The sequence below is a fragment of the Ammospiza caudacuta genome, chromosome 16, assembly GCF_027887145.1.
Source record: "Ammospiza caudacuta isolate bAmmCau1 chromosome 16, bAmmCau1.pri, whole genome shotgun sequence".
NCBI lineage: Eukaryota > Metazoa > Chordata > Aves > Passeriformes > Passerellidae > Ammospiza > Ammospiza caudacuta.
The window spans coordinates 18,668,273-18,811,701 of record NC_080608.1 but is presented as its reverse complement, the minus strand read 5'-3'; the positions used below and the strand labels follow the sequence as shown (position 1 = coordinate 18,811,701).

At 49.4% G+C, this 143,429-nt stretch overlaps 3 protein-coding genes, 5 long non-coding RNA genes and 1 pseudogene across 12 annotated transcripts; 2 read left to right on the top strand and 7 right to left on the bottom strand.

Moving 5' to 3' along the window:
* Positions 1-28,199: 28,199 nt before the first annotated feature.
* Positions 28,200-31,756, bottom strand: LOC131564836 (uncharacterized). Of its 2 annotated transcripts, none has more exons than XR_009275409.1 (5): positions 31,556-31,756; positions 30,868-30,931; positions 30,095-30,170; positions 29,210-29,977; positions 28,200-28,615 (listed from the first exon to the last, which is right to left on the bottom strand). It is a non-coding gene; the product is annotated as an uncharacterized LOC131564836 (long non-coding RNA). The 2 variants fall into 2 exon arrangements; XR_009275410.1 differs by having other exon boundaries at positions 29,210-29,327.
* A 24,431-nt stretch (positions 31,757-56,187) lies between these two features.
* Positions 56,188-59,726, bottom strand: LOC131564837 (uncharacterized). 2 transcript variants are annotated; one of them, XR_009275411.1, is made up of 5 exons: positions 59,522-59,726; positions 58,834-58,897; positions 58,061-58,136; positions 57,176-57,943; positions 56,188-56,581 (listed from the first exon to the last, which is right to left on the bottom strand). It is a non-coding gene; the product is annotated as an uncharacterized LOC131564837 (long non-coding RNA). The 2 variants fall into 2 exon arrangements; XR_009275412.1 differs by having other exon boundaries at positions 57,176-57,293.
* Positions 59,727-76,707: 16,981 nt separating this feature from the next.
* LOC131564840 (uncharacterized) lies at positions 76,708-80,268 on the bottom strand. Of its 2 annotated transcripts, none has more exons than XR_009275413.1 (5): positions 80,064-80,268; positions 79,376-79,439; positions 78,603-78,678; positions 77,718-78,485; positions 76,708-77,123 (listed from the first exon to the last, which is right to left on the bottom strand). It is a non-coding gene; the product is annotated as an uncharacterized LOC131564840 (long non-coding RNA). The 2 variants fall into 2 exon arrangements; XR_009275414.1 differs by having other exon boundaries at positions 77,718-77,835.
* An 18,036-nt stretch (positions 80,269-98,304) lies between these two features.
* LOC131564636 (steroid 21-hydroxylase-like) lies at positions 98,305-105,098 on the bottom strand (annotated as a pseudogene).
* A 16,756-nt stretch (positions 105,099-121,854) lies between these two features.
* LOC131564635 (COMM domain-containing protein 4-like) lies at positions 121,855-122,939 on the top strand (the record flags this gene model as incomplete). Its single annotated transcript, XM_058815151.1, has 5 exons — positions 121,855-121,859; positions 121,959-122,029; positions 122,369-122,427; positions 122,671-122,705; positions 122,804-122,939. Coding segments are annotated over exons 1-5 (306 nt in total), but the record flags the coding sequence as incomplete, so codon positions are not given.
* Positions 122,940-124,674: 1,735 nt separating this feature from the next.
* Positions 124,675-130,037, bottom strand: LOC131564897 (uncharacterized). 2 transcript variants are annotated; one of them, XR_009275421.1, is made up of 5 exons: positions 129,945-130,037; positions 127,546-127,606; positions 126,649-126,841; positions 125,012-125,174; positions 124,675-124,847 (listed from the first exon to the last, which is right to left on the bottom strand). It is a non-coding gene; the product is annotated as an uncharacterized LOC131564897 (long non-coding RNA). The 2 variants fall into 2 exon arrangements; XR_009275420.1 differs by lacking the exon at positions 129,945-130,037 and adding an exon at positions 128,002-128,672.
* A 366-nt stretch (positions 130,038-130,403) lies between these two features.
* Positions 130,404-134,227, bottom strand: LOC131564866 (uncharacterized). The gene is made up of 4 exons (XR_009275415.1): positions 134,023-134,227; positions 133,582-133,742; positions 132,379-132,554; positions 130,404-132,063 (listed from the first exon to the last, which is right to left on the bottom strand). It is a non-coding gene; the product is annotated as an uncharacterized LOC131564866 (long non-coding RNA).
* Positions 134,228-135,438: 1,211 nt separating this feature from the next.
* EGR1 (early growth response 1) lies at positions 135,439-138,566 on the bottom strand. Its single transcript, XM_058815033.1, has 2 exons — positions 138,148-138,566; positions 135,439-137,843 (listed from the first exon to the last, which is right to left on the bottom strand). The coding sequence occupies exons 1-2, from the start codon at positions 138,380-138,382 to the stop codon at positions 136,546-136,548; spliced, it is 1,533 nt and encodes a 510-aa protein (XP_058671016.1). The 5' UTR covers positions 138,383-138,566; the 3' UTR covers positions 135,439-136,545.
* Positions 138,413-139,414, top strand: LOC131564634 (skin secretory protein xP2-like). The gene has a single exon (XM_058815150.1). The coding sequence runs from the start codon at positions 138,413-138,415 to the stop codon at positions 139,412-139,414; it is 1,002 nt and encodes a 333-aa protein (XP_058671133.1).
* Positions 139,415-143,429: the final 4,015 nt, after the last annotated feature.

Below are 143,429 nucleotides of genomic sequence, written 5' to 3'. Positions count from 1 at the left end.
CAGAATCCTCTACCTAACCTCATATTATTACAAGTCCTAATCCACCACAATGGATCCAGGTGGGGCATAGCTGTCCATACAGCTCAGAACAAGACCTAAAAAGAGACCACATGGAATGCTTCCAAAGAGAGAAGAGAGTCTGATGCCTGTCTGAGCTCCCCAGTCAGAAGTTCTATGGCCTGCATGCCAGCCCAAGGAATGCACAGATCACAGACGCTACCAATGATGCCAAGGCTTCCGACAGGCCTGCCTAAAGTAAAAGACATGGCATACAAAAACAACACATAATGCACAACAGACAAGTGACCCGAGACACACCGAGACTGCTCTGCCCTGCGCACTTCAGCACTGTGACCAAATGTGAGACTTGGCTTTCATGGGGCCAAAGAAGCCGTTTAATGAACGCCCCACACCTCCAAACTGGACTCAAAAACCCCTCCCGGTAATTCCCAAACCAGCACCCCACTGTCATCCCCTCCCCAGGTCGCAGCCCTCTACTTATCTCTCAGACATCAGGGGATGCTGGTCCCTGTCAGGTGTAAAGAAAGGCCACCTCGTCAGCGGGGAAGGTCCTGCTGGCACCGCACTGGTGTCTCTCAGACACCTATAATTAAGAGAACCAAACATCAGTGCCTGATCTTAGCACCGCATGGGCGAAGAATTATGTGGGCCAGATACCTGCCAGGCAGCTACTTGCCCTCTCCTGAGTGTGCCTGGCTCCTTCAGGCTCCAGCTTCATCCCAATTCCCAGGCGGTGGCCTTCATTAGTGGTGGCACCTGGCTTAGAGAAAGGCAAAGTTAAACGGCATTCCTGTGAGTGCAGTGGAGGACCTTGTATGCTGTAAGACATGGGAACGCCTATGTTAGGCTTCTGAGAAGCCTTGTGTGGGGGGGGCCCTCAAATAAACACCCTTTCTCACCCTGCTGCCTGCAAACCCCCTCCCAAGAACTCCTAAATTGGATACCTGCTCTCTCTCCCTCTCCCAGTCACAATCCTCAACTCACCTGAAGCCTCAATCTCAAACATCATCCTTGACACTGGGCAGATCCCTCTTGTGACACGATGAATCTCCTGAAAAATCATTATACCTAAGAGCTGAGCACTACCAACTACTTCTCTCCGCTGCTCACCTTGGCTGCTGGTATCCAGATTGACTTCCTAAAAAGAAAGACAAAACACAGAGCTGTAACAGAGTCACCATACACACTTCTGCTGCAGAGACAAATGGGGCCTTACCTCCTTGGGGGAATCCCCTCACCTGGGATGGGGCCCTCTGGCACAGATTTAAGCCATCTGAACCTGAAAAAAAAAAATTAGGACAAGAGTCAAAAAGTTGCATGATAACTGAAGAGCTCCAGAGATCCTATGTCCATCTACAAATCCCATCTAGAGTCCAGGTACACCCCACATTACACATACCAAGTCTCCAAGACTTCTACTATCATACCAGGCTATGCAGCAGGGCAGAGCAGCCCCATCCCAAAAGTGTGCGGACACCCGTGACACAGGACAGACCAGACGTGACAAACAAAGGACACAAGACACAGACAGAAATCTCTTAGCAAGGAAAACAGCTGCAAGGACTGAGAGAATGCAAAACAAGATTATGGAGCTGAAACCGATGGTGAGCTGATGAGGCTCAGAGAACCCTGGAGGAAGAGGATGCTAAACTGAATTCTTTCTTCCAAGAACTGCAAAGATGGATGCCTAGGAATCCTACAATCAGAAGCCTCTACCTAACTTCATATTATTACAAAGTCCTAATCCACCATAATGGATCCTGGTGGGGCATAGCTGTCCATACAGCTGAAAACAAGACCTGAAAAGACAACTGACTGGATGCTTCCAAACAGAGAACTTTTGACTGGGGAGCTCAGACAGGTATCAGAATTGCATCTATGGCCTGGGTGCCAGGCCAAGGAATGCACAGATGACAGATGCTACCAATGATGCCAGGGTTTCTGACAGGACCCTCAAAGGGCTAAGGAAAAAGACATGAGATACACAAGCAACACATAATGCACAATAGACAAGTGACACGATACACACCGGGACTGCTCTGCCCTCCTGCACACCTCAGCACTGTGATCAAAAGTGAGACTTGGCTTTTACGGGGCCTAAGGGGCCACTTCATGGACACCCCCAGCTCCAAGGGGACTCCAAAACCCCTCCCGGTAATTCCCAAACCGGCACTCTGCTTTCATCCCCCCTGTGGGTCATGGCCCTCTACTTATCTCTCAGACATCAGGGGATGCTGGTCTCAGGTGCAAAGAAAGGCCACCTCGTCAGCTGGGAAGGTCCTGCTGTGACCGCACTGGTGTCTCTCAGACAGCTGTATTATAGACAAAACTAAACATCAGTGCCTGATCTAGGCACCACATCACCCAAAACCCCACCAGTGTGCTACTCACAGTGCTCCTAAGAAGGCCCGGCACCTCCTACTCCTAACCCTGACCCTCGGCCAGGGATGCAAGGCATCTGCACCTGAAAGAAAGTTAGAACATATGTCAAACACCTCCAGGACAACTCGCAAGCTGCAAACACCTTATGCCAACCTAGGAATAGCATCTACAGCCCAAGTACGCCCCACATTACAAATTCCAACTTCCCAGGCTTGTCCTACTGCAGCATGCCACGCGGCAGGGCAGAACAGCTCCGGCACAAATATGTGCAGACACCTGTGACACAGAACGTGACAAACAGGGGGACATGAAACACGACACATCATGCTTGTGGTGAGGGGATTGAGGGGGGAAGGGAAAAGGGACCCCAAAGACACACTAGGGAACGCGGCACACCGGACAACGTGACACAGACCGGAGCTGTTCTGCACTGCCCGCCTAAAAGCTGCCATCAAAAGTAAAGCCTCTCCCTTTAGCTATCCTAAGAGGCCCTTGCAGAAGATTGCTTTTCCATCTGGTAATTTTTAAATCTGGCCTAAGAACTCCCAACCTGCTACTCTCTCATCATCCCATCTCCAAGCTATAGCCCCCAACTTATCTTTTGTTTGATTGGTGATGTGGATCCACATTGCACCTGAAATGAGTCTGCCTTGGACGGGCCTCGTGGTGGCCTGTTAGCTTCTGGGTCAGCTACAATGAAAAAAACCAAAACCAAAGTATGAGTCCAGAGTTATGTGGGCCAAATCCCACCAAGGCAGCTACTTGCCCTCTCCTGAGTGTGCCTGGCGCCTTCAGGCTCCGGCTTCACCCTGATTACAAGGCTGTGGCCTTTATTAGGAGTGGCACCTGGGTTAGAGAAAGGCAAAATTGAATAGCATTCCTGTGAGTGCAGTAGATAACCTTGTGTGCTGTAGGACATGGGAATACCTCTGCTAGGCTTCTGAGAAGCCTTAGGGGGGGTCCTCAAATACACATCCTTTTCCACCCTGCTACCTTCAAACTCCCCCCACCCACAATAATTCCTAACTGTATACCTGCTCACCCTCCCTCTCCTAATCACAACCCTCAACTCACCTGAAGCCTCTGTCTCAAACATCATCCTTGACACTGGGCAGATCCCTCTTGTGACATGACGAATCTGCTGAAAAAAGCGTGGTACTTGACACAACCAGGAATGTCTGGGAGCTGCACTCCTTCTAAAAAAAAATACAAAACAAAACAATACCTAAACCAGAAATTACAAATGCACTTTACCACCCCTAAACACAAAACCCAAAATCGTGAACCTAAATGCGCCTTCTATTCCACGCTGTTTACTTCACAGAATCTTCAAAGCTTCAGTTCTTTAGATGCCCAGAAACACCTGCTGAAAAGAAGCTGAGATAAGCTGAAAGAGCCTCTTCACTGAAATGAGAGGAGAGCTCTTACCCCAGCACATCCCAGAGAGGGAATGAAGCCCCTCAGCCAAGGCTGGGGTTAATATACCCCTGATTGTGCCCGCCTCTCGTTCCCATGGCACCTGGGAAAAGGGAGGGGGCGACTCCCACCGGGTATAAAAGCCCTCAGAGCAGCTGCCGCTGTTTCGCCCCTCTGACTTGAATTGAAGGGGCGTGAAGGGCTTGTTATAGAAAAAAACTCTTCAGAAAAATAACAGCGCTTTCTTTTTTACAACAACTACTTGGAGCACAAGTGAGGAAAACTGGTAAGAAATAAAACTTTCTGTTTAGGCAGCATAACTAGATAAATTGGGTAATTGGCTGTTAACTTACGTAACTATTCCTTAGTAACTACGTAACTAGTGGCTACTAAGTAGTACTTCCCATGTGATTAAACTGGGTGGAGAAGAATACCAATGATATGAATAGTCTAAGTCTCCTTGGGACCTCCAATTTTGGCCATCTACCTTATAAGTAAAAATAAGAAAGATAAAAGCCTCCCAGGCAGTGTTAGGGTTAAGTGCATGCCAGGCTCATCCTTCTCTGAGATACTTGGTCCTACAGCACAGAAAGAAGTGCCCTGAAATGTAGTATTAAACCCTTAAAATGCTGAAAAAGGCAGAGCTTCCTTCAAGTGACCTCCTTAAAAAGAGGAAATGGGGCAGTTATCTCTACTGAAGGTAATGCAATAACAAATGCCTAGTTTCTGCTATGTAATTTGCTCTCCTTAAGTATTGGGAAAAGAGGGGCTTTCCACACTTTAAAATCTCTCCAGTGATGAAAAGAGAAGGATTTTTCCCTCAGTTCAAACCCTTAGGATGGAGGGATAGCTGGGCTTCTCCCTCAATTTGGGCCTCAGGACAACAAAAAGGGGGTGGCTACCCTTACTTCAAACCCATAAGAAACATTGTCAAGATTTTCCCCTTTTTTTTAAACTGCCAAATAATAGAGAATGGGGACTCACTGTCAATTAACGCCCCTAACAGCATAGAAAAGGCAGGGATTCTTTCAACTGAGACCATTACAATTGCAGGGGAATCCAAGTCCCTACCAGTTTGAACACAAAAAGTAATGGAAAAGGAAGCTTTTCCCCTTTTCCCTAAACCCTTTTTCTCCTAATAACCCTTCTCCTTTCTGGGAGTGCTCTGGAGGGTCTGGGGCTTTGGAGAGGGACTGACACAGTAAAAGGGGACAGTTGCAAGCCCTCTCGTGGAACCCCACATGCTGCCTGGTCTGCTCAGATGCTGCCCCTTGGCAAAAGGGCTCTTCCCTTGGCGTTTTCCCAAAGTGATGCTCTGTGCCCGGGTGGGTCCGGCTGCTCCCTGGTCCGTGCTGGATGCTCTGACCATAGTTCATGGAGGGACACTTGGGATACCCCTGTTAGCCCCTCTGGCCGAGCAGCTCCCTGTGCACCTGTGCCCGGGTAACCCTCTGAAAGCAGCTGGTCACACGGGGCGCTGCTAGACCTTGGACTGGGGGTGGAGGTGAAGAAAGGTCCTGTGAGGAGCTCCTTCCCCTACACAGCCCTTCTTCTGCCCCTTAAACCATGGGGTGCCAGACTTTCCTTTCGAAGGAAATTAACAGCCTTTCCTCTCTGTGTGCCCATGGCTGAAACTGCGATTCGGCCTCCAAAACTGCAGAGAACAATTTCTCACAGCCCGCAGCTGCCAACACCAAGAATTCTCGCTGCCCTTGCAGTGCCACGTGCCTCTGACGTGGACACGCAGCAGGTGTGAGTTTGGTTTTACAGGGAAGACGCCGGCACAGGATTTCTCCAGGAGCAAAGATGCCCCCACCGAGAACTCGGGCTGCCCTGGCAGTGGCAAGCACCTCCTAGTGCAAACTGGCATCAGGAAACTCAGGGGGTGAGTTTTTCTGTGCAGAAATTCTCCCGGACCAAACCTGAGAGCATCTAACCCTAACCACAACAACTTAACTGGGTCTAAAACTTACAACCTTTGGACTGGCAGGGTGGGACCCGACCCACTGTGCCACCGCTGGCCCCTTTCTAAAGCATTCCACTGCAGTCCTAAATCTCTGCCTTTTCAGAGGGTGTTTCCTCTGACCCTGACCATAATCTTGAAAATATGCTAAAGAATCATAGAATGGGTTGGAAAAAGCCCCAACAATACCCTGAAAAGTCCCTTCCAAAATCTTCTAAATACCTTTAAAAGTCCTAGACAAAAAAACTCAAAAAGACGTGCTCGTCTCCGAATTCCACCTCTTGCTGTCTAGCCCACAGACGTCACCCCTACCTTTTTGCAGTGGGTCTGTTGGTCTCTGAGGGTTCTGTCATTGACCTGGTGTGTGAAGGCTGCTGTCTGATCTCGCTGTTAGGGTTGCTGTGTTGTGCTGCTGCTCTTGGGGGAAAAGGCTGTTTTTAGGGGGGCTGGTTAGGCTGAGGTTAGGGCTGTCTCGGTCTGACCGCCTGGACCGCGGCCGCTCCGCTGGCCGTGCCGGGGGAGGGAGGGGGGGGGTCCTGCCGTGCGCACCGTGGTCACCGCACGGAGCGGGGTCCCGTCTGTTCTCACTCTGCTCGGCTCCCTCCGCTGCAGCCGGCGTCAGTCCCGGCTTTGTCTCTGCCGGATCAGCCGCCGTGAGCCACGCGGGAGCCATGCACGCTCCAGCTCGGTCTGCACCGGAACGGCCCCTCCGCCGATCCCGGCTGCAGATCCCGCCTCTGGAGGACCGAAACCTGAGCTGTGCCCAGTTCCCCCGTCCCGCCCTGAGCTCCGTTCCCTTGGTAACCACAGCTCCGGCTGCTCAGGGGAACTTTCTAAAGGAATCACCTTCTCGAAACACTACAAGTTCAGTTAAAAGAAAGCCCTCTCCTGCTTCTTCCTAAAAGTACGGGAAGAAAGCTATAGAGGATAAAAATCAAAAAAGAATGGGATAAAGGAATTGGTCTATTTCCATTAAAAGAAGCTCCCATAGGAGGGGGCGGACCAGGTAAGCAACACTCAGCCCCCCATGTTCCTTGCTGCGATTTCTGGAGCCATTTGGGACCCTAAAACCAGACTGACTTTACGGTGGTGGCAGCTTGGGTCAGCGAGGCATCCTGCGCAATGCAGAATTTTAGCAGGCTGATGGCCACGAAGGGCCCCCGGGGCCCTGAACGTGAACACCAGCCCTTTTCTAAGGTAAGCCTGACTCAGCAGCCCAGGTTCCTGATGGGAGATAGCAGGAGACACGTGCCGAGGCCAAAGCAGCTGGAGTTGGGATAGGTGCCAACTGGGTCTGGGAGGCAGATTGGGAAATGCAGAATTTCAGAAGGCAAACAACTGGCCGCTCCGGGCCACAGGCCCCTGAACGCTAGTGCTGACCCTTTTCCCAGGTAAAGAAAACTCAGCAACACCGGTTCCTGATTTCAAATTGCTGGAGGCGCTTGGGAGTCTGAAACCAGCTCAACTCGGCACAGGTGGCAACTTGGATGTGGGAGGCATCCGGCGCAATGGGAAATTTCAGGACCTAGCCGTCCACTAAGAGCCCCTTGCCCCTGAACATGAAGGCCAGCCCTTTTCTCAAGAAAGCGTACCTCGGACACCCTGGTTCCTGATGGCAGGTAGCAGGAGACACGTGGCGAGGCAAAAGCAGCTGGAGTTTTCACTGGTGCCAGCTTGGGTCTGGGAGGCACATTTGGCAATGCAGAAATATCAGCAGGCAGCCAGCCAGTCCAGGCGAGGCCTCCTGAACACCAATGCCAGCCCTTTCCCAGAAGAAGAAAACTCAGCACCCCAGGCTCCTGATGGGAGATTGCTGGAGCCATTTGAGACCCTCAAACCTGCCTGACTTGGCGGTGGTGGCAGCTGGGGTCCGGGAGGCATCCTGTGCAATGCAGAATTTCAGGTGGCAGACAGTCGGCCCCTCTGGACCAGAGGCTCCTAAACACTGGTGCCGTCCCTTTTCCCAGGTAAGCAAAACTCAGCAGCCCAGGTTCCTAGTTTCAGATTGCTGGAGGTGCTTGGCAGTCTCAAACAAGATCAACTAGGCACAGGTCGCAGCTTGGGGCTGGGAGGGATCATGAGCAATGCAGAATTTCAGCAGACAGCAGGCCACTACAGGCCACTAAGGGCCCTGGACACCAATGCTGCCCTTTACACAGGTAAGTATAACTCACCAGCTCAGTTTCCTGAGAGCAGAGTGCTACAGCGACTTGAGACTCTCAAACCAGCCTGACTTTACGGTGGTGGCAGCTTGAGTCTGGGAGGCATCCTGCGCAATGTTAAATTTCAGCAGACAGCTGGCCCCAAGCTCCTGAACACTAGTGCTGACCCTTTTACCAGGTAAGCAAAACTCAGCCACCCAGATTCCTTGCTGCAGATTGCTCAACTCAGCTGAGGTGGCAGCTTGGTTCTGGGAGGCATCCTGCACAGTGCAGAATTTCAGATGGCAGACAGCCAGCCCCTCTTTCCCAGAGGCTCCTAAACACTAGTGCTGTCCCTTTTCCCAGGTAAGCAAAACTCAGCTGCCCAAGTTCCTGGTGGCATATTGCTCGAGTCGCGTGGGACTCTCAAACGAGCTCAGCTCGGCTGAGGTGCCAGCTTGGATTCGGGAGGCATCATGCGCAATGGAGAATTTCAGCAGGCGGCCGGCCACGAAGGGCCCCTGGGCTCTGAACAGAAATGCTGCCCTTGACACAGGTAAGTGTAACTCACCAGCTCAGGTTCGTGATGGAAGATTGCTGGGGCCATTTGGGACCCAGCCAGACACTGCGGTGGTGGCAGCTTGGGTCGGGGAGGCATCCTGCGCAATGCAGAATTTGAGCAGGCGGCTGGCCAGTAAGGGCCCCTGGGCCCTGGACACCAGTGCTGCCCATTACACAGGGAAGTGTAACTCAGCAGCTGAGGTTCCTGATGGCAGATGGCAGGAGACACGTGCCGAGGCAAAAGCAGCTGGAGTTTTCACTGGTGCCAGCTTGGGTCTGGGAGGCACATTTGGCAATGCAGAAATATCAGCAGGCAGCCAGCCACTCCAGGCGAGGCCTCCTGAACACCAATGCCAGCCCTTTCCCAGAAGAAGAAAACTCAGCACCCCAGGTTCCTGATGGGAGATTGCTGGACACATTTGGGGACCCTCAAACCAGCCTGACTCTGCGGTGCTGGCAGCTTGGGTCTGGGAGGCATCCTGCGCAATGCAGAATTTCAGCAGGCAGATGGCCGGCCCCTCTTGGCCAGAGGCTCCTGAACACTAGTGCTGACGCTTTCCCCAGGTAAGCAAAACTCAGCCCCCCAGATTCCTTGTTGCAGATTGCTTGAGTCGGCTGAGGTGGCAGCTTGGGTCTGGGAGGCATCCTCTAACCCAGTAAGAACCAAAAAAAACCCCAACCCTTTCTTCTAAAAAATATTCAAATATATATATCCTTATGTTTTCATATTTACATTCACAATATGCATTATAAATATAAATGTATATTGCTTACTTATACATTTATCTTTATCAATGTCAATTTATAAATAAATTTTTATTCTATATCTACTCCAAGCACTTATTTATCTATTTTATACCTATTTTTACATATTGATTATATATTCCCCTGTCAAGATTTTTACTTCTGTAACACTTATGTTTTATTTTAAATAACATCTGCCTCTACTTAAATAAAAGCCAAAAAAATTCCTTTCCTTTGGAATATATTTACATATTTTTATATTTTTATTCCTATTTATAATTTATAGTGCCCTATAATGTTATTTATATTCTATATTACAAATCTGCATTTTACTTATGTTTATATTTAAATTTATATTCATAGTTTAGCAATTTCTCTTTATATAATTATTATATATTTCTAACTTACGATTCACATTTTTATAAGACTTATAGTATTTAAAATAAAACTCCTGCCTCTATAAAAACAGAGGACATCCCTTGATTTAAACAATAGTTAAAATTCTATTCACATCTACCTTTAAAATTTTTATTTATTATATTTATAGATATATATTAGAGAGAATACCTTTTATTATAATAATAGATGTATTATTTTTATATTATGTATTTCTTTTACTTATATTTATTCATATTAGATATTTATAGATATTGGTATATAAATTATATATTTGTATATCTGGATTTCTACTTTTATATTATTTCTATTTATATTATTTATTTAAAAAAACAGCCTACAACCTAAAAAAACTGAAAAAAATCTCCAATTTATTTTAACCTTTTTATATTTACATTCTATGTTTATATATCTTTCTTAATATATATAAATTATACTCCACTCTATATATAATGTTACAATTATATACCATATATTATACTTTTATGTATGTATCTGTTATCTATGTCTACCACTCTAATTTCATATTTATTTTTAAATTTATATTTATTTCTATTTTCATGTATATGTTAGACCGTGTAAGTTCATTAACCCGAGACATCAGAACCACAACAATACCGTACCTTTGTCAGCACCTGTACGCAGCCCGCGCTCATCCCATTGCAGCACATCAAAACAAAACCTATTTCTATTACTAAAGGAACAAACATCCCACAACATTGAACCCTAATAAAAACTCAAATAAACCTAACTGTAAATAAATTTTAAATCCCACTATAAGCAGCCCAAAGCCTCCACACATTCTCATCATAAACTTCCTCCTAAACCAATATCTCAAACACCCACAAACTCAAATACACCTTGAAAATGACACAACTACTAATAAAAACAAGCACCCATTAAAAATTAAATCTAACCAACTCACTAGACTCAAAACTGTACAACTGACCCAAAACAGTACTAAGAAAAAAAAGCTCTACGTTTATGCACAAATAATAACCGATAATCTGGAAAAGTTATTTGAAAAAATTTTACAAATTAACTAAAAGCATAAAAATAAAAAAAAATCTAAACTATTAAAATACTACAAAATATCACTAACTAAATTTAAAAAATATTGCCTATAAAAACCCACCATATAAATGCCCCTCTCCCCAACAATAAAACTAAAAACACCTAACGAACCAGAAAGAAATCGGAACTTAGGAACACTAAAACCATAGCGTTCAAGAAGTCACACCACATCCCTTATCATACACCAACTACAAACAACATAAAACAATACAGTGAATTCTTAAAAACCACCTTAAAACCACTACATTGAAAAACATTTCAAAAATGAAAAACTGCCTTTAACAAAAGCCATCTAATAAATTCACACCCAAAACTCCAGCAGCCCAGCTGGCCCTACCAAAGCTGTATGTTTATACATAAATTAAACAAAACCAAAATGCCAGTAATACCTATCAGAAGTCTATGAAAGAAACCTCTTGAAATTAATCCTAGCTCAAATACAAACCAACCCATCCAGAAAGTCAGCTTCACCCAAAAAACAACTTACACAGAGTTAATAATACCAAGAAATAAAACAACACACCATATACCACCAATGAATATAATAGTGTAGGAAAAAAAATACTCCACTTTTTTTTTTTTTTTTTTTTTTTTTTTTTATTTAAACTAACTTATTTTATTAGCTAGAACAGAAGCTTTTGCCAAGACTGTAACAACAACTTCTTTTTCTTCTTCTCCTTCTGAAATATCCCTTCTCACTCCCAAATTCCTCACAACTTCTGAGTTTAAATCCAAGCCAAAAGCAAAATTCGTGCACTTGTGCGTTCGATGCTCCTGCCAGATTCTCTGTTTCCCTCCACATCTTCTTACACTTTCAGTCTTCAGGCTGTCCTGCCGTGAAGAATGGGTAAAGAGAGGATTTCCCTGCCTCCCCCCCAGAGCTGGTTTCCTCAGCCATTTCACTCAATCCCAAACCGGCAATGATGCACGCTCACCTGAAGCAGGGGAATAAATCTCTAAATGTCACTAAATACATAAAATGTACACAAAAATACATAAATGTCACTAAATACATAAAAGCGCATCCCCATTGTTCCAACACTCGGCAGCCCATGCGGCCAAGGTCAGAACTCTCTGCCCCCCGAGGACACGGCAACCAGCGGGGCCCTTTGTCCCTCTCTCCAGCACGGACCTATGAAGCCAGAGAGGAGTTTACAGAGACCGGGAGGCAGCGGGACGGGGCGGGCGCCCGGCCCGACCTTCCAAAGCTGGCGGCAGCGAAGGCGGGGAGCGCCACGGCCCCGCTCCGCCGCCTGCCCGCCGCCCCGGGGCCGCCCCGCCGGGATTGTCCGGCCCGCGGTCGCTCCCAGCGCCTGGAGCGGGGCGGGCGCGGGCTCGGGAGCTGCCGCCCTGTTCCGACGCCGCTCGCCCGCCCCCGCCCGCTGCCCCGGCCCGCGGAGCGCTGCGACCGCACCTCCGCCGCCCGCCGAAACCGGCCCCGCCCGGCCGCCCCCGCCGCGGCCGTTCTCCTCGGCCATCGCATCCCTTTGCATGACCGAATGTCCTTCACCCGCCCCCGCCATTTACAGACCCTGGCCCGACCGCCGCTGGCTCCAGCGCCCTTCCCTCGCTCGGCAGCCGCGTCCTTGCCCCGCCCCCGGCACTCAGCGGCGAGGGGCAGGGCGCTGGCTCGGGGGGGTGCGATCCCGCTCTGTGGCCACAGGGGGAGGAGATTTATGGGGGCGTGCGATTTCCCCGCCCATTTCGCCGCCATCTTGAGAAGGTCAAAGAACGCCCGCGACATTTGCGACGCGCCCCTCCCAAAATGGCGGCCGAGGAGGACCCTCGGAAGAAATAGGGTTTTACCCAGATGCCTCTCAGCAACCCGCCTAAATATGTTCGCCCACGGCGCCGCTGACCACATAGGCCGTGTCTTATACACTTAAAATGCCACATAAAAATCCATCGGGGCCGCCGTGGCGTCGGTGTTTCATGCAGGCAGCCGATTCGACCGACGCTGGCCCTCGACTTCCCCGCCCTTCTCGCTGCCATGTTAAGAAGGTCAAGGAAAAGTCCGTGACATCCGCGACTCGCCACTCCCAAGATGGCGGCCTCGCGGCTGCCGGTAGCGACAGAGCTGCAGTACCGCGCTCTGCCCACAAGGCGGCAGCACTGCCGCCCGCCCCAGCCGGGGGCGCAGCGCGCCTCGGGGCTGCGGGCAGGCAAGGTGGCAAAAAAGAACAGGGGCGACCCCCGCCAAAAACTGCTCTGAAATAAATGCCAAAAACCTGCCTCTTACCCCACCAGAATCAAACAAGGCCCCTTGCTTTAAAGCCATGTTTAAATAAATTTTTTATTTCCATTTTTCGTATTTATATTCACATGCATAGCTATAGTGGACATTGATGTAGCATGTAATTTATATAACATTATTCTATTTCTATTATTTATATTTACTTATATTTTGTGCTTTTATAAATATCTTTCCACATTGATTGCATATTTCTATGTCTAAAGTTACATTTCTATCATGCTTTCACTATTTAAAATACAAATCCCATCCTAACTAAATAAATACAAAAAAGCTCTATTCTTTTAAACTACATTGAAATATTTTTATATTTATAGCGCTCATGACTATATTCACATTTATATTTGCAGTTTATACTTAAGTATTATATTAATCATTATGTATAACATGTATCCTATTCAAATAAGAGATAAATTATTTTCCTAATTATGTACCGTATCTACTGCTACAACTTATTTTTCCTTACATTTTTAATTTTTATATTAACCTTCAGCTATTTATGATCTATTTCTATTCTTAGATTTCTACCTTTATATTATTTGTATTTATAATGTTTATACTAAAACACCTGCTTTTGCCAAATAAAAAAAAAAATCCCCTTTATTTTAAACTACTTAAAAAAACCTAGAGTATATCAATCTGGTATAACATATAACAAATGATAGATATGATAGATGTAAAATTGATATAAATATTGTAGTGTATTATAGGAAATAAATAAAAATCAATATGATCCATAACACAAGTAATACTGTATAAATGTTATATTTATGTTATTTTATATTTCAAATAATTTAACATTTCTTTATATATTTGCATATACTTGACAAACATTTCTATATTTATACTTGGGTTGCGATTTTTTTCTGGGTGTTTTCTGGGTCTTTTCTTGCCCTTCTTCGAATTTTTTTCTGGGTTATTTCTTGTCCATCTTGGGGGTTTTTTCTGGGTTTTTTCTTGCCCATCTCAGAGTTTTTTTTGGGGGGTTTTTTCTGGGTTTTTTTCTTGCCCATCTTGGGTGATTTTCTGGGGTTTTTCTACGTTTTTTTCTTGCCCATCTGGGATTATTTTCTGGGGTTTTTTTCTCGTTGCTTTCTTGCCCATCCTGGGCTTTTTCTGGGTTTTTTTCTTGTCCATCATGTGGTTTTTTTCTGGTTTTTTCCTGCTCATCTTCGTCTGGTTTTCTGGGTTTTAAGCCAAAATCGGTACATATCATGTCAGTTCATGCAATACAACCCGGCTGGGGATTTTTTATTCTAAATTTAACAAGGAGTCGCAAAACCTGGAAAGCAAAAGTCACACACACAAGGTTAAATCCAGTCAGCATGCACTCACACACGCAGAGACGAGCAGACACAGACAGACACAGCCACGTGCTCTCACACACGCTCACACAATCTTTCCACTTAAATGCTCACTGCGGCCCTTACTCGAGATGCTGAAGAACGTGCTGTGACACATCTTCTGGCTGCCGCTCCTTGAGGTAAAATGGCAGATCCTGGGGAAATCAGCAGCCTCGGGGACCTGTGAGACGACAGGAAGGGTCAACGAGTGGCTTATCTGACAGCTAGGACTTGTCTCCTCTCTGGACTGATAAATTTTCTACCCAAAATCCAATAGAAGACAGATGTATAGGTACATAGAACATAAGCCACCATAGGCAGATACAATACAAGCCAGGACTTGCAAAAATTCTCTGGAAGATGAATTCTTGCGCCCTATTCCCTTTCAGAAGAAGGAACCTACACAACTACTGCAGTCATCTGAGGAGGTGCATCTGAAAAAAAAGTTAGGACAACAGTCAGACGGTTCAATGATAACTGAAGAGCTCCAGATATCCTGTGTCCATCTACAAATCCCATCTAGAGTCCAACTACACCCCACACTGCACATTACAAATCCCCGGGCCCTCTCCTATTGCACCAGGCTATGCGGCAGGGCAGAGCAGCTCGGGCACAAATGTGTGCTGACAGCCGTGACACAGGATGGACAGGACAGGACAGACAACGGGGACACAACACAGACAGAAAATTCTAGGCAAGGAAAATGGCTGCAAGGACTGAGAGAATGCAAAAGGAGATGACCGAGTTCAAACTGATGGTGAGCTGATGAGGCTCAGAGAACCCCGAAGGAAGAAGATGATAACTGAATGATTTCTTCTAAGAACTGCAAAGATGGATGCCTAGGAATCCTACGGTCAGAATCCTCTACCTAACCTCATATTACGCCAAGTCCTAATCCACCAAAATGGATCCAGGTGGGGGCATAGCTGTCCATACAGCCCAGACCAAGACCTGACAAGACATCAGATGCGATGCTTCCAAAGACAGAAGAGAGTCTGACGCCTGTCTGAGCTCCCCAGTCAAAAGTTCCGTGGCCTGGGTGCCAGGACAGGGAATGCAGAGATCACAGATGCTAACAATGATGCCAAGATTAATGACAGGCACCCCTAAGGTAAAAGACATGGGATACACAAACAACACACAATTCACAACAGACAAGTGACACGAGACACACCGGGACTGCTCTGCCCTGCTGCACACCTCAGCACTGTGATCAAAAGTGAGACTTGGCTTCTATGGGGCCTAAGGGGCCACTTCATTAACACCCCCCCACCTCCAAACTGGACTCAAAACCCCCTCCCTGTAATCCCCAAACCAGCACCGTGCTTTCAGCCCCTCTGTGGGTCACGGCCCTCTACTTATCTCTCAGACATCTGGGGATGCTGGTCCCTGTCAGGTGCAAAGACAGGCCACCTCATCAGATGGGAAGGTCCTGCTGGCACCGGGCTGGTGTCTCTCAGACAGCTAGATTAAAGAGAACCAAACATCAGTGCCTGATCTTGGCACCGCATCGGCCAAAACCCCACCACTCTGCTACTCACCGAGCTCCTAAGAAGGCCCGGCACCTCCTGACCCTGACCCTCTGCCACACGTGGAATGCGTCTGCACCTGAAAGAAAGTTAGAACACATGTCAAACATCACCAGGATAACTCACAAGCTGCAAACACCATATGTCAATCTAGGAACAACATCTAGAGCCCAAGTACAGCCCACATTACAAATTTCAACTCCCCAAGGCTCGTCCTATTGCAGCAGGCCATGCGGCAGGGCAGAACAGCTCCGGCAAAAAATGTGTGCACACACCCGTGACACAGAAAGTGACAGACAGGGGGGACATGAAACACGACACATCATGCTTGTGGTGAGGGCCTCGAGGGGAAAAGGCAAAAGGGACCCCAAAGACACACCAGGGAGCACGGCACACCGGACAACACGACACAGATCGGAGCTGTTCTGCACTGCCCGCCTGAAAGCTGCCATCAAAAGTAGAGCCTCTCCCTTTAGCTGTCCTAAGAGGCCTTTGGAGAAGGTTGCTTTCCCCTCTGCTCATTTTTTAATCTGTCCCAAGAACTCCCAATCTGCTACTCCGCCATCTCCAGACCGTGGCCCCCGACTTATCTTTTGGATGATCGGTGAGGGGAATCCACGCTGCACCTGAAATGAGTCTGCCCTGGAGGGCTCTGTGATGGCCTGTGAGCCTCTCGGTCAGCTGCAATCAAGAAAACCAAAACCAAAGTATGAGTCCAGAGTTATGTGGGCCAAATCCCTGCAAGTCAGCTACTTGCCCTCTCCTGAGTGTGCCTGGCTCCTTCAGGCTCCAGCTTCATCCTGATTCCAAGGCTGTGGCCTTTATTAGGAGTGGCACCTGGGTTACAGAAAGACAAAGTTAAATGGCATTCCTCTGAGTGCAGTGGATCACCTTGTATGCTGTAAGCCATGGGAATGCCTCTGCTAGGCTTCTGAACAGCCTTGTGTGGGGGGGCCCTCAAATAAACACCCTTTCTCACCCTGCTGCTTGCAAACCCGCTCCCAAGAAATCCTAAACTGGATACCTGATCACCCTCCCTCTCCCAGGCACCATCCTCAACTCACCTGAAGCCTCAATCTCAAACATCATCCTTGACACTGGGCAGATCCCTCTTGTGACACGACGAATCTGCTGAAAAATTGTTGTGCTTGAGAGCTGAGCAATAACAGCCAATTCTCTCCACTGCTCACCTTGACTGCTGGCATCCAGATTGACTTCCTGAAAAGAAAGACAAAGAACAGAGCTGTAACACACTCACCATACACACTTCTGCTGCAGAGACAAATGGGGCCTCACCGGCTCGGGGCAATCCCCTCGCCCGGGATGGGGCCCTCTGGCACACATTTAATCCATCTGAATCTGAAAAAAAAGTTAGGACAAGAGTCACACTGTTGCAGGATAACTGATGAGCTCCAGATGCCCTGTGCCCATCCACAGATCCCATCTAGTGTCCAACTACACCCCACATTACACATTCCAAGTCTCCAAGACTTCTCCTATCGCACCAGGCTGTGCAGCACGGCAGAGCAGCCCCATCCCAAATGTGTGCTGACACCCGTGACACAGGACAGACAGGACAGACAACAACAGGGGACACAACAGGAAAAGAAATCTCTTGGCAAGGAAAATGGCTGCAAGGACTGAGAGAATGCAAAAGGAGATGAGTGAGCTGAGACCGATGGTGAGCTGATGAGGCTCAGAAAACCCTGGGGGACGAAGATGATAACTGAATGATTAATTCCAAGAACAGCAAAGATGGATGCCTAGGAATCCTACTGTCCGAATGCTGTACCTAACCTCATATTATTACAAGTCCTAATCCACCACAATGGATCCAGGTGGGGCATAGCTGTCCATACAGCTCAGAACTAGACCTGACAAGAAATCTGACTGGATGCTTCCAAAGAGGTAACTTTTGACTGGGGAGCTCAGACAGGTATCAGAAACTCATATATGGCCTGGGTGCCGGGCCAGGGAATGCAGAGATCAGAGATGCTAACAATGATGCCAGGGGTACTGACAGGGCCCTCCAAAGGTAAAAGACATTGGATACACAAACAACACATAATGCACAACAGACAAGTGACACGAGACACACCGGGACTGCTCTGCCCTGCACACCTCAACACTGTGATCAAAAGTGAGACTTGGCTTTTATGAGGCCTAAGGGGCCACCTCATGAACATCCCCCACCGCCAAAGCTGAATCAAAAACTCCACCCAGTATTTCCCGAAACAGCACCATGACTTCATCCCCACTGTGGGTCGTAGCCCTCTACTTATCTCTCATACAGCTGGGGATGCGGGTCTCGGGTGCAAAGAAAGGCCACCTTGTCAAACGGGAAGGTCCTGCTGGCACCGGGCTGGTGTCTCTCAGACAGCTAGAGTAAAGAGAACCAAACATCAGTGCCTGATCTTGGCACCGCATTGGCCAAAACCCCACCGCTCTGCTACTCACCGCGCTCCTAAGAAGGCCTGGCACCTCCTAACCCTGACCCTCTGCCACACGTGGAATGCATCTGCACCTGAAAGAAAGTTAGAACATATGTCAAACACCACCAGGGTTACTCACAAGCTGCAAACACCTTATGTCAATCTAGGAATAGCATCTAGAGCCCAAGTACAGCCAACATTACAAATTCCCCCTCCCTATGGTTCGTCTTATTGCAGCAGGCCATGCGGCAGGGAAGAACAGCTCTGGCACAAATCTGTGCACACACCCGTGACACAGAAAGTGACAGACAGGGGGACATGAAACACGACACATCATGCTTGTGGTGAGGGTCTCGAGGGGAGAAGGCAAAAGGGACCCCAAAGACACACTAGGGAACACAGCACACCGGACAACAGGACACAGATCGGAGCTGTTCTGCACTGCCCGCCTGAAAGCTGCCATCAAAAGTAGAGCCTCTCCCTTTAGCTGTCCTAAGAGGCCTTTGGAGAAGATTGCTTTCCCCACTGCCAATTTTTAAATCTGGCCAAAGAACTGCCAACCTGATACTCTCTCATCGTCTCATCTCCAGACCGCGGCCCCCGACTTATCTTTTAGATGATCGGTGAGGGGAATCCACGCTGCACCTGAAATGAGTCTGCCTTGGAGGGCTCTGTGATGGCCTGTGAGCCTCTCGGTCAGCTGCAATCAAGAAAACCAAAACCAAAGTATGAGTCCAGAGTTATGTGGGCCAAATCCCTGCAAGTCAGCTACTTGCCCTCTCCTGAGTGTGCCTGGCTCCTTCAGGCTCCAGCTTCATCCTGATTCCACGGCTGTGGCCTTTATTAGGAGTGGCACCTGGGTTACAGAAAGACAAAGTTAAATGGCATTCCTCTGAGTGCAGTGGATCACCTTGTGTGCTCTGAGACATGGCAATGCCTCTGCTAGGCTTCTCAGCCTTGTGTGGGGTGCCCTCAAATAAACACCCTTTCTCAACCTGCTGCTTGCAAACCCCCTCCTAAGAACTCCTAAACTGGATACCTGATCACCCTCCCTCTCCCAGGCACCATCCTCAACTCACCTGAAGCCTCAATCTCAAACATCATCCTTGACACTGGGCAGATCCCTCTTGTGACACGACGAATCTGCTGAAAAATTGTTGTGCTTGAGAGCTGAGCAATAACAGCCAATTCTCTCCACTGCTCACCTTGACTGCTGGCATCCAGATTGACATCCTGAAAAGAAAGACAAAGAACAGAGCTGTAACACACTCACCATACACACTTCTGCTGCAGAGACAAATGGGGCCTCACCGGCTCGGGGCAATCCCCTCGCCCGGGATGGGGCCCTCTGGCACACATTTAATCCATCTGAATCTGAAAAAAAAGTTAGGACAAGAGTCACACTGTGGCAGGATAACTGATGAGCTCCAGATGTCCTGTGTCCATCTACAAATCCCATCTAGAGTCCAACTACACCCCACATTACAAACTCCAAGTCTCCAAGACTTCTCCTATCGCACCAGGCTGTGCAGCACGGCAGAGCAGCCCCATCCCCAAAGTGTGCAGACACCCGTGACACAGGACAGGACGTGACAAACAATAGGCACAAGACACAGACAGAAATTTCTTGGCAAGGAAAATGGCTGCAAGGACTGAGAGAATGCAAAAGGAGATGACCGAGCTGAGACCGATGGTGAGCTGATGAGGCTCAGAGAACTCTGAAGGAAGAAGATGATAACTGAATGATTAATTCCAAGAACAGCAAAGACGGATGCCTAGGAATCCTACAGTCAAAATCCTCTACCTAACCTCGTAATATTACAAGTCCTAATCCACCATAATGGATCCAGGTGGGGCACAGCTGTCCATACAGCTCAGAACAAGACCTGAAAAGACGTCTGACTGGATGCTTCCAAAGAGAGAAGAGAGTCTGATGCCTGTCTGAGCTCGCGAGTCAAAAGCTCTGTGGCCCGGGTGCCAGACCAGGGAATGCAGAGATTACAGATGCTAACAATGATGCCAGGGGTACTGACAGGGCCCTCAAAGGCCTAAGGTAGAAGACAGGAGATACACAAAACAACACACAATGCACAACAGACAAGTGACACGATGCACACGGGGACTGCTCTGCCCTGCACACCTCAGCACTGTGATCAAAAGTGAGACTTGGCTTTCATGGGGCCTAACGAGCCGTTTAATGAACACCCCCCGCTCCAAACTGGACTCAAAAACCCCTCCCAGGAATTCCCAAACAAGCACCATGCCTTCATCCCCACTGTGGGTCGCAGCCCTCTACTTATCTCTCAGACATCTGGGGATGCCAGTCTGTGTCAGGTGCAAAGAAAGGCCACCTCGTCAGCTGGGAAGGTCCTGCTGGCACCGGGCTGGTGTCTCTCAGACAGCTAGATTAAAGAGAACCAAACATCAGTGCCTGATCTTGGCACCGCATTGGCCAAAACCCCACCACTCTGCTACTCACCGCGCTCCTAAGAAGGCCCGGCACCTCCTAACCCTGACCCTCTGCCACACGTGGAATGCATCTGCACCTGAAAGAAAGTTAGAACATATGTCAAACACCACCAGGGTAACTCACAAGCTGCAAACATCTTATGTCAATCTAGGAACAACATCTAGAGCCCAAGTACAGCCCACATTACAAATTCCCCCTCCCTATGGTTCGTCCTACTGCAGGAGGCCATGCGGCAGGGCAGAACAGCTCCGGCAAAAAATGTGTGCACACACCCGTGACACAGAAAGTGACAAACAGGGGGGACATGAAACACGACACATCATGCTTGTGGTGAGGGCCTCGAGGGGAAAAGGCAAAAGGGACCCCAAAGACACACTAGGGAACACAGCACACCGGAAAACACGACAGACCGGAGCTGTTCTGCACTGCCCGCCTGAAAGCTGCCATCAAAAGTAGAGCCTCTCCCTTTAGCTGTCCTAAAAGGCCTTTGGAGAAGATTGCTTTCCTCTCTGCTCATTTTTGAATCTGTCCCAAAAACTCCCAACCTGCTACTCCACCATCTCCAGGCTGTGGCCCCCGACTTATCTTTTGGATGATTGGTGAATGGAATCCACGCTGCACCTGAAATGAGTCTGCCTTGGAGGGCTCTGTGATGGCCTGTGAGCCTCTCGGTCAGCTGCAATCAAGAAAACCAAAATCAAAGAGTGAGTCCAGAGTTATGTGGGCCAAATCCCTGCAAGTCAGCTACTTGCCCTCTCCTGAGTGTGCCTGGCTCCTTCAGGCTCCAGCTTCATCCTGATTCCAAGGCTGTGGCCTTTATTAGGAGTGGCACCTGGGTTACAGAAAGACAAAGTTAAATGGCATTCCTCTGAGTGCAGTGGATCACCTTGTATGCTGTAAGCCATGGGAATGCCTCTGCTAGGCTTCTGAGACACCTTGGGAGGGGCTCTCAAATAAACAAATAAAGACCCTTTCTCACCCTGCTGCCTGCAAACCCCCTCTCAAGAACTCCTAACTGGATGCCTGCTCACCCTCCCTCTCCCAGTAACCATCCTCAACTCACCTGAAGCCTCAATCTCAAACATCATCCTTGACACTGGGCAGATCCCTCTTGTGACACGATGAATCTGCTGCGAAATTGTTGTGCTTGAGAGCTGAGCAATAACAACCAATTCTCTCCACTGCTCACGTTGACTGCTGGCATCCAGATTTACTTCCTAAAAGAAAGACAAAGAACAGCAGTGTAACAGAGTCAGTTGAGAGGTGTAACAGAGTCTGCTGCAGAGGCAAATGGGGCCTCACCTACTCAGGAGAATCCCCACACCTGGCATGGGGCCCTCTGGCACACATTTAATCCATCTGAACCTGAAAAAAAAGTTAGGACAAGAGTCACACTGTGGCAGGATAACTGATGAGCTCCAGATATGATGTGCCCATCTACAAATCCCATCTAGAGTCCAACTACACCCCACATTACAAACTCCAAGTCCCTGGGACTTCTCCTATCGCACCAGGCTGTGCAGCACGGCAGAGCAGCTCGGGCACAAATGTGTGCTGAGAGCCATGACACAGGATAGGACAGACAACGGGGACACAACAGGAACAGAAATCTCTTGGCAAGGAAAACGGCTGCAAGGACTGAGAGAATGCAAAAGGAGATGAGTGAGCTGAGACCGATGGTGAGCTGATGAGGCTCAGAGAACCCTGGAGGAAGAAGATGATTACTGAATGATTTATTCCAAGAACAGCAAAGACGGATGCCTAGGAATCCTACAGTCAAAATCCTCTACCTAACCTCGTAATATTACAAGTCCTAATCCACCATAATGGATCCAGGTGGGGCACAGCTGTCCATACAGCTCAGAACAAGACCTGAAAAGACGTCTGACTGGATGCTTCCAAAGAGAGAAGAGAGTCTGATGCTTGTCTGAGCTCCCTAGTCAAAAGTTCTGTGGCCTGGGCGCCAGGCCAAGGAGTGCAGAGATCACAGAGGCTAACAATGATGCCAGGGTTTCTCACAGGCCCCCCTAAGTGAAAGATATGGCATACGCAAACAACACATAATGCACAATAGACAAGTGACACGATGCACACCGGGACTGCTCTGCCCTGCTGCACACCTCAGCACTGCAATCAAAAGTGAGACTTGGCTTTTATGGGGCCTAAGGGGCCACTTCATGAACACACCACACCCCCCCCCCCCCAAAACTGGACTCAAAACCCCCTCCCAGGAATTCCCAAACCAGCACCCTGCTTTCATCCCCTCTGTGGGTCACAGCCCTCTACTTATCTCTCAGACATCTGGGGATGCTGGTCCCTGTCAGGTGCAAAGAAAGGCCACCTCGTCAGCTGGGAAGGTCCTGCTGGCACCGGGCTGGTGTCTCTGAGACAGCTAGAGTAAAGAGAACCAAACATCAGTCCCTGATCTTGGCACCGCATCGGCCAAAACCCCACCACTCAGCTACTCACCGCACTCCTAAGAAGGCCCGACACCTCCTAACTCTGACCCCCTGCCACACATGGAATGCGTCTGCACCTGAAAGAAAGTTACAACATATGCCAAACACCACCAGGATAACTCACAAGCTGCAAACACCTTATGTCAATCTAGGAATAGCATCTAGAGCCCAAGTACAGCCAGCATTACAAATTCCAACGCCCCACGGTTTCTCCTACTGCAGCAGGCCATGCGGCAGGGCAGAACAGCTCCGGCACAAATGTGCGCACACACCCGTGACACAGAAAGTGGCAAACAGGGGGGACATGAAACACGACACATCATGCTTGTGGTGAGGGTCTCGAGGGGAGAAGGCAAAAGGGACCCCAAAGACACACTAGGGAACACAGAACACTGGACAACACAACACAGACCGGAGCTGTTCTGCACTGCCCGCCTGAAAGCTGCCATCAAAAGGAGAGCCTCTCCCTTTAGCTGTCCTAAGAGGCCCTTGGAGAAGATTGCTTTTTCGGCTGCCAATTTTCAAATCTGCCCCAAGAACTCCCAACCCACTATTCTCTCATCTCCAGGCCAAGGCCCTCGACTTATCTTTTGGATGATCGGTGATGGGAATCCACGCTGCACCTGAAATGAGTCTGCCTCGGAGGGCCTCGTGATGGCCTGTGAGCCTCTCGGTGAGCTACAATAAAGAAAACCAAAACCAAAGTATGAGTCCAGAGTTATGTGGGCCAAATCCCACCAAGGCAGCTACTTGCTCTCTCCTGAGTGTGCCTGGCTCCTTCAGGCTCCAGCTTCATCATGATTCCAAGGCCTTCATTAGGAGTGGCACCTGGGTTAGAGAAAGGCAAAGTTAAATGGCATTCCCCTGAGTGCAGTGGATGACCTTGTGTGCTGTAAGACATGGGAATGCCTCTGCTAGGCTTCTGAGAAGCCTTGTGTGGGGGAGGCCTCAAATAAACAAATAAAGACCCTTTCTCACCCTGCTGCCTGCAAACTCCCTCCCAAGAACTCCTAACTGCTCACCCTCCCTCTCCCAATCACAATCCTCAACTCACCTGAAGCCTCAATCTCAAACATCATCTTAGACCTTGGGCGGATCCCTCTTGTGACATGATCAATCTGCTGAATAAAATGTTGTGCTTGACACAGCTTGGAATTTCAGGGAGTTGCACTCCTCAATTAAAAAAAAAACAAAACAAAAAAAACCCAACAAAACCAATCCCAAAAACAAAGAAAAAAAACCAAACAAACAAAACCCACACAAACAATAAATCCCAAAACACCTAACTCCCCACAGAAACAAAAAAACCACAGAAAACATCAAAAAATCCAAAACCCCCACAAAAACCAACTAAAAACCCCAAAATGAAAACCAAAAAAACCCAAAAATTCCACCAAAAGAAATCCAACCAAAAAAACAACCAGAGCAAAACTAAAAATTACAAAAGCACCTTACCACTCCTAAACACAAAACCCAAAATCACAAACCTAAATACTCCCTGTATTCCATGCTGTTTTCTTCACAGAATCTTCCAAGCCTCTGTGCTTTAGATGCCCAGAAACACCTGCTGAAAAGATGCTGAGACGGGCTGAAAAAGCCTCTTCACTGAAATGAGGAGAGCTCTTAACCCAGCACATCCCAGAGAGGGAATGAAGCCCCTCAGCCACGGCTGGGGTTAATATACCCCTGATTGTGCCCGCCTCTCGTTCCCATGCCACCCAGGAAAAGGGAGGGGGCGAATCCCACCAAGCCCTCAGAGCAGCTGCAGCTGTTTGGCTCCTCTGACTCACATTCAAGGGCTGTAAAGGGCTTGTTATAGAAGAAAACTTTTCAGAAAAGTAACAGTGCTTTCTTTTTTTGCAACAACTACTTGGAGCAGAAGAACAGAAAACTGGCAAGATATAAAACTTTGTGGTAAGGTTACATAGCTAGATCAATTGGGTAATTGGGTAATTTGCTGTTACCTTACATAATTATTCTGTGTTTACCAAAAGCCATCTAATAAATTCACACCCAAAACTCCAGCAGCCCAGCTGGCCCTACCAAATCTCTATGTTTATGCATACAGTAAACAAAACCAAAATCCCAGTAATACCTATCAGAAGTCTGTGAAAGAAACCTCTTGAAATTGATCCTACCTCAAATACAAAGCAACCCATGCAAAGTTAGCTTGACTCAATAAACAATTTACACAGAGCTAATAACACCAAGAAATAAAACAGCACACCATATACCACCAAAGAATATAATAGTGAAGAAAAAAGAAACCACTTTTTTTTTTTTTTTAAAGCTTTTGCCAGGACTCCAACAACAACTTCTTCTCCTTCTGAAATGTCCCTTCTCCTTCCCAAATTCCTTACAACTTCTGAGTTTACATCCAAGCAAAAAGCAAAATTCGTGCACTTGTGCGTTCGATGCTCCTGCCAGATTCTCTGTTTCCCTCCACATCTTCTTACACTTTCAGTCTTCACTCTGTCCTGCCGTGATGAGTTTGACGGACGAATTGGTAAACGTTAAGAGAGGATTTCCCTGCCTCCCTCCCCAGAGCTGGTTTCCTTAGTGCATTTCACTCAATCCCAGGCCGGCAACGATGCACGCTCACCTCAAGCGTGCAAGGCTCACAGCTGCTCGGCTAAATGCGGCTGTAATCGGCTAAACTCGGCCATTGTCATCTGCATTCGGCTGGACTCGACCCTTCGGCACGGATCGCCTCGCTTCGGCCGAACTCGGAGCCGCTCTCTGCGCTCGGCGCGGCTCGGCTCGCTTCGGCCGAACTCGGAGCCGCTCTCTGCGCCCGGCGCGCCTCGGCTCGCTTCGGCCGAACTCGGAGCCGATCAGTGCGCCCGGCGCGCCTCGGCCGAACTCGGAGCCGATCAGTGCGCCCGGCGCGCCTCGGCTCGCTTCGGCCGAACTCGGAGCCGCTCTCTGCGCTCGGCGCGCCTCGGCTCGCTTCGGTCGAACTCGGAGCCGCTCTCTGCGCCCGGCGCGGCTCGGCTCGCTTCGGCCGAACTCGGAGCCGCTCTCTGCGCTCGGCGCGCCTCGGCTCGCTTCGGCCGAACTCGGAGCCGCTCACTGCGCCCGGCGCGGCTCGGCTCGCTTCGGCCGAACTCGGAGCCGCTCTCTGCGCCCGGCGCGGCTCGGCTCGCTTCGGCCGAACTCGGAGCCTCTCTGTGCGCCCGGCGCGGCTCGGCTCGCTTCGGCCGAACTCGGAGCCGCTCTCTGCGCCCGGCGCGCCTCGGCTCGCTTCGGCCGAACTCGGAGCCGATCAGTGCGCCCGGCGCGCCTCGGCTCGCTTCGGCCGAACTCGGAGCCGATCAGTGCGCGGCCCGGCTCGCCTCGGCCGAACTCGGAGCCGATCAGTGCGCTCGGCGCGCCTCGGCTCTCTTCGGCCGAACTCGGAGCCGCTCTCTGCCCTCGGCGCGGCTCGGCTCGCTTCGGCCCAACTCGGAGCCGCTCTCTCCGCGTTCGGCTGAGCTCGCCTCGGCTCGGCTCCCTGACGGCGGGCAAGCGGCGCCGCCTCACGTTAAACTCGCCCGGCTCGGGGCTCTCCTGCTGCCGCGTCCCGCGGGCGGCCCGGCCATCGCACGGACACGATCGGGAGCGCGGCGTGGCACAGGAGCTCATTGGGCAGTGACCGCACTCGCGCTAATTAGCGCGCACGAGAGCAGCGGGCTTGGTTCGGCTGAGCTCGGCTCCGTTCAGGCAGCCTCGCAAGCCTGGCCTCGGTTCGCTCGAGGCCGTCAGGTTCCGCCGGTCTCGCCTTGGTTCGGCCGAAGGAGGCGTCGTTCGCTCGTGTTTTTACAAATATCTTTCTATATTGACTGTATATTTCTATATTTAATTTTATACTTCTATAATACTTCCATTATTCCAAATAAAAACCCCGTCTCTAACCAAATAAATAAAAAAACCCTTCTTTTAAAGGATACTGAAATATTTTTTATTTATACTTTGTATAATTATACATTCATATTTTAATTTATCGTTTCTTTGGATGTATTACATTAATAATGATATATTATATATATAAAATTTTAAAATAGATTTAAATTATTATTTAAATTATGTATAATATCTACTGCTACAACTAATTTTTTCTGATATTTTAAATTTTTATATTTATCTGTATGTATTTATTATATATTTCTAAACTTAGATTTCTACCTTTATATTATTTGCATTTATAATTTTTACAATCAAAACACTGCCTATTGACCAATAAAGAAAACCCGCTTTATTTAAGTATTTTAAAAATATTTTCATGTTTATAATTTTCATATTTATATTTATAATTTGTTCAATATTACATGAGAACACACCTGCTCCTGCACCGCAGTGGGGCCCCCTCTCCTGGGGACCTTGGGGTGCCCCAACGGCATCAGAGCCCCGAGTCTTCACCCCCTTCTCCTCTATTTAGAAACTACACTGGAACTTTTTTCTGGAAATAAAGACATTACCTAAATCCTCTCCCCGTGTCCTAGACAGATGGATATTCAGTTATTAGTTGGCTGGGCAGCAGTTTCTTAAATAGAATGATAAACAAGATGTGAACATTTCAGCTACAAGCAAATAGGCAAATCTGAACAAGGTACTGGTGGGCGACCACTGAAGTTATTTTGAAGGAATTTTTTAAACAATAAAATATTGATACCACAAAAATAAAGCAAAAAGCTAACTACTGGCTAAGAAAAAATTAACTTTTGACAGCAACAACATTCCAACCACACAGGCTTTTTCCCGATGTCATACCTTATAACTACCTCTCTTGGGAATTCTCATCATGTATCCCAAAAGGAATAAATACCTCAGAGCGTCCTAAAGCAAAAAGTAGCACACATGAGCTCCTCACACTCCCGGGAGGCCTGCACAGCGTGCACTGAGTCTGCAACAAATTCTGCTCAGTGAGAGTCTGCAAACAAAGGTTCAATTGATGAATTGAACTGATTGTAAAGGGAGGTTTTCTAAGCACAGAAGCACAACAAAGAACAAGCAAAAACAATTCTTAAAAAAAACCTGCAAGTTTTATTTAGCATATATGCGACTGATTTCCACCCTGTGGCTTCTCACTTCGATTCGCGTCTGTAGGTTCAGGAAGATGACAATGCACACTCTGCCCTCCCTGAGCCCCCCACAGCAGCTGAGCGCTGCTCCGTGCGCTCAGATCGTCAGGAACTGGATTGCCCGCATGGACTGGAACTGCTCTGCTGCAGATTCAGGAGAGAGAGGCTGGCTGAGGCGTCGTCCCAATTCCAGTTCTGTGTGACGAGAAGCGGTTTGTTCCCAACGGGTGCAACAATCCCCAGCTCGCTTCCACGGTGAGTACCGATGGCACACAAATGGCAGCCTGAGGAAATCGTGTTCTGGGCTCTAAGTGGTCGGGACAGGGTCTGATTTTTTGTTTTGCATCTGTATGATGATTAGTACGACAGGGCCCTGATCGATGACATGGCAGCACAGAATTAAAAACTCCTCAATAGGATTACATCGACTTCTAGGAAAAGACAAAAGCCTAGGACCCTTCTGAAATCTATTTTTAATGCGAAGCACACGGATTGTCACTATGCTGTGCCTTCCAGCTTTTCAAAGCAGCTTACCTCTGAAGACCAGAAAACATTTATTTCTACAGAAACAATGGGCAACCCCCAGGCTAATCTCAGCACTACTGTTTAATAGGGGATCTGCCAGCGTGCCAGTCCAGCTTCAAGTGTGCTTTATTTCAGTCTAACATCCCCTCAAAATTCTTCTCACATCTCCCAACCCTGACATCTTATTTTTCCCTAAAGCTTCTCATCATTAGCAATTTCCAAGTAACATGGTATTTTTACAACATTCAAAAATGTCATGCTGGACTGTGCTAGAGAGTAATTTGCAAATATAAGCTTAGCAAAGTTTGAATTGACTTGTCCAGAGAAAAAACCTACAAGTGAACACCTACACCTGCCTACAAAGAGCTAACAAGCCCCTGGCAGCTGCCAGCATCAAAGCACAGCGGATGTTTCTAATACAGGGTAAGGATAACAATATCACCTTTTGTTCTCTCCAGCTTGTTTTCCCTGCAGTCATATTTTGCTTCTTATGATTTTTTTAGCCTCTGCATCTTCTTGGACAGCACCGAGCCCGACGACAAGGATACGAGAGTCTTTCCCTGCCGTAGGGAGAGAACCAGGAAAACAGTTAAAATAAGAACAGGGTAGTTTGAAATTCATACTTCCAATGAGAAGCAGCGCCTTACAAACAGAACAAAAGTAAACAAAGCATGGTACCTCCCTGGGGACAGAAGACTTACAAACTCTCCAGGATTTACAATTCTAGCGACCAACCCCTTCAGGACGGCAGCCAAGTGTCCCATGAGGTGGTGCTGCACCAAAGAACGATCTGAGAGGTTCCAAAGAGTGAAATGCACAATATTTTGCAAAGCCGTAAAATCTTGCAAAATAACAAAAATACAATAGATGTAAACTACAGGGTAAGAGTACAAGTGTTCACTTTAAGAGCTGGAACCATCCAGGTGAGCACCTGATAACTGGATCCTCACCAGAGTTTGAACCCTTCAGGACACAGAAGGGTTTTCCCCAGAAATTTCACAGACTGAGTTTTGATACAAGTATACTTGCCAGACCCTCAGAAACATCACCCATTCTCCAGGTGTCTGGAGAGAACTGCAAATGGCTCTCACGTAGTTTGAGCTAGCTCTGTAAGGTCTCAGGGTGAATTTCACCAGATGCAACCAAACTGGGCAACTCCCAGTGGGACAGAAGGAACCCAAAGCTTGGGTTCGCAGAGCTGCAGCAAATACTGAGGAAACAAACATAACAGCGTAAAAAATAATAAACCATCCTTTTTTTTTCTCTTGCTTTTGTTTTTTTCTTATTCAGATCAGCATAGCAATTAAAGAGAAGGTGAAAAACTCACCATTACTGAACATTTCATCATCTGTAGGCTGAGCATCCTTAGCACAGAGGACTCCAAAGTTAAAATTCACCGATCCCTGGGAAATAAAACCAAATATTGTATGATAAACAATCAAACAGCAGACGTAAAAATTTGTTTCCTCTAAGGACTTTCGGGTACGTATGTACCTTTGCATACATCCAACACATTGGAACATACACTTTATACCATCTCCTAATAAGTAAAAATTTACCTTTAAACTTTGATAGTACAGCATAAAATTATGAACTTAAATTGGTGATCTGTTATTATTAAGTTGGTGCCTAAAGTTATTTCTACTGTCAGGTTCAAAAAAACATTAATTTTTTTTACTGGAATGAGCAATTGATTTCAAAGTCATCACAAGCCCACCAAAACACAAAGCAGTATTCACTGGATGGGTCTGTGAGCTAGAAGTAGTTAGGCTTGTACTTCCCTCTTGCTATTCCAGAACCAATAAATCCTGTCAACAAAACCAGGATCTATAGCCCACTGCTGTGAAAGATTCTACGAGGATGATGGTTTGATTTGTGTTTAGAAGTTTTGATTTGAAATGGCCAGTTCAATGGATAAAGACAGTTTAAGTAGTATTACATTGCTATTATTATTATTTCTATTATTATTTTTACTATTACTACTGCTATTGTTATCATCTGCTACTGGAAGAAACAAACCAGTAGTACCTATACTTAATTACTTTTATTTCCAGGAAATAATAAAGAAAAAGAACCAAACCAAAAAAAGTCACTTCCTACCTTTTATATCAAGGGATGAAAAATTTCTCTTGGGCTCTTCTCCAATTTATCAAGACTCATAGCACTGAAAGGCAAACAAAACAGTGCTTTATAGAAGGGCAAGTGCACATTTCAAGGCTGAACCACCAACTGATTGCAGTGACAGCAGTTACAACATGAATCGTTCCCAGAGCCTCTGTTAAATGGAATGTTCTGTGGAACTGCCGTTTCTTTCCCAAAACACTAACTTCCAACACTTCCTAATAATATTTTGTATTTTAAAACAAAAGAAGTTAGTGAGACTCTGTGCGGAGGTCAGGTTTAAATTTATTTCCTTCTACAGCACAGAGCTCTGTTCCATCACCCTTCACTTCGGCTCTACACTGAATCGTGGTGAGCATTTGAGGAGTGCTCAATAATCAATTCTATTTCTCTCTTTTTCTAGCTCTCTCTATTCCTAAATCATTCCAGACAAGTCAAATGAAAAATGAAAAAAACAAGTTCAGCATCAAAGTCACACTTTTTCCCGTTGTCTGGTCAAGAACAGGCTCTAAATCCACTTACTGCTGCCTTCAACGATTCAGACTTGCAAAAGCATTCTTACATATTTTACAGGTTTATCATAAAACCCACAGAACGCAAGCTCTGAATTACAGGAAAAGGTACACAGGCAAATATCTAAAGGGATCACTTATTAGTAAATACATACCTTGGTAGAGGTCGCACTGAGAACCTTTCTGAGGGACTCTAAGGGACGCATGTTTTCTGAGCACCCTATAAACAAGAAAAGCTAGGATATATTACAGGACATCCCCACTTTTTCTACATATTCAAATAGTATTTTTAATAAAAACAATTCAGTTAAAAAAGAAGGAAGAAAACCAAGCTAATTTTACTCAGCTGTATTTACTGCCGATTTAGAGAAAAATCCCGGGCAGCGTCGGCCGTTGCGGCACACGTCGCGCCGGCAGCAGGGCCTGCCGGGAGTTGGAGTCTCGGGCTGGTAGCCACTCATGTGCCGCGATAGCCGTTGCGTCACACGCCGCGCCGGCAGCAGGGCCTGCCGGGAGTTGTAGTCTCGGGCTGACAGCCACGGCTCCGTCCCCCGCCACCGGGAGCTGCAGTCCCTCCCGGGCATCAAACGGGTCCTTCGCCCCAGGGCGGGGAAGGACCTGAGGCAGGACCGCTCCTCCCGAATGCCCTCTCTTTTCCCCTCCAACTCTTTTTCTTTTTTTAATGCTGTTTTTCACCCCTTTCCCTTCCCTTCCCTTCTGCTCTCCTGCTTTCTTTCCTTTCCTTTCCTTTTTTTCCCCTTCCCTTTCCCTTTCTTTTTCTTGTATTTGTAATCTTGGTTTTCCTTCCTAGCTTTAGAATCAAAAAGCAGCAGTAGTAACTTTCAGGCTACCTGGGAGTAAAAAAAACCCCAAAACTATAATGATTGAAAGAAAACTATTTATTCCCTGGGAGCCTGAAATTTTCTACTGCTGCACATGACACAGAGCTTTTTATTCCTTCTTATATACAGTTGATATTTTATACTCGCTTTATACACCGCCCCCTGCCGTCTGCACCGGCGCTCTGCAGGCAGAGTGCTGCGGCGTCGTTCGGTTCTGTTTAAATAAACTCGGCTAAATTAGGCTTGGTTCGGCTTAGGTCTAAAATCGTTTCGGTTCGGCTTTTCGTCTAAATTCGGCTTTTCCGGCTCTTCGGCTGAACTCGGCCCGGTTGGGCTAAAGTCGGTCATATTCGGCTCTTTGTCTAAATGCGGCCAATGTCGGCTACAGTCGGCTATCGGTTACACTCGGCTATCATCGGCTCTTCGTCTCAAGTCGGCTGTGTTCGGCTACACTCGGCTCTTCGTCTCAAGTCGGCTGTGTTCGGCCACACTCGGCTCTTCGGTGAAACTCGGCTATTTTCGGCCACACTCGGCTCTTCGGGGAAACTCGGCTGTGTTCGGCTACACTCGGCTCTTCGTCTCAAGTCGGCTGTGTTCGGCCACACTCGGCTCTTCGGTGAAACTCGGCTATTTTCGGCCACACTCGGCTCTTCGGGGAAACTCGGCTATTTTCGGCCACACTCGGCTCTTCGGGGAAACTCGGCTGTTTTCGGCTACACTCGGCTCTTCGGGGAAACTCGGCTGTTTTCGCCCACACTCGGCTCTTCGGCTCTTCGGAACTATTCGGCCCGGCTCGGCTCCCTCAGGGCGGGAAAGCGGCTGTCAGAGGACCCCGGCACAGCGAGGCGTTTCCCCACATGCCTGTCACAAACCCGCCGAAATACGCCCGCCCGCGGCGCCGCTGAGACCACAGCATGTGTCAGGTACACTTGAAACGTCACAGAAAATACCACCGGGGCCGCGCCGGGGTCGGTATTCCATGCAGGCAGTCCAGTGACACCCACCCCGGTCCTCCACTTCCCCGCCCTTTTCGCCGCCCTGTTGAGAAGGTCAACCAAAAGTCCGCGACATCCGCGACGCGCCACTCCCAAGGTGGCGGCCTCTCGGCGCAGGGCTGCAGTACCGCGCTCTGCCCACAAGGCGGCAGCACTGCCGCCCGCCCCAGCCGGGGGCGCAGCGCGCCTCGGGGCTGCGGGCAGGCAAGGTGGCAAAAAAGAACAGGGGCGACCCCCGCCAAAAACTGCTCTGAAATAAATGCCAAAAACCTGCCTCTTACCCCACCAGAATCAAACAAGGCCCCTTGCTTTAAAGCCATGTTTAAATAAATTTTTTATTTCCATTTTTCGTATTTATATTCACATGCATAGCTATAGTGGACATTGATGTAGCATGTAATTTATATAACATTATTCTATTTCTATTATTTATATTTACTTATATTTTGTGCTTTTATAAATATCTTTCCACATTGATTGCATATTTCTATGTCTAAAGTTACATTTCTATCATGCTTTCACTATTTAAAATACAAATCCCATCCTAACTAAATAAATACAAAAAAGCTCTATTCTTTTAAACTACATTGAAATATTTTTATATTTATAGCGCTCATGACTATATTCACATTTATATTTGCAGTTTATACTTAAGTATTATATTAATCATTATGTATAACATGTATCCTATTCAAATAAGAGATAAATTATTTTCCTAATTATGTACCGTATCTACTGCTACAACTTATTTTTCCTTACATTTTTAATTTTTATATTAACCTTCAGCTATTTATGATCTATTTCTATTCTTAGATTTCTACCTTTATATTATTTGTATTTATAATGTTTATACTAAAACACCTGCTTTTGCCAAATAAAAAAAAAAATCCCCTTTATTTTAAACTACTTAAAAAAACCTAGAGTATATCAATCTGGTATAACATATAACAAATGATAGATATGATAGATGTAAAATTGATATAAATATTGTAGTGTATTATAGGAAATAAATAAAAATCAATATGATCCATAACACAAGTAATACTGTATAAATGTTATATTTATGTTATTTTATATTTCAAATAATTTAACATTTCTTTATATATTTGCATATACTTGACAAACATTTCTATATTTATACTTGGGTTGCGATTTTTTTCTGGGTGTTTTCTGGGTCTTTTCTTGCCCTTCTTCGAATTTTTTTCTGGGTTATTTCTTGTCCATCTTGGGGGTTTTTTCTGGGTTTTTTCTTGCCCATCTCAGAGTTTTTTTTGGGGGGTTTTTTCTGGGTTTTTTTCTTGCCCATCTTGGGTGATTTTCTGGGGTTTTTCTACGTTTTTTTCTTGCCCATCTGGGATTATTTTCTGGGGTTTTTTTCTCGTTGCTTTCTTGCCCATCCTGGGCTTTTTCTGGGTTTTTTTCTTGTCCATCATGTGGTTTTTTTCTGGTTTTTTCCTGCTCATCTTCGTCTGGTTTTCTGGGTTTTAAGCCAAAATCGGTACATATCATGTCAGTTCATGCAATACAACCCGGCTGGGGATTTTTTATTCTAAATTTAACAAGGAGTCGCAAAACCTGGAAAGCAAAAGTCACACACACAAGGTTAAATCCAGTCAGCATGCACTCACACACGCAGAGACGAGCAGACACAGACAGACACAGCCACGTGCTCTCACACACGCTCACACAATCTTTCCACTTAAATGCTCACTGCGGCCCTTACTCGAGATGCTGAAGAACGTGCTGTGACACATCTTCTGGCTGCCGCTCCTTGAGGTAAAATGGCAGATCCTGGGGAAATCAGCAGCCTCGGGGACCTGTGAGACGACAGGAAGGGTCAACGAGTGGCTTATCTGACAGCTAGGACTTGTCTCCTCTCTGGACTGATAAATTTTCTACCCAAAATCCAATAGAAGACAGATGTATAGGTACATAGAACATAAGCCACCATAGGCAGATACAATACAAGCCAGGACTTGCAAAAATTCTCTGGAAGATGAATTCTTGCGCCCTATTCCCTTTCAGAAGAAGGAACCTACACAACTACTGCAGTCATCTGAGGAGGTGCATCTGAAAAAAAAGTTAGGACAACAGTCAGACGGTTCAATGATAACTGAAGAGCTCCAGATATCCTGTGTCCATCTACAAATCCCATCTAGAGTCCAACTACACCCCACACTGCACATTACAAATCCCCGGGCCCTCTCCTATTGCACCAGGCTATGCGGCAGGGCAGAGCAGCTCGGGCACAAATGTGTGCTGACAGCCGTGACACAGGATGGACAGGACAGGACAGACAACGGGGACACAACACAGACAGAAAATTCTAGGCAAGGAAAATGGCTGCAAGGACTGAGAGAATGCAAAAGGAGATGACCGAGTTCAAACTGATGGTGAGCTGATGAGGCTCAGAGAACCCCGAAGGAAGAAGATGATAACTGAATGATTTCTTCTAAGAACTGCAAAGATGGATGCCTAGGAATCCTACGGTCAGAATCCTCTACCTAACCTCATATTACGCCAAGTCCTAATCCACCATAATGGATCCAGGTGGGGCACAGCTGTCCATACAGCTCAGAACAAGACCTGAAAAGACGTCTGACTGGATGCTTCCAAAGAGAGAAGAGAGTCTGATGCTTGTCTGAGCTCCCTAGTCAAAAGTTCTGTGGCCTGGGCGCCAGGCCAAGGAGTGCAGAGATCACAGAGGCTAACAATGATGCCAGGGTTTCTCACAGGCCCCCCTAAGTGAAAGATATGGCATACGCAAACAACACATAATGCACAATAGACAGGTGACACGATGCACACCGGGACTGCTCTGCCCTGCTGCACACCTCAGCACTGCAATCAAAAGTGAGACTTGGCTTTTATGGGGCCTAAGGGGCCACTTCATGAACACACCACACCCCCCCCCCCCCAAAACTGGACTCAAAACCCCCTCCCAGGAATTCCCAAACCAGCACCCTGCTTTCATCCCCTCTGTGGGTCACAGCCCTCTACTTATCTCTCAGACATCTGGGGATGCTGGTCCCTGTCAGGTGCAAAGAAAGGCCACCTCGTCAGCTGGGAAGGTCCTGCTGGCACTGGGCTGGTGTCTCTGAGACAGCTAGAGTAAAGAGAACCAAACATCAGTCCCTGATCTTGGCACCGCATCGGCCAAAACCCCACCACTCAGCTACTCACCGCACTCCTAAGAAGGCCCGACACCTCCTAACTCTGACCCCCTGCCACACATGGAATGCGTCTGCACCTGAAAGAAAGTTACAACATATGCCAAACACCACCAGGATAACTCACAAGCTGCAAACACCTTATGTCAATCTAGGAATAGCATCTAGAGCCCAAGTACAGCCAGCATTACAAATTCCAACGCCCCACGGTTTCTCCTACTGCAGCAGGCCATGCGGCAGGGCAGAACAGCTCCGGCAAAAAATGTGCGCACACACCCGTGACACAGAACGTGGCAAACAGGGAGGACATGAAACACGACACATCATGCTTGTGGTGAGGGTCTCGAGGGGAGAAGGCAAAAGGGACCCCAAAGACACACTAGGGAACACAGAACACTGGACAACACAACACAGACCGGAGCTGTTCTGCACTGCCCGCCTGAAAGCTGCCATCAAAAGTAGAGCCTCTCCCTTTAGCTGTCCTAAGAGGCCTTTGGAGAAGGTTGCTTTCCCCTCTGCTCATTTTTTAATCTGTCCCAAGAACTCCCAATCTGCTACTCCGCCATCTCCAGACCGTGGCCCCCGACTTATCTTTTGGATGATCGGTGAGGGGAATCCACGCTGCACCTGAAATGAGTCTGCCCTGGAGGGCTCTGTGATGGCCTGTGAGCCTCTCGGTCAGCTGCAATCAAGAAAACCAAAACCAAAGTATGAGTCCAGAGTTATGTGGGCCAAATCCCTGCAAGTCAGCTACTTGCCCTCTCCTGAGTGTGCCTGGCTCCTTCAGGCTCCAGCTTCATCCTGATTCCAAGGCTGTGGCCTTTATTAGGAGTGGCACCTGGGTTACAGAAAGACAAAGTTAAATGGCATTCCTCTGAGTGCAGTGGATCACCTTGTATGCTGTAAGCCATGGGAATGCCTCTGCTAGGCTTCTGAACAGCCTTGTGTGGGGGGGCCCTCAAATAAACACCCTTTCTCACCCTGCTGCTTGCAAACCCGCTCCCAAGAAATCCTAAACTGGATACCTGATCACCCTCCCTCTCCCAGGCACCATCCTCAACTCACCTGAAGCCTCAATCTCAAACATCATCCTTGACACTGGGCAGATCCCTCTTGTGACACGACGAATCTGCTGAAAAATTGTTGTGCTTGAGAGCTGAGCAATAACAGCCAATTCTCTCCACTGCTCACCTTGACTGCTGGCATCCAGATTGACTTCCTGAAAAGAAAGACAAAGAACAGAGCTGTAACACACTCACCATACACACTTCTGCTGCAGAGACAAATGGGGCCTCACCGGCTCGGGGCAATCCCCTCGCCCGGGATGGGGCCCTCTGGCACACATTTAATCCATCTGAATCTGAAAAAAAAGTTAGGACAAGAGTCACACTGTTGCAGGATAACTGATGAGCTCCAGATGCCCTGTGCCCATCCACAGATCCCATCTAGTGTCCAACTACACCCCACATTACACATTCCAAGTCTCCAAGACTTCTCCTATCGCACCAGGCTGTGCAGCACGGCAGAGCAGCCCCATCCCAAATGTGTGCTGACACCCGTGACACAGGACAGACAGGACAGACAACAACAGGGGACACAACAGGAAAAGAAATCTCTTGGCAAGGAAAATGGCTGCAAGGACTGAGAGAATGCAAAAGGAGATGAGTGAGCTGAGACCGATGGTGAGCTGATGAGGCTCAGAAAACCCTGGGGGACGAAGATGATAACTGAATGATTAATTCCAAGAACAGCAAAGATGGATGCCTAGGAATCCTACTGTCCGAATGCTGTACCTAACCTCATATTATTACAAGTCCTAATCCACCACAATGGATCCAGGTGGGGCATAGCTGTCCATACAGCTCAGAACTAGACCTGACAAGAAATCTGACTGGATGCTTCCAAAGAGGTAACTTTTGACTGGGGAGCTCAGACAGGTATCAGAAACTCATATATGGCCTGGGTGCCGGGCCAGGGAATGCAGAGATCAGAGATGCTAACAATGATGCCAGGGGTACTGACAGGGCCCTCCAAAGGTAAAAGACATTGGATACACAAACAACACATAATGCACAACAGACAAGTGACACGAGACACACCGGGACTGCTCTGCCCTGCACACCTCAACACTGTGATCAAAAGTGAGACTTGGCTTTTATGAGGCCTAAGGGGCCACCTCATGAACATCCCCCACCGCCAAAGCTGAATCAAAAACTCCACCCAGTATTTCCCGAAACAGCACCATGACTTCATCCCCACTGTGGGTCGTAGCCCTCTACTTATCTCTCATACAGCTGGGGATGCGGGTCTCGGGTGCAAAGAAAGGCCACCTTGTCAAACGGGAAGGTCCTGCTGGCACCGGGCTGGTGTCTCTCAGACAGCTAGAGTAAAGAGAACCAAACATCAGTGCCTGATCTTGGCACCGCATTGGCCAAAACCCCACCGCTCTGCTACTCACCGCGCTCCTAAGAAGGCCTGGCACCTCCTAACCCTGACCCTCTGCCACACGTGGAATGCATCTGCACCTGAAAGAAAGTTAGAACATATGTCAAACACCACCAGGGTTACTCACAAGCTGCAAACACCTTATGTCAATCTAGGAATAGCATCTAGAGCCCAAGTACAGCCAACATTACAAATTCCCCCTCCCTATGGTTCGTCTTATTGCAGCAGGCCATGCGGCAGGGAAGAACAGCTCTGGCACAAATCTGTGCACACACCCGTGACACAGAAAGTGACAGACAGGGGGACATGAAACACGACACATCATGCTTGTGGTGAGGGTCTCGAGGGGAGAAGGCAAAAGGGACCCCAAAGACACACTAGGGAACACAGCACACCGGACAACAGGACACAGATCGGAGCTGTTCTGCACTGCCCGCCTGAAAGCTGCCATCAAAAGTAGAGCCTCTCCCTTTAGCTGTCCTAAGAGGCCTTTGGAGAAGATTGCTTTCCCCACTGCCAATTTTTAAATCTGGCCAAAGAACTGCCAACCTGATACTCTCTCATCGTCTCATCTCCAGACCGCGGCCCCCGACTTATCTTTTAGATGATCGGTGAGGGGAATCCACGCTGCACCTGAAATGAGTCTGCCTTGGAGGGCTCTGTGATGGCCTGTGAGCCTCTCGGTCAGCTGCAATCAAGAAAACCAAAACCAAAGTATGAGTCCAGAGTTATGTGGGCCAAATCCCTGCAAGTCAGCTACTTGCCCTCTCCTGAGTGTGCCTGGCTCCTTCAGGCTCCAGCTTCATCCTGATTCCACGGCTGTGGCCTTTATTAGGAGTGGCACCTGGGTTACAGAAAGACAAAGTTAAATGGCATTCCTCTGAGTGCAGTGGATCACCTTGTGTGCTCTGAGACATGGCAATGCCTCTGCTAGGCTTCTCAGCCTTGTGTGGGGTGCCCTCAAATAAACACCCTTTCTCAACCTGCTGCTTGCAAACCCCCTCCTAAGAACTCCTAAACTGGATACCTGATCACCCTCCCTCTCCCAGGCACCATCCTCAACTCACCTGAAGCCTCAATCTCAAACATCATCCTTGACACTGGGCAGATCCCTCTTGTGACACGACGAATCTGCTGAAAAATTGTTGTGCTTGAGAGCTGAGCAATAACAGCCAATTCTCTCCACTGCTCACCTTGACTGCTGGCATCCAGATTGACATCCTGAAAAGAAAGACAAAGAACAGAGCTGTAACACACTCACCATACACACTTCTGCTGCAGAGACAAATGGGGCCTCACCGGCTCGGGGCAATCCCCTCGCCCGGGATGGGGCCCTCTGGCACACATTTAATCCATCTGAATCTGAAAAAAAAGTTAGGACAAGAGTCACACTGTGGCAGGATAACTGATGAGCTCCAGATGTCCTGTGTCCATCTACAAATCCCATCTAGAGTCCAACTACACCCCACATTACAAACTCCAAGTCTCCAAGACTTCTCCTATCGCACCAGGCTGTGCAGCACGGCAGAGCAGCCCCATCCCCAAAGTGTGCAGACACCCGTGACACAGGACAGGACGTGACAAACAATAGGCACAAGACACAGACAGAAATTTCTTGGCAAGGAAAATGGCTGCAAGGACTGAGAGAATGCAAAAGGAGATGACCGAGCTGAGACCGATGGTGAGCTGATGAGGCTCAGAGAACTCTGAAGGAAGAAGATGATAACTGAATGATTAATTCCAAGAACAGCAAAGACGGATGCCTAGGAATCCTACAGTCAAAATCCTCTACCTAACCTCGTAATATTACAAGTCCTAATCCACCATAATGGATCCAGGTGGGGCACAGCTGTCCATACAGCTCAGAACAAGACCTGAAAAGACGTCTGACTGGATGCTTCCAAAGAGAGAAGAGAGTCTGATGCCTGTCTGAGCTCGCGAGTCAAAAGCTCTGTGGCCCGGGTGCCAGACCAGGGAATGCAGAGATTACAGATGCTAACAATGATGCCAGGGGTACTGACAGGGCCCTCAAAGGCCTAAGGTAGAAGACAGGAGATACACAAAACAACACACAATGCACAACAGACAAGTGACACGATGCACACGGGGACTGCTCTGCCCTGCACACCTCAGCACTGTGATCAAAAGTGAGACTTGGCTTTCATGGGGCCTAACGAGCCGTTTAATGAACACCCCCCGCTCCAAACTGGACTCAAAAACCCCTCCCAGGAATTCCCAAACAAGCACCATGCCTTCATCCCCACTGTGGGTCGCAGCCCTCTACTTATCTCTCAGACATCTGGGGATGCCAGTCTGTGTCAGGTGCAAAGAAAGGCCACCTCGTCAGCTGGGAAGGTCCTGCTGGCACCGGGCTGGTGTCTCTCAGACAGCTAGATTAAAGAGAACCAAACATCAGTGCCTGATCTTGGCACCGCATTGGCCAAAACCCCACCACTCTGCTACTCACCGCGCTCCTAAGAAGGCCCGGCACCTCCTAACCCTGACCCTCTGCCACACGTGGAATGCATCTGCACCTGAAAGAAAGTTAGAACATATGTCAAACACCACCAGGGTAACTCACAAGCTGCAAACATCTTATGTCAATCTAGGAACAACATCTAGAGCCCAAGTACAGCCCACATTACAAATTCCCCCTCCCTATGGTTCGTCCTACTGCAGGAGGCCATGCGGCAGGGCAGAACAGCTCCGGCAAAAAATGTGTGCACACACCCGTGACACAGAAAGTGACAAACAGGGGGGACATGAAACACGACACATCATGCTTGTGGTGAGGGCCTCGAGGGGAAAAGGCAAAAGGGACCCCAAAGACACACTAGGGAACACAGCACACCGGAAAACACGACAGACCGGAGCTGTTCTGCACTGCCCGCCTGAAAGCTGCCATCAAAAGTAGAGCCTCTCCCTTTAGCTGTCCTAAAAGGCCTTTGGAGAAGATTGCTTTCCTCTCTGCTCATTTTTGAATCTGTCCCAAAAACTCCCAACCTGCTACTCCACCATCTCCAGGCTGTGGCCCCCGACTTATCTTTTGGATGATTGGTGAATGGAATCCACGCTGCACCTGAAATGAGTCTGCCTTGGAGGGCTCTGTGATGGCCTGTGAGCCTCTCGGTCAGCTGCAATCAAGAAAACCAAAATCAAAGAGTGAGTCCAGAGTTATGTGGGCCAAATCCCTGCAAGTCAGCTACTTGCCCTCTCCTGAGTGTGCCTGGCTCCTTCAGGCTCCAGCTTCATCCTGATTCCAAGGCTGTGGCCTTTATTAGGAGTGGCACCTGGGTTACAGAAAGACAAAGTTAAATGGCATTCCTCTGAGTGCAGTGGATCACCTTGTATGCTGTAAGCCATGGGAATGCCTCTGCTAGGCTTCTGAGACACCTTGGGAGGGGCTCTCAAATAAACAAATAAAGACCCTTTCTCACCCTGCTGCCTGCAAACCCCCTCTCAAGAACTCCTAACTGGATGCCTGCTCACCCTCCCTCTCCCAGTAACCATCCTCAACTCACCTGAAGCCTCAATCTCAAACATCATCCTTGACACTGGGCAGATCCCTCTTGTGACACGATGAATCTGCTGCGAAATTGTTGTGCTTGAGAGCTGAGCAATAACAACCAATTCTCTCCACTGCTCACGTTGACTGCTGGCATCCAGATTTACTTCCTAAAAGAAAGACAAAGAACAGCAGTGTAACAGAGTCAGTTGAGAGGTGTAACAGAGTCTGCTGCAGAGGCAAATGGGGCCTCACCTACTCAGGAGAATCCCCACACCTGGCATGGGGCCCTCTGGCACACATTTAATCCATCTGAACCTGAAAAAAAAGTTAGGACAAGAGTCACACTGTGGCAGGATAACTGATGAGCTCCAGATATGATGTGCCCATCTACAAATCCCATCTAGAGTCCAACTACACCCCACATTACAAACTCCAAGTCCCTGGGACTTCTCCTATCGCACCAGGCTGTGCAGCACGGCAGAGCAGCTCGGGCACAAATGTGTGCTGAGAGCCATGACACAGGATAGGACAGACAACGGGGACACAACAGGAACAGAAATCTCTTGGCAAGGAAAACGGCTGCAAGGACTGAGAGAATGCAAAAGGAGATGAGTGAGCTGAGACCGATGGTGAGCTGATGAGGCTCAGAGAACCCTGGAGGAAGAAGATGATTACTGAATGATTTATTCCAAGAACAGCAAAGACGGATGCCTAGGAATCCTACAGTCAAAATCCTCTACCTAACCTCGTAATATTACAAGTCCTAATCCACCATAATGGATCCAGGTGGGGCACAGCTGTCCATACAGCTCAGAACAAGACCTGAAAAGACGTCTGACTGGATGCTTCCAAAGAGAGAAGAGAGTCTGATGCTTGTCTGAGCTCCCTAGTCAAAAGTTCTGTGGCCTGGGCGCCAGGCCAAGGAGTGCAGAGATCACAGAGGCTAACAATGATGCCAGGGTTTCTCACAGGCCCCCCTAAGTGAAAGATATGGCATACGCAAACAACACATAATGCACAATAGACAGGTGACACGATGCACACCGGGACTGCTCTGCCCTGCTGCACACCTCAGCACTGCAATCAAAAGTGAGACTTGGCTTTTATGGGGCCTAAGGGGCCACTTCATGAACACACCACACCCCCCCCCCCCCCAAAACTGGACTCAAAACCCCCTCCCAGGAATTCCCAAACCAGCACCCTGCTTTCATCCCCTCTGTGGGTCACAGCCCTCTACTTATCTCTCAGACATCTGGGGATGCTGGTCCCTGTCAGGTGCAAAGAAAGGCCACCTCATCAGATGGGAAGGTCCTGCTGGCACCGGGCTGGTGTCTCTCAGACAGCTAGATTAAAGAGAACCAAACATCAGTGCCTGATCTTGGCACCGCATCGGCCAAAACCCCACCACTCTGCTACTCACCGAGCTCCTAAGAAGGCCCGGCACCTCCTGACCCTGACCCTCTGCCACACGTGGAATGCGTCTGCACCTGAAAGAAAGTTAGAACACATGTCAAACATCACCAGGATAACTCACAAGCTGCAAACACCATATGTCAATCTAGGAACAACATCTAGAGCCCAAGTACAGCCCACATTACAAATTTCAACTCCCCAAGGCTCGTCCTATTGCAGCAGGCCATGCGGCAGGGCAGAACAGCTCCGGCAAAAAATGTGCGCACACACCCGTGACACAGAAAGTGACAGACAGGGGGGACATGAAACACGACACATCATGCTTGTGGTGAGGGCCTCGAGGGGAAAAGGCAAAAGGGACCCCAAAGACACACCAGGGAGCACGGCACACCGGACAACACGACACAGATCGGAGCTGTTCTGCACTGCCCGCCTGAAAGCTGCCATCAAAAGTAGAGCCTCTCCCTTTAGCTGTCCTAAGAGGCCTTTGGAGAAGGTTGCTTTCCCCTCTGCTCATTTTTTAATCTGTCCCAAGAACTCCCAATCTGCTACTCCGCCATCTCCAGACCGTGGCCCCCGACTTATCTTTTGGATGATCGGTGAGGGGAATCCACGCTGCACCTGAAATGAGTCTGCCCTGGAGGGCTCTGTGATGGCCTGTGAGCCTCTCGGTCAGCTGCAATCAAGAAAACCAAAACCAAAGTATGAGTCCAGAGTTATGTGGGCCAAATCCCTGCAAGTCAGCTACTTGCCCTCTCCTGAGTGTGCCTGGCTCCTTCAGGCTCCAGCTTCATCCTGATTCCAAGGCTGTGGCCTTTATTAGGAGTGGCACCTGGGTTACAGAAAGACAAAGTTAAATGGCATTCCTCTGAGTGCAGTGGATCACCTTGTATGCTGTAAGCCATGGGAATGCCTCTGCTAGGCTTCTGAACAGCCTTGTGTGGGGGGGCCCTCAAATAAACACCCTTTCTCACCCTGCTGCTTGCAAACCCGCTCCCAAGAAATCCTAAACTGGATACCTGATCACCCTCCCTCTCCCAGGCACCATCCTCAACTCACCTGAAGCCTCAATCTCAAACATCATCCTTGACACTGGGCAGATCCCTCTTGTGACACGACGAATCTGCTGAAAAATTGTTGTGCTTGAGAGCTGAGCAATAACAGCCAATTCTCTCCACTGCTCACCTTGACTGCTGGCATCCAGATTGACTTCCTGAAAAGAAAGACAAAGAACAGAGCTGTAACACACTCACCATACACACTTCTGCTGCAGAGACAAATGGGGCCTCACCGGCTCGGGGCAATCCCCTCGCCCGGGATGGGGCCCTCTGGCACACATTTAATCCATCTGAATCTGAAAAAAAAGTTAGGACAAGAGTCACACTGTTGCAGGATAACTGATGAGCTCCAGATGCCCTGTGCCCATCCACAGATCCCATCTAGTGTCCAACTACACCCCACATTACACATTCCAAGTCTCCAAGACTTCTCCTATCGCACCAGGCTGTGCAGCACGGCAGAGCAGCCCCATCCCAAATGTGTGCTGACACCCGTGACACAGGACAGACAGGACAGACAACAACAGGGGACACAACAGGAAAAGAAATCTCTTGGCAAGGAAAATGGCTGCAAGGACTGAGAGAATGCAAAAGGAGATGAGTGAGCTGAGACCGATGGTGAGCTGATGAGGCTCAGAAAACCCTGGGGGACGAAGATGATAACTGAATGATTAATTCCAAGAACAGCAAAGATGGATGCCTAGGAATCCTACTGTCCGAATGCTGTACCTAACCTCATATTATTACAAGTCCTAATCCACCACAATGGATCCAGGTGGGGCATAGCTGTCCATACAGCTCAGAACTAGACCTGACAAGAAATCTGACTGGATGCTTCCAAAGAGGTAACTTTTGACTGGGGAGCTCAGACAGGTATCAGAAACTCATATATGGCCTGGGTGCCGGGCCAGGGAATGCAGAGATCAGAGATGCTAACAATGATGCCAGGGGTACTGACAGGGCCCTCCAAAGGTAAAAGACATTGGATACACAAACAACACATAATGCACAACAGACAAGTGACACGAGACACACCGGGACTGCTCTGCCCTGCACACCTCAACACTGTGATCAAAAGTGAGACTTGGCTTTTATGAGGCCTAAGGGGCCACCTCATGAACATCCCCCACCGCCAAAGCTGAATCAAAAACTCCACCCAGTATTTCCCGAAACAGCACCATGACTTCATCCCCACTGTGGGTCGTAGCCCTCTACTTATCTCTCATACAGCTGGGGATGCGGGTCTCGGGTGCAAAGAAAGGCCACCTTGTCAAACGGGAAGGTCCTGCTGGCACCGGGCTGGTGTCTCTCAGACAGCTAGAGTAAAGAGAACCAAACATCAGTGCCTGATCTTGGCACCGCATTGGCCAAAACCCCACCGCTCTGCTACTCACCGCGCTCCTAAGAAGGCCTGGCACCTCCTAACCCTGACCCTCTGCCACACGTGGAATGCATCTGCACCTGAAAGAAAGTTAGAACATATGTCAAACACCACCAGGGTTACTCACAAGCTGCAAACACCTTATGTCAATCTAGGAATAGCATCTAGAGCCCAAGTACAGCCAACATTACAAATTCCCCCTCCCTATGGTTCGTCTTATTGCAGCAGGCCATGCGGCAGGGAAGAACAGCTCTGGCACAAATCTGTGCACACACCCGTGACACAGAAAGTGACAGACAGGGGGACATGAAACACGACACATCATGCTTGTGGTGAGGGTCTCGAGGGGAGAAGGCAAAAGGGACCCCAAAGACACACTAGGGAACACAGCACACCGGACAACAGGACACAGATCGGAGCTGTTCTGCACTGCCCGCCTGAAAGCTGCCATCAAAAGTAGAGCCTCTCCCTTTAGCTGTCCTAAGAGGCCTTTGGAGAAGATTGCTTTCCCCACTGCCAATTTTTAAATCTGGCCAAAGAACTGCCAACCTGATACTCTCTCATCGTCTCATCTCCAGACCGCGGCCCCCGACTTATCTTTTAGATGATCGGTGAGGGGAATCCACGCTGCACCTGAAATGAGTCTGCCTTGGAGGGCTCTGTGATGGCCTGTGAGCCTCTCGGTCAGCTGCAATCAAGAAAACCAAAACCAAAGTATGAGTCCAGAGTTATGTGGGCCAAATCCCTGCAAGTCAGCTACTTGCCCTCTCCTGAGTGTGCCTGGCTCCTTCAGGCTCCAGCTTCATCCTGATTCCACGGCTGTGGCCTTTATTAGGAGTGGCACCTGGGTTACAGAAAGACAAAGTTAAATGGCATTCCTCTGAGTGCAGTGGATCACCTTGTGTGCTCTGAGACATGGCAATGCCTCTGCTAGGCTTCTCAGCCTTGTGTGGGGTGCCCTCAAATAAACACCCTTTCTCAACCTGCTGCTTGCAAACCCCCTCCTAAGAACTCCTAAACTGGATACCTGATCACCCTCCCTCTCCCAGGCACCATCCTCAACTCACCTGAAGCCTCAATCTCAAACATCATCCTTGACACTGGGCAGATCCCTCTTGTGACACGACGAATCTGCTGAAAAATTGTTGTGCTTGAGAGCTGAGCAATAACAGCCAATTCTCTCCACTGCTCACCTTGACTGCTGGCATCCAGATTGACATCCTGAAAAGAAAGACAAAGAACAGAGCTGTAACACACTCACCATACACACTTCTGCTGCAGAGACAAATGGGGCCTCACCGGCTCGGGGCAATCCCCTCGCCCGGGATGGGGCCCTCTGGCACACATTTAATCCATCTGAATCTGAAAAAAAAGTTAGGACAAGAGTCACACTGTGGCAGGATAACTGATGAGCTCCAGATGTCCTGTGTCCATCTACAAATCCCATCTAGAGTCCAACTACACCCCACATTACAAACTCCAAGTCTCCAAGACTTCTCCTATCGCACCAGGCTGTGCAGCACGGCAGAGCAGCCCCATCCCCAAAGTGTGCAGACACCCGTGACACAGGACAGGACGTGACAAACAATAGGCACAAGACACAGACAGAAATTTCTTGGCAAGGAAAATGGCTGCAAGGACTGAGAGAATGCAAAAGGAGATGACCGAGCTGAGACCGATGGTGAGCTGATGAGGCTCAGAGAACTCTGAAGGAAGAAGATGATAACTGAATGATTAATTCCAAGAACAGCAAAGACGGATGCCTAGGAATCCTACAGTCAAAATCCTCTACCTAACCTCGTAATATTACAAGTCCTAATCCACCATAATGGATCCAGGTGGGGCACAGCTGTCCATACAGCTCAGAACAAGACCTGAAAAGACGTCTGACTGGATGCTTCCAAAGAGAGAAGAGAGTCTGATGCCTGTCTGAGCTCGCGAGTCAAAAGCTCTGTGGCCCGGGTGCCAGACCAGGGAATGCAGAGATTACAGATGCTAACAATGATGCCAGGGGTACTGACAGGGCCCTCAAAGGCCTAAGGTAGAAGACAGGAGATACACAAAACAACACACAATGCACAACAGACAAGTGACACGATGCACACGGGGACTGCTCTGCCCTGCACACCTCAGCACTGTGATCAAAAGTGAGACTTGGCTTTCATGGGGCCTAACGAGCCGTTTAATGAACACCCCCCGCTCCAAACTGGACTCAAAAACCCCTCCCAGGAATTCCCAAACAAGCACCATGCCTTCATCCCCACTGTGGGTCGCAGCCCTCTACTTATCTCTCAGACATCTGGGGATGCCAGTCTGTGTCAGGTGCAAAGAAAGGCCACCTCGTCAGCTGGGAAGGTCCTGCTGGCACCGGGCTGGTGTCTCTCAGACAGCTAGATTAAAGAGAACCAAACATCAGTGCCTGATCTTGGCACCGCATTGGCCAAAACCCCACCACTCTGCTACTCACCGCGCTCCTAAGAAGGCCCGGCACCTCCTAACCCTGACCCTCTGCCACACGTGGAATGCATCTGCACCTGAAAGAAAGTTAGAACATATGTCAAACACCACCAGGGTAACTCACAAGCTGCAAACATCTTATGTCAATCTAGGAACAACATCTAGAGCCCAAGTACAGCCCACATTACAAATTCCCCCTCCCTATGGTTCGTCCTACTGCAGGAGGCCATGCGGCAGGGCAGAACAGCTCCGGCAAAAAATGTGTGCACACACCCGTGACACAGAAAGTGACAAACAGGGGGGACATGAAACACGACACATCATGCTTGTGGTGAGGGCCTCGAGGGGAAAAGGCAAAAGGGACCCCAAAGACACACTAGGGAACACAGCACACCGGAAAACACGACAGACCGGAGCTGTTCTGCACTGCCCGCCTGAAAGCTGCCATCAAAAGTAGAGCCTCTCCCTTTAGCTGTCCTAAAAGGCCTTTGGAGAAGATTGCTTTCCTCTCTGCTCATTTTTGAATCTGTCCCAAAAACTCCCAACCTGCTACTCCACCATCTCCAGGCTGTGGCCCCCGACTTATCTTTTGGATGATTGGTGAATGGAATCCACGCTGCACCTGAAATGAGTCTGCCTTGGAGGGCTCTGTGATGGCCTGTGAGCCTCTCGGTCAGCTGCAATCAAGAAAACCAAAATCAAAGAGTGAGTCCAGAGTTATGTGGGCCAAATCCCTGCAAGTCAGCTACTTGCCCTCTCCTGAGTGTGCCTGGCTCCTTCAGGCTCCAGCTTCATCCTGATTCCAAGGCTGTGGCCTTTATTAGGAGTGGCACCTGGGTTACAGAAAGACAAAGTTAAATGGCATTCCTCTGAGTGCAGTGGATCACCTTGTATGCTGTAAGCCATGGGAATGCCTCTGCTAGGCTTCTGAGACACCTTGGGAGGGGCTCTCAAATAAACAAATAAAGACCCTTTCTCACCCTGCTGCCTGCAAACCCCCTCTCAAGAACTCCTAACTGGATGCCTGCTCACCCTCCCTCTCCCAGTAACCATCCTCAACTCACCTGAAGCCTCAATCTCAAACATCATCCTTGACACTGGGCAGATCCCTCTTGTGACACGATGAATCTGCTGCGAAATTGTTGTGCTTGAGAGCTGAGCAATAACAACCAATTCTCTCCACTGCTCACGTTGACTGCTGGCATCCAGATTTACTTCCTAAAAGAAAGACAAAGAACAGCAGTGTAACAGAGTCAGTTGAGAGGTGTAACAGAGTCTGCTGCAGAGGCAAATGGGGCCTCACCTACTCAGGAGAATCCCCACACCTGGCATGGGGCCCTCTGGCACACATTTAATCCATCTGAACCTGAAAAAAAAGTTAGGACAAGAGTCACACTGTGGCAGGATAACTGATGAGCTCCAGATATGATGTGCCCATCTACAAATCCCATCTAGAGTCCAACTACACCCCACATTACAAACTCCAAGTCCCTGGGACTTCTCCTATCGCACCAGGCTGTGCAGCACGGCAGAGCAGCTCGGGCACAAATGTGTGCTGAGAGCCATGACACAGGATAGGACAGACAACGGGGACACAACAGGAACAGAAATCTCTTGGCAAGGAAAACGGCTGCAAGGACTGAGAGAATGCAAAAGGAGATGAGTGAGCTGAGACCGATGGTGAGCTGATGAGGCTCAGAGAACCCTGGAGGAAGAAGATGATTACTGAATGATTTATTCCAAGAACAGCAAAGACGGATGCCTAGGAATCCTACAGTCAAAATCCTCTACCTAACCTCGTAATATTACAAGTCCTAATCCACCATAATGGATCCAGGTGGGGCACAGCTGTCCATACAGCTCAGAACAAGACCTGAAAAGACGTCTGACTGGATGCTTCCAAAGAGAGAAGAGAGTCTGATGCTTGTCTGAGCTCCCTAGTCAAAAGTTCTGTGGCCTGGGCGCCAGGCCAAGGAGTGCAGAGATCACAGAGGCTAACAATGATGCCAGGGTTTCTCACAGGCCCCCCTAAGTGAAAGATATGGCATACGCAAACAACACATAATGCACAATAGACAGGTGACACGATGCACACCGGGACTGCTCTGCCCTGCTGCACACCTCAGCACTGCAATCAAAAGTGAGACTTGGCTTTTATGGGGCCTAAGGGGCCACTTCATGAACACACCACACCCCCCCCCCCCCAAAACTGGACTCAAAACCCCCTCCCAGGAATTCCCAAACCAGCACCCTGCTTTCATCCCCTCTGTGGGTCACAGCCCTCTACTTATCTCTCAGACATCTGGGGATGCTGGTCCCTGTCAGGTGCAAAGAAAGGCCACCTCGTCAGCTGGGAAGGTCCTGCTGGCACTGGGCTGGTGTCTCTGAGACAGCTAGAGTAAAGAGAACCAAACATCAGTCCCTGATCTTGGCACCGCATCGGCCAAAACCCCACCACTCAGCTACTCACCGCACTCCTAAGAAGGCCCGACACCTCCTAACTCTGACCCCCTGCCACACATGGAATGCGTCTGCACCTGAAAGAAAGTTACAACATATGCCAAACACCACCAGGATAACTCACAAGCTGCAAACACCTTATGTCAATCTAGGAATAGCATCTAGAGCCCAAGTACAGCCAGCATTACAAATTCCAACGCCCCACGGTTTCTCCTACTGCAGCAGGCCATGCGGCAGGGCAGAACAGCTCCGGCAAAAAATGTGCGCACACACCCGTGACACAGAACGTGGCAAACAGGGAGGACATGAAACACGACACATCATGCTTGTGGTGAGGGTCTCGAGGGGAGAAGGCAAAAGGGACCCCAAAGACACACTAGGGAACACAGAACACTGGACAACACAACACAGACCGGAGCTGTTCTGCACTGCCCGCCTGAAAGCTGCCATCAAAAGTAGAGCCTCTCCCTTTAGCTGTCCTAAGAGGCCCTTGGAGAAGATTGCTTTTCCGGCTGCCAATTTTCAAATCTGCCCCAAGAACTCCCAACCCACTATTCTCTCATCTCCAGGCCAAGGCCCTCGACTTATCTTTTGGATGATCGGTGATGGGAATCCACGCTGCACCTGAAATGAGTCTGCCTCGGAGGGCCTCGTGATGGCCTGTGAGCCTCTCGGTGAGCTACAATAAAGAAAACCAAAACCAAAGTATGAGTCCAGAGTTATGTGGGCCAAATCCCACTAAGGCAGCTACTTGCTCTCTCCTGAGTGTGCCTGGCTCCTTCAGGCTCCAGCTTCATCATGATTCCAAGGCCTTCATTAGGAGTGGCACCTGGGTTAGAGAAAGGCAAAGTTAAATGGCATTCCCCTGAGTGCAGTGGATGACCTTGTGTGCTGTAAGACATGGGAATGCCTCTGCTAGGCTTCTGAGAAGCCTTGTGTGGGGGAGGCCTCAAATAAACAAATAAAGACCCTTTCTCACCCTGCTGCCTGCCAACTCCCTCCCAAGAACTCCTAACTGCTCACCCTCCCTCTCCCAATCACAATCCTCAACTCACCTGAAGCCTCAATCTCAAACATCATCTTGGACCTTGGGCGGATCCCTCTTGTGACATGATCAATCTGCTGAATAAAATGTTGTGCTTGACACAGCTTGGAATTTCAGGGAGTTGCACTCCTCAATTAAAAAAAAACAAAACAAAACAAAAAAAAACCCAACAAAACCAATCCCAAAAACAAACAAAGAAAAAAACCAAACAAACAAAACCCACACAAACAATAAATCCCAAAACACCTAACTCCCCACAGAAACAAAAAAACCACAGAAAACATCAAAAAATCCAAAACCCCCACAAAAACCAACTAAAAACCCCAAAATGAAAACCAAAAAAACCCAAAAATTCCACCAAAAGAAATCCAACCAAAAAAACAACCAGAGCAAAACTAAAAATTACAAAAGCACCTTACCACTCCTAAACACAAAACCCAAAATCACAAACCTAAATACTCCCTGTATTCCATGCTGTTTTCTTCACAGAATCTTCCAAGCCTCTGTGCTTTAGATGCCCAGAAACACCTGCTGAAAAGATGCTGAGACGGGCTGAAAAAGCCTCTTCACTGAAATGAGGAGAGCTCTTAACCCAGCACATCCCAGAGAGGGAATGAAGCCCCTCAGCCACGGCTGGGGTTAATATACCCCTGATTGTGCCCGCCTCTCGTTCCCATGCCACCCAGGAAAAGGGAGGGGGCGAATCCCACCAAGCCCTCAGAACAGCTGCAGCTGTTTGGCTCCTCTGACTCACATTCAAGGGCTGTAAAGGGCTTGTTATAGAAGAAAACTTTTCAGAAAAGTAACAGTGCTTTCTTTTTTTGCAACAACTACTTGGAGCAGAAGAACAGAAAACTGGCAAGATATAAAACTTTGTGGTAAGGTTACATAGCTAGATCAATTGGGTAATTGGGTAATTTGCTGTTACCTTACATAATTATTCTGTGTTTACCAAAAGCCATCTAATAAATTCACACCCAAAACTCCAGCAGCCCAGCTGGCCCTACCAAATCTCTATGTTTATGCATACAGTAAACAAAACCAAAATCCCAGTAATACCTATCAGAAGTCTGTGAAAGAAACCTCTTGAAATTGATCCTACCTCAAATACAAAACAACCCATGCAAAGTTAGCTTGACTCAATAAACAATTTACACAGAGCTAATAACACCAAGAAATAAAACAGCACACCATATACCACCAAAGAATATAATAGTGAAGAAAAAAGAAACCACTTTTTTTTTTTTTTTTAAGCTTTTGCCAGGACTCCAACAACAACTTCTTCTCCTTCTGAAATGTCCCTTCTCCTTCCCAAATTCCTTACAACTTCTGAGTTTACATCCAAGCAAAAAGCAAAATTCGTGCACTTGTGCGTTCGATGCTCCTGCCAGATTCTCTGTTTCCCTCCACATCTTCTTACACTTTCAGTCTTCACTCTGTCCTGCCGTGATGAGTTTGACGGACGAATTGGTAAACGTTAAGAGAGGATTTCCCTGCCTCCCTCCCCAGAGCTGGTTTCCTTAGTGCATCTCACTCAATCCCAGGCCGGCAACGATGCACGCTCACCTCAAGCGTGCAAGGCTCACAGCTGCTCGGCTAAATGCGGCTGTAATCGGCTAAACTCGGCCATTGTCATCTGCATTCGGCTGGACTCGACCCTTCGGCACGGATCGCCTCGCTTCGGCCGAACTCGGAGCCGCTCTCTGCGCTCGGCGCGGCTCGGCTCGCTTCGGCCGAACTCGGAGCCGATCAGTGCGCCCGGCGCGCCTCGGCTCGCTTCGGCCGAACTCGGAGCCGATCAGTGCGCCCGGCGCGGCTCGGCTCGCTTCGGCCGAACTCGGAGCCGATCAGTGCGCCCGGCGCGCCTCGGCTCGCTTCGGCCGAACTCGGAGCCGCTCTCTGCGCTCGGCGCGCCTCGGCTCGCTTCGGTCGAACTCGGAGCCGCTCTCTGCGCCCGGCGCGGCTCGGCTCGCTTCGGCCGAACTCGGAGCCGCTCTCTGCGCTCGGCGCGCCTCGGCTCGCTTCGGCCGAACTCGGAGCCGCTCACTGCGCCCGGCGCGGCTCGGCTCGCTTCGGCCGAACTCGGAGCCGCTCTCTGCGCCCGGCGCGGCTCGGCTCGCTTCGGCCGAACTCGGAGCCTCTCTGTGCGCCCGGCGCGGCTCGGCTCGCTTCGGCCGAACTCGGAGCCGCTCTCTGCGCCCGGCGCGCCTCGGCTCGCTTCGGCCGAACTCGGAGCCGATCAGTGCGCCCGGCGCGCCTCGGCTCGCTTCGGCCGAACTCGGAGCCGATCAGTGCGCGGCCCGGCTCGCCTCGGCCGAACTCGGAGCCGATCAGTGCGCTCGGCGCGCCTCGGCTCTCTTCGGCCGAACTCGGAGCCGCTCTCTGCCCTCGGCGCGGCTCGGCTCGCTTCGGCCCAACTCGGAGCCGCTCTCTCCGCGTTCGGCTGAGCTCGCCTCGGCTCGGCTCCCTGACGGCGGGCAAGCGGCGCCGCCTCACGTTAAACTCGCCCGGCTCGGGGCTCTCCTGCTGCCGCGTCCCGCGGGCGGCCCGGCCATCGCACGGACACGATCGGGAGCGCGGCGTGGCACAGGAGCTCATTGGGCAGTGACCGCACTCGCGCTAATTAGCGCGCACGAGAGCAGCGGGCTTGGTTCGGCTGAGCTCGGCTCCGTTCAGGCAGCCTCGCAAGCCTGGCCTCGGTTCGCTCGAGGCCGTCAGGTTCCGCCGGTCTCGCCTTGGTTCGGCCGAAGGAGGCGTCGTTCGCTCGTGTTTTTACAAATATCTTTCTATATTGACTGTATATTTCTATATTTAATTTTATACTTCTATAATACTTCCATTATTCCAAATAAAAACCCCGTCTCTAACCAAATAAATAAAAAAACCCTTCTTTTAAAGGATACTGAAATATTTTTTATTTATACTTTGTATAATTATACATTCATATTTTAATTTATCGTTTCTTTGGATGTATTACATTAATAATGATATATTATATATATAAAATTTTAAAATAGATTTAAATTATTATTTAAATTATGTATAATATCTACTGCTACAACTAATTTTTTCTGATATTTTAAATTTTTATATTTATCTGTATGTATTTATTATATATTTCTAAACTTAGATTTCTACCTTTATATTATTTGCATTTATAATTTTTACAATCAAAACACTGCCTATTGACCAATAAAGAAAACCCGCTTTATTTAAGTATTTTAAAAATATTTTCATGTTTATAATTTTCATATTTATATTTATAATTTGTTCAATATTACATGAGAACACACCTGCTCCTGCACCGCAGTGGGGCCCCCTCTCCTGGGGACCTTGGGGTGCCCCAACGGCATCAGAGCCCCGAGTCTTCACCCCCTTCTCCTCTATTTAGAAACTACACTGGAACTTTTTTCTGGAAATAAAGACATTACCTAAATCCTCTCCCCGTGTCCTAGACAGATGGATATTCAGTTATTAGTTGGCTGGGCAGCAGTTTCTTAAATAGAATGATAAACAAGATGTGAACATTTCAGCTACAAGCAAATAGGCAAATCTGAACAAGGTACTGGTGGGCGACCACTGAAGTTATTTTGAAGGAATTTTTTAAACAATAAAATATTGATACCACAAAAATAAAGCAAAAAGCTAACTACTGGCTAAGAAAAAATTAACTTTTGACAGCAACAACATTCCAACCACACAGGCTTTTTCCCGATGTCATACCTTATAACTACCTCTCTTGGGAATTCTCATCATGTATCCCAAAAGGAATAAATACCTCAGAGCGTCCTAAAGCAAAAAGTAGCACACATGAGCTCCTCACACTCCCGGGAGGCCTGCACAGCGTGCACTGAGTCTGCAACAAATTCTGCTCAGTGAGAGTCTGCAAACAAAGGTTCAATTGATGAATTGAACTGATTGTAAAGGGAGGTTTTCTAAGCACAGAAGCACAACAAAGAACAAGCAAAAACAATTCTTAAAAAAAACCTGCAAGTTTTATTTAGCATATATGCGACTGATTTCCACCCTGTGGCTTCTCACTTTGATTCGCGTCTGTAGGTTCAGGAAGATGACAATGCACACTCTGCCCTCCCTGAGCCCCCCACAGCAGCTGAGCGCTGCTCCGTGCGCTCAGATCGTCAGGAACTGGATTGCCCGCATGGACTGGAACTGCTCTGCTGCAGATTCAGGAGAGAGAGGCTGGCTGAGGCGTCGTCCCAATTCCAGTTCTGTGTGACGAGAAGCGGTTTGTTCCCAACGGGTGCAACAATCCCCAGCTCGCTTCCACGGTGAGTACCGATGGCACACAAATGGCAGCCTGAGGAAATCGTGTTCTGGGCTCTAAGTGGTCGGGACAGGGTCTGATTTTTTGTTTTGCATCTGTATGATGATTAGTACGACAGGGCCCTGATCGATGACATGGCAGCACAGAATTAAAAACTCCTCAATAGGATTACATCGACTTCTAGGAAAAGACAAAAGCCTAGGACCCTTCTGAAATCTATTTTTAATGCGAAGCACACGGATTGTCACTATGCTGTGCCTTCCAGCTTTTCAAAGCAGCTTACCTCTGAAGACCAGAAAACATTTATTTCTACAGAAACAATGGGCAACCCCCAGGCTAATCTCAGCACTACTGTTTAATAGGGGATCTGCCAGCGTGCCAGTCCAGCTTCAAGTGTGCTTTATTTCAGTCTAACATCCCCTCAAAATTCTTCTCACATCTCCCAACCCTGACATCTTATTTTTCCCTAAAGCTTCTCATCATTAGCAATTTCCAAGTAACATGGTATTTTTACAACATTCAAAAATGTCATGCTGGACTGTGCTAGAGAGTAATTTGCAAATATAAGCTTAGCAAAGTTTGAATTGACTTGTCCAGAGAAAAAACCTACAAGTGAACACCTACACCTGCCTACAAAGAGCTAACAAGCCCCTGGCAGCTGCCAGCATCAAAGCACAGCGGATGTTTCTAATACAGGGTAAGGATAACAATATCACCTTTTGTTCTCTCCAGCTTGTTTTCCCTGCAGTCATATTTTGCTTCTTATGATTTTTTTAGCCTCTGCATCTTCTTGGACAGCACCGAGCCCGACGACAAGGATACGAGAGTCTTTCCCTGCCGTAGGGAGAGAACCAGGAAAACAGTTAAAATAAGAACAGGGTAGTTTGAAATTCATACTTCCAATGAGAAGCAGCGCCTTACAAACAGAACAAAAGTAAACAAAGCATGGTACCTCCCTGGGGACAGAAGACTTACAAACTCTCCAGGATTTACAATTCTAGCGACCAACCCCTTCAGGACGGCAGCCAAGTGTCCCATGAGGTGGTGCTGCACCAAAGAACGATCTGAGAGGTTCCAAAGAGTGAAATGCACAATATTTTGCAAAGCCGTAAAATCTTGCAAAATAACAAAAATACAATAGATGTAAACTACAGGGTAAGAGTACAAGTGTTCACTTTAAGAGCTGGAACCATCCAGGTGAGCACCTGATAACTGGATCCTCACCAGAGTTTGAACCCTTCAGGACACAGAAGGGTTTTCCCCAGAAATTTCACAGACTGAGTTTTGATACAAGTATACTTGCCAGACCCTCAGAAACATCACCCATTCTCCAGGTGTCTGGAGAGAACTGCAAATGGCTCTCACGTAGTTTGAGCTAGCTCTGTAAGGTCTCAGGGTGAATTTCACCAGATGCAACCAAACTGGGCAACTCCCAGTGGGACAGAAGGAACCCAAAGCTTGGGTTCGCAGAGCTGCAGCAAATACTGAGGAAACAAACATAACAGCGTAAAAAATAATAAACCATCCTTTTTTTTTCTCTTGCTTTTGTTTTTTTCTTATTCAGATCAGCATAGCAATTAAAGAGAAGGTGAAAAACTCACCATTACTGAACATTTCATCATCTGTAGGCTGAGCATCCTTAGCACAGAGGACTCCAAAGTTAAAATTCACCGATCCCTGGGAAATAAAACCAAATATTGTATGATAAACAATCAAACAGCAGACGTAAAAATTTGTTTCCTCTAAGGACTTTCGGGTACGTATGTACCTTTGCATACATCCAACACATTGGAACATACACTTTATACCATCTCCTAATAAGTAAAAATTTACCTTTAAACTTTGATAGTACAGCATAAAATTATGAACTTAAATTGGTGATCTGTTATTATTAAGTTGGTGCCTAAAGTTATTTCTACTGTCAGGTTCAAAAAAACATTAATTTTTTTTACTGGAATGAGCAATTGATTTCAAAGTCATCACAAGCCCACCAAAACACAAAGCAGTATTCACTGGATGGGTCTGTGAGCTAGAAGTAGTTAGGCTTGTACTTCCCTCTTGCTATTCCAGAACCAATAAATCCTGTCAACAAAACCAGGATCTATAGCCCACTGCTGTGAAAGATTCTACGAGGATGATGGTTTGATTTGTGTTTAGAAGTTTTGATTTGAAATGGCCAGTTCAATGGATAAAGACAGTTTAAGTAGTATTACATTGCTATTATTATTATTTCTATTATTATTTTTACTATTACTACTGCTATTGTTATCATCTGCTACTGGAAGAAACAAACCAGTAGTACCTATACTTAATTACTTTTATTTCCAGGAAATAATAAAGAAAAAGAACCAAACCAAAAAAAGTCACTTCCTACCTTTTATATCAAGGGATGAAAAATTTCTCTTGGGCTCTTCTCCAATTTATCAAGACTCATAGCACTGAAAGGCAAACAAAACAGTGCTTTATAGAAGGGCAAGTGCACATTTCAAGGCTGAACCACCAACTGATTGCAGTGACAGCAGTTACAACATGAATCGTTCCCAGAGCCTCTGTTAAATGGAATGTTCTGTGGAACTGCCGTTTCTTTCCCAAAACACTAACTTCCAACACTTCCTAATAATATTTTGTATTTTAAAACAAAAGAAGTTAGTGAGACTCTGTGCGGAGGTCAGGTTTAAATTTATTTCCTTCTACAGCACAGAGCTCTGTTCCATCACCCTTCACTTCGGCTCTACACTGAATCGTGGTGAGCATTTGAGGAGTGCTCAATAATCAATTCTATTTCTCTCTTTTTCTAGCTCTCTCTATTCCTAAATCATTCCAGACAAGTCAAATGAAAAATGAAAAAAACAAGTTCAGCATCAAAGTCACACTTTTTCCCGTTGTCTGGTCAAGAACAGGCTCTAAATCCACTTACTGCTGCCTTCAACGATTCAGACTTGCAAAAGCATTCTTACATATTTTACAGGTTTATCATAAAACCCACAGAACGCAAGCTCTGAATTACAGGAAAAGGTACACAGGCAAATATCTAAAGGGATCACTTATTAGTAAATACATACCTTGGTAGAGGTCGCACTGAGAACCTTTCTGAGGGACTCTAAGGGACGCATGTTTTCTGAGCACCCTATAAACAAGAAAAGCTAGGATATATTACAGGACATCCCCACTTTTTCTACATATTCAAATAGTATTTTTAATAAAAACAATTCAGTTAAAAAAGAAGGAAGAAAACCAAGCTAATTTTACTCAGCTGTATTTACTGCCGATTTAGAGAAAAATCCCGGGCAGCGTCGGCCGTTGCGGCACACGTCGCGCCGGCAGCAGGGCCTGCCGGGAGTTGGAGTCTCGGGCTGGTAGCCACTCATGTGCCGCGATAGCCGTTGCGTCACACGCCGCGCCGGCAGCAGGGCCTGCCGGGAGTTGTAGTCTCGGGCTGACAGCCACGGCTCCGTCCCCCGCCACCGGGAGCTGCAGTCCCTCCCGGGCATCAAACGGGTCCTTCGCCCCAGGGCGGGGAAGGACCTGAGGCAGGACCGCTCCTCCCGAATGCCCTCTCTTTTCCCCTCCAACTCTTTTTCTTTTTTTAATGCTGTTTTTCACCCCTTTCCCTTCCCTTCCCTTCTGCTCTCCTGCTTTCTTTCCTTTCCTTTCCTTTTTTTCCCCTTCCCTTTCCCTTTCTTTTTCTTGTATTTGTAATCTTGGTTTTCCTTCCTAGCTTTAGAATCAAAAAGCAGCAGTAGTAACTTTCAGGCTACCTGGGAGTAAAAAAAACCCCAAAACTATAATGATTGAAAGAAAACTATTTATTCCCTGGGAGCCTGAAATTTTCTACTGCTGCACATGACACAGAGCTTTTTATTCCTTCTTATATACAGTTGATATTTTATACTCGCTTTATACACCGCCCCCTGCCGTCTGCACCGGCGCTCTGCAGGCAGAGTGCTGCGGCGTCGTTCGGTTCTGTTTAAATAAACTCGGCTAAATTAGGCTTGGTTCGGCTTAGGTCTAAAATCGTTTCGGTTCGGCTTTTCGTCTAAATTCGGCTTTTCCGGCTCTTCGGCTGAACTCGGCCCGGTTGGGCTAAAGTCGGTCATATTCGGCTCTTTGTCTAAATGCGGCCAATGTCGGCTACAGTCGGCTATCGGTTACACTCGGCTATCATCGGCTCTTCGTCTCAAGTCGGCTGTGTTCGGCTACACTCGGCTCTTCGTCTCAAGTCGGCTGTGTTCGGCCACACTCGGCTCTTCGGTGAAACTCGGCTATTTTCGGCCACACTCGGCTCTTCGGGGAAACTCGGCTGTGTTCGGCTACACTCGGCTCTTCGTCTCAAGTCGGCTGTGTTCGGCCACACTCGGCTCTTCGGTGAAACTCGGCTATTTTCGGCCACACTCGGCTCTTCGGGGAAACTCGGCTGTTTTCGGCTACACTCGGCTCTTCGGGGAAACTCGGCTGTTTTCGCCCACACTCGGCTCTTCGGCTCTTCGGAACTATTCGGCCCGGCTCGGCTCCCTCAGGGCGGGAAAGCGGCTGTCAGAGGACCCCGGCACAGCGAGGCGTTTCCCCACATGCCTGTCACAAACCCGCCGAAATACGCCCGCCCGCGGCGCCGCTGAGACCACAGCATGTGTCGGGTACACTTGAAACGTCACAGAAAATACCACCGGGGCCGCGCCGGGGTCGGTATTCCATGCAGGCAGTCCAGTGACACCCACCCCGGTCCTCCACTTCCCCGCCCTTTTCGCCGCCCTGTTGAGAAGGTCAACCAAAAGTCCGCGACATCCGCGACGCGCCACTCCCAAGGTGGCGGCCTCTCGGCGCAGGGCTGCAGTACCGCGCTCTGCCCACAAGGCGGCAGCACTGCCGCCCGCCCCAGCCGGGGGCGCAGCGCGCCTCGGGGCTGCGGGCAGGCAAGGTGGCAAAAAAGAACAGGGGCGACCCCCGCCAAAAACTGCTCTGAAATAAATGCCAAAAACCTGCCTCTTACCCCACCAGAATCAAACAAGGCCCCTTGCTTTAAAGCCATGTTTAAATAAATTTTTTATTTCCATTTTTCGTATTTATATTCACATGCATAGCTATAGTGGACATTGATGTAGCATGTAATTTATATAACATTATTCTATTTCTATTATTTATATTTACTTATATTTTGTGCTTTTATAAATATCTTTCCACATTGATTGCATATTTCTATGTCTAAAGTTACATTTCTATCATGCTTTCACTATTTAAAATACAAATCCCATCCTAACTAAATAAATACAAAAAAGCTCTATTCTTTTAAACTACATTGAAATATTTTTATATTTATAGCGCTCATGACTATATTCACATTTATATTTGCAGTTTATACTTAAGTATTATATTAATCATTATGTATAACATGTATCCTATTCAAATAAGAGATAAATTATTTTCCTAATTATGTACCGTATCTACTGCTACAACTTATTTTTCCTTACATTTTTAATTTTTATATTAACCTTCAGCTATTTATGATCTATTTCTATTCTTAGATTTCTACCTTTATATTATTTGTATTTATAATGTTTATACTAAAACACCTGCTTTTGCCAAATAAAAAAAAAAATCCCCTTTATTTTAAACTACTTAAAAAAACCTAGAGTATATCAATCTGGTATAACATATAACAAATGATAGATATGATAGATGTAAAATTGATATAAATATTGTAGTGTATTATAGGAAATAAATAAAAATCAATATGATCCATAACACAAGTAATACTGTATAAATGTTATATTTATGTTATTTTATATTTCAAATAATTTAACATTTCTTTATATATTTGCATATACTTGACAAACATTTCTATATTTATACTTGGGTTGCGATTTTTTTCTGGGTGTTTTCTGGGTCTTTTCTTGCCCTTCTTCGAATTTTTTTCTGGGTTATTTCTTGTCCATCTTGGGGGTTTTTTCTGGGTTTTTTCTTGCCCATCTCAGAGTTTTTTTTGGGGGGTTTTTTCTGGGTTTTTTTCTTGCCCATCTTGGGTGATTTTCTGGGGTTTTTCTACGTTTTTTTCTTGCCCATCTGGGATTATTTTCTGGGGTTTTTTTCTCGTTGCTTTCTTGCCCATCCTGGGCTTTTTCTGGGTTTTTTTCTTGTCCATCATGTGGTTTTTTTCTGGTTTTTTCCTGCTCATCTTCGTCTGGTTTTCTGGGTTTTAAGCCAAAATCGGTACATATCATGTCAGTTCATGCAATACAACCCGGCTGGGGATTTTTTATTCTAAATTTAACAAGGAGTCGCAAAACCTGGAAAGCAAAAGTCACACACACAAGGTTAAATCCAGTCAGCATGCACTCACACACGCAGAGACGAGCAGACACAGACAGACACAGCCACGTGCTCTCACACACGCTCACACAATCTTTCCACTTAAATGCTCACTGCGGCCCTTACTCGAGATGCTGAAGAACGTGCTGTGACACATCTTCTGGCTGCCGCTCCTTGAGGTAAAATGGCAGATCCTGGGGAAATCAGCAGCCTCGGGGACCTGTGAGACGACAGGAAGGGTCAACGAGTGGCTTATCTGACAGCTAGGACTTGTCTCCTCTCTGGACTGATAAATTTTCTACCCAAAATCCAATAGAAGACAGATGTATAGGTACATAGAACATAAGCCACCATAGGCAGATACAATACAAGCCAGGACTTGCAAAAATTCTCTGGAAGATGAATTCTTGCGCCCTATTCCCTTTCAGAAGAAGGAACCTACACAACTACTGCAGTCATCTGAGGAGGTGCATCTGAAAAAAAAGTTAGGACAACAGTCAGACGGTTCAATGATAACTGAAGAGCTCCAGATATCCTGTGTCCATCTACAAATCCCATCTAGAGTCCAACTACACCCCACACTGCACATTACAAATCCCCGGGCCCTCTCCTATTGCACCAGGCTATGCGGCAGGGCAGAGCAGCTCGGGCACAAATGTGTGCTGACAGCCGTGACACAGGATGGACAGGACAGGACAGACAACGGGGACACAACACAGACAGAAAATTCTAGGCAAGGAAAATGGCTGCAAGGACTGAGAGAATGCAAAAGGAGATGACCGAGTTCAAACTGATGGTGAGCTGATGAGGCTCAGAGAACCCCGAAGGAAGAAGATGATAACTGAATGATTTCTTCTAAGAACTGCAAAGATGGATGCCTAGGAATCCTACGGTCAGAATCCTCTACCTAACCTCATATTACGCCAAGTCCTAATCCACCATAATGGATCCAGGTGGGGGCATAGCTGTCCATACAGCCCAGACCAAGACCTGACAAGACATCAGATGCGATGCTTCCAAAGACAGAAGAGAGTCTGACGCCTGTCTGAGCTCCCCAGTCAAAAGTTCCGTGGCCTGGGTGCCAGGACAGGGAATGCAGAGATCACAGATGCTAACAATGATGCCAAGATTAATGACAGGCACCCCTAAGGTAAAAGACATGGGATACACAAACAACACACAATTCACAACAGACAAGTGACACGAGACACACCGGGACTGCTCTGCCCTGCTGCACACCTCAGCACTGTGATCAAAAGTGAGACTTGGCTTCTATGGGGCCTAAGGGGCCACTTCATTAACACCCCCCCACCTCCAAACTGGACTCAAAACCCCCTCCCTGTAATCCCCAAACCAGCACCGTGCTTTCAGCCCCTCTGTGGGTCACGGCCCTCTACTTATCTCTCAGACATCTGGGGATGCTGGTCCCTGTCAGGTGCAAAGACAGGCCACCTCATCAGATGGGAAGGTCCTGCTGGCACCGGGCTGGTGTCTCTCAGACAGCTAGATTAAAGAGAACCAAACATCAGTGCCTGATCTTGGCACCGCATCGGCCAAAACCCCACCACTCTGCTACTCACCGAGCTCCTAAGAAGGCCCGGCACCTCCTGACCCTGACCCTCTGCCACACGTGGAATGCGTCTGCACCTGAAAGAAAGTTAGAACACATGTCAAACATCACCAGGATAACTCACAAGCTGCAAACACCATATGTCAATCTAGGAACAACATCTAGAGCCCAAGTACAGCCCACATTACAAATTTCAACTCCCCAAGGCTCGTCCTATTGCAGCAGGCCATGCGGCAGGGCAGAACAGCTCCGGCAAAAAATGTGTGCACACACCCGTGACACAGAAAGTGACAGACAGGGGGGACATGAAACACGACACATCATGCTTGTGGTGAGGGCCTCGAGGGGAAAAGGCAAAAGGGACCCCAAAGACACACCAGGGAGCACGGCACACCGGACAACACGACACAGATCGGAGCTGTTCTGCACTGCCCGCCTGAAAGCTGCCATCAAAAGTAGAGCCTCTCCCTTTAGCTGTCCTAAGAGGCCTTTGGAGAAGGTTGCTTTCCCCTCTGCTCATTTTTTAATCTGTCCCAAGAACTCCCAATCTGCTACTCCGCCATCTCCAGACCGTGGCCCCCGACTTATCTTTTGGATGATCGGTGAGGGGAATCCACGCTGCACCTGAAATGAGTCTGCCCTGGAGGGCTCTGTGATGGCCTGTGAGCCTCTCGGTCAGCTGCAATCAAGAAAACCAAAACCAAAGTATGAGTCCAGAGTTATGTGGGCCAAATCCCTGCAAGTCAGCTACTTGCCCTCTCCTGAGTGTGCCTGGCTCCTTCAGGCTCCAGCTTCATCCTGATTCCAAGGCTGTGGCCTTTATTAGGAGTGGCACCTGGGTTACAGAAAGACAAAGTTAAATGGCATTCCTCTGAGTGCAGTGGATCACCTTGTATGCTGTAAGCCATGGGAATGCCTCTGCTAGGCTTCTGAACAGCCTTGTGTGGGGGGGCCCTCAAATAAACACCCTTTCTCACCCTGCTGCTTGCAAACCCGCTCCCAAGAAATCCTAAACTGGATACCTGATCACCCTCCCTCTCCCAGGCACCATCCTCAACTCACCTGAAGCCTCAATCTCAAACATCATCCTTGACACTGGGCAGATCCCTCTTGTGACACGACGAATCTGCTGAAAAATTGTTGTGCTTGAGAGCTGAGCAATAACAGCCAATTCTCTCCACTGCTCACCTTGACTGCTGGCATCCAGATTGACTTCCTGAAAAGAAAGACAAAGAACAGAGCTGTAACACACTCACCATACACACTTCTGCTGCAGAGACAAATGGGGCCTCACCGGCTCGGGGCAATCCCCTCGCCCGGGATGGGGCCCTCTGGCACACATTTAATCCATCTGAATCTGAAAAAAAAGTTAGGACAAGAGTCACACTGTTGCAGGATAACTGATGAGCTCCAGATGCCCTGTGCCCATCCACAGATCCCATCTAGTGTCCAACTACACCCCACATTACACATTCCAAGTCTCCAAGACTTCTCCTATCGCACCAGGCTGTGCAGCACGGCAGAGCAGCCCCATCCCAAATGTGTGCTGACACCCGTGACACAGGACAGACAGGACAGACAACAACAGGGGACACAACAGGAAAAGAAATCTCTTGGCAAGGAAAATGGCTGCAAGGACTGAGAGAATGCAAAAGGAGATGAGTGAGCTGAGACCGATGGTGAGCTGATGAGGCTCAGAAAACCCTGGGGGACGAAGATGATAACTGAATGATTAATTCCAAGAACAGCAAAGATGGATGCCTAGGAATCCTACTGTCCGAATGCTGTACCTAACCTCATATTATTACAAGTCCTAATCCACCACAATGGATCCAGGTGGGGCATAGCTGTCCATACAGCTCAGAACTAGACCTGACAAGAAATCTGACTGGATGCTTCCAAAGAGGTAACTTTTGACTGGGGAGCTCAGACAGGTATCAGAAACTCATATATGGCCTGGGTGCCGGGCCAGGGAATGCAGAGATCAGAGATGCTAACAATGATGCCAGGGGTACTGACAGGGCCCTCCAAAGGTAAAAGACATTGGATACACAAACAACACATAATGCACAACAGACAAGTGACACGAGACACACCGGGACTGCTCTGCCCTGCACACCTCAACACTGTGATCAAAAGTGAGACTTGGCTTTTATGAGGCCTAAGGGGCCACCTCATGAACATCCCCCACCGCCAAAGCTGAATCAAAAACTCCACCCAGTATTTCCCGAAACAGCACCATGACTTCATCCCCACTGTGGGTCGTAGCCCTCTACTTATCTCTCATACAGCTGGGGATGCGGGTCTCGGGTGCAAAGAAAGGCCACCTTGTCAAACGGGAAGGTCCTGCTGGCACCGGGCTGGTGTCTCTGAGACAGCTAGAGTAAAGAGAACCAAACATCAGTGCCTGATCTTGGCACCGCATTGGCCAAAACCCCACCGCTCTGCTACTCACCGCGCTCCTAAGAAGGCCTGGCACCTCCTAACCCTGACCCTCTGCCACACGTGGAATGCATCTGCACCTGAAAGAAAGTTAGAACATATGTCAAACACCACCAGGGTTACTCACAAGCTGCAAACACCTTATGTCAATCTAGGAATAGCATCTAGAGCCCAAGTACAGCCAACATTACAAATTCCCCCTCCCTATGGTTCGTCTTATTGCAGCAGGCCATGCGGCAGGGAAGAACAGCTCTGGCACAAATCTGTGCACACACCCGTGACACAGAAAGTGACAGACAGGGGGACATGAAACACGACACATCATGCTTGTGGTGAGGGTCTCGAGGGGAGAAGGCAAAAGGGACCCCAAAGACACACTAGGGAACACAGCACACCGGACAACAGGACACAGATCGGAGCTGTTCTGCACTGCCCGCCTGAAAGCTGCCATCAAAAGTAGAGCCTCTCCCTTTAGCTGTCCTAAGAGGCCTTTGGAGAAGATTGCTTTCCCCACTGCCAATTTTTAAATCTGGCCAAAGAACTGCCAACCTGATACTCTCTCATCGTCTCATCTCCAGACCGCGGCCCCCGACTTATCTTTTAGATGATCGGTGAGGGGAATCCACGCTGCACCTGAAATGAGTCTGCCTTGGAGGGCTCTGTGATGGCCTGTGAGCCTCTCGGTCAGCTGCAATCAAGAAAACCAAAACCAAAGTATGAGTCCAGAGTTATGTGGGCCAAATCCCTGCAAGTCAGCTACTTGCCCTCTCCTGAGTGTGCCTGGCTCCTTCAGGCTCCAGCTTCATCCTGATTCCACGGCTGTGGCCTTTATTAGGAGTGGCACCTGGGTTACAGAAAGACAAAGTTAAATGGCATTCCTCTGAGTGCAGTGGATCACCTTGTGTGCTCTGAGACATGGCAATGCCTCTGCTAGGCTTCTCAGCCTTGTGTGGGGTGCCCTCAAATAAACACCCTTTCTCAACCTGCTGCTTGCAAATCCCCTCCTAAGAACTCCTAAACTGGATACCTGATCACCCTCCCTCTCCCAGGCACCATCCTCAACTCACCTGAAGCCTCAATCTCAAACATCATCCTTGACACTGGGCAGATCCCTCTTGTGACACGACGAATCTGCTGAAAAATTGTTGTGCTTGAGAGCTGAGCAATAACAGCCAATTCTCTCCACTGCTCACCTTGACTGCTGGCATCCAGATTGACATCCTGAAAAGAAAGACAAAGAACAGAGCTGTAACACACTCACCATACACACTTCTGCTGCAGAGACAAATGGGGCCTCACCGGCTCGGGGCAATCCCCTCGCCCGGGATGGGGCCCTCTGGCACACATTTAATCCATCTGAATCTGAAAAAAAAGTTAGGACAAGAGTCACACTGTGGCAGGATAACTGATGAGCTCCAGATGTCCTGTGTCCATCTACAAATCCCATCTAGAGTCCAACTACACCCCACATTACAAACTCCAAGTCTCCAAGACTTCTCCTATCGCACCAGGCTGTGCAGCACGGCAGAGCAGCCCCATCCCCAAAGTGTGCAGACACCCGTGACACAGGACAGGACGTGACAAACAATAGGCACAAGACACAGACAGAAATTTCTTGGCAAGGAAAATGGCTGCAAGGACTGAGAGAATGCAAAAGGAGATGACCGAGCTGAGACCGATGGTGAGCTGATGAGGCTCAGAGAACTCTGAAGGAAGAAGATGATAACTGAATGATTAATTCCAAGAACAGCAAAGACGGATGCCTAGGAATCCTACAGTCAAAATCCTCTACCTAACCTCGTAATATTACAAGTCCTAATCCACCATAATGGATCCAGGTGGGGCACAGCTGTCCATACAGCTCAGAACAAGACCTGAAAAGACGTCTGACTGGATGCTTCCAAAGAGAGAAGAGAGTCTGATGCCTGTCTGAGCTCGCGAGTCAAAAGCTCTGTGGCCCGGGTGCCAGACCAGGGAATGCAGAGATTACAGATGCTAACAATGATGCCAGGGGTACTGACAGGGCCCTCAAAGGCCTAAGGTAGAAGACAGGAGATACACAAAACAACACACAATGCACAACAGACAAGTGACACGATGCACACGGGGACTGCTCTGCCCTGCACACCTCAGCACTGTGATCAAAAGTGAGACTTGGCTTTCATGGGGCCTAACGAGCCGTTTAATGAACACCCCCCGCTCCAAACTGGACTCAAAAACCCCTCCCAGGAATTCCCAAACAAGCACCATGCCTTCATCCCCACTGTGGGTCGCAGCCCTCTACTTATCTCTCAGACATCTGGGGATGCCAGTCTGTGTCAGGTGCAAAGAAAGGCCACCTCGTCAGCTGGGAAGGTCCTGCTGGCACCGGGCTGGTGTCTCTCAGACAGCTAGATTAAAGAGAACCAAACATCAGTGCCTGATCTTGGCACCGCATTGGCCAAAACCCCACCACTCTGCTACTCACCGCGCTCCTAAGAAGGCCCGGCACCTCCTAACCCTGACCCTCTGCCACACGTGGAATGCATCTGCACCTGAAAGAAAGTTAGAACATATGTCAAACACCACCAGGGTAACTCACAAGCTGCAAACATCTTATGTCAATCTAGGAACAACATCTAGAGCCCAAGTACAGCCCACATTACAAATTCCCCCTCCCTATGGTTCGTCCTACTGCAGGAGGCCATGCGGCAGGGCAGAACAGCTCCGGCAAAAAATGTGTGCACACACCCGTGACACAGAAAGTGACAAACAGGGGGGACATGAAACACGACACATCATGCTTGTGGTGAGGGCCTCGAGGGGAAAAGGCAAAAGGGACCCCAAAGACACACTAGGGAACACAGCACACCGGAAAACACGACAGACCAGAGCTGTTCTGCACTGCCCGCCTGAAAGCTGCCATCAAAAGTAGAGCCTCTCCCTTTAGCTGTCCTAAAAGGCCTTTGGAGAAGATTGCTTTCCTCTCTGCTCATTTTTGAATCTGTCCCAAAAACTCCCAACCTGCTACTCCACCATCTCCAGGCTGTGGCCCCCGACTTATCTTTTGGATGATTGGTGAATGGAATCCACGCTGCACCTGAAATGAGTCTGCCTTGGAGGGCTCTGTGATGGCCTGTGAGCCTCTCGGTCAGCTGCAATCAAGAAAACCAAAATCAAAGAGTGAGTCCAGAGTTATGTGGGCCAAATCCCTGCAAGTCAGCTACTTGCCCTCTCCTGAGTGTGCCTGGCTCCTTCAGGCTCCAGCTTCATCCTGATTCCAAGGCTGTGGCCTTTATTAGGAGTGGCACCTGGGTTACAGAAAGACAAAGTTAAATGGCATTCCTCTGAGTGCAGTGGATCACCTTGTATGCTGTAAGCCATGGGAATGCCTCTGCTAGGCTTCTGAGACACCTTGGGAGGGGCTCTCAAATAAACAAATAAAGACCCTTTCTCACCCTGCTGCCTGCAAACCCCCTCTCAAGAACTCCTAACTGGATGCCTGCTCACCCTCCCTCTCCCAGTAACCATCCTCAACTCACCTGAAGCCTCAATCTCAAACATCATCCTTGACACTGGGCAGATCCCTCTTGTGACACGATGAATCTGCTGCGAAATTGTTGTGCTTGAGAGCTGAGCAATAACAACCAATTCTCTCCACTGCTCACGTTGACTGCTGGCATCCAGATTTACTTCCTAAAAGAAAGACAAAGAACAGCAGTGTAACAGAGTCAGTTGAGAGGTGTAACAGAGTCTGCTGCAGAGGCAAATGGGGCCTCACCTACTCAGGAGAATCCCCACACCTGGCATGGGGCCCTCTGGCACACATTTAATCCATCTGAACCTGAAAAAAAAGTTAGGACAAGAGTCACACTGTGGCAGGATAACTGATGAGCTCCAGATATGATGTGCCCATCTACAAATCCCATCTAGAGTCCAACTACACCCCACATTACAAACTCCAAGTCCCTGGGACTTCTCCTATCGCACCAGGCTGTGCAGCACGGCAGAGCAGCTCGGGCACAAATGTGTGCTGAGAGCCATGACACAGGATAGGACAGACAACGGGGACACAACAGGAACAGAAATCTCTTGGCAAGGAAAACGGCTGCAAGGACTGAGAGAATGCAAAAGGAGATGAGTGAGCTGAGACCGATGGTGAGCTGATGAGGCTCAGAGAACCCTGGAGGAAGAAGATGATTACTGAATGATTTATTCCAAGAACAGCAAAGACGGATGCCTAGGAATCCTACAGTCAAAATCCTCTACCTAACCTCGTAATATTACAAGTCCTAATCCACCATAATGGATCCAGGTGGGGCACAGCTGTCCATACAGCTCAGAACAAGACCTGAAAAGACGTCTGACTGGATGCTTCCAAAGAGAGAAGAGAGTCTGATGCTTGTCTGAGCTCCCTAGTCAAAAGTTCTGTGGCCTGGGCGCCAGGCCAAGGAGTGCAGAGATCACAGAGGCTAACAATGATGCCAGGGTTTCTCACAGGCCCCCCTAAGTGAAAGATATGGCATACGCAAACAACACATAATGCACAATAGACAGGTGACACGATGCACACCGGGACTGCTCTGCCCTGCTGCACACCTCAGCACTGCAATCAAAAGTGAGACTTGGCTTTTATGGGGCCTAAGGGGCCACTTCATGAACACACCACACCCCCCCCCCCCAAAACTGGACTCAAAACCCCCTCCCAGGAATTCCCAAACCAGCACCCTGCTTTCATCCCCTCTGTGGGTCACAGCCCTCTACTTATCTCTCAGACATCTGGGGATGCTGGTCCCTGTCAGGTGCAAAGAAAGGCCACCTCGTCAGCTGGGAAGGTCCTGCTGGCACCGGGCTGGTGTCTCTGAGACAGCTAGAGTAAAGAGAACCAAACATCAGTCCCTGATCTTGGCACCGCATCGGCCAAAACCCCACCACTCAGCTACTCACCGCACTCCTAAGAAGGCCCGACACCTCCTAACTCTGACCCCCTGCCACACATGGAATGCGTCTGCACCTGAAAGAAAGTTACAACATATGCCAAACACCACCAGGATAACTCACAAGCTGCAAACACCTTATGTCAATCTAGGAATAGCATCTAGAGCCCAAGTACAGCCAGCATTACAAATTCCAACGCCCCACGGTTTCTCCTACTGCAGCAGGCCATGCGGCAGGGCAGAACAGCTCCGGCACAAATGTGCGCACACACCCGTGACACAGAAAGTGGCAAACAGGGGGGACATGAAACACGACACATCATGCTTGTGGTGAGGGTCTCGAGGGGAGAAGGCAAAAGGGACCCCAAAGACACACTAGGGAACACAGAACACTGGACAACACAACACAGACCGGAGCTGTTCTGCACTGCCCGCCTGAAAGCTGCCATCAAAAGGAGAGCCTCTCCCTTTAGCTGTCCTAAGAGGCCCTTGGAGAAGATTGCTTTTTCGGCTGCCAATTTTCAAATCTGCCCCAAGAACTCCCAACCCACTATTCTCTCATCTCCAGGCCAAGGCCCTCGACTTATCTTTTGGATGATCGGTGATGGGAATCCACGCTGCACCTGAAATGAGTCTGCCTCGGAGGGCCTCGTGATGGCCTGTGAGCCTCTCGGTGAGCTACAATAAAGAAAACCAAAACCAAAGTATGAGTCCAGAGTTATGTGGGCCAAATCCCACCAAGGCAGCTACTTGCTCTCTCCTGAGTGTGCCTGGCTCCTTCAGGCTCCAGCTTCATCATGATTCCAAGGCCTTCATTAGGAGTGGCACCTGGGTTAGAGAAAGGCAAAGTTAAATGGCATTCCCCTGAGTGCAGTGGATGACCTTGTGTGCTGTAAGACATGGGAATGCCTCTGCTAGGCTTCTGAGAAGCCTTGTGTGGGGGAGGCCTCAAATAAACAAATAAAGACCCTTTCTCACCCTGCTGCCTGCAAACTCCCTCCCAAGAACTCCTAACTGCTCACCCTCCCTCTCCCAATCACAATCCTCAACTCACCTGAAGCCTCAATCTCAAACATCATCTTAGACCTTGGGCGGATCCCTCTTGTGACATGATCAATCTGCTGAATAAAATGTTGTGCTTGACACAGCTTGGAATTTCAGGGAGTTGCACTCCTCAATTAAAAAAAAAACAAAACAAAAAAAACCCAACAAAACCAATCCCAAAAACAAAGAAAAAAAACCAAACAAACAAAACCCACACAAACAATAAATCCCAAAACACCTAACTCCCCACAGAAACAAAAAAACCACAGAAAACATCAAAAAATCCAAAACCCCCACAAAAACCAACTAAAAACCCCAAAATGAAAACCAAAAAAACCCAAAAATTCCACCAAAAGAAATCCAACCAAAAAAACAACCAGAGCAAAACTAAAAATTACAAAAGCACCTTACCACTCCTAAACACAAAACCCAAAATCACAAACCTAAATACTCCCTGTATTCCATGCTGTTTTCTTCACAGAATCTTCCAAGCCTCTGTGCTTTAGATGCCCAGAAACACCTGCTGAAAAGATGCTGAGACGGGCTGAAAAAGCCTCTTCACTGAAATGAGGAGAGCTCTTAACCCAGCACATCCCAGAGAGGGAATGAAGCCCCTCAGCCACGGCTGGGGTTAATATACCCCTGATTGTGCCCGCCTCTCGTTCCCATGCCACCCAGGAAAAGGGAGGGGGCGAATCCCACCAAGCCCTCAGAGCAGCTGCAGCTGTTTGGCTCCTCTGACTCACATTCAAGGGCTGTAAAGGGCTTGTTATAGAAGAAAACTTTTCAGAAAAGTAACAGTGCTTTCTTTTTTTGCAACAACTACTTGGAGCAGAAGAACAGAAAACTGGCAAGATATAAAACTTTGTGGTAAGGTTACATAGCTAGATCAATTGGGTAATTGGGTAATTTGCTGTTACCTTACATAATTATTCTGTGTTTACCAAAAGCCATCTAATAAATTCACACCCAAAACTCCAGCAGCCCAGCTGGCCCTACCAAATCTCTATGTTTATGCATACAGTAAACAAAACCAAAATCCCAGTAATACCTATCAGAAGTCTGTGAAAGAAACCTCTTGAAATTGATCCTACCTCAAATACAAAGCAACCCATGCAAAGTTAGCTTGACTCAATAAACAATTTACACAGAGCTAATAACACCAAGAAATAAAACAGCACACCATATACCACCAAAGAATATAATAGTGAAGAAAAAAGAAACCACTTTTTTTTTTTTTTTAAAGCTTTTGCCAGGACTCCAACAACAACTTCTTCTCCTTCTGAAATGTCCCTTCTCCTTCCCAAATTCCTTACAACTTCTGAGTTTACATCCAAGCAAAAAGCAAAATTCGTGCACTTGTGCGTTCGATGCTCCTGCCAGATTCTCTGTTTCCCTCCACATCTTCTTACACTTTCAGTCTTCACTCTGTCCTGCCGTGATGAGTTTGACGGACGAATTGGTAAACGTTAAGAGAGGATTTCCCTGCCTCCCTCCCCAGAGCTGGTTTCCTTAGTGCATTTCACTCAATCCCAGGCCGGCAACGATGCACGCTCACCTCAAGCGTGCAAGGCTCACAGCTGCTCGGCTAAATGCGGCTGTAATCGGCTAAACTCGGCCATTGTCATCTGCATTCGGCTGGACTCGACCCTTCGGCACGGATCGCCTCGCTTCGGCCGAACTCGGAGCCGCTCTCTGCGCTCGGCGCGGCTCGGCTCGCTTCGGCCGAACTCGGAGCCGCTCTCTGCGCCCGGCGCGCCTCGGCTCGCTTCGGCCGAACTCGGAGCCGATCAGTGCGCCCGGCGCGCCTCGGCCGAACTCGGAGCCGATCAGTGCGCCCGGCGCGCCTCGGCTCGCTTCGGCCGAACTCGGAGCCGCTCTCTGCGCTCGGCGCGCCTCGGCTCGCTTCGGTCGAACTCGGAGCCGCTCTCTGCGCCCGGCGCGGCTCGGCTCGCTTCGGCCGAACTCGGAGCCGCTCTCTGCGCTCGGCGCGCCTCGGCTCGCTTCGGCCGAACTCGGAGCCGCTCACTGCGCCCGGCGCGGCTCGGCTCGCTTCGGCCGAACTCGGAGCCGCTCTCTGCGCCCGGCGCGGCTCGGCTCGCTTCGGCCGAACTCGGAGCCTCTCTGTGCGCCCGGCGCGGCTCGGCTCGCTTCGGCCGAACTCGGAGCCGCTCTCTGCGCCCGGCGCGCCTCGGCTCGCTTCGGCCGAACTCGGAGCCGATCAGTGCGCCCGGCGCGCCTCGGCTCGCTTCGGCCGAACTCGGAGCCGATCAGTGCGCGGCCCGGCTCGCCTCGGCCGAACTCGGAGCCGATCAGTGCGCTCGGCGCGCCTCGGCTCTCTTCGGCCGAACTCGGAGCCGCTCTCTGCCCTCGGCGCGGCTCGGCTCGCTTCGGCCCAACTCGGAGCCGCTCTCTCCGCGTTCGGCTGAGCTCGCCTCGGCTCGGCTCCCTGACGGCGGGCAAGCGGCGCCGCCTCACGTTAAACTCGCCCGGCTCGGGGCTCTCCTGCTGCCGCGTCCCGCGGGCGGCCCGGCCATCGCACGGACACGATCGGGAGCGCGGCGTGGCACAGGAGCTCATTGGGCAGTGACCGCACTCGCGCTAATTAGCGCGCACGAGAGCAGCGGGCTTGGTTCGGCTGAGCTCGGCTCCGTTCAGGCAGCCTCGCAAGCCTGGCCTCGGTTCGCTCGAGGCCGTCAGGTTCCGCCGGTCTCGCCTTGGTTCGGCCGAAGGAGGCGTCGTTCGCTCGTGTTTTTACAAATATCTTTCTATATTGACTGTATATTTCTATATTTAATTTTATACTTCTATAATACTTCCATTATTCCAAATAAAAACCCCGTCTCTAACCAAATAAATAAAAAAACCCTTCTTTTAAAGGATACTGAAATATTTTTTATTTATACTTTGTATAATTATACATTCATATTTTAATTTATCGTTTCTTTGGATGTATTACATTAATAATGATATATTATATATATAAAATTTTAAAATAGATTTAAATTATTATTTAAATTATGTATAATATCTACTGCTACAACTAATTTTTTCTGATATTTTAAATTTTTATATTTATCTGTATGTATTTATTATATATTTCTAAACTTAGATTTCTACCTTTATATTATTTGCATTTATAATTTTTACAATCAAAACACTGCCTATTGACCAATAAAGAAAACCCGCTTTATTTAAGTATTTTAAAAATATTTTCATGTTTATAATTTTCATATTTATATTTATAATTTGTTCAATATTACATGAGAACACACCTGCTCCTGCACCGCAGTGGGGCCCCCTCTCCTGGGGACCTTGGGGTGCCCCAACGGCATCAGAGCCCCGAGTCTTCACCCCCTTCTCCTCTATTTAGAAACTACACTGGAACTTTTTTCTGGAAATAAAGACATTACCTAAATCCTCTCCCCGTGTCCTAGACAGATGGATATTCAGTTATTAGTTGGCTGGGCAGCAGTTTCTTAAATAGAATGATAAACAAGATGTGAACATTTCAGCTACAAGCAAATAGGCAAATCTGAACAAGGTACTGGTGGGCGACCACTGAAGTTATTTTGAAGGAATTTTTTAAACAATAAAATATTGATACCACAAAAATAAAGCAAAAAGCTAACTACTGGCTAAGAAAAAATTAACTTTTGACAGCAACAACATTCCAACCACACAGGCTTTTTCCCGATGTCATACCTTATAACTACCTCTCTTGGGAATTCTCATCATGTATCCCAAAAGGAATAAATACCTCAGAGCGTCCTAAAGCAAAAAGTAGCACACATGAGCTCCTCACACTCCCGGGAGGCCTGCACAGCGTGCACTGAGTCTGCAACAAATTCTGCTCAGTGAGAGTCTGCAAACAAAGGTTCAATTGATGAATTGAACTGATTGTAAAGGGAGGTTTTCTAAGCACAGAAGCACAACAAAGAACAAGCAAAAACAATTCTTAAAAAAAACCTGCAAGTTTTATTTAGCATATATGCGACTGATTTCCACCCTGTGGCTTCTCACTTCGATTCGCGTCTGTAGGTTCAGGAAGATGACAATGCACACTCTGCCCTCCCTGAGCCCCCCACAGCAGCTGAGCGCTGCTCCGTGCGCTCAGATCGTCAGGAACTGGATTGCCCGCATGGACTGGAACTGCTCTGCTGCAGATTCAGGAGAGAGAGGCTGGCTGAGGCGTCGTCCCAATTCCAGTTCTGTGTGACGAGAAGCGGTTTGTTCCCAACGGGTGCAACAATCCCCAGCTCGCTTCCACGGTGAGTACCGATGGCACACAAATGGCAGCCTGAGGAAATCGTGTTCTGGGCTCTAAGTGGTCGGGACAGGGTCTGATTTTTTGTTTTGCATCTGTATGATGATTAGTACGACAGGGCCCTGATCGATGACATGGCAGCACAGAATTAAAAACTCCTCAATAGGATTACATCGACTTCTAGGAAAAGACAAAAGCCTAGGACCCTTCTGAAATCTATTTTTAATGCGAAGCACACGGATTGTCACTATGCTGTGCCTTCCAGCTTTTCAAAGCAGCTTACCTCTGAAGACCAGAAAACATTTATTTCTACAGAAACAATGGGCAACCCCCAGGCTAATCTCAGCACTACTGTTTAATAGGGGATCTGCCAGCGTGCCAGTCCAGCTTCAAGTGTGCTTTATTTCAGTCTAACATCCCCTCAAAATTCTTCTCACATCTCCCAACCCTGACATCTTATTTTTCCCTAAAGCTTCTCATCATTAGCAATTTCCAAGTAACATGGTATTTTTACAACATTCAAAAATGTCATGCTGGACTGTGCTAGAGAGTAATTTGCAAATATAAGCTTAGCAAAGTTTGAATTGACTTGTCCAGAGAAAAAACCTACAAGTGAACACCTACACCTGCCTACAAAGAGCTAACAAGCCCCTGGCAGCTGCCAGCATCAAAGCACAGCGGATGTTTCTAATACAGGGTAAGGATAACAATATCACCTTTTGTTCTCTCCAGCTTGTTTTCCCTGCAGTCATATTTTGCTTCTTATGATTTTTTTAGCCTCTGCATCTTCTTGGACAGCACCGAGCCCGACGACAAGGATACGAGAGTCTTTCCCTGCCGTAGGGAGAGAACCAGGAAAACAGTTAAAATAAGAACAGGGTAGTTTGAAATTCATACTTCCAATGAGAAGCAGCGCCTTACAAACAGAACAAAAGTAAACAAAGCATGGTACCTCCCTGGGGACAGAAGACTTACAAACTCTCCAGGATTTACAATTCTAGCGACCAACCCCTTCAGGACGGCAGCCAAGTGTCCCATGAGGTGGTGCTGCACCAAAGAACGATCTGAGAGGTTCCAAAGAGTGAAATGCACAATATTTTGCAAAGCCGTAAAATCTTGCAAAATAACAAAAATACAATAGATGTAAACTACAGGGTAAGAGTACAAGTGTTCACTTTAAGAGCTGGAACCATCCAGGTGAGCACCTGATAACTGGATCCTCACCAGAGTTTGAACCCTTCAGGACACAGAAGGGTTTTCCCCAGAAATTTCACAGACTGAGTTTTGATACAAGTATACTTGCCAGACCCTCAGAAACATCACCCATTCTCCAGGTGTCTGGAGAGAACTGCAAATGGCTCTCACGTAGTTTGAGCTAGCTCTGTAAGGTCTCAGGGTGAATTTCACCAGATGCAACCAAACTGGGCAACTCCCAGTGGGACAGAAGGAACCCAAAGCTTGGGTTCGCAGAGCTGCAGCAAATACTGAGGAAACAAACATAACAGCGTAAAAAATAATAAACCATCCTTTTTTTTTCTCTTGCTTTTGTTTTTTTCTTATTCAGATCAGCATAGCAATTAAAGAGAAGGTGAAAAACTCACCATTACTGAACATTTCATCATCTGTAGGCTGAGCATCCTTAGCACAGAGGACTCCAAAGTTAAAATTCACCGATCCCTGGGAAATAAAACCAAATATTGTATGATAAACAATCAAACAGCAGACGTAAAAATTTGTTTCCTCTAAGGACTTTCGGGTACGTATGTACCTTTGCATACATCCAACACATTGGAACATACACTTTATACCATCTCCTAATAAGTAAAAATTTACCTTTAAACTTTGATAGTACAGCATAAAATTATGAACTTAAATTGGTGATCTGTTATTATTAAGTTGGTGCCTAAAGTTATTTCTACTGTCAGGTTCAAAAAAACATTAATTTTTTTTACTGGAATGAGCAATTGATTTCAAAGTCATCACAAGCCCACCAAAACACAAAGCAGTATTCACTGGATGGGTCTGTGAGCTAGAAGTAGTTAGGCTTGTACTTCCCTCTTGCTATTCCAGAACCAATAAATCCTGTCAACAAAACCAGGATCTATAGCCCACTGCTGTGAAAGATTCTACGAGGATGATGGTTTGATTTGTGTTTAGAAGTTTTGATTTGAAATGGCCAGTTCAATGGATAAAGACAGTTTAAGTAGTATTACATTGCTATTATTATTATTTCTATTATTATTTTTACTATTACTACTGCTATTGTTATCATCTGCTACTGGAAGAAACAAACCAGTAGTACCTATACTTAATTACTTTTATTTCCAGGAAATAATAAAGAAAAAGAACCAAACCAAAAAAAGTCACTTCCTACCTTTTATATCAAGGGATGAAAAATTTCTCTTGGGCTCTTCTCCAATTTATCAAGACTCATAGCACTGAAAGGCAAACAAAACAGTGCTTTATAGAAGGGCAAGTGCACATTTCAAGGCTGAACCACCAACTGATTGCAGTGACAGCAGTTACAACATGAATCGTTCCCAGAGCCTCTGTTAAATGGAATGTTCTGTGGAACTGCCGTTTCTTTCCCAAAACACTAACTTCCAACACTTCCTAATAATATTTTGTATTTTAAAACAAAAGAAGTTAGTGAGACTCTGTGCGGAGGTCAGGTTTAAATTTATTTCCTTCTACAGCACAGAGCTCTGTTCCATCACCCTTCACTTCGGCTCTACACTGAATCGTGGTGAGCATTTGAGGAGTGCTCAATAATCAATTCTATTTCTCTCTTTTTCTAGCTCTCTCTATTCCTAAATCATTCCAGACAAGTCAAATGAAAAATGAAAAAAACAAGTTCAGCATCAAAGTCACACTTTTTCCCGTTGTCTGGTCAAGAACAGGCTCTAAATCCACTTACTGCTGCCTTCAACGATTCAGACTTGCAAAAGCATTCTTACATATTTTACAGGTTTATCATAAAACCCACAGAACGCAAGCTCTGAATTACAGGAAAAGGTACACAGGCAAATATCTAAAGGGATCACTTATTAGTAAATACATACCTTGGTAGAGGTCGCACTGAGAACCTTTCTGAGGGACTCTAAGGGACGCATGTTTTCTGAGCACCCTATAAACAAGAAAAGCTAGGATATATTACAGGACATCCCCACTTTTTCTACATATTCAAATAGTATTTTTAATAAAAACAATTCAGTTAAAAAAGAAGGAAGAAAACCAAGCTAATTTTACTCAGCTGTATTTACTGCCGATTTAGAGAAAAATCCCGGGCAGCGTCGGCCGTTGCGGCACACGTCGCGCCGGCAGCAGGGCCTGCCGGGAGTTGGAGTCTCGGGCTGGTAGCCACTCATGTGCCGCGATAGCCGTTGCGTCACACGCCGCGCCGGCAGCAGGGCCTGCCGGGAGTTGTAGTCTCGGGCTGACAGCCACGGCTCCGTCCCCCGCCACCGGGAGCTGCAGTCCCTCCCGGGCATCAAACGGGTCCTTCGCCCCAGGGCGGGGAAGGACCTGAGGCAGGACCGCTCCTCCCGAATGCCCTCTCTTTTCCCCTCCAACTCTTTTTCTTTTTTTAACGCTGTTTTTCACCCCTTTCCCTTCCCTTCCCTTCTGCTCTCCTGCTTTCTTTCCTTTCCTTTCCTTTTTTTCCCCTTCCCTTTCCCTTTCCCTTTCTTTTTCTTGTATTTGTAATCTTGGTTTTCCTTCCTAGCTTTAGAATCAAAAAGCAGCAGTAGTAACTTTCAGGCTACCTGGGAGTAAGAAAAACCCCAAAACTATAATGATTGAAAGAAAACTATTTATTCCCTGGGAGCCTGAAATTTTCTACTGCTGCACATGACACAGAGCTTTTTATTCCTTCTTATATACAGTTGATATTTTATACTCGCTTTATACACCGCCCCCTGCCGTCTGCACCGGCGCTCTGCAGGCAGAGTGCTGCGGCGTCGTTCGGTTCTGTTTAAATAAACTCGGCTAAATTAGGCTTGGTTCGGCTTAGGTCTAAAATCGTTTCGGTTCGGCTTTTCGTCTAAATTCGGCTTTTCCGGCTCTTCGGCTGAACTCGGCCCGGTTGGGCTAAAGTCGGTCATATTCGGCTCTTTGTCTAAATGCGGCCAATGTCGGCTACAGTCGGCTATCGGTTACACTCGGCTATCATCGGCTCTTCGTCTCAAGTCGGCTGTGTTCGGCTACACTCGGCTCTTCGTCTCAAGTCGGCTGTGTTCGGCCACACTCGGCTCTTCGGTGAAACTCGGCTATTTTCGGCCACACTCGGCTCTTCGGGGAAACTCGGCTGTGTTCGGCTACACTCGGCTCTTCGTCTCAAGTCGGCTGTTTTCGCCCACACTCGGCTCTTCGGCTCTTCGGAACTATTCGGCCCGGCTCGGCTCCCTCAGGGCGGGAAAGCGGCTGTCAGAGGACCCCGGCACAGCGAGGCGTTTCCCCACATGCCTGTCACAAACCCGCCGAAATACGCCCGCCCGCGGCGCCGCTGAGACCACAGCATGTGTCGGGTACACTTGAAACGTCACAGAAAATACCACCGGGGCCGCGCCGGGGTCGGTATTCCATGCAGGCAGTCCAGTGACACCCACCCCGGTCCTCCACTTCCCCGCCCTTTTCGCCGCCCTGTTGAGAAGGTCAACCAAAAGTCCGCGACATCCGCGACGCGCCACTCCCAAGGTGGCGGCCTCTCGGTGCAGGGCTGCAGTACCGCGCTCTGTCCACAAGGCGGCAGCACTGCCGCCCGCCCCAGCCGGGGGCGCAGCGCGCCTCGGGGCTGCGGGCAGCGAAGACGGCAAAAAAGAACAGGGGCGATCCCCGCCGGAAACTGCTCTGAAATAAATGCCCCAAAACAACCGGGAAGAGGAAAAAAAAAACTTCTGCCTCTAATCTAATAGAACAAAACAAAACAAAACCTCAACAATTTCTTTAAAAAAAAAATTAAATATTTAAAAAAATATTTTTTTCATATTAATATTCACATTTCTATTTACAATGTATATTGATGTACACTGTCCATTTATACATTTGTTTTTATGAATACATTTCTATTCCATATTGCATATATCCCTAAAACTTAAATTTATTTTTATATGTTTATACATATTTTTACATAGTAAGTATATATTTCTGTTAGGATTTTTACTTCTGTAACACTCACAGTACTCAAAATAAAACCCCTGCCTCTACCCCATACATGGCAAATAAAACCCCCTTTCATCTCAACTCTATTTAATTTTTTTAAAAAAACATTTTTCAAATTTATATTTAAAATGTTTACTGATGTATGATCGATTTTGCATTTATATTTAGCGATTTATTTATAAATTTATATTCTATGTTACATGTGTTCCTATTACTTATATTTTTATATACTTTTATTCATATCTTTATATATTTATTATATCTTTCTGTGTTAGGATTTTTACATCTGTAACACTTACATTATTTAAAATAAAACCCCTGCCTCTACCCACATTAAAGCCAAAAAGAACCTCAGTCTTCTCAACTGTATTTAAATATTTTTTAAAATTCTGTTTTTCAGGTTCATATTCACTTTTACATTTAAAATGTATACTAATGTATACTCTTATTTGTATTCTCCATTACATCTCTTCCTATTATTTATATTTACTTACATTTTGTGTTTATATATATATATTTATATCTTGATTTTATATCTCAATATTTAGAAATATATAACAATAATATCTACATTAATATTATTTAAAATAAAAACCCTGCCTCTAACCCAATAATAAAAAAGACCCCAACCCTTTCTTTTAAAAAATATTTAAATATGTTTTATCCTTATGTCTGATTTTTATATTCATATTTGTATTTATAATGTATATTAATGTCTATTGCTTACTTATACATTTATCTTTACCAATGTCAAGTTATAAATAAATTTATATTCTATATTACATCTGATGCGAGTAGTTATTTATATATTTTATACATATTTTTATGCATTGATTAAATATTTCTGCGTCAAGATTTTTACTTCTCTAACACTTATAATATTCAAAATAAAACCCCTGCCTCTACTTAAATAAAAGCCAAAACATTCCCTTTCTTTTAAACTATATTTACGTATTTTTATATTTATATTCCCATATAATGTTATTTATATTCTATACTACAACTCTTCATATTACTTACATATATTTATATATAAATTTATATTCATACTTTAGCAATTTCTCTTTATATATTTATTATATATTTCTATCTTAAGATCCACATTTCTATATTACTTATATTATTTAAAATAAAACTCCTGCCTCTAACCAAATAAAAACCAAGGACACCCCTTTATTTGAACCAGATTTAAAATTTAGGAAGTAAATTTATTTTTCAAAATTTAATGATATTTATATGGATATTTTTATTTATTTTATTCATAGATATTATATATATTAGAGAGAATACCTTCTAATATAATAATAGATATATATTTTCTGTATCATATTTTTTTACTTATATTTATTTAATTTAAATAAATATATACAAATATATGTATACAAAAACAACCTGATAAGAGACTAAGAACTTTTTCAACAGATAACCACAGTACTAATTTCAGACTTAGAAAAACATTTAGGCGTAATCACTACCACAAAATTAACCCAAAGTAGAAAAATTACCAGAAAACCAACAAAACAAGCTAAACTCATTTCTGAGCACCATAGTCCTTCCTCACTCACAATATGCAATTAATTCTCTCCTGCCATTTACATCCCCAGCATCATCCCATACTGAGCATTCCTGGCACCAGAAGTCACTCGGAGCCAATTAACATCCAACTTTCCCTTCCTCAGGACTGTGTGCTTTCTGTGTCTTTATGCACACAAGGAGCAGCTGTCAGACCCAACTCTCAGCAGCCTAACAAGCACTCAGATGTTCTCTCCAGGTTCAGGGGTTGCTCACTGTGAGGCAGCCTTCAATCCAGTGAGGATTGCCTCGCTTCTTCCCTGGCAGTAGCCTTGCACAATTACCTCAGCTGGAAGTCAGACCCCACTCCCTGAATTCTCATCTCTGCCTTTAAGTAATGCGTTGTGTGGAAGACTGTGCAGCGGTTTCTGAAAGAAAGTGATTTCAGGAGAAATGGGAAATTCATGGTGTCCAGTTTCTCAGTTAGTTGGTGTCAGGGGTCATCTAATAACAGCACCATCAACAGTTTCAGCACTACCTCTGTGCAACCAACACTTGTTAGGACATGAAGTGCAGTGCTGTCATGGCTAAAGTGAAGAGAAGTGCTGTCATGGCTAAACGCTTTCAGGGATCAGGGAAATGGGGAGGAAGCAGGAAGGCAGGAGATCAGGAGTTTCACAGTGCCTCTCACCATAGCTCTGTGCCAAGTACTTGACACTGGCAGGGGTCTGTGCACAAATCACAAACAGGGCAGGGCTGCTGGGAACTGCCTTGAGCCGTTTGATTTTCCAGCATCAGCCTCATTCCATGGTTACGGCAATGGGAAGATGCCACCAGCTCACATCCCAGGCAGCAGACCAAGAACTCAATGTCACAACTCACTTTATCAGTTTTTTGCCCAATCACACAAAGCAAAAGCACATTGACAGTAGCTCTATCCAACCACTGTAAGCACAGGTACCTTTGGTTAAACAATGCTTGCTTATTTCAAATACAATACCTGCTTGTGAGCCTTAAACACAATGCACAGAGCTCCAGTATTAAGCCTAGAACTTCCTAATATCTTGCTAGATAAACTTTCTGTAGCTTAGGGAGTCATTCTAGGCAAGTGTTAATACACAGACCATTGTTCCATTTGTTCTTGCTTTTCCACAGTTTAAATAGTTTTTTTGCTGACCAATCTCATGGCTGCTGCTCAGCTCTGATCACAGTTCTGCTGTCTCTGAGGCCTGCCTTTTGCAGCTTTCCCAAACCCCTCTGATTTTACACATTCCCACAGTACTCAGTGCTGGATGAACCCTAGTGCAGAAACAGAGGAAGCAGGATTTAGTGAGTCTACTCACCCAAAGTACTGGGAAAGAAACTCCCTATCAGATGAGTTCTGCAGATCACAGACAGGAGGAAATGTAGTTACAATGGGTTACGCCTGAGAACTGTGCTCACATGCAGTTTCCCAGGGGGTTTTTGGCCCTGCTAGCAAACGTCACCCTTGGAAGCACATGAGCAGAAACAGATGGGTCCCCCAGTGAGCGCCTTGCTAAGATAACCCTCACAAAAAAACCATTCCATCCCCTGTGGTAAATTTTAACTGCTGAACTGCCAGCTGATGGCATTGCTGCCCCAGGGCTCTGTGTTTGTAACTCTGCACACGTTGGGAGCGACAGCAGCTGAGCTGACACCTTTCTATGGGGAAGAGCCTTCAGTTTGCACGTCCTTTTCAACCATTTCAAGCAAAGACACCGGCCCAGGGTTACAAGGAATAACAGCTGTGGAACTTCTCCTTGAAAATGCTACAGCTGAAATAAAGCTGCCAAGGTGTGCTGATATGGGCCATTCTTGTTTCTCACACAGAACCTGTCACAAAACTAAATGCTGCAACAGGAGCAGACAGCATGCCAAGCAGGCACTGCTGATCTGAAATGCATCCAAAATAACTAAACCTCCTGAGCCTGGAAATCCTGGCTTGAAATTCCATTACAATAAACTTTCCAGCACTGGCACTCTGGGATTTGGAAAGTAGAGTCTGTTCTCTTGGTCTTGTTAATTCCTTGATTTATCCTCACTTTTGTGTTCAGCCCCAAATAAGCCAGATTCTACTCAATTACAGTCTGAACTGGACAATATTTCCCTACTCAGCTGAGTGGTGTTCCATCACAGTGAAATAAATAAAAAGGCTACAAAGATGCAGCACAGGTCTTTTCTTTCCTTAGCTTGCTATGCCTACTTTTTTATTACTACTCCATTTTCCTAGAAACCTACTTAGACTGGGAGAATACTACCAGTTACCTGCCTATCTGTGAAAGTTATCACAAAAACCAGAAGAAATAATCCAGATTAGGACCAAAACCAGCCCCCCCAAAAATTGCCACATCTGCAGAAAAGAATTCCACCAATAAGCCTGTTCTGGTGCAGATATAGCAGGCAGAATTTTTTCCCAAGCAAAATACCGCTGGACCTTGACTAATCCTTCACATTGAAATGAAGTTGTACTTTTGTACCTGGGAAAATCACTGCCAGTCTCAGTCACAGGTGCATTGACAGAATCCTAAAAGATGCTGAGAACCAGTCCTAAATTCATTTATGACTTCAGTTCTGTTATCAGAAGGATAGCATCAGTTTTCTTTGTCCCTATCTAGTTTTCTTCCTCGATTTTCAATTTCCCAGAAGGGAAGCCCCAGACTCCCGCATTTGTCCTTTCCTTACTGGAAGCCTCCTCAGGGAAGATGAGGTATTATCAGATGTCATTTCTTCCCTTGTCCTGGGGACCCTCAAACACCACCACAGTCTGATTACTTGTTTAGAGACAAAACCATTTGAATTAGTGCTAGGAACCTTGTCCCACCTCTATTGGACCTCTATTTCTGCTTCTCTTGTATTTTTATTTCACCAGACTGCAACTTGTTCAGATTTGTTTGTCAGCAAACCTGGCATGTCAAAAAATTGTTCAACTGAGAAGCTCCATCTCAAAGTGCTTAGGCTATCAGATAACCCAGGCAATGTTTTAACTCACACCCTGATAGTTAAAACTATTAAACTTGCATCCCACCTAGCATGTTGACACAGCATTACCAGGAAACAAAGTTTATTTTGTCTATACATGCAAAAATCATGAGGTGAAAGACGTGGCAGAGCATTTTGACTGATACAGCAAAGTTCTTACAACATAAAGTAGTGTGTGTGGTTTTCCTGGTTGGGGTTTTTTTTTTTTGTTTTTGTTGTTGCTGTATCTTTATTTTTTTTAATAATACACAAAGTTCAGTCATTTGAGAAAATCATCAAAGAGTAATTGCCACACCAGCGCTATTTAGCATGTTCCTTTCTCCTTTTTTCCCTGACTGAAACCCACATCAAGTAATTACATGCAATTAAACATATTCTTTCCAATGCTTTTGCCTTGTTTTCTTTTTTCATTTCACTACAATTACTGTGAATTCTCTTTTACTCATCAACTTGCACTTTTCAAGCAAATTTTCATGCATTTTATGCATCAAAAGGGCCAATACCTCAAAGAGGAGGATCTTTGTAGCCTGCCCTGATGGAGGGCCATTTCATCCAAATCTCATCATTTTCATCCAAATCTGTTCTGCGCCTCATCAAGGCTCTGATAATGGGCTCTACACAGCAGAAATAGTCAAATTGCAGTTTGAACCAGAGAAATGTTTTTTATTTGCTGCAAAGTAGCAATTACACGAATCTTCAGCTACACAAGGGAACCTCTCAAACAATAGTGCTGTAAATCAAGCAGTTTGTTCACTTGAGATAGGAACCTAATAAGAGAAAAATAGTCTCCAAAAGAATTCATCCCATCATTGAATTTTTAGGCTGTTTGAGATACAGACTGTGTCTGGATGCCTAAGGGGGTCTTAAGAGCTACACAGGCAGTGGTATGGTGCAAATAACAAACACATGTGAGTCAGCACTGACAGACAGAAAGGGTAGGATCCCTGTCCTTTATCAAATCACTATGGACAGGATCTTCCTTGTCTCAAATACTTTAGGAACACAAACACTCTTCAGCCTCCATTAAATAACATGGTATTGACTCCTCTCTATGCCAAGGATTGAAGAAACATGCTACAGCCTCACCTAGAGGAGTTATAACAACTCCCAGTCCTATGCACAGGTGACCTGTCCAATTACTAACTAAAACAGATTAATAACAGAAATATAGTCAGAGACCAACAGAACTAATAAACCTTCTTCTATAGAACATCATACTTGTTTCTCATCCTCTCCATGAACCAGTCGCCACCAAAAACATATTGGGAAACCAGAGAGCCTGAAGGAAACCATTCCTCCATGCACTCCATGTTCTTAGCACTCAAAGCTCCAGGGAATTTTCCTTGAGCAGGTAAGGATATGGTGACAATGCACTTTGAGACTATTACTGCATGATGCTCCCAGGCAATCCATTCAAACAGACTGATTCACCTCAGCCCAGCTGAGCACACCACAGGAGCAGAATAACTCTGCTAGAGCTGGTTTCTGTATGGAACAGGCTGATGAGCTCCAGCCACTGTGCTGTGCCCAGTGATTCCAGCTCACCTCTCTGAATTTCTGCTGAAATGGGAGGGCAGGTTGCCAACACAGGCTGGGATTAGACAGAAGGCAGCACTGGAATCAGCTGGGGGCTCAGGACTCAGGAGCTCCCCACCTGAGAGCTCACATGTGTTTTGTTCTGCTGAAAATCCAATTTTGTCACTGGTCTGGAAAGAGGAGTGTTCTTGAATCATTTTCATCTGAGAAGCAGTTGAAAATATGTATATAAATATATAGTATTCATAGAAATATATCTTATATAGAATATATACTTTATAGATAATATTATATCTATTGTTATATATAATTATATATTTTATATATTATATATTATTAATATATATTATATCTAATTCTATATATCTAGAGCTATATCTAGAGCTATATCTAGAGCTATGTGTTAAACCATCCATTTTTGCCTGAACATCAGTTTCCTGTCTGAAGTTAAAATTATGAACAGTGAACATGTTATGGACAGTGGAAGCTGAAAGCCAAACTAATTTACAGATGGATCCTGAAAACTCAGCAGAGTTAGACTACTGAAGTCAAAAGGCTCCAATATTTTATTTTCTATTTTAACCTAAAAAGGATAGTCTGGTGACATTTCAGGTTCAAATTGAGGTTGGGACAACAATTACAATTGAAGAAGTAAAATGCCACAAGTTCTGTACATGACTGGAATCAGCTTAGTCCACACAGCTATGAAGGGGGTGATACCAGCAGTAATCAATTCCTAATGTTATTTCCTGTGAGTACAATGAATTGTATAAACATAAATGCTCAAGAGTTAAGTTTATGTTTGGATTCTTCAAAACACAAACTTTTAGGGATTATAAAAACGCCTGGCTTTTCCTTCTTCCTCAGAGAATTCTCACCTGGTATTTTGCTTTGACAATTTATGCTTCTATTCTGAATCTGAAAATAATCATCAGTAACTCAAACGGGCATAGGAAAATACATTATTTTTTGCCAGTCAACCCATGATACCACTGCACAGTTTTGTGAGGGAAAGTTTCATTTGCCTTCCAGCCATCAGGCACTGGCAAGCATTCAAGCAAGCACATCCATTCAGATGAAGGACCGGCATGTTGCATGACTGAGCAGCCAAATTCAATTCGTACTTGGAGTGAAACTAATTAATATTTGTAAATAGAATATATACTTTATATATAGTATTATATAGATTATATAGAATTATATATTGTATGTATTATATATTATGAATATATATTATACATAATTCTATATAACATAGAGCCATACCTAGAACCGTATCCGGAAGCATACTTAATACATATCTAGTACATATACAGAACATAACATTCTGGAACGTACCTAGAACTGTATCTAGAACGGAACCCAGAACACACCTAGAACACAATCTACAAAGTTTCGTAGAGTCTAGAACATGTCTAGAACGCACCTAGAACGCAAATCTAGAGCCTAATACAAAGCAATCTAGAACGCAATTTAGAGTCTAGAACGTGCCTAGAACACAATCTAGTGCCACCTTGAACGGAATCTAGAACATAGCTATAACGCGCTCCATAACGCGCTCCAGAACACACCTAGAACGCAATCTAGAACATACATAGAACGCGCTCTAGAACACACCTAGAACGCAATCTAGAACATATCTAGAACGCGCCTGGAACACAATCTAGAACGTACCTAGAATGCGCTCTAGGACAAACTTAGAGCGTAACCCAGAACATGCCTATAACGCAGTCTAGAACGCAGTCTAGAACGCACCTATAACGTAATCTAGACCACACCCAGACCATATTCAGTGTACGGAACTACATCTAGAACATACCTAGAACGCACCTAGAACTAGACCTAGAACTGTATCTAGAACCTACCTAGGGCCTTTTACGACAGTCGCGCTTTACGGCACCTTTTACGACAGTCGCGCTTTACGGCACCTTTTACGACAGTCGCGCTTTACGGCACCTTTTACGACAGTCGCGCTTTACGGCCGGTTTTACGACAGTCGCACTTTACGGCACCTTTTACGACAGTCGCGCTTTACGGCCGGTTTTACGACAGTCGCGCTTTACGGCACCTTTTACGACAGTCGCGCTTTACGGCCGGTTTTACGACAGTCGCGCTTTACGGCCGGTTTTACGACAGTCGCGCTTTACGGCACCTTTTACGACAGTCGCGCTTTACGGCACCTTTTACGACAGTCGCGCTTTACGGCCGGTTTTAGGACAGTCGCGCTTTACGGCACCTTTTACGACAGTCGCGCTTTACGGCACCTTTTACGACAGTCGCGCTTTACGGCCGGTTTTACGACAGTCGCGCTTTACGGCACCTTTTACGACAGTCGTGCTTTACGGCACCTTTTACGACAGTCGCGCTTTACGGCCGGTTTTACGACAGTCGCGCTTTACGGCACCTTTTACGACAGTCGCGCTTTACGGCCGGTTTTACGACAGTCGCGCTTTACGGCCGGTTTTACGACAGTCGCGCTTTACGGCACCTTTTACGACAGTCGCGCTTTACGGCACCTTTTACGACAGTCGCGCTTTACGGCCGGTTTTAGGACAGTCGCGCTTTACGGCACCTTTTACGACAGTCGCGCTTTACGGCACCTTTTACGACAGTCGCGCTTTACGGCCGGTTTTACGACAGTCGCGCTTTACGGCACCTTTTACGACAGTCGCGCTTTACGGCACCTTTTACGACAGTCGCGCTTTACGGCCGGTTTTACGACAGTCGCGCTTTACGGCACCTTTTACGACAGTCGCGCTTTACGGCACCTTTTACGACAGTCGCGCTTTACGGCACCTTTTACGACAGTCGCGCTTTACGGCCGGTTTTACGACAGTCGCGCTTTACGGCACCTTTTACGACAGTCGCGCTTTACGGCACCTTTTACGACAGTCGCGCTTTACGGCACCTTTTACGACAGTCGCGCTTTACGGCACCTTTTACGACAGTCGCGCTTTACGGCCGGTTTTACGACAGTCGCGCTTTACGGCACCTTTTACGACAGTCGCGCTTTACGGCACCTTTTACGACAGTCGCGCTTTACGGCACCTTTTACGACAGTCGCGCTTTACGGCCGGTTTTACGACAGTCGCGCTTTACGGCACCTTTTACGACAGTCGCGCTTTACGGCACCTTTTACGACAGTCGCGCTTTACGGCACCTTTTACGACAGTCGCGCTTTACGGCACCTTTTACGACAGTCGCGCTTTACGGCCGGTTTTACGACAGTCGCGCTTTACGGCCGGTTTTACGACAGTCGCGCTTTACGGCACCTTTTACGACAGTCGCGCTTTACGGCCGGTTTTACGACAGTCGCGCTTTACGGCCGGTTTTACGACAGTCGCGCTTTACGGCCGGTTTTACGACAGTCGCGCTTTACGGCACCTTTTACGACAGTCGCGCTTTACGGCACCTTTTACGACAGTCGCGCTTTACGGCACCTTTTACGACAGTCGCGCTTTACGGCCGGTTTTACGACAGTCGCGCTTTACGGCACCTTTTACGACAGTCGCGCTTTACGGCACCTTTTACGACAGTCGCGCTTTACGGCACCTTTTACGACAGTCGCGCTTTACGGCACCTTTTACGACAGTCGCGCTTTACGGCACCTTTTACGACAGTCGCGCTTTACGGCACCTTTTACGACAGTCGCGCTTTACGGCACCTTTTACGACAGTCGCGCTTTACGGCACCTTTTACGACAGTCGCGCTTTACGGCCGGTTTTACGACAGTCGCGCTTTACGGCACCTTTTACGACAGTCGCGCTTTACGGCACCTTTTACGACAGTCGCGCTTTACGGCACCTTTACGACAGTCGCGCTTTACGGCCGGTTTTACGACAGTCGCGCTTTACGGCCGGTTTTACGACAGTCGCGCTTTACGGCACCTTTTACGACAGTCGCGCTTTACGGCACCTTTTACGACAGTCGCGCTTTACGGCCGGTTTTACGACAGTCGCGCTTTACGGCACCTTTTACGACAGTCGCGCTTTACGGCACCTTTTACGACAGTCGCGCTTTACGGCCGGTTTTACGACAGTCGCGCTTTACGGCACCTTTTACGACAGTCGCGCTTTACGGCCGGTTTTACGACAGTCGCGCTTTACGGCACCTTTTACGACAGTCGCGCTTTACGGCACCTTTTACGACAGTCGCGCTTTACGGCCGGTTTTACGACAGTCGCGCTTTACGGCCGGTTTTACGACAGTCGCGCTTTACGGCACCTTTTACGACAGTCGCGCTTTACGGCCGGTTTTACGACAGTCGCGCTTTACGGCCGGTTTTACGACAGTCGCGCTTTACGGCACCTTTTACGACAGTCGCGCTTTACGGCACCTTTTACGACAGTCGCGCTTTACGGCACCTTTTACGACAGTCGCGCTTTACGGCACCTTTTACGACAGTCGCGCTTTACGGCCGGTTTTACGACAGTCGCGCTTTACGGCACCTTTTACGACAGTCGCGCTTTACGGCACCTTTTACGACAGTCGCGCTTTACGGCCGGTTTTACGACAGTCGCGCTTTACGGCACCTTTTACGACAGTCGCGCTTTACTGCACCTTTTACGACAGTCGCGCTTTACGGCACCTTTACGACAGTCGCGCTTTACGGCCGGTTTTACGACAGTCGCGCTTTACGGCCGGTTTTACGACAGTCGCGCTTTACGGCACCTTTTACGACAGTCGCGCTTTACGGCACCTTTTACGACAGTCGCGCTTTACGGCCGGTTTTACGACAGTCGCGCTTTACGGCACCTTTTACGACAGTCGCGCTTTACGGCACCTTTTACGACAGTCGCGCTTTACGGCCGGTTTTACGACAGTCGCGCTTTACGGCACCTTTTACGACAGTCGCGCTTTACGGCCGGTTTTACGACAGTCGCGCTTTACGGCACCTTTTACGACAGTCGCGCTTTACGGCACCTTTTACGACAGTCGCGCTTTACGGCCGGTTTTACGACAGTCGCGCTTTACGGCACCTTTTACGACAGTCGCGCTTTACGGCACCTTTTACGACAGTCGCGCTTTACGGCCGGTTTTACGACAGTCGCGCTTTACGGCACCTTTTACGACAGTCGCGCTTTACGGCACCTTTTACGACAGTCGCGCTTTACGGCCGGTTTTACGACAGTCGCGCTTTACGGCACCTTTTACGACAGTCGCGCTTTACGGCACCTTTTACGACAGTCGCGCTTTACGGCCGGTTTTACGACAGTCGCGCTTTACGGCACCTTTTACGACAGTCGCGCTTTACGGCCGGTTTTACGACAGTCGCGCTTTACGGCACCTTTTACGACAGTCGCGCTTTACGGCCGGTTTTACGACAGTCGCGCTTTACGGCCGGTTTTACGACAGTCGCGCTTTACGGCACCTTTTACGACAGTCGCGCTTTACGGCACCTTTTACGACAGTCGCGCTTTACGGCCGGTTTTACGACAGTCGCGCTTTACGGCCGGTTTTATGACAGTCGCGCTTTGCGGCCGGTTTTACGTCAGTTTTTTCTTGCCCATCTTGGCGTTTTTTCTTGCCAGTCTTGGGGTGTTTGTTCCAGATTTCTTCTTGCCCATCATGGAGGTTTTTTTTGTGTTTTTTTCTGGGTTTTTTCTTGCCCATCTTGCGGATTTTTTCTGAGGTTTCTTCTGGAGTATTCTTGCCTATCCTTGGGGTTTTTTCCGTTTTTTTTTTTTTTTTTTTTCCTTGGTTTTTTAAGGGTTTTTTCTGGTCCATCTTGGTTTTTTTTCCTGGGAGTTTTCTCACCCATCTTGGGGTTTTTTCCTTGGTTTTCTGTGGGTGTTTTCTGGGTTTTTTCTTGCCCTTCTTGGGGGTTTTTCTGTGATTTTTCTGGGTTTTTTGCGGATCTTCTCCTTGCCCATCTTGTGGTTTTTTTTGGGGGGGTTTTTTTCCTTGCCCATCTTGGGATTTTTTTCCCTTTTTTTTCCGTTTTTTTTTCTGGTTTTTCCTGGTTTTTTTCTGGTCCATGTAGCATTGTTTTTCTGGGATTCTTCTTGCCCATCCTGGGGTTTTTTTCTTGGTTTTCTGTGGGTGTTTTCTGCATTTTTTTCTTGCCCATCTTGGGAGTTTTTTTCTCGGTATTCTCACCCATATTGGGTTTTTTTTCTTGGTTTTTTGGTTCTTTTCTAGCCTATCTTGTGGTATTTTTCTGGGTTTTCACTTGGCCGGGACCAAAAAAAAATAACAGCCAGGGTGGAAGGCAGCTGGGGATTTTTTATTCTAAATTTAACAAGGAGTTGCAAAACCTGGAAAGCAAAAGTCACACACACAAGGTTAAATCCAGTCAGCATGCGCTCACACACACAGAGACGAGCAGACAGACACAGCCACGTGCTCTCACACATACTCCTTCCACTTACATGCTCACTGTGGCCCTTACCTGAGATGCTGAAGAAGGTGCTTTGACACATCTTCTGGCTGCCGCTCCTTGAGGTAAATGGCAGATCCTGGGGAAAACAGCAGCCACGAGGACCTGTGAGACAACAGGAAGGGTCAACAGGTGGCTGACAGCTAGGACTTGTCCCCACTCTGGACTGATAAATTTTCTACCCAAAATCCCACGAAAGACAGATGAACAGTAAAGTTGTTATAACTGTTCTACCTAACTGTGACTACGTGCCAGGACAGGGCAGCTGCGATCATAAGTGGTACAGTGTAAGTACACACAATATAAGCTGATGCATACAGTGCAAGTCCACATAGAGTGTAAGTACACACAATATAAGGCGACATGCTTACATACATGCCAATTTTTAAATCTGTCCCAGGGATTCCCAACCTGCTACTCTCCCATCTCCAGGCCGTGGCCCCCGACTTATCTTTTGGATGATAGGTGATGGGAATCCATGTTGCACCTGCAATGAGTCTGCCTCGGAGGGCCCCATGATCACCTGTTAGCCTCTGGTCAGCTACAATAAAGAAAACCAAAACCAAAGTGTGAGTTCAGAGTTATGTGGGCCTAATCCCAGCAAGGCAGCTACTTGCCCTCTCCTGAGTGTGCCTGGCTCCTTCAGGCTCCAGCTTCATCCTGATTCCAAGGCTGTGGCCTTCATTAGGGGTGGCACCTGGGTTAGAGAAAGGCAAAGTTAAATGGCATTCCTGTGAGTGCAGTGGATCACCTTGTGTGCTTTAAGACATGTGAAAACCTCTGCTAGGCTTCTGAGAAGTCTCTTGGCGGGGGAGGGAGGGGGGGGGGGGGGAATGTGTCCTCAAATCAACAGCCTTTCTCACCCTGCTGCCTTCAAATCTCCCCCCACCCACAATAACTCCTACCTGGATACCTGCTCACCCTCCCTCTCCTAGTCACAACCCTTAACTCGCCTGAAGCCTCAATCTCAAACATCATCTTTGACACTAGGCAGATCCCTCTTGTGACAACATGATGAATCTGCTGAACAAAGTGTTATACTTGACAGAACTGGGAGCCTCTGGAAGATCTACTCCTCCTAAAAAATAATAAAAAACAAAACAAGAACAACACCAGAACTTGCAAATGCACTTTACCACCCCTAAACACAAAACCCGAAATTGTTAACTTAAATACTCCCTGTATTCCATGCTTTCTTCAGTCTCTTCCAAGCCTCTATTGCTTTAGATGCCCAGAAACACCTGCTGAAAACAAGCTGAGATAAGCTGAAAGAGCCTCCTCAATGAAATGAGAGGAGAGTTCTTACCCCAGCACATCCCAGAGAGGGAATGAAGCTCCTCAGCCAAGGCTGGGGTTAATATACCCCTGATTGTGCTCGCCTCTCGTTCCCATGGCACCCAGGAAAAGGGAGGGGGCGAATCCCACCAAGCCCTCAGAGCAGCTGCAGCTGTTTGGCTTCTCTGGCTCAGATTCAAGGGCAGTAAAGGGCTTGTTATAGAAGAAAACTCTACAGAAAAATAACAGCGCTTTCTTTTTTGCAACAACTACTTGGAGCAGAAGAACAGAAAACTGGTAAAACATAAAACTTTGTGTTAAGGTTACACATCTAGCTAAATTGGGTAATTTGCTGTTAACTTATGTAATTATTCCTTGGTGATTACTAAGTAGTACATCAGTAGTACATGCTGCCTAGCCTGCTCGGGTGCTGCCCCTTGGCAAGAGGGGTCTTCCCTTGGCATTTTCTCAAAGTGATGCTCTACGCCCAGGTTGGCCTAGCAGCTCCCTAGTCCCTGCTGGATGCTTCAACCATAGCTCCCAGAGGGATGCTTGGGATACCCCCGTTAGCCCCTGTGGACTAGCAGCTCCCTGTGCAGGTGTGCCTGGGTAACCCTCTGAAAGCAGCTGGTCGCGTGGGGGGCTGCTAGACCTTGGAGCGGGGGAGGAGGTGAAAAAAGGTCATGTGGGGTGTTCCCTTCCCTACACAGCTCTTCGTCTGCCCCTTAAACTATGGGGTGCCAGACTTGCCTTTCCTTCTACCCCAAAACTCATTAAAATTCTAAAAAATCTACCCCAAAAAATACCTTAAAATTCCCTCAAAAGCCCTAAAGATACCCTAACTCATAAAAAGTCCTAAAATTACCCTCAATAGTCCTAAAAAAAAATCCCTAAAAATCCTTCATCTCCTGTCAAATGAGACATGAGGTTAGGAATTAACTTGGGTTAGAAATCAACTTCAGATTTAAGTGGAATATGCTGTTTTGAATTGTTTAAGTTGTTTAGTCTGTTAAATTTGCTGTGTTCAAAAAAGCCTGTAGCTCTCAAAATTGTCTCAAACAAGGTGAAAGGAATGTGAGCTTCCAAGCTAGAGGAAGGTAAGAGGGGCCCCTTGGACCTTGAAATAAGAAGCAAGCCAAAACTGAGGCTGCAGGACACAACTGACAAACAGCGAGCTCTCTGCTCAAGGACTGACATTAACTAATTGTAATGCGATGAATATGCATGAACCTATTGCAAAACTTAATGCATATGCAATAGGCTGGGGGAAAAAGGGGAGTTTGGACTCTCTGATTGCGCGCATGTTCTTTAAGGAGTTATCCTGCATGCATCCGACGCTGAATAAAGATACATACCCACTTCACGACTTTTACTAGTTGTGGAGTTTTTTCCGCAAATCATGCAGACCCTGTGGGAAACCTGAGTTATGTCACCGGGGCGGGGGGAGCGCAGGGGCTGTGGGGATGATGGAGCGGGAGCTGCGGGCGGCACCCGCGGGGCGGGGGGCCCCGGGACCGGTGCGGCACCCTGCAGACTCTTCCCTTGAGGGTCCAATGTTTATTTTGAACATTTACCCTGCAGCTGGATAGCTCAGGTAACAACCCCTCCGTTGCCTTGTACTGCCTTATCTGGCCTACCTCTCCATTTCCTTCCATTATCTTGGCTTCCACTGCCTCCCCTTGCCTTGCCTGGACCCCTTGTCTGCCCCTCCCTTTCCTCGTGTTGCCTTTACCAACCCTCCCTTCTGTCGTCTTGCCTTCTCCTCTGTTGTTTTGCCTTGTTTAACCCTCCCTTGCATAGCGTTTCGTACCCTTCCTTTTTTTGCCTTACCTAACCCACGCTTGCCTTGCCTTGTATTGGTGCCCTCTTGAATTGCCTCTTCCTCCTTTGCCTTTCCTCACCGACCAACCTTTCCGTTCCCTTGCCTTGCCTACCCCTCCTTTGCCGTTGCCCCCATTTCGACACATGACTCGAGGGGCGTGGACGGTCTCGTTCCCTCCCTGCCCCTCCTCGCTGTTCTCTCCCTTGGGTTTTTGCGTCGGGGGAATGCTCCTGAGTGCCCCCGCTATGTTCGGAGCGGGCACTCCACCCTGCAGCGCCCGCTCCTCCAGGCCCTCGCTCTGGGGACGGCGCTCTACTCCCCTCCCGCCCCCAACAGCTCTAAGCCAATCGGTTGCCAGGCACACCAGGCCTCGGCCAATCAGAGCGCTTCATGCTTTGAGTCGCCTGTTGCCAGTCAGATCAGCAGAACGCAGCGCCCCGCACAAACCCGCCGTATCTCGCAGGGCTGCGAGCCCAACCCGGACCGCAGCCTCTCCGGGGAGGGCTTTGCGGAGCGGGGAAGTGCAAATCAGCCAGACCGCTATCTTCTGATGCTGTCCAAGGGCTGTGGCGGGTGCCGAGAGTGGCCGGTCAGGGTGGGCGCAAGGCTGGGCTTCGGGCGTTCCGGACGTTTAGGGGGTCCCAGGAAGAGCCGGGACTTGTGGGTTCAAAAGCACAAATTTTATTAGGAGGAGATAAATGGGGCCCTCCCACACTGCATTGACTCAGGCATCCGGGAGAGACCCAGCTATCTGGTTTTGAATGGGGGCACGCAGGGGTCAGGTGTCAGGTGAGTTGGGATGGAGTCACGCAGGGTTCAAGCAGAGTCAGATGGGGTTAGGTAGGGTCACAGCTGGGGTCATAGCCGGTGTCAAGGTGAGGCATAGGGTTGGCAGGGGTGAGGCCGATGTCAGGTGGGGTCAGTCAGGGGGTCACGGTCAGCCAGGTTCAGGCAGTGTCACACAGGCTCAGGTGAAGTCAGGTGTATTCAAGAAGGGTCAAAAAAACCTCAGGTGAGTCACAGTGTGTTCAGAAAAGTAATAAAGTGGTCAAGTGGAGTCAGGCCAGGGTCAGGGTAAGCCCGGGGGCTGGCAGGGCACCATACGCAGGCGAAAGGAGGGGCAGCGCAGCACCGTGCCCGGTGAGCCCCTCAGCCCCGGCAGTCCCTCCGGGCCCGGCTCCAGACGGAATTCCCGCAGGATCAGCCCCAGGAACACGAAGAGCTCGGCCCGCGCCAGCCCCTCCCCCGGGCACGATCGCGCCCCGCAGCCGAACGGCAGCAGCGACCGCGAGGGGGCGCCCGGCGCCAGGAACCGCTCTGGGGGGCGGCGGGTCAGCTCCGAAGGGTGCGGGGGGACCCGCAGGATCGGGGGGTTCCGGGGGGGGACCCACAGGCTTGGGGGGAGCGGGCGCCATGGGGGGACCCAGGACTTAGGGGCGGACCTCCACAAGTTTGGAGGGTGCCTGGGGGTTCCCCAGGTTGGACTTCAGGGTTCAGAAGGGAAACATGGGGGTTTGGGGTGACCCAGGGGCTCAGAGGGAGCCTAAGATTTGGGGGAGACCCCAGGATGACAGAGGGGATTCACATGTTTGGGGAGGGTTCAGACACCTGAGGGGGGTCTCAGGGGTTTCGGCAGGGGGGTAGAGGGGAGGAACAGGTTTTGAGGGGGGTACACAGATATATGGGAGAACTAATGGGGATGGTGGGGGGTAACCACAGGTTTGGGGGAGGGGGTGTGGGGTTGGGGTGGTTCAGGCATCGGGGGGGGGGGGGACACTCATGACACAAAGGTGTTCCCAGGATACCCAGGAATCAGGGAAAACACCATGGCTGGGGGAACCCAGTTTGATGTTTGAGGAAACCCAGGAGTTCAGGGGGGCACTCAGAGTGCAGGCATACCCACATACCGGGCAGGAAGACCTCAGGGTGCTGCCAGATGTCAGGGTCCTGTTGGGCTGCCAGCAGGTTGGGGATCAGGACAGTGCCGGCTGCCACGGGGAGCCCCCCAAGACTGGAAGGGGACAAGGTGCATGGAGATAGACTGCGGTCTGCTGGGGGCTACTGAAAGTTACATGGGCCATACTGAGACCTACTGAGGCTCTCTGGGGGCTCACTGGGTATGACTGGATGTCTGTTTGGGTCTACAGGGTCTATACTGAGATCTGGTAGGTGCTGCTGGGAGTTACTGGGTGTCTGTTGGAGTCTACTGGGGCTCTCTGGGGTCTCCTGGGATCTATTAGGTGCCTACTGGAATTTACTGATGCTATACTGGAATCTACTGGAGCCATACTGACACCTACTAGAATTTATTTGGGGTCTACTGGCACACTGGGTGGGATCTGCTAGCGCCATACTGGGATCTGGTGGAGTCCTACTGGAGCTCTCTGGTATCTACTGGCTATCTGTCGAGGTCTACTGGGGCCATACTGGGGTCTACTGGGCTCACTGGGAACTGCTGGACCCATCGTGAGCTTTTCTGGGGGCTACTGGATGTCTACTGGGGTTTCGTGGGGCTACCTTGGACTTACTGGGATATATTGGGAACTCCTGCTGGGATCTTCTGGGCTCTGCTGGGGCCTACTGAGGCTATTCTGGAATCTTCTAGGATCTACTGAGTGTCTGTTAGGGTCTACTGGGGTCATACCAGAACCTGCTGGGGCAAGTGGAATGTACTGGGGTTATACTGGGGCCTACTGGGACCTAATGAGTCTTACTGGGATTTATTGGGCCCTGTTGAAGCCTACTGGGTCCTACAAGGACTTACCAGACTGTACTGGTCTATTGGAGTCTACTGTGGGCCTACTTCTACTGGGCCCTACTGGTAAATATTCTGCATATTTGGGTCTTACCCGGGCCATGCTGGGACCTGATGGGTCTTAGCAGGACTTGCTGGGGTCTAATGGGCTCTGCTGGGTTCTCCCGGACCCTACTGATGATACCAGGCGGACCCTTCCTGTTCTGTGGTGGTTGCCCCTCACCCAGGCTGGCCGGTGGCGGCTCCTCCCTGCCCTGGTACCTGGTGTGGCGCAGGGCGCAGTGGGGCAGCGCCAGGGGCGCAGGGGGTCGCAGCCGCAGGGTCTCGCTGACGGTGGCCTGAAGAAGGGGCAGGCGCCCCATGTCCCCTGGCCCGGGTGGTCCCTGTGCCCCCTGCAGCTCCGCCCGCAGCCGCACCTGCAGCTGCACAGGTGTGCCATGTCTGCCATGGGGCACCAGGGGAGGGGGTGCATCCCAGGGGGCACACAGTGGCAATGGGATGACAGGGTGACTCCCCAGAACCCCAGACCCCCCCAAACTCACCAACCTGCCCCTGGGACCCCAAACCATCCTCAAGCCTGGCCCTCTCCCTTGGCAACCCCCTTGAACTCCCAGATCCTCCCCAGACCTGTCCTGAGACCCAACCCCCACCCCAGACTTGCTCCTCCCTCCTCCTTGGGGACACCCCTGAGCCCCCAGATCTCTCTCTTAGGACCCTCTATCCCTGGACCCTGAGCCACCTCTCCATGGAAACCCCAAACCAAGGAGCCACATAGAGACACAGACACAGCTCTGAAATGTCTGAGAGATCCATGGGGCACCTCAGGGTGGTGCAAGGGCACAGTGTCAGCCATGGGGAGGAGGACGTGGGGGACATGTAGGACACAGGTGGGGATATGGGACCCCCAAGTACACACATGGAGCCCTGGCACTGTACAGGGGACAGAGGGTGCTCCACATCATCTGGGGGCAGAGCAGCAGGAAACCCACGGAGAAGGGAACATGAGGGACATATGGAACACAGGATGTAGGGGGGGACACAGGACCCCTGGGGACACAGAGGACCCCCCCAGGGCTGCATGGAAGACATGGAGGGACATGTGTTTCACCTCGGGGCGGTGCAGCAGGAAGGCCACAGCCCAGCCCAGCGCCGCCGCAGTGGTCTCGGTGCCCCCAATGAACAGGTCCACCAGCGCCATGTGCAGCCGGGGGGGGCTCAGGGGGCCCTCCCGTGCCCCAGGATTACGCCCCAGCAGTGCCCCCAGAACTGAGTCCGGGGGAGGGGAGGGGCACGCCTGGCAAAGGGGTGACACGTGTTGGGGGTTTCTCCTGATCCCCAGCTGCCCCCAAACACGGGAGTCTCTTCCAAACCCCCAAGTCCACCTAAACCCCTGGCCCTCCCCAAGGCCTCCCAGACCCCCGGCTCCTCCCATCCCCTTGGGTCCCCCCAAACCTCTGTTTCCCCAAAAATATGTGGGTGCCCCCAAGCCCCTGGGTAGCCCCCAAACTCCTGGTTTCCACCCAGAACCTGAGTCCTTCCAGACCCCCATGTAGTTTCCAAAGCCCTGGGTTTCCCCTGAGGCTCTGTTCCAACTGCACCGCTCCTGACCTCGGGCTGCCTCCCAGCTCCCTGGGCCTCCCCACCTGATGCCGCTGGATCTGGGTCTCCACAAACATGTCACGGTGCTGGACAAGCTGCAGCAGCTTCCGCAGTCCCAGGTTGGGCAGGGCCTGCGCACAGGGACTCCATGGGGACCCCCACCGCCAAGAAACCTTTGACCTCAGAGAGACACCCGCTCCCCCAGAGATGCTGCCTGAGTCTCCTGAGCCCCAGAGATACCCTATGGCCGCTCCTCTGGGCCATACAGACCCCTCCAATGTCCTACAGGCATCCTCAGCACCACAGAGACACTTTACCCCACCTCAGCCCTATACAGCCCCCACAACTGGCCCTCCCAGGCCCAGAGATCCTCAACACCATATAGACCCTGTAACACTCACCCTAGCCCCACACAAACACTATAACCCCTGTCCAGCCCCATTAGTTATAGGGTCCCTTCCCAGTACCACAGACACCACCCAAGCTCTCTATGGACCCTATAAGCTCTCTGTCAGCCCTCCATACCCTTCTCCAGTCCCACACAGATGCTATAACCTCACTCCCAACCCCATATAATCCCACCAGCCCCATATCTCTCCCATGGGCCATATAATCCCCCTGAGACTCACAGCCCTTCCCAGGCCCCCAAGGGCCCATAGTCCCCCTGTAGATCTCCACAATTCCCTTATTGCCCCCATAGGGCTCTATAGCTCTGGGCTCCATAGACCCTCATGCAGCAAAAAGGCCACAGCCCCACAGCCACCCCCAGGAGCTGCCAGGCTCACCCGCAGCAGGGGCAGCAGGTCCAGCACCCAAACACTGCTGTGCCCCCAGACCTGCAGCAGCTCCCCCAGGCAGCGTGAGAAGGCCCGGAGCTCCCCTGGAGGGGGCACCTGGAGGAGAACACACCTGTGTACTGCCCAGTACTCAATTGTCTCTGGATCCCCCAGAACACCCCGAACATCATTTCAGACATTCGGGTCCCCTCAAATTCCTATGTGCCCCCAAACCCCTGCCACCCACACACAAATTGGTCAGTCCCCCCAAACAGCTGGATGTTCCCTCCACAGACTCCTGGGTCCCCCCCAAACCCTGGGCCCCCATAAAAACTGGGGTCCTCCTCCAAACCCCTGTCTCCATCCTGGGCCCCCTGCCAGATCCTCACCAGCTCCCCAAAGAGGAGGCGTGCGATGGTGCTGCAGGTGTGGAAGGTGAACACCTCAAAGGGGTCCAGGGGGGCCTCCCCATACGAACGCAGCTCCTGGGGGAAAGAGAAGGTTAGAGAGAGGCCCAGAGCAAATAAAGGGGGACTCCAAGGCTCGTTTAGGGGGTTGCACAAGAGAAGTGCAGAGCTCTGAGGGAGTTATGGGGACTCACAGGGATAATGCCCTTTTGGGGTGCAGAGGGTGAGGTTTGGGTGGGTAAGTTTTGGGGGACAGTGATGCGGGTGCAGGGTTTGGGGATCAGGTTTGAGATGCAGAGATTGGGGGATGAGTGCAGGGGGTAGGGTTTGGGGGGCAGTTTCCAGATGCAGGGGACATGGTTAAGGTGCATGGGTGGGGTTTGGGTGAAGGGAGTGAGGCTCAAGGTATCAGTTTTGGGGTGCATTGGCCAGGGTTTTGCTGGTCAATATTGTGTGGGGATCTGTTTTGCAATGCTGGGAGGATCAGTTTTGGGGGTGTCGGGGTTGCAGAAGGATCATTTTGGGCAGGAGTCGGTTTCAGGGTCTCACCTCACACAACTCCCGGCCCTGCAGCCAAAGGAGGGGCCCGAGACGCCCCCCAGCCCATGCCAGTGCCCCCCGAACTGCTCCCCGCTGCCGCCGCCAGCCAGGGCAGGGGTCTCCCAGTGCCAGGTCCCGGCCCCCCGTGACACCAGCGACCCTGGGGTTGGGCAGGAGCAGTAAGGGACCCCCAGAAACCCCCCAGCCCCTATAGGGACCCACCTCCAATACACCAGGGGTGTGCTACAGGGCCCCACTACCTCATAAAGCCTCCTTCAACCCCATAGCCGCTTCCTCCATGGGACCCTCCTAATGCCACCCTGGAGGCTGAAGGGTGTGTCTGGTGGGGCAGAGACCTCTAGAAACTGCCCTAGCCCCTACAGACAACCCACCCCTCCAGAACTGCCCCCCCCCCCCAGTACCCATGTCCCCAACTCCATTGGGACCCCCTCCCAATCCCGTAACAACCCCTTCAATCTCATAGGGACGCCCTCAAACCCCATAAGGACTTGCCATCCCACAGGGCCCCCCCAAACCCTTAGAGACCCTCCCCGAGCCCCACAGAGAACCCCAGAAACCACACAGTGACTCCCTTCAAATCCCCCGAAGGGCTTCACTACACACAGGATACTCCCCAAACCCCACAGGAACCCCTCCAACCGCCCCCCCCCCGCCGCCATACCCAGATAGCTGTGGGGGCGCCCCAGCCAGTCCCCCCAGTGCCGGACCAGCGCCTCGCGGATGGTCGCCACCGAGCTCGGCACCAGCACCTCTGCAGGGAAGAGGAGGGGCTGGGGGTACTCCAAAACTGGGGGAGATCCCAAACCAAGTGGGGAGTCCTGGCGTGGGATTTTGGGGAGAGCATCGGGGGATTAGGGCCCCAAGAAAGGTTTGGGGGGGTTTGAGGAGAGGTCCCCACCGCAGGGGGAAAGGGCAGAGTTGGGGGCTCGGAGAGTCCCTGGGGAGCAGGGAGGGGGGTTTGGGGGGCTGTGGGGTCCCGGGCGGTTGGGTTGGTGTCGGGTTCGGGGGTCCCGGGCGGCTGGGGTGGGGTCGGGTTCGGGGGTCCCGGGCAGCTCGGTCAGGGTCGGGTTCGGGGGTTCCGGGCAAGTTCGGCTGGGGTCGGGGATCCCGCACTCACCGCGGCCCGCCGCGCGCAGGCGCAGCACGGGCCCGTGCCGCCGCGTCAGGCGGCTCAGGTGCAGCGCCCCCTGTGGGTGCAGCAGGTGCAGCACGCCCCAGCGCGGGCCGCGCCTATCGCCACGCCGCGACAGTCGCGACAGCAGCGACAGCGACAGCAGCAGCGACAGCAGGCCCAGCAGCAGCGCCGCAGCCGCCATGGCCCGCGGGGTGGGGGGGGCGGACCGGAGAGCCCTTATATTGGGGAACCCCACAACCACGCCCCATGCAGCCCCACCCCCTAAGTCCTGCCCCTCTCAGGTGGCGCACACGCACCCTACTACGACAACCCGCCACCGCCCAGCCCCATAAAGAGCGCCCCTTAAAACCCCACCCCTCGAGGCTCGGGCCTCACACGGGAGGCTTAAAGCCCCGTCTCACGTCAAGCCCTGCCCCGCACCGGCCGCTCTGCCTTTGTAAAGGGGAGCCCTACGCCCCTGCCCTGGAGGCAGCCCCCCATCCTCTATAAAACAGACCCGAAGTCCCTGCCCCGGGATCCCTGACTCCTGATGCACTGATTCCTCCATAAAGCAAACCTCTAATCCCTAACCCCCCAAAATGACCCCACCACTATAAAAGTGCCCCCTCAAGCCCTGCCCCTCCAAACACCACCTTATTAAGGGAACATTTTAAGCTTCACCCTCCTCCTCACCTCCCCAAATATCCCCTATCCCAATTCCCACAGCCCTCGTGGAGGTGCTCCCACCCCCCCCCCCTTAAGTCCCTGCACCCAGAGCCTCCTTCACAGGTGCCTGCCCCCAATTTCCCTCACTCTAGCAGCAGCATTTGAGGATCAGAGACATTTATTGGGGTCCAGCAGAAGTGAGGGAGGTCTCCAATAGAGTGTGAGTCCTAGGGATGTCCCCTTGGGGGATGATGTCCCTCCAGTTCCCGGGTCCTGGAATGATTACAGGTGGGGACTCACAATAATCTGAGAAGTGCTGAAGTCAGGAAGGGGACCCCCACCCGGGGATGTGTTGCCCGGGGAGTTTGTGGGGTGCTATGGTGGGGGCCCTCAGGAGGGGTATTGAGAAGGGAGTTCCAGGTGGGGGATGTCTCAATGTGGGGATCTCTCAGGGACCCCCCAATAGGATTAGGGATGTGAAAGTGTCAGGAGGGGGGCTCCTGTGGGTGGGTGCCAGGGATTGGGCCATGGTGTAGGGATCCCGGGGGTGCCCCCCATCAGACGCTCCCCCTCTGGGGCCCTTGCAGGTGTTGGGCCAGCTGCAGGTCGTTGGGGAGCAAGAGGATGCAGTGGGCAGTGAGAACAGTTATGAATCCTCCATCACCTGCACTGAAGCCCCTCAGCATCCCCTGACCCCTTGGCAGCATCTCCCAGGGGCAGAAACCCCCTAAACACACTCTCAGGGCATAGGGTCCTTTCAAATCCAGCCACTGGCAGCTCAAACACCCTGTACCCCTCAAAGTGGGTAGTGGGCCCCAGTATCAAGTGACCCTCTCCCCATACCCTGACAGACCTCCCCCTGGGGGAAGGGGCCCCCACATAGCACTTCCCACAGCCCTCCATCCATGGAGGCCACAGACCCCCCGCCACTACAAACCTGTCAGCCCCATGGGCTTTCCCTGAGCCCCAACAACGTCCCCTTAGCACCCACAGATATCCTCCTAGACCTCCCTAAGCCCCCAGAGCCACCCCCAGGATCTGCCACAGCCCCTCTGGACACCCCCACCCCCTGAGTACCCATAGCTCCCTTCCAACTGCCCACAGAACCCTCCCAGCCCCCCCCCACCCCAAACCCCCACAGGAGGGTTCCCCTTGGACCATCTTTGGTCCCCCTGCAGCACCAGCTGACACAGGGGGACACGGGGAATGTTGGGGGACATAGGAGGACATGGGGGACATGGTGACACGAGGGGGATATGGGGGACATGGGGACATCGGGGTCATGGAAGGCACAGGAGTCGGAATGATGTGGGTGGGCGTAGGGGACATGGAGGGGGGCTGTGGGAGACATCAGGACATGGGAAGACAGGATGGGGACATCCTGATCTGGGGCCATATCACCCTGGGGAGACCTTGGGGACACCCCAGGAAGGGGGACAAGGGGGTGACATCCTGGGGAGATCCTGAGCGTGGGGACTTGGAGGGCACCCCCCCGGCGACATCCACTGTGGGGAAAGGGGACACAAAGCCTAGGGGCATGGAGACAGTGCTCTAGGGACCCCCAAATGGGACAGGGCGCCAGTGCCACCACAGGGGAAGGGGCACAGGGGACATGCATCCCCTGGGGGATGGGTGGACGCAAGGACATCAGGAGGCACACAAGGACACTGCAGGAGGACAAGGCCATGTGCTGGGGGGAAGGCAAGGACGTGGTGGGGCTGGAACAGTGTGGAGGGGGGGCTTTGTGTAGGGGTGGTCCCAGGGGCCTCCAGGGAGTCTTTAGGGGGGCCCAGGGTGGATTTGGGTGGTCCCAGGGGCTTCTCAGCAGATGTTTGCACATCGCAGGGTGGATTTGGGGGATCCAGAAGGTGGTGAGGGACCCCAGGGGAGATCCTGGGGTGGATTTGGGGGCATCTAATGGGGGTTGGAGGGTCCTGGGAGGGGGTGAGGTTCCCAGGCACTCTGGGGTGTATGAGGGTGGGTTTAGGGGGTCTGGAGGGGGTTTGAGGGTTCCAGAGAGTGTTTGTGGGGATTCTGAAGGTGGAATTTGGTGTTCCAGGGTAGACTGGTGGAAGGGCAGTCTGGAGGGTCCCAGTTGGTGTTTGGGGGATTCCTGGGAGGGAGGGAGAGGTTTTCAGGTTACATTTGGGGGCTGCCAGAGGGTCCCAGGGAGTAGAGAGTGTCTGGGGGGGGGGGGGGGGAGGGGGTGTCTCGTGGTGAATTTGAGGGATCAGGATGTTCTTGAGTGGATTTGGAGTGTCCCAGGGGTTGTTTGTGAGGATCCCAGGGTTGATTTGGGGGGTGCAGGGTGGATTTTGGGTGTCTAGGGCAGGGTGGATTTTGGGTGTCCCATTCTGCGATTAGTCCTCAGATCCACAGTGAGTATCCCTTGTAGCAGTGACTCTTTCTGCAGCACTGCAGCCCCCACCCCGGCCCCAGTGATTTCAGCTCCAGTCCCACAAGCTTTATTTTACTGCCAGCTCTCTTCTTCCAGCTGTGTCCCATTCTGCGATTAGTCCTCAGATCCACAGTGAGTATCCCTTGTAGCAGTGACTCTTTCTGCAGCACTGCAGTCCCCACCCCGGCCCCAGTGATTTCAGCTCCAGTCCCACAAGCTTTATTTTACTGCCAGCTCTCTTCTTCCAGCTCCAGCTCTGTGTTTTTCCAGCTTCAAATGCCAGCATCTGGCTCTTGACTCCAGCTTGGAAACAATTCAGCTCCCGCACGAGCCTCCGAAAGCCCACCCCACCATCCATATGCTAGCCCTGCAGTGATTTTAGCCCCCACCGAGCAGTCCCCAGGCACTTTGCCACCCCCCGCGTAAGTTCTCCTGGATGCCCACAGCCCCGTTCACAGGTCTAGTGCCTTTGCCATTTTCATTCACGTTGCCAGCCCCGCAGTCCACTTCCCAGCCCCACAGTGCGCCCCAAGAGGTGCCATCACAGGCACAGGCAATATTCTGCCATCGACGGGGTTTCAGGCGCAAGCTTGCAGCCCCCTTTCGCCACCCCGCACATCCCGTTCTACTATTAGTGGCAATACCCAGCCCCTGCATCCATGTCACAGGCCTACAGTGATCTCGGCGCAGGAACACTACAGTGTCAGGTACCAGCCCTAAGGTTACTGTGATGTGTTAAGCCGCAATTCCAGTCGCACAATGACAAGACCAGGCCCAGTGACCTCAGCTCCTTTAGCTCTTTCCCCACAAGCTTTATTTTACTGCCAGCTCTCTTCTTCCAGCTGTGTCCCATTCTGCGATTAGTCCTCAGATCCACAGTGAGTATCCCTTGTAGCAGTGACTCTTTCTGCAGCACTGCAGTCCCCACCCCGGCCCCAGTGATTTCAGCTCCAGTCCCACAAGCTTTATTTTACTGCCAGCTCTCTTCTTCCAGCTCCAGCTCTGTGTTTTTCCAGCTTCAAATGCCAGCATCTGGCTCTTGGCTCCAGCTTGGAAACAATTCAGCTCCCGCACGAGCCTCCGAAAGCCCACCCCACCATCCATATGCTAGCCCTGCAGTGATTTTAGCCCCCACCGAGCAGTCCCCAGGCACTTTGCCACCCCCCGCGTAAGTTCTCCTGGATGCCCACAGCCCCGTTCACAGGTCTAGTGCCTTTGCCATTTTCATTCACGTTGCCAGCCCCGCAGTCCACTTCCCAGCCCCACAGTGCGCCCCAAGAGGTGCCATCACAGGCACAGGCAATATTCTGCCATCGACGGGGTTTCAGGCGCAAGCTTGCAGCCCCCTTTCGCCACCCCGCACATCCCGTTCTACTATTAGTGGCAATACCCAGCCCCTGCATCCATGTCACAGGCCTACAGTGATCTCGGCGCAGGAACACTACAGTGTCAGGTACCAGCCCTAAGGTTACTGTGATGTGTTAAGCCGCAATTCCAGTCGCACAATGACAAGACCAGGCCCAGTGACCTCAGCTCCTTTAGCTCTTTCCCCACAAGCTTTATTTTACTGCCAGCTCTCTTCTTCCAGCTGTGTCCCATTCTGCGATTAGTCCTCAGATCCACAGTGAGTATCCCTTGTAGCAGTGACTCTTTCTGCAGCACTGCAGTCCCCACCCCGGCCCCAGTGATTTCAGCTCCAGTCCCACAAGCTTTATTTTACTGCCAGCTCTCTTCTTCCAGCTCCAGCTCTGTGTTTTTCCAGCTTCAAATGCCAGCATCTGGCTCTTGGCTCCAGCTTGGAAACAATTCAGCTCCCGCACGAGCCTCCGAAAGCCCACCCCACCATCCATATGCTAGCCCTGCAGTGATTTTAGCCCCCACCGAGCAGTCCCCAGGCACTTTGCCACCCCCCGCGTAAGTTCTCCTGGATGCCCACAGCCCCGTTCACAGGTCTAGTGCCTTTGCCATTTTCATTCACGTTGCCAGCCCCGCAGTCCACTTCCCAGCCCCACAGTGCGCCCCAAGAGGTGCCATCACAGGCACAGGCAATATTCTGCCATCGACGGGGTTTCAGGCGCAAGCTTGCAGCCCCCTTTCGCCACCCCGCACATCCCGTTCTACTATTAGTGGCAATACCCAGCCCCTGCATCCATGTCACAGGCCTACAGTGATCTCGGCGCAGGAACACTACAGTGTCAGGTACCAGCCCTAAGGTTGCTGTGATGTGTTAAGCCGCAATTCCAGTCGCACAATGACAAGACCAGGCCCAGTGACCTCAGCTCCTTTAGCTCTTTCCCCACAAGCTTTATTTTACTGCCAGCTCTCTTCTTCCAGCTGTGTCCCATTCTGCGATTAGTCCTCAGATCCACAGTGAGTATCCCTTGTAGCAGTGACTCTTTCTGCAGCACTGCAGTCCCCACCCCGGCCCCAGTGATTTCAGCTCCAGTCCCACAAGCTTTATTTTACTGCCAGCTCTCTTCTTCCAGCTCCAGCTCTGTGTTTTTCCAGCTTCAAATGCCAGCATCTGGCTCTTGGCTCCAGCTTGGAAACAATTCAGCTCCCGCACGAGCCTCCGAAAGCCCACCCCACCATCCATATGCTAGCCCTGCAGTGATTTTAGCCCCCACCGAGCAGTCCCCAGGCACTTTGCCACCCCCCGCGTAAGTTCTCCTGGATGCCCACAGCCCCGTTCACAGGTCTAGTGCCTTTGCCATTTTCATTCACGTTGCCAGCCCCGCAGTCCACTTCCCAGCCCCACAGTGCGCCCCAAGAGGTGCCATCACAGGCACAGGCAATATTCTGCCATCGACGGGGTTTCAGGCGCAAGCTTGCAGCCCCCTTTCGCCACCCCGCACATCCCGTTCTACTATTAGTGGCAATACCCAGCCCCTGCATCCATGTCACAGGCCTACAGTGATCTCGGCGCAGGAACACTACAGTGTCAGGTACCAGCCCTAAGGTTACTGTGATGTGTTAAGCCGCAATTCCAGTCGCACAATGACAAGACCAGGCCCAGTGACCTCAGCTCCTTTAGCTCTTTCCCCACAAGCTTTATTTTACTGCCAGCTCTCTTCTTCCAGCTGTGTCCCATTCTGCGATTAGTCCTCAGATCCACAGTGAGTATCCCTTGTAGCAGTGACTCTTTCTGCAGCACTGCAGTCCCCACCCCGGCCCCAGTGATTTCAGCTCCAGTCCCACAAGCTTTATTTTACTGCCAGCTCTCTTCTTCCAGCTCCAGCTCTGTGTTTTTCCAGCTTCAAATGCCAGCATCTGGCTCTTGGCTCCAGCTTGGAAACAATTCAGCTCCCGCACGAGCCTCCGAAAGCCCACCCCACCATCCATATGCTAGCCCTGCAGTGATTTTAGCCCCCACCGAGCAGTCCCCAGGCACTTTGCCACCCCCCGCGTAAGTTCTCCTGGATGCCCACAGCCCCGTTCACAGGTCTAGTGCCTTTGCCATTTTCATTCACGTTGCCAGCCCCGCAGTCCACTTCCCAGCCCCACAGTGCGCCCCAAGAGGTGCCATCACAGGCACAGGCAATATTCTGCCATCGACGGGGTTTCAGGCGCAAGCTTGCAGCCCCCTTTCGCCACCCCGCACATCCCGTTCTACTATTAGTGGCAATACCCAGCCCCTGCATCCATGTCACAGGCCTACAGTGATCTCGGCGCAGGAACACTACAGTGTCAGGTACCAGCCCTAAGGTTACTGTGATGTGTTAAGCCGCAATTCCAGTCGCACAATGACAAGACCAGGCCCAGTGACCTCAGCTCCTTTAGCTCTTTCCCCACAAGCTTTATTTTACTGCCAGCTCTCTTCTTCCAGCTGTGTCCCATTCTGCGATTAGTCCTCAGATCCACAGTGAGTATCCCTTGTAGCAGTGACTCTTTCTGCAGCACTGCAGTCCCCACCCCGGCCCCAGTGATTTCAGCTCCAGTCCCACAAGCTTTATTTTACTGCCAGCTCTCTTCCAGCTCCAGCTCTGTGTTTTTCCAGCTTCAAATGCCAGCATCTGGCTCTTGGCTCCAGCTTGGAAACAATTCAGCTCCCGCACGAGCCTCCGAAAGCCCACCCCACCATCCATATGCTAGCCCTGCAGTGATTTTAGCCCCCACCGAGCAGTCCCCAGGCACTTTGCCACCCCCCGCGTAAGTTCTCCTGGATGCCCACAGCCCCGTTCACAGGTCTAGTGCCTTTGCCATTTTCATTCACGTTGCCAGCCCCGCAGTCCACTTCCCAGCCCCACAGTGCGCCCCAAGAGGTGCCATCACAGGCACAGGCAATATTCTGCCATCGACGGGGTTTCAGGCGCAAGCTTGCAGCCCCCTTTCGCCACCCCGCACATCCCGTTCTACTATTAGTGGCAATACCCAGCCCCTGCATCCATGTCACAGGCCTACAGTGATCTCGGCGCAGGAACACTACAGTGTCAGGTACCAGCCCTAAGGTTACTGTGATGTGTTAAGCCGCAATTCCAGTCGCACAATGACAAGACCAGGCCCAGTGACCTCAGCTCCTTTAGCTCTTTCCCCACAAGCTTTATTTTACTGCCAGCTCTCTTCTTCCAGCTGTGTCCCATTCTGCGATTAGTCCTCAGATCCACAGTGAGTATCCCTTGTAGCAGTGACTCTTTCTGCAGCACTGCAGTCCCCACCCCGGCCCCAGTGATTTCAGCTCCAGTCCCACAAGCTTTATTTTACTGCCAGCTCTCTTCTTCCAGCTCCAGCTCTGTGTTTTTCCAGCTTCAAATGCCAGCATCTGGCTCTTGGCTCCAGCTTGGAAACAATTCAGCTCCCGCACGAGCCTCCGAAAGCCCACCCCACCATCCATATGCTAGCCCTGCAGTGATTTTAGCCCCCACCGAGCAGTCCCCAGGCACTTTGCCACCCCCCGCGTAAGTTCTCCTGGATGCCCACAGCCCCGTTCACAGGTCTAGTGCCTTTGCCATTTTCATTCACGTTGCCAGCCCCGCAGTCCACTTCCCAGCCCCACAGTGCGCCCCAAGAGGTGCCATCACAGGCACAGGCAATATTCTGCCATCGACGGGGTTTCAGGCGCAAGCTTGCAGCCCCCTTTCGCCACCCCGCACATCCCGTTCTACTATTAGTGGCAATACCCAGCCCCTGCATCCATGTCACAGGCCTACAGTGATCTCGGCGCAGGAACACTACAGTGTCAGGTACCAGCCCTAAGGTTGCTGTGATGTGTTAAGCCGCAATTCCAGTCGCACAATGACAAGACCAGGCCCAGTGACCTCAGCTCCTTTAGCTCTTTCCCCACAAGCTTTATTTTACTGCCAGCTCTCTTCTTCCAGCTGTGTCCCATTCTGCGATTAGTCCTCAGATCCACAGTGAGTATCCCTTGTAGCAGTGACTCTTTCTGCAGCACTGCAGTCCCCACCCCGGCCCCAGTGATTTCAGCTCCAGTCCCACAAGCTTTATTTTACTGCCAGCTCTCTTCTTCCAGCTCCAGCTCTGTGTTTTTCCAGCTTCAAATGCCAGCATCTGGCTCTTGGCTCCAGCTTGGAAACAATTCAGCTCCCGCACGAGCCTCCGAAAGCCCACCCCACCATCCATATGCTAGCCCTGCAGTGATTTTAGCCCCCACCGAGCAGTCCCCAGGCACTTTGCCACCCCCCGCGTAAGTTCTCCTGGATGCCCACAGCCCCGTTCACAGGTCTAGTGCCTTTGCCATTTTCATTCACGTTGCCAGCCCCGCAGTCCACTTCCCAGCCCCACAGTGCGCCCCAAGAGGTGCCATCACAGGCACAGGCAATATTCTGCCATCGACGGGGTTTCAGGCGCAAGCTTGCAGCCCCCTTTCGCCACCCCGCACATCCCGTTCTACTATTAGTGGCAATACCCAGCCCCTGCATCCATGTCACAGGCCTACAGTGATCTCGGCGCAGGAACACTACAGTGTCAGGTACCAGCCCTAAGGTTACTGTGATGTGTTAAGCCGCAATTCCAGTCGCACAATGACAAGACCAGGCCCAGTGACCTCAGCTCCTTTAGCTCTTTCCCCACAAGCTTTATTTTACTGCCAGCTCTCTTCTTCCAGCTGTGTCCCATTCTGCGATTAGTCCTCAGATCCACAGTGAGTATCCCTTGTAGCAGTGACTCTTTCTGCAGCACTGCAGTCCCCACCCCGGCCCCAGTGATTTCAGCTCCAGTCCCACAAGCTTTATTTTACTGCCAGCTCTCTTCTTCCAGCTCCAGCTCTGTGTTTTTCCAGCTTCAAATGCCAGCATCTGGCTCTTGGCTCCAGCTTGGAAACAATTCAGCTCCCGCACGAGCCTCCGAAAGCCCACCCCACCATCCATATGCTAGCCCTGCAGTGATTTTAGCCCCCACCGAGCAGTCCCCAGGCACTTTGCCACCCCCCGCGTAAGTTCTCCTGGATGCCCACAGCCCCGTTCACAGGTCTAGTGCCTTTGCCATTTTCATTCACGTTGCCAGCCCCGCAGTCCACTTCCCAGCCCCACAGTGCGCCCCAAGAGGTGCCATCACAGGCACAGGCAATATTCTGCCATCGACGGGGTTTCAGGCGCAAGCTTGCAGCCCCCTTTCGCCACCCCGCACATCCCGTTCTACTATTAGTGGCAATACCCAGCCCCTGCATCCATGTCACAGGCCTACAGTGATCTCGGCGCAGGAACACTACAGTGTCAGGTACCAGCCCTAAGGTTGCTGTGATGTGTTAAGCCGCAATTCCAGTCGCACAATGACAAGACCAGGCCCAGTGACCTCAGCTCCTTTAGCTCTTTCCCCACAAGCTTTATTTTACTGCCAGCTCTCTTCTTCCAGCTGTGTCCCATTCTGCGATTAGTCCTCAGATCCACAGTGAGTATCCCTTGTAGCAGTGACTCTTTCTGCAGCACTGCAGTCCCCACCCCGGCCCCAGTGATTTCAGCTCCAGTCCCACAAGCTTTATTTTACTGCCAGCTCTCTTCTTCCAGCTCCAGCTCTGTGTTTTTCCAGCTTCAAATGCCAGCATCTGGCTCTTGGCTCCAGCTTGGAAACAATTCAGCTCCCGCACGAGCCTCCGAAAGCCCACCCCACCATCCATATGCTAGCCCTGCAGTGATTTTAGCCCCCACCGAGCAGTCCCCAGGCACTTTGCCACCCCCCGCGTAAGTTCTCCTGGATGCCCACAGCCCCGTTCACAGGTCTAGTGCCTTTGCCATTTTCATTCACGTTGCCAGCCCCGCAGTCCACTTCCCAGCCCCACAGTGCGCCCCAAGAGGTGCCATCACAGGCACAGGCAATATTCTGCCATCGACGGGGTTTCAGGCGCAAGCTTGCAGCCCCCTTTCGCCACCCCGCACATCCCGTTCTACTATTAGTGGCAATACCCAGCCCCTGCATCCATGTCACAGGCCTACAGTGATCTCGGCGCAGGAACACTACAGTGTCAGGTACCAGCCCTAAGGTTACTGTGATGTGTTAAGCCGCAATTCCAGTCGCACAATGACAAGACCAGGCCCAGTGACCTCAGCTCCTTTAGCTCTTTCCCCACAAGCTTTATTTTACTGCCAGCTCTCTTCTTCCAGCTGTGTCCCATTCTGCGATTAGTCCTCAGATCCACAGTGAGTATCCCTTGTAGCAGTGACTCTTTCTGCAGCACTGCAGTCCCCACCCCGGCCCCAGTGATTTCAGCTCCAGTCCCACAAGCTTTATTTTACTGCCAGCTCTCTTCTTCCAGCTCCAGCTCTGTGTTTTTCCAGCTTCAAATGCCAGCATCTGGCTCTTGGCTCCAGCTTGGAAACAATTCAGCTCCCGCACGAGCCTCCGAAAGCCCACCCCACCATCCATATGCTAGCCCTGCAGTGATTTTAGCCCCCACCGAGCAGTCCCCAGGCACTTTGCCACCCCCCGCGTAAGTTCTCCTGGATGCCCACAGCCCCGTTCACAGGTCTAGTGCCTTTGCCATTTTCATTCACGTTGCCAGCCCCGCAGTCCACTTCCCAGCCCCACAGTGCGCCCCAAGAGGTGCCATCACAGGCACAGGCAATATTCTGCCATCGACGGGGTTTCAGGCGCAAGCTTGCAGCCCCCTTTCGCCACCCCGCACATCCCGTTCTACTATTAGTGGCAATACCCAGCCCCTGCATCCATGTCACAGGCCTACAGTGATCTCGGCGCAGGAACACTACAGTGTCAGGTACCAGCCCTAAGGTTACTGTGATGTGTTAAGCCGCAATTCCAGTCGCACAATGACAAGACCAGGCCCAGTGACCTCAGCTCCTTTAGCTCTTTCCCCACAAGCTTTATTTTACTGCCAGCTCTCTTCTTCCAGCTGTGTCCCATTCTGCGATTAGTCCTCAGATCCACAGTGAGTATCCCTTGTAGCAGTGACTCTTTCTGCAGCACTGCAGTCCCCACCCCGGCCCCAGTGATTTCAGCTCCAGTCCCACAAGCTTTATTTTACTGCCAGCTCTCTTCTTCCAGCTCCAGCTCTGTGTTTTTCCAGCTTCAAATGCCAGCATCTGGCTCTTGGCTCCAGCTTGGAAACAATTCAGCTCCCGCACGAGCCTCCGAAAGCCCACCCCACCATCCATATGCTAGCCCTGCAGTGATTTTAGCCCCCACCGAGCAGTCCCCAGGCACTTTGCCACCCCCCGCGTAAGTTCTCCTGGATGCCCACAGCCCCGTTCACAGGTCTAGTGCCTTTGCCATTTTCATTCACGTTGCCAGCCCCGCAGTCCACTTCCCAGCCCCACAGTGCGCCCCAAGAGGTGCCATCACAGGCACAGGCAATATTCTGCCATCGACGGGGTTTCAGGCGCAAGCTTGCAGCCCCCTTTCGCCACCCCGCACATCCCGTTCTACTATTAGTGGCAATACCCAGCCCCTGCATCCATGTCACAGGCCTACAGTGATCTCGGCGCAGGAACACTACAGTGTCAGGTACCAGCCCTAAGGTTACTGTGATGTGTTAAGCCGCAATTCCAGTCGCACAATGACAAGACCAGGCCCAGTGACCTCAGCTCCTTTAGCTCTTTCCCCACAAGCTTTATTTTACTGCCAGCTCTCTTCTTCCAGCTGTGTCCCATTCTGCGATTAGTCCTCAGATCCACAGTGAGTATCCCTTGTAGCAGTGACTCTTTCTGCAGCACTGCAGTCCCCACCCCGGCCCCAGTGATTTCAGCTCCAGTCCCACAAGCTTTATTTTACTGCCAGCTCTCTTCTTCCAGCTCCAGCTCTGTGTTTTTCCAGCTTCAAATGCCAGCATCTGGCTCTTGGCTCCAGCTTGGAAACAATTCAGCTCCCGCACGAGCCTCCGAAAGCCCACCCCACCATCCATATGCTAGCCCTGCAGTGATTTTAGCCCCCACCGAGCAGTCCCCAGGCACTTTGCCACCCCCCGCGTAAGTTCTCCTGGATGCCCACAGCCCCGTTCACAGGTCTAGTGCCTTTGCCATTTTCATTCACGTTGCCAGCCCCGCAGTCCACTTCCCAGCCCCACAGTGCGCCCCAAGAGGTGCCATCACAGGCACAGGCAATATTCTGCCATCGACGGGGTTTCAGGCGCAAGCTTGCAGCCCCCTTTCGCCACCCCGCACATCCCGTTCTACTATTAGTGGCAATACCCAGCCCCTGCATCCATGTCACAGGCCTACAGTGATCTCGGCGCAGGAACACTACAGTGTCAGGTACCAGCCCTAAGGTTGCTGTGATGTGTTAAGCCGCAATTCCAGTCGCACAATGACAAGACCAGGCCCAGTGACCTCAGCTCCTTTAGCTCTTTCCCCACAAGCTTTATTTTACTGCCAGCTCTCTTCTTCCAGCTGTGTCCCATTCTGCGATTAGTCCTCAGATCCACAGTGAGTATCCCTTGTAGCAGTGACTCTTTCTGCAGCACTGCAGTCCCCACCCCGGCCCCAGTGATTTCAGCTCCAGTCCCACAAGCTTTATTTTACTGCCAGCTCTCTTCTTCCAGCTCCAGCTCTGTGTTTTTCCAGCTTCAAATGCCAGCATCTGGCTCTTGGCTCCAGCTTGGAAACAATTCAGCTCCCGCACGAGCCTCCGAAAGCCCACCCCACCATCCATATGCTAGCCCTGCAGTGATTTTAGCCCCCACCGAGCAGTCCCCAGGCACTTTGCCACCCCCCGCGTAAGTTCTCCTGGATGCCCACAGCCCCGTTCACAGGTCTAGTGCCTTTGCCATTTTCATTCACGTTGCCAGCCCCGCAGTCCACTTCCCAGCCCCACAGTGCGCCCCAAGAGGTGCCATCACAGGCACAGGCAATATTCTGCCATCGACGGGGTTTCAGGCGCAAGCTTGCAGCCCCCTTTCGCCACCCCGCACATCCCGTTCTACTATTAGTGGCAATACCCAGCCCCTGCATCCATGTCACAGGCCTACAGTGATCTCGGCGCAGGAACACTACAGTGTCAGGTACCAGCCCTAAGGTTGCTGTGATGTGTTAAGCCGCAATTCCAGTCGCACAATGACAAGACCAGGCCCAGTGACCTCAGCTCCTTTAGCTCTTTCCCCACAAGCTTTATTTTACTGCCAGCTCTCTTCTTCCAGCTGTGTCCCATTCTGCGATTAGTCCTCAGATCCACAGTGAGTATCCCTTGTAGCAGTGACTCTTTCTGCAGCACTGCAGTCCCCACCCCGGCCCCAGTGATTTCAGCTCCAGTCCCACAAGCTTTATTTTACTGCCAGCTCTCTTCTTCCAGCTCCAGCTCTGTGTTTTTCCAGCTTCAAATGCCAGCATCTGGCTCTTGGCTCCAGCTTGGAAACAATTCAGCTCCCGCACGAGCCTCCGAAAGCCCACCCCACCATCCATATGCTAGCCCTGCAGTGATTTTAGCCCCCACCGAGCAGTCCCCAGGCACTTTGCCACCCCCCGCGTAAGTTCTCCTGGATGCCCACAGCCCCGTTCACAGGTCTAGTGCCTTTGCCATTTTCATTCACGTTGCCAGCCCCGCAGTCCACTTCCCAGCCCCACAGTGCGCCCCAAGAGGTGCCATCACAGGCACAGGCAATATTCTGCCATCGACGGGGTTTCAGGCGCAAGCTTGCAGCCCCCTTTCGCCACCCCGCACATCCCGTTCTACTATTAGTGGCAATACCCAGCCCCTGCATCCATGTCACAGGCCTACAGTGATCTCGGCGCAGGAACACTACAGTGTCAGGTACCAGCGCTAAGGTTGCTGCGATGTGTTAAGCCGCAATTCCAGTCGCACAATGACAAGACCAGGCCCAGTGACCTCAGCTCCTTTAGCTCTTTCCCCACAAGCTTTATTTTACTGCCAGCTCTCTTCTTCCAGCTCTGTGTCCCATTCTGTGATTAGTCCTCAGATCCACAGTGAGTATCCCTTGTAGCAGTAACTCTTTCTGCAGCACTGCAGTCCCCACCCTGGCCCCAGTGATTTCAGCTCCAGTCCCACAAGCTTTATTTAACTGCCAGCTCTTCTTTTGCACTTTCTGCTCTAAATCTTCACAGTAGTGCCACACAATACTACTTGTGCTTCTCAGGACAGGATGTTTCTTTTAGCTGTAGTTCTTGAGCTCTGATCACAGCCCTTACAGCAATTTCAATTCCAACCATGCAGTTCACCTCCCCGCTCCACAATCCCTATCCCAGCCCCACGGGGGTTTTACACCAAACCCTACCATATTTCTGTCTCCTCCACGTCTGCTGCCTCAGCTCCAGCTCCTCAGCTTCCTACTGACTGCAGCTAAAAGCTGCTCATGCTTCTCACTGCACCTTGGGGCTGTTGATAAGGCCACAAATCAGTTACTGCCATCATTACAATTTCAGTATCTCTAGAAGCTGTCCCATCCACCCACCCAGCCCTAAGTGGCAACCCTAAGTGGCATCCCAACTCTGGGGACACTGGAGGCCTGAAGCTCAACATCCACCCTCCCCCTCACCCTGGCTCTCAGTCCAGCACCTGCACAAAGGCCCCCTCACCTCCCCTCAGGCAGCTCCAGGGGCTGGCAATAGCCACTGGACTCCTGCCCCCCCCCATCCCAAAAGGCACTCTTGGGCTGGTTCTTGGGCCCTAGAACCCTCTGAGCCCCCACACCCTGAGCCCCTCGTAGGTACCGCAGGGCAGGGGCTGGGATCCCCCAGGCATAACCTGCAGGCCCTGTGCTGCAGCTCCATGCCTTCCTCCCATGGCATTTATCTAGCCTCAGCATTTCCACCACTCCACATTGTTTTGGGCCTGGGTCATGCCAAAATCATTATTCCTCACCCTGGGGTTTTATATCCCCACTGCTCTCACAACTGGTGTTTCAGCCCCAGTCCCACAACCCTTACCAAATTAACATGAGATATCTAGTAAAGAAAACAAATCAAACCAAAAAGATGTATTAAAACAGGCAATAATAAAATAACACAATTAAGAAAAAAAAACATTACAAGTAAAAACAAAATAAAGTAATAAAAATACAAAAAGCAAGCTTTATTCCTCGTATTCTGAACATTTCTTTAAATCCAGAAACCGCGAAACGGCTACTTCCCAGCCCCCAGTGACAGCAGGCAGTGCCCCCCCCCCCCCCCCCCCCCCACCGCGCCACTCCAGGCCCCACACCAGCCGCCGGCTACCCGAGCCACGCAGGGCGCGGCAGAAAGAACTGGACACGGCCGGCCCCAGATACGGCCGCAGGCGTCGCGTCCGTGCTCACCAGCGCTCCCCCGATCAGCCGCCGCGGGGGTCCCGTCCTGGCGCAGCGCCGCTCCTCGGACCGCGCATCCGCAGCTCCCGTCGCTCCCAGCTTCACCGCCGAACTGATGCCATTGCCGCCCCAACGCCCGCTATTTATGCCCCACGGGCGGACAGCCAGCCAATCACAACCCGAGGCAGCGCCTGCCGGCTCCACCAATCCCAGCCCGCAAATTCCCGCCGCGCTCGGCTCCGTGACTCCCCACGGTCCCCTCAAGCGCTGCTCCCGCCGCCGCCATTGCTGTGGCCGCGTCCGCCCGCTGCCCGCCGCCTGCCCGCTTCCCTGGACCAGAACCTGATCCCGACCAGGACCTGAACTGGAAGCTCCCGGCCGCCCTTCCCGTCCGCAACAGCGCCTGCCGAGGCAGCGGCAGCGGGGACGCTGCTCCGCCGGCTCCCAAAGCGGCGGTGGCGGGAGCGGCGCCTCAGACGTACGGGCGAGCGGGGCCAGTCTGAGGCGGCGAGCCGCGACTGAGCGGGCTGAGATTGGCGGGACCGCTTCCGGTTTGAAAGGGCGGCTGTGATTGGACAGGGCGGACGGAGAAAGACGCGCCGTGATTGGCAGGTTTAGGAGCCGTCAGGCTGAGGCCCGTGGGAGCGTGGGGCGGAGCTCGGGCTGCCCGAAGGGCTCGCAGGCGGCGGCGGCGGCGGCGGCGGCAGCGGCGGCGGCGCTCGCCAAACCCCCGTCCCCTTCTCCGGCCTTCTCTCGTGCCCAGGTCCCGGCGCGGAGCGCCCCATCGGCACTCGGGGCAGGAGGCGGAGAGGAGTGTAGCCCGGGAGGGGTTCCGGGTCGTCTTTGCGACAGCAGGGCGGACTAGGGAGCGGCGGCGATTTGGTGAGGAGAGGGCTCGGGAGCGGGGAGGGCGTGCAGCGCCCGCTGCGGGCTCTGGGTGCCTCTTCTACCGCAGTGCTTCCGCTTCTGCGGGGACTTGGCCTGCCCCGACTGGCCGAGATCAGCACCCTGGCCAAAGTTAAGTGCCCGCGTCCCCCTGCCCGCCCTCCGCCTGCTGCGGGCCCGCTGCTCACCCTCGTCGTCGGATGTTATAGATGATAAAACAATATTGGCTTTCACATTCATAGATTAGCTTTTTGCATTACAAGTATTTTGATATGGTAAAACTTATACTTACTTTAACTGCTTTGTATAGTGTAATATGCCAGTTTATGTATGCACTGTATATTTCATATGAATAGTAGCCTGATAAATATGTCGTCAGCTTTAGCAAAATGTTGAAATAGAAACTAAAGTTACTAAATGTAACTAACTCAGAAAATGGTGTATAGCAATTATTCTGTTTCTTATAACTGCAGACTGCCCCTACCAAGTGATAATAGTGACAAAAAGAGCTTAAGCATCCAGGAAGCATTTTCGACTCTTATCGGTATTATCAGGGAGTGTGAAGCAACAGGATAAAACTACAGGAAGAAATAAAATGTGTAGACCTCATTTACAGAACGTTCTGCAGACAAGTCAGAGGTTAAAACCAAAGAAGAGAGTTCCTGGAACATCAAAAAGTCAAAGGAATGTTTGAATAATGTGTAAGTTAATGAATATGCATGTAACCTCAGCAATGTAACAGTATATAGTGAACATGTTTTTAAGCTACCTCTGTGCTCTTTGGCTGTGTGCTAAAAGCATCCCAGTGCTGGATTATTTTGTCCTTTTATCCTTTAATAAACTTTTAAAAATTTTAAAGAATGAACTCTGTTTATCACATCAGTGAAGCTTAAGCTGATCTGCATCCAGGTGTTTTGGGACCTGCTGGGGCAGGCCATCGAGGTAAGTGTGGGGCTACTGCAGTGGAGGCCAAGTATTTCAACACAATAGCATAATCAGCAACGTTAATTAATTTTGTGTTCCTCATGCAAGCCTCAGCCTTAAGAACTCTACCAGCCTCTAATAGGATTAATAATACGCATAGTAAGTGTTACTAGTATTAATATTTAGGTAAGGATTGTTAGTGTTAACACTGGTACTAAGTATGTTAGCTGGTATTTACTGTGAAGCTCTGCTCTCCCACAGTATGACAAAGTCCTGAAGCTGTCCTCAGGTGCACAGTTAGGTGAGCACTGCTGTCCTTACCACGATCCCCCGATGGAGCCATGCTCCAGAGACGGGCAGCAATGAATCTGCAGATGCCTTCCCAAGGTGACAGAGCTCGCCCTCCTTCCCATCTGCAGTCAGGGGATGTGAAGGCAACCATTGCTGTCCTCGGCTTCATCATCTCCAGTGCAGCCAAGCACAGCATAGACAATGAGTCTCTGTCAAGTGAGCTGCAGCAGCTGGGACTGCCCAAAGGCAGGGGAAGCCCTCAGGGTGGCACCATCAGCCAGACCTGCTGGGATGTTGCTTACAGTTCCCAGCCCTGCCTTCTTCACAGCCAGATGGAGGGCAGGCTGCCTGCTGTGCTGTCCTCCATCACCTCTCTTCTGTACCATCAGTCCCTGGGGGCTCCTCAGGTGCTTTGGTGAGGTTTGGCAGCTGCAGGTCTGGTGTGAGCAGAGGGATTCTTCTCTTGTCTCCCCTCATAAGCAAAGCATGCCAGCCAGCTGTGTTGTTTTACATGTCACTGACCCACAAAATTGCAGGAGACTGAGGACTCGTAACAGGTGCAGGACAGGTTCAAAAGGAACTTGGGACAAAACCTCTGTCTTTGTCAGTCCAAAGGGACAGCAGAGCTCACATCTGCTCACAATAATCCTCTGGAGAGCGGAGCAATGTTTGTATGGAAAGATGACTGGGGGTAAAATCAGTGGAAACCGAGTTACATTTGTATCCTAACAGGAGCTATAATGGGACAGAAATTTTAGGGTAAAATACAGGTGCTGTTCCCAGGATGGAGCTGGGTTGGCATGCTCCACAATGATTCCCCATACAACCATAAGGACCTGCTAAGGGGGGTGGAGTGGAATGGGGCACCACAACCAGGCTCTGCCAAAATCTTTGCAGGGGCAGCAACTCCATGGTACTTTGAAGCTTATTAACTGCATAGCAAGGGCTATTTGGCATATGTAGGAACACTTTCCAACCTAGGATCTGAAGACCAATTTAGAGGAGGCAACTCTAAGTCGAAAGCCAGCCAGACCTTATGTTCTTAGCACCATTCATTTAGAAGAAATCCTGTTACATTTGCAAATTTAAGAGGTGACACCCCCATTCAGACCATGGCTCCTGGGTGCGAACAATAGCTCTTCAACAGCAAGGAAATCTGCATGCCCTAGTGTCTCAAGGTCACTTCACCTGAGAGTCCAGAGACCCAAATCCAGCCAGAGTCCTAGCTCCCAGAAAACTTCAGCTATAAGAAATCCTTCAAAGTGTGCAATTCTAGGAGTGGAAATCCTACAGGAAACACGAGGCTTCAGGCTCCAAATGAGATCTCTTTTCCACACAATGGAAAACTCAGCAAGCCAAGCCCTTCTGGCAAGACCAGTTCACAGGAGGCCTAGCTGGGTATGATAACAAGTAGACAGAGAGACATGGGAAATAGGGAATCTAGGCTCAAAGGAATGAGGAAGAGTTGATGGTATAGTTTAACCAATAGATCGCTTGGCTTACAGAATTTCATGAAACATTAAGTACAAAAAAAGTCAAACTAGTGTCAGACCTGCCTATTTTCTCACCATTGCATAAGAAAATCCTAAAAGCAGTATAAAGTCACTGCCTAAAACTGATCATAGGATGTAACAAAAAACCAATTTAGGTCATTTGCTAAACTCCGGCAGCCAAGCTGGCCCTACCAAATGTGTATGTTTATACATACAGCAAACAAAACCAAAATCCAAGTAATACCTATCAGAACTCTATTAAAGAAACCTATTGTAATTAATCCTACCTCAAATACAAACCAACCCATCCAGAAAGTTAGCTTCACTCAAAAAACAATTTACACAGAATTAATAATACCAAGAAATAAAACAACACACCATGTACCACCAATGAATATAACAGTGAAGGAAAAAACCCCACATTTTTTTCTTTTTTTTTAATTTAAACTAACTTCCTTTATTAGCTAGAACAAAAGATTATGCCAGGACTGTAACAACAACAACTTCTTCTCCTTCTGAAATGTCCCTTCTCATTCCCAAATTCCTTACAACTTCTGAGTTTAAATCCAAGCAAAATTTGTGCACTTGTGCGTTCGATGCTCCCGTCAGATTCTCTGTTTCCCTCCACATCTTCTTACACTTTCAGTCCTCACGCTGTCCTCCGTCATGAGTTTGACAGAAGAATTGGCACATGTTAACAGAGGATTTCCCTCCCTCCCTCCCTCCGGTTTCCTTAGCGCATATCAGTCAATCCCAAACCGTCAATGATGCACGCTCACCCCAAAGCTCACAGCAAGCACGCAGCAGCTCAGGCTTACTTGGCTCCAGGGCTCTGTGCCTCAGATAGCTGAGGAAACTTCTGATGAGCCTCTGTTCCAATAAATTGGAAGGCAAACTCAGCTCCATCTCAGGGTCTTGGCGGGAGGCAGGAGAACATCTGGCTGAGCCACAAAAAATCCTTTCTTGGGCGGCTGCACTCTGCTGGAAAGGGGAAGCACATGCTAGTGAACAGCTGCTCAGAAACAATTCTTTTCTAATGTTACCTGCTCTACTTGACTGCTCACTAACACAAGTCTAATTTTATCATTGCAGGGAGAATTCTGTGGGAAAATGTCTGATGAGCAGCATCAAAGGCCTTGCTCCCTGCCACACAGCCTGCAACACCCTTGGGAGAGCAGAACAGCAAAATCACCAAACTCTCCTTTCCATGGGGAAGGGTAGAAGATTACTGTGGGAGGCGTATAATGCTCCTATAAATGCACAGCCATTTGCTTTCAGAAGCCCAGAGTTAAGGATCTTCTCTAGGAAGCCAGACATGACATGATATTTCTAACATTTTCTTCCTTATTGAAGGAAATGTATGTATATACACACTCTTATAAATGTATTTGGGTTTTTTTTCTTCTGAAGTTCCCAAGCTCCCAACTTTCTTCTGAAGTTCTGAAGAATGATTTCCCATCTTGAGTAATTTAGAAGAAATGGCCCCTGTGACTCCAGACAGAAGGGCTGCCTGCATTTTTGATCATGACAGCTTTTGGGTTTACCCTGGAAGCAGGAGCAGCCAGAGCTGAGGCTCTGCAGAGGCTGACCCCGGCCAGCCCCTTCCTCACTTATCTGTGTGACAATGACTTCCAGGCAGAAGGATGCAAAGCAGGTTTTTGTCTTTTCTCTTGAATGCCAATAGGTAAAATATTTAGGCTTTGAAATAACTAATTACCCTCTCTTTGAACTATCCCAAGGACACTTTTAAGGAAAAGACAGAAGACTGCTGGTACATCCATGTGGGATCAGGAGGAAAGCAGCGAGGATCCGAGGCCAGCGGCGCGGCCGGGCAGTGTCACGTCCCTGCCACCCTGTGACAAGGCACTCGGCTGCAGAGCCCCAGAGCCTGCAGGCCCTGCAGCTGCCACACGGATGGACCTGGTTCCCTCCCCGGGTGCCCAGAGGGAAACCTGAGGGCAGGCGTCCTCCCCGAGGGTGCACCCGGAGCCCCGGGCAGGGATGGAGTCGCCGGCTGCTCTCTGGGGACGAGACCCTCCCTGCAGGTGACACTGCCTTGTCCTCTCCCTCCCTGTGGGACAGGGACCTCCAGGGTCTATGACCAGCCTCCTTCTGTCAGCGTCCAGGTGCTGTGTCAGAGCCAGAGGGGTCAAGACTTTCCAGAACCATAGGACCCTTTAGGCTGGAAAAGCCTTCTAAGGTCATCGAGCCCAGCTGCTGCCCCAGCACTGCCAAGCCCCCACTCAAATCAGGTCCCTAAACACCATATCTTGACAGGCTTTAAATGTCTCCAGCAATGGGGACTGCCCTGGGCAGCCTGCTCCTATGCCTGACCACCCTTTTAGTGAAGAAATTTTTCCTCAAATCCAATCTAAGCCTTCCCTGCTGCAACTTGAGGCCATTTCCTTTTGCCATGTCACTTCTTACTTGGGAGATCTCGGTACTTAAACCTTACCTGCCCCTTCCCTAGGAGGTCTCTGGCTTGCCTGGATGAGAGGAGAAACACTCCCACCACAGGAACGGGAGCTCAGCAGGTCCCACACCGAGGCAGGGGAGCAGCTGTTCTCACCAGAGCTCGCATGTCAGCTCTCAGAGATCGGCTCTGCTCTGCCTCCCGGGCAGATCTCTGCTCAGTGCTTCAGAATTCGCTGTTTGGAGGAGGGGGGAAAAATAGGTTAGGCAAGTATTTTACCCAGACTTATCTGATGTCCTTGCCTGCTTTGCCTCTTCCTGACTTCCTTCTGCTAAGAAAACAGCTGCCTTTGGACTTCTAGGGGGAACTTTCACGTAATGCTTGAAAAGGAACTACAGAAAAGTGCCTCATTTTTAAAGACTCGGCCAAGAAGACAGATAACTGCAGCTTCTCCATCCCCACTGCCTGCAGAGCTGGCATGCACTAGGCCAGCTCTGCTCCCCCTTCAAGTTGTTCCCAAATCTGCTGGAAGAACTGAAGGGTACTTTGGCGTTCCATTGCTCTGCTTTTCCCGAAAAGATCTTTGAGTGCTGTTATCCCTCCATGGGAAGGGCCTTTCTGTCTCGCACACTCGGGGACACAAGGCTACACGAAGCTGCAGCAGCCTCTGCTCCAGGTGGGAAGGGCTTTCTTCCTCCTCTGGCACCTGGCTGGCACAGGTTGCTCAGAGATGCTGTGGCTGCTCTGGGATGAGGCTCTGAGCAACCTGGTCTTGGGAAAAATGTCCCTGCCCACGGCAGCAGGCTTGGAATGAGGTGATCTTTAGAGCCCCTTCCCACCTGAATTATTCCATGATTCTATGAACTCAAAAAACCTGGGGAATAAATTTGTAAAGGTCACTAAATACATAAAAGCACATCCCATTGATCCAATACTCACCAGCCCATCCGGCCAAGGTCAGAACTCTCTGCCCCCCGAGGACACGGCAACCAGCACGGACCTGTGAAGCCAGAGAGGAGTTTACAGAGACCGGGAGGCGGCGGGACGGGGCGGGCGCCCGGCCCGACCTTCCAAAGCTGGCGGCAGCGAGGGCGGGGAGCGCCACGGCCCCGCTCCGCCGCCTGCCCGCCGCCCCGGGGCCGCCCCGCCGGGATTGTCCGGCCCGCGGTCGCTCCCAGCGCCTGGAGCGGGGCGGGCGCGGGCTCGGGAGCTGCCGCCCTGTTCCGACGCCGCTCGCCCGCCCCCGCCCGCTGCCCCGGCCCGCGGAGCGCTGCGACCGCACCTCCGCCGCCCGCCGAAACCGGCCCCGCCGGGCCGCCCCCGCCCCTGCCATTTTTCTCAGCCATCATGTCCCTTTGCACTCCTGAATCTCCTTCACCCCTCCCCGCCACTTACAGACCGCGCCTGCCCCTCGCCCTTCCCTCGATCGGCAGCCGCGTTCTTCCGCCGGCACCTAGCGGCGATGAGCAGGGCGCTGGCTCGGGGGGGCTGCAGTACTACTCTCTGTCCACAAGGCAGCAGACTTACCGGGGTCTGCGATTTTTGCCGCCACCTTGAGAAGGTCAAGCGAGTCCGCGACACCCGCGACACGCCACTCCCAAGGTGGCGGCCTCTCGGCTGCTTGTCGGTGGAGGACTGCAGTACCGCGCTCTGCCCACAGGGCGGCAGCACCACCGCCCGCCCCAGCCGGGGACGCAGCGCGCCTCGGGGCTGCGGGCAGGGAAGGCGGCAAAAAACAACAGGGGCGACCCCCGCCAAAAATTCCTCTAAAATAAATGCCAAAAAACAACCCGGTAGAAAAAAAAAAACAACCCTGCCTCTAGCCCATTAAAACAAACAAAAGAAACCCAACCCTTTTTTAAAAAATAATATTTAAATATATTTTCTATGTTTCTCATAATTATATCCACATTTATATTTATAATGTATATTGACGTTTAATGCAATTTATATTCTATATTACATATATTCCTATTAGTTCATTTGCATTTCTTCTTTTATACATATCTTTATATATTGATTATATATTTCTATATTGAGATTTATATTTATAAAGTGCTTATATTATTTAAAATAAAACTCCTGCTTCTACCCAAATAAAAACCAAAAAAGCCTTTTATTTTAAATATTTTAAATATAAATTTTAAAAATTCTAAAAATCTAAAATTTTTAGATTTTCATATTTATATTCACATTCACATCTAAAATGAATATTGATGTATAGTGTTATTTATATTCTATACTACATCCCTTCCTATTACTATTTACTCATATTTTATATATTTAATATATATCTTAATATATTGATTTAATATTTCTATATTTAGAACTATATAACATTATTCAGTATATTCATATTCTTTAAAAAAAAGCCCTTCCTCTAACCAAACACAAACCATAAAATGCTCTTTCTTTTCAACTATATTTATTTATATTTCTATTTTTCATAATTATATTCACGTGTGCATTTATAGTTTATATCAGTGCATTATATTTATAAATGTATATAATAGACATCAGTATGTAATGATATAATTTTTTATTATATATCATATATACTGCTAATACTTCTATTCATGTAATTTATTTTTATATATATCTTTATGTTATTATGATATATTTCTATACTTAGATATCTACCTTTATTTATATTTATAATTTTTATAATAAAACCTCTCCTTATTACCATATAAAAACCAAAAAAATCCCTTATTTTAAACTATATGAAAACATTTTTATATTTATATTTTTAAATTTACATTCCTAAGTGGTTGTATACTATATTATATTTACTATTATATGTTACTACATTATATTTACTATTATATGTTCTACATTTAGATACAGAATATATATGACATATAATAAGACATATACAGTATAATTAGTATAATGTATTTTATTGATTTCTATTATTGTGTTTTGGTATATTTATATACATCGTATATAAATATATATATTTATATACATGGTATATATTTATATACAACATTTTTCCCTTTCCATTTAAAACAGAACGCAGGGATTCCCTGTCACCCCTGTGATACCCTTAACAGCCTGGAAAAGGCAGGTTTACCTTCAATCAACACCCTTGAAACTGCAAGTGAAGGGGGATCACCCCCAGTTCAAACACAGACAATAATGAAAGAGGAGTTACTTCTCTATGTTTAATTTATTTTAATTTATTTGTCCTCATAAGCTCCTTTTTTTATTTATTTCTTTCTTTGTTTTGTTTTGTTATGTTTTGTTTTACCCTGGGGGCACCGGGGAGTGATTGACAAGGTGAAATTGCAAAGGGGAAGGAGAAAATTCCCCGCTCCAAACCCACACGGGCTCACCTGTTCGGCTGCTGCTCCCCGGCACAAAGATTCGTCCCTCGGCACCTCCTTTAAGAGACGCTCCACGTATCCAAGCGCGTATCCAGGTGTTCCCCCCGACCCTGTGAGAAGCTCCCGCAGTCCTTCCATGAGACAGCGCCGGGAGTCCCCCATAAATCGCTCCAATCAGCAGCTCCATGCAAAAGGGAGCTGAGGCACCCAGCGTGACCCCCCCGCCCGTCACCCACCCGCTCCTGCACCGCAGTGGGGCTCCCTCTCCTGGGGACCTTGGGATGCCCCAAAAGGCATCAGAGCCCCGAGTCTTCACCCCCTTTTCCTGACCCCTAAAGAAGGCACAGAACGAGTCCTACTGCCCCGGACAGCAGCGCAGCGCTTCCTCCAAGCCCTTTCCACATGTCCATCCCCGCAGAAAGGGATTCTGCTGCAACAAGAAAGGGGGGCGGCCCCCAGAAGGGTTGAGGTTCCTCCCCAGCCTCGCTGTCCCGGGCCAGGGGCAGCGAGAGGGAGCGGCACCGAGGGCGGGCACGGCGCGGCACCGAGCGGGGGCCGCTCTCGGCGCCGTGCCGGGAAAGCCGCAGCTCCGGCGCTGTCGGGCGGGGCGTCCGACCGGCACCGGGGGATCCGCCGAGAGCCTCCGGCCCCGTGCGGGGACTCCTGCAAGGGCCGAGCGGCGCCGGGCTCCCGAGCCCCGCGGCTGCGGGGCAAAGAGGGAAAGGGGGCACGGGAAGACAGGAGCGAGAGCAGGGCATGAAAAAGGGCGGCGAGGGAGGTCAGGCTGTGGAGGAATGCGGGAGGGAAAGGGAAAGCCCGGGAGAGGGGTAGAGGGAGGGTGGACAGAGGAGGGAGAGAGGGGGAACAGAAGGGAGTAGCGGGGTAGGGACAGGGAGTCGGGAAGAAGCGGCGGGGACAGGGAGTCGGGATTGGGAGGGAGACGAGAGTAGGGTCTCGGGGACAAAGAAGAGGAATACGAGGAGGAGGAAAGAGAGGGAGAGAGAGGGACAAGCGGGCCGCACAGAGCCCCGGCTCCACCCCGAACCCGCCCTGCCCTGCGCGTGATGCTGCGCTCGGCGAAGCTCGGCTATTATCGGCTGCATTCGCCTCTTCGGCTCAGCTCGGCTCGGTTCGGCCGAACTCGGAGCCGCTCGCTGCGTTCGGCTCAGCTCGGTTCGTTTCGGCTGAACTCGGAGCCGCTCGCTCTGCTCGGCTCAGCTCTGCTCGCTGAGGGCGGCGCCGCCTCCCGCCCAACGCGCACAGCTCGCTGCGCTCCCGCTGCCGAGTCCCGCGCGCGGCCCGGCCGTCCCACGGACACCCCCCACGGAAGATTAGACAAAGCAGTTTCTATGTTAAACCCTTTTTATCCCATAAGGAGAAAACTTCTCTACCTCCTTCGTTTACTCATTTTCTTCTTTGATGTCAAAATCAGAGTTTCAAAACCCTACTCAAGTACAAGACTTAGTAAATAGTCAATAAAATAGTCCCGTAAATTTCATAACCTACAGAAAAAGTTATACTTCTGTTTCCACAAAAAAAAAACATATGAGATTCCTACTCACTGTGTCAAACCTTATTTAAAACACACAAAGAAACCCCATCATAAATAGTTCTACAACCAAAACAAAACTAATAAGCAACACTAACTAAAACCACACATCCAAATACAGTGTTTATCAGTCACCAATCCTAAAAATCCATTTTCTACATACGTTGTTAGTATACCTCTTAACAACTAACCTTATCCCGCACAAAATTTAAATTGTAAATCAAATAATCCAATACATACTATAAACTTAAAAAACAATTTATACACTCTTACCCAAATTACAGTTAAACCACAAAAATTAAAATTACTAAAATTACTAAAATTATACAAAAAATACTTGTATAATATTTAGTTACCAAAAAACTCAAACAAAAAAAACACAAAAAACTTACCTCAAAGTATCAAAACTATCATTTAAAACAATTAACATGACTAAGACTCAACATAATAATACATTAAAAAAAAATACATAATCACTCAAACACAAATTTACTCCTCAATAGCAATTCTCACAGGAGTGATGAACCGGGTCTGTTGGCCAGTTGCTGAGGGGGTCTCAGTGTAATACCAGTGGACCGCCTAAAGCACACAAACGAGAATGGAGGCTAAGAGTCGCACCAGAAATCGAGAGCTGAGCAATACCAACTGCTTCCATCCACTGGTCACTGATCACCTTGCCCACTTACCACATTCTGGTAGACAACCTGAGAGCTACACGTACTGGTGCAGTCAAACAAGTGCAGTAATTAGGATAAACAAATTTTAGATCGTCATTATAAAACATGTTTCCATGAGCTTCTAAAGCCATCCCCAACTACCCTGGTCAGTTTGAAAAACAGCCACAGACAAAAGAAGTAACACTCAGTCTGTTTTAAAGTTTTAACTGCATCTTACCAAAAGGATGACAGCATTCTGGGCCTTTTAACGATCAAATTGAAACTCGTTCTCCCCATCTCTCCAACTCTGACATTCGCAGATCTCTTACTGATCAACAGTTGTACTGCTACAGGAGAAGCCCACTATCACAGTAGCTGGCATAAGAGAAGTCACGTCATATTACCCAGGTCAACCTAACAGAGGACACGAATAGCAGAACTTTCAACTATCAACATTTACCAGTAGTATTATTGTCAAACATCATTTGTGTTTGGAGATGTAAAAATGGGACATGAAAAGCTCACAATAGAAAAGAATAAACCTTTAGGCTTGTTAGAAAAAAAAAAAAAAAGGAACAGAAAGCATACTTTGATAATGTTTTTTGTATTTGTGGAAGTGAAATATACACATTGAAAATACTTCTGTATACCCACTGTTTTTGTTATGACAGTGACAAAAAATTATCACAAATTGAAGCCTGGAAAGTGCTAGAGATTATGTATAAGCAACAGCCTCAGCTATTTAGAAGATAGAGTTTCATTCAAGACCATACATCATTAGGCTATCAGTAAAAGTTGATCTTTGATTATAGCAGAGAAGCTTAATTATTTTTAAAGTTCCTGGTCTTCAGCTACATCTCACATTTCATCCAAAAGTCTTTGTGCACTTTAAAACATGCAATCTCTTTTCTAGGTTTAACTAGTACTTATTAGGGCTAAATTATGATAATGCACACAGGTAAAAACATGAATGTTTAGCTCAGCAATCACACCACCAAGCCCTCTTCATAAATTTATTATCTACACTCTTCAGGATTCCAAAGTCTAGTGGGCAACAAACAGAAAACATTTGAAATATACAGTCACTTATACCAAAAAGTCACTAAATATGCTAGCCCTAGTTAACAGTGCAATTTGCTTTAGAAGGGGTCAAGCCTAGTTACTAGTTTGGTTCAGAACGGGTCAAAGACACTCTTCATGAATCAGCCTTCAGCCGCTACACTCAGCTTTAGTCCAACCCGATAGTGGTGAGCACCTACTTGGGGCACAGCCCTTCTAAGGGCATCTGCCACAGCTCAGATCACCTTCAGTCTGCCAGCTATCAGTTTAGAGTCTACGAAGTTATTTTTCTTGGGGCTACTTGAGGTCTTGCTCAGATGCACAAAGTCCAGACATGTACGAGTGAAAGCCCTAAAGGAAAGAAAAGCCCATGACCACATACCTCTTGACTACAAAGTCTCCGCCTACAGCTCTTTTCTCCGTGTTGTTTCATCTCTCCAGTCAGGGCCCATGACCTACTCAGTAAGTGCAGTTCGCAGTCACAGCAGAAGTATCTGTAACAGTTCATTTTACCAGCTTTACAGAAAATCTCCAGTGGCATTTCTAGAAAACAAAAGGACACAATGCAACAGGCCACATAGCGTACCATACCAGATCCTGGGCTCCGAGTATGCTCGAACTAATTTTTAGCTCCTTATTTCTAAGGGGAAAAAAAAGAAAACCGAACAATAATTTTTCCTCTAGTGCAAACCAGACACCTAGTCGAGGACTATCCACACTTCCCCACGTAAACAGTCGCTTACGGAAAGGGTCTACAGTGCAAAAGCCTGGGTGGACAAGGTCTCTGGCCTCTACAGCACTCCCCAGGCCAAAGGTATCCTACCTATTTCGGAGGCGTGTATAAAGAGCGACTCAGTCCCCACTAAACGAAAACGAGCAGTAACCAGCAGCGAGGAAGCGCTGATGGCCGGCCTGTGCGCCAGCGGCCTTGGGAAGCCCCACGGAAAGCCGCAGCCCGCCCCTCGGCCCGCTGCAGAGCAGAGCTCCGCGGCTCGCAGGCGCGTGACCCACCGCCGGCGCGGGCCCGGCCTCCCGAGGGGCGGGGGCGGAGGGGGAGAGCTGGGGGGAAAGGGGAGGGGGAGTGCGCTGCGGCATCACGGCGGCTGCGCGGCGCAGCCCCGGAACGCCTGAGCAGGAAACTCCTTTTTTGGGCCGCGGAAGTGCCATAAAAGGCATGGAGGAAATGCCAAATATGGTTGGTCTTGTTCCGGACGGGGACAGCGGGGACGGTGCTTCTGTTCAGCCGGGGCCGCCCCCGGCGCGCTCCCGGCGCTGGCGCGGCACCGCGACCGCTGGAGGCGGGGGGGGTGGTCTCCTTCGAGCCAAGCCGGGCGGCAGTTCCTGTCACTAGTTGTCAGACCTGAATTGGGTTTTAAATCACAAACAGCTGAGGTTTAGTTCCGAGCAAATGTGTCTTCTGCGCGTAAGCGCAAAAGCGAGAGGTTTTCGCTTCCTTCCTCGTCGCTGCACTTCCTGCAGGGGGAGGGTTTTCCCCGCCAGTGACAACACCTGCTGTTTCCTTGGGAACAAACTCCTTGAAACCGACTCATCCTACTAATTGGACTAGAAGCAAACTTTTTAAGAAACAGAAATACTGTGTTCAGGCCAACAGCAAACGAAAGATCTTGTAGAAAATGTATAGGCAATGCTTTCTCATAAGGCATTTTTCTTCCCTGAAATCTGTTCTCATTTTATGGGACAAAGGCCACGAAAGTAGTGGATGCAGAAGTCCCATGCATTTATTTCCTTTATGTTACGCTAGCAAGGGTGCACCGGCCTTCAACCCTGTACAACCAAGCACTACTCCCTTACTTGGACCACTTTTCACACAATGCACCAAGATAACCCATCTTCTTTTTTCCTCTTTAGGCATGAAAATTACTCATTTCAAAATGCTCTGGAGAACCTGGGGCACCCTCAGGCTCATCAAGCATTGCTTGACAGCCTACTTGGTCAGTTTTTAGCACAATCAACATTCCAGAAGGCTAGACCAGGAGACAGTAATTGTGGTTACTTCAAAAGAGGTGGTGATGCACCTAATGCAAGGACATGAGTCCGCCATCCATGTTTTTTGAAAGCAACTGGACATAAGATTGATTTCATCTCCTCTCTTTAAACAGTTTGGTTTTGTTTTTTTTTTTCCCCTGGAGACAAGTGGTTATGTGTTGGCTTTGAAGCAACTAAAAGAGTTGGGATTGCTGTGGTGCAGTCTTCCTAAGTAGTAATTTCAAGGAAAGTGTAAGTCTGCACAATTCGATGTTTTATTTATTTTTTTTCTGAAGGGTATTGTACACCAAATATCCCAATGGCAGAAAAGCGCATTCAATGTGTTTAGAAGCAAAACAGTCACTTTCATTTTAACAAACACAATTACAAAGTAAAAATAAACCACAAAATAATGAACTGCATGTTCATAACATACAAAAATTGCTGCCTACTCAGTAGGTAACTACAACATTCCAACTCCTGAATATATATATATATATATATATAAATTTACATTTTTGTAACAAAAATAGACTTTGAGAGGTGGAGGGGGAGAGGGTCTGGGGTTGGTTTGTTTTTTTGTTTGTTGTTTTTCTGTTGTTGTTGTTGTTTTTCTGATTGTTTGGTTTTGGTTGTTTTGTTTTCTTTTTTGGGGTCTTTTTTTTTTTTCTTACATTCCATCCCCTGGCCCTTGCTCTTGCTCCTCTCCCCACCCATTCCCTGCTCTTCCTTACATTATTTGAGTAACATCCCTTCCACTTTAAGGCAAGATGCAAAGCATCCACTCACACAAACGCATGACGTCAGCAAGGCTTCACAAAAAGGCACCAAGACTTGTAACTTTTAAAACAAAACTTCTGCCACATGTGAGTGTCTCATCAGATGATAATTACATAGCATCACTCCAACATGCTCAAATACAGTAAGTGCTGTTCCCAAAGAAGTTTGAAACGCATTATAGCATTGTCACTGAAATAGAATTAACATCTACAAAATATGGCCCTGCAAACTCCAAATTATACAATATGAATATGCAAAGATTTTTTCCACATCAATAGTACCTAAAGGAAAGCAAAACCATGGCACATGTACAATTTACATTAGCTAGATACTTAATCAAAAGTTCTTTCTTCCTAATAAAAGGCTATTGTTTACGGGGAAAGTTATATTGAACTTATATCCACAATCCATGCAAATTAAGTCATTCAACAGAGGTGGAAAACTTAAGCAGCAGTTGATTCAGGCAGCTGAAGTTTAAACTAAATAGCCTTGCAACGTATGGTGTTGTGGGAGTAATCGGAGACTCCATGTCTGATAATACCAATGGGAAAGGTGAATTATCCTGTTCCAGAAGGTAGCCTCAGCAGATCTCAATTGTCCTTGGAGAAAAGGCTGAGTTCATGTCTGAAAGTGCTGAGGTTACCTGTGAGCTGAAATTGTTGGTGACTCCTGGAGATGAGAAGGAAGTGGCCACTTGGGTCTGAAAAGTGGCAGTGCCAGAGGGGTAAGTGGTTGCTATAGAAGGAGATGGGAATGTGGTGTGTGCAGGGGAGGGATAGGAAGAGGGAGCAGGAGAAGAATACGCTGTGCGCACCGGGGAGGGATAAGTGGTGGCCATGGAGGAAGGGTAGGATGTAGTCACAGCGGATGAATAGGCAGGAACTGGGGAAGCAGTTGAGGCTGGAGCTGCCTTTTCCACTTTCTTGTCCTTCTGCCTAAGGTGGATTTTAGTGTGCCTCTTCCTCTCATCACTTCTGGCAAACTTTCTGCCACAAATGTCACAAGCAAATGGCTTCTCTCCTGTGTGCGTGCGGATGTGCGTAGTCAAGTGGTCACTCCTGCTGAAGTTCCGCATGCAAATGCGGCACTGGAAAGGTTTCTGTCCCGTGTGGATGCGTATGTGCCGTGTTAGCTCATCAGATCGTGAAAACCTCCGGTCACAGGACTCCACTGGACAGGCATAGGGACGCTCATGAGGAGGCGTCTTGCTGGGACGGTTGGGGTATTTCCTCATCCTGCTGGGCTTGATCAGCTGGGACTGATAATTAGCATTGAGGGGCTTCAGCTCTTGGGAGCCAGTCTGCGTAGCAAATGCCTTGATGGTGGACAGTGGCGTGAGGGAAGGCTGCTGTGCTCTGGTCTCAAGAGCTGGGAAGGGCTTCTGATCAGCTGGAACAAGACTGAGCTCACCCTGTTGCTGAGGGAACAAGTAATCCGGGATCATTGGCACCTGAAAGTTGGTTTTAGCAGTCGGATAAGCTGGAGGTGGATATTGGATGGGGGCTCCAGAGGGGTTGGGGAAAGATTGGGTCTGGGATTCAGGAAAAATGTCGGAGCTGGAATTGGGGAATGTTGGTGCAGCCGAATAAATTGGATTGTTCTCACTGGCTTGGACAGAGCAGCTCAGTGGGGAGCTCTGCGAGGAGGAGGATGGTGATGATGAAGTAGGCATAGATGTGGGAGGTGCATTAGCCATGCCCACCAGCCCACTGACGAGGCTGAAGAGGGGCTCTGGCCATAGGGGGTTGCTGCTATTGGGGGCCGGCTCTAAGGAGAAGCGCCCCGTGTAGGTTATCGGTGGCAGTCTCGTCGTTTGGTTGGGATAGCTGGTTTCTGGCAAGGTTTTCTCGTTGTTCAGGGAGATTTCGGGAAAAGTGTCTGCAAAGAAAGGAATAGCGATTAATTCCAGCAGTTATTGCAGCTGCTGCCGGTGCTTCGCGAGCCCTCCCTCTAACAGCGCAGCCCCAGATTCTGGTTAATTACTAATTGAGCGTAACATATTGCAGCGTCGCTGGCAGGTCTCCAGCCGCAGCTAGTCCGGAGCCGCTGACGCACGCAGGAGAATCCCCCCGCGCGGCCGCCGGGACAGAGGCGACGCTGCGGCGCGGAATTCCCGCCGGCGTCGCTGCCCCCGCTGCAGACCGGGACTCCCCGCCCGCCTGGGCGAGGTCAGCGCGCTTACCTGCCGCGAGGTGCTCGAAGTGCTGCTCTCCGGGCTCCCCGGCGGCGCCGAAGCCCGCACTCTCGGGTGCCCCGGGCGGGGCAAGGAACTGCGGACCCCCGCCGCTGAGCAGCATCATCTCCTCCAGCTTGGGATAGTGAGTGTCCATGGCAGGGGGCGAGTGCGGGAAGGCGCCAAAGGGGTCGGAGATCTGCAGCGGGGGTAAGAGCTGCATCTCTCCCTTGGCCGCGGCCATGAGGGCGCCGGGCTCCGACTCTGACGGGTGATGGCGCTGCCGCCGCGGGGCCGGCGCACGGGCCGGCTGCGGCGAGGCGGCCGTCGCCTGCTCTGCGCCCTGCGCCGCTGTTTTCCCCGGCGCTGCCCGCTGAAAGCTCTCGGCTGCCCGGCTGCCCGCCCGCCCGCCCGGGGCTCCCCCCGGCTCTGCCCGCTGGAAGCGCTCGGCTCCCCGCCCGCTCCGGCACCGCCTCTATATATCGGGTCTCACCGGCCGCAGCCCGCCCCAGCCCTGACGTACATGGCCATATATGGAAAGCAGGAAGCCCTAATATGGATGCGGGCCGGAGGACCCCTCCTAGCGTCAGAGCCTGGCACCGGGGAAAGCCGGGCCGGGGGGCCCCGCCCGCCCCGGGCTGAGGGCCCCGCGCCCGGTGCAGGTCTGACCCCCGCCATGGGCAGCGCCGCCGCAGCGCTGCCGCAGCATCGCCGGTCCCGGGAGACGGGTTCCCCGGCCCCCGCCGGCTCCGGCCAGCCCGCCGGAAGCCCCCACCGTACTTTCCATATTAGGAAACAACCTTATAAGTCTCGATTCCGGCGGAGGCTTCCCGTTCCTTATATGGCGGTTCCGGCCCCGGGTTGGGGGAGCGCACAGCCCGTCTGCAGACGGGTGCGCGCCCGCCCCCTGGCAACAGAAGAGCGCGGAAGCCCCGGGCCGCGAAAGACGGAGCATGCTGCCCGGGCGGGTGGCACAGGAGCCTCGGGGAGCACCCGACAGACCCCGGCGTCGCCGCCGTGTTTTCGCGGGCAGAGTTCCCCCTGGTCCCCACCCCGTGTGCTCAGCTCGCACTACTCGCCTCCCCTCCGTCTCCGCGGTGGAGCCAAGCGCCGCTCACGGCGGCTCCCGCGGCAGCCTCGATGTGGAGTTTTCTGGGTGGTGGCAGCGCGCCCAAGGCAGGAGCTGCCCGCTCCCGGAAAAGAGGAATCTCCGGGATTCCAGCGGCCTGCCGGGATCGCCCTGCTCCGCCCGCTCCCGACGGAGGTCTGTCCATAGCGCCAGACCGGGACAGACCCCGGCTCTGTGCGCCTCCTTCACGTAGCGGAGAACAGGGCACTGATAAACAGAGAGCCCCAGATACTAAATGGCCACAGCCACCACTGACTTCAGCGCGATGAAATGTGACAGCGCTCGGGGACTCTACTCTCGCGGCCTTAGGACTGTCCCCTGACGCGGCTACAGCTCTTTCCTGCCCACCCCGCAAAGCGCTGGCTGCACCCTGCACCGGCTCCGCAGGGAACCCTCGGCCGTCTGCTCGACGCAACACGCACGCCAAGGAGCCGCGCAAGAACGCTGCCCGGGCCGGGGGAGCCTCCCGCGCTATAAATAGTCGCTCGCCGCGGCCGCCGCCCCGCCCCGCCCGGGCAGCCCCGCTGCCGGCGCGCGGGGCTCTCCTGGCGCCGGGCCAGGCGGCTCCGGCGACGCAGTGAGGCCGCAGTGCGCGTGCGCGGCCATCGCGGCGAGGGCTTCCCCGCAGTGCGCGGGGCTCCGGGGGCGGGGTCGGAGCCGTCGCCCGCAGCCCGGTGCGCGGGCGGGCCCGATGCCGGTGGCGGCGCCTGAAGCTCCGCGGCTCACGGTCGCCCCATCGTCGGGCGCAGCGCCGGACGGCCGGCTCGCCGCTATCTGCGGCTCCAGGTTCTGCCGCGGACGGCGCTCCCTCTGCCGCAGAGACGGAGCGTAAAGGCCGGCGACTTGGTTCCTCTTCTGGTCCGGCCCCGCTCGCTCGGGGCACCGCCCGCCTACGGGCTCGTCCCGCAACTCGCGGTCGGTTGCAGGGCTGGCTGTTCCCCGCGGAAATCCCGGGCCGAGCCGGGCCGGGCCACACGGGCTTTATGCCAGGCGGCCTTCTTTTGCCGTGGGAAGGCAGCTGCATAAACCACTAGCCTCTAAAGCCTTTGAGATTTAAATTCAAGTTGCGAGCCACGGCAAGCCTCTGTCTGCCCGCTTTTTTAGAATATTTAGACTTTTGCCATGCGCACGGTTTTTATACCGTAAAAGTTGTTATATTTAGGGCAGTGCCTCCTACACCGATGCATTTCCATCTTAAAATCAGTGATGGACTGTAGCAACACAATGCCTCCAGGCTTTGGAGGATAGCTTCTGCTTATCTGCAGCTGCTGTTACTCAATGGCAGCTACTACACATCTGTTCTTTGGTACTTACCCTTTATGGAGAGAAATCATTCTAGTTTTCAATGCACCAGGCCAAACTTCTATTTTGAAAATGTGATTTGGAGCTTTTCCTTTTTAAACAGATACCTACAGCAGGTTTTGTGACATCCCATACATAATGATTTCAACTAGTCTGATTTTCATCAGCATGTCATGGTTTGGAGGTCTGTTAGAAAGGGATGAGTAGCGGAACTTGACTTTTTCTACCAACACTGTAGTTTGTTTTGGCTTCTGAACATCTTACTGACATCACATCTTCCTTGTCCTCTTTTTTTCTATTCCTTTTCAAGATCAGAAAGAAGTGCCTGTTTCCTAAAGAATTTCATTCATACACTATGTTAGGCCCAATATTCCTTTACCGATATCGAAGTGCATCATTCAGACAAATTTGGTTTTTCGTCAAAATCTGGAATCACAGATGGAAAAATCTAATCTTCTTTTTCTTTTCAATTACCTTAATTTTTATCCATTTGTATAAAACAAGAGACCTGCTTTAATAGTTGCAGACAGAGCAGTGTAACTAGCTTGAGCTGCACCTAAGTTACAGTCATAAAGAATGTTTTGCAACGTTGCACTGTTCTGGTGAGGCTTGCTGGCTTCAGGGAAGTACTGCAGAGGCCATGGATGACTTACAACCTGTGCACTGAGCTAGGAAATTGCCTGTTGTTATGAGTTTTCCAAACGCCTCTTCTGTGTTCAATTTTCTTTTTCTGAATACAACATTAGGTATGTGGGAATTACATTGAAGTTGTTAGATTTTTACTATTGAGATCCAAGATCTGTTTAGGTCATCTAGCCAGACATTTGGGGTTTTTTTCTAGGTAGTATGATTTGAAAGCCCCAAGAACTTGCTACTATTGACTAGTATTTGAAATGTCTTTCCAAAATGGCAGTATTTTAATAAATTTGTAACACTTCCTCTTAATGTTCCTAGTGAAAGCACAGAAATGTAATAAGACGCTGCCACTTGAGCAGCCACAATTTTATTTGAAAATTTAACAGTTTTGGCTCTGTCTAGTGAATAAACATGCGCAATACACTGGGTCTCCTTGAAAGTCCATTGTTATCAAATATATTGTCTCTCAATACATTTCAGTGACAAGAAATGTATTGACAGGACATAGAGTGCAAAATGCTGTGGGGTCAGGGAACAAGAGGAGAGAATGGTTTCAAAGTTAAAAATTACCCATGGTGAATCCTTGATTTTGTTCTGCTTGCTTTATTAGTAGAGGCTGGTACAAACTACTTTATACTCAGCCTCAACATACCTTTCAATGTTTATTTTTTCACTGTTTTTTTTTATTCAAACTAATCTGTTGTGATATTGTGCCAATAAAAGAATCACTGTGCCTTTATGAAATAGGTTTCCACACAGTGGAACTACACTTTTACCTCTGTTACTTTTTGTTAACTGCTGCTTTCATGATGGGCTTACTTCTAGGTTTTTCCAACTTGTACTTTAAATTATGCAAGTCACTTGCATTTCTCGTACACAATTTTCTAGGTAAGGGGATGGTATTTTTTGTCTCTAAGTATACCTCAAACGTCCATCTGTCTTGAAATTTTTTATTTGCTAATATGGAATACAGAGCAGGGGTGACAGGGGGGCAAATCCTCCTTAGGAAGCAAGCTTTAGGGAAACTAAGCTTGCAGTTGCTGTGAGTGTCAGTGCTGCTGTTGGCTCAGTATCCATGGAAACTTGATTTCTCATCTTGCTGCAGGAATTAATTGAAGATCCCAACCCACTTGCTCAGGGAATCACCATGATATTAACTCACATTCCGCTATAAAGCTCACTTTAATATCCCAGATTGTCTTTTCATCAGAACAAAAAGTTCAATTACCTTTCACCAACCTAAAAAGAAAAAAAAAAAAAAAAAAAGAAAAAAGAAAAGGCCATCTAAATTTTTACTGCCACAAAACCAGGGCAGAGAACAAACATAGAGCTACATTTTGGAGATCTACCTCTTTCAAATGGAACTTGCCAAAAACGTCAACAACAGGAGAGGGCACAGAGTTAGGAATGCTCTATGCAAATCTCATGTCCGACATCATATAGTTACCTCTATTTTTCACCTATGCCAGTAGCTGTATTATCTTGTGGGAAAAATTCACTGTCCATACTTCAGTATCAGAACATAACTTTGTCTTCCACAATACATTCTTAAGATATACTGTGCAAAGCTTCAAAGAATAAGAGAATAAGCCAAAAGGGACATTTGCTAGGGAATATTGTTTCCAGACTTCTCTTTAAAGACTTTTCATTAATTACAAACACCAGCATGTCAAGTTCCCACAAGGTCTGCTCCTGGATCAAACATCTCTGATTATCTACCTTGGAACTTTCTTTCCTCTAATTTCCTGTTGGATTCCCTAGTTGCTCCCACCATTCTTTTTCTTTTTTCCCGATCCCCAAATAATCTTATTTGCTCTGCAATCTTTTCTGTTAGGACACTGATTTTCCCCATTTTCATGTTTCTGATACTTTGTATTTAGCACCTGGTCCTTTTGTAACCATGGCAACTACATCATGATATCAGCAAACAATCTCACTATTATCTGAGGAACCCAATCTCATTAGCTTGAACTGATGTTTAGTGTCCTCTACCCAGGGGACAAGTTTTGTTTGGAGTTTTCTATATTTTATACATGAGCCAGGAAAGGCCAATTTCTTCTGTTAACCAGTATCCTCCTTCACACAGTTGTCCTCCATCTTTCATTTCCATTCTTGACACACTGACTCTCCCAGAAATGTGGACCACTGAAGCAATGTTACCACAGAAAAGATGGCGAAGACATTATCATAGACTGAGCATAGTCTTTGGATTAGATCAAAGAAG

Excerpts from the sequence above, each read along its gene's own strand:
- LOC131564634 (XM_058815150.1), top strand. The coding sequence starts at position 138,413 with ATGGCGCTGCCGCCGCGGGGCCGGCGCACGGGCCGGCTGCGGCGAGGC.
- EGR1 (XM_058815033.1), bottom strand. The coding sequence starts at position 138,382 with ATGGCCGCGGCCAAGGGAGAGATGCAGCTCTTACCCCCGCTGCAGATC. Across the intron at positions 137,844-138,147 it reads CTTCGAGCACCTCGCGGCAG|ACACTTTTCCCGAAATCTCC; the intron begins GTAAGCGCGCTG and ends CTTTCTTTGCAG.